Here is a 144179-nt window from a genome sequence, read left to right as displayed (position 1 = left end):
TCATAAATGCCTAAAATAATGTAATTGATATAAGTATTATAGAATGGGGCAGATAATGTAGATGATAAAACAATGCTGTACCAACGATAGTTTTATTTGGGCATGAACAGGATGAATATATTGTATCCTAAACATTAATTTTTTCACACACGCTTCAGGCAAAGGTATTTCAGAGTGTTGTTTTTTCTGTGTTTATCATGGTATAACTGTCAGATGCCGAATCACACAGCAAATAACGCATAGCTATGTGAGTCAACAACTGATAGTTTATGCCACAATAAACCCAAAGGAAAACAACATTAAACTCTTAAAATTGCAATTCTTTATTATTTTATTTATTGCTTATTGGTTTGTTTGTTTTTTTTACAGATATTTCCTATCAATTTTAGAGCCGTATTTTAACATATGAATTGTTGTTGAGGGCGTTTACTATGTAGCTATTTATAGAACATGCCTGTCCATCTGCAACCACACGAGTCTGACATTTAATCAATACAGCACATGTATGATGATTCGACTTTTGTTATGTGTTTTTTTATTTTATCACTTCAGAATGGCCGAAGACTAAAAGACTTCACATATCCATTCAAAATACAGTAACGTACCGACGCATAACTCTCGGATGGCCATCGCATGCATCTAATCCGGCGAATTAACCTTTATTTTCACCATTTCCACATGACACACCATCAGGCAGAAGTGGTCAATTCTGCCATGGGATGAATAACGCTTTGAAAGTAATTTTTAAAAATGAAAGTTTAACTGCCTTTTATTTCATCTTGTATCATAAGATAATTTTATATAAATTTTAGTTAAAGCTACGATAGTAGAAATGACAGTTGATGATGTCATTATATTTCCATTATTAAAGCCAAGATGGGTGCTGGATTCAGTACTATCACAGGTGCTCAACACGAGCTTGATGTTGAGAAAGAAAAAAACAGTAATCTAAAGAAAAAAATCATACAGAGTGACAAAAATACCTTAGATACTCCCATGATCCGTTATGACATAGGACCCCCTCTATCATAATGGATCATGAGTAAAATCTAAGGTATTTTTGTCACTCTGTGTGATTTTTTCCATCAGATTATTGTTTTTTTTTCCCCTCAACATCAAGCTCGTGTCGAGCACCTGTGGGCGATCTCAGGCTTTGACACTCCATAGAATGGTCTTAATCTTTTATCTAAACTGGCATATGTGATCTGAGCAGAAGTTCAATATTCGAAGCAAAGGATGTGTTGTTTGTTTTGACATACGAATGACTCTTGGATTTGATTGTTCTCATAAGTTGGACAGACTATTTACCAGAACTAATTGGAACAAGCCTGAACAAATGAAAATAGCGGAATAAAAAATAGATAATAATGGAACAAAGATTTAAAAATAAAACAAATTCTACTTACTTCTAAAACTAGTTATACTTTTATTTGCATTAATTTCAATTAATTTATAATGACATTGGTTATTTTACTCTTTTTTTATATTTTGATGCAATAGGGGAACAAAAGAAAATCCTGGAACAAAAATAGATAATACCTGATATATATTATGAACACTGAAATTTGTATGCAAGATATCTGCATAAATCAAGTTTTGTCAAGTAGCGGTTAGTAGTAGGATAGTGCTGATATGCCGTTATTATTGTTTAACATACTGCTCATTTTCTCATGCATGAATAAAAACAGTCTTAAAACAAAATCACTCATATTTTATTGATCGGCATGTCATCATTTAAAAAAGGCAAAACAACACAATATTTAAGAATTGTACATACATCACAGAATGGCGCTTGTACTTAAATCTACCTTGTGCTAAAAATAGACCATAACATCATTGTGCCCGGCTGCCGCCATACTGTTTTTGGACAAAGCACAGAGATACTTAGTAACACGTATTAAATCGCGACATATATGCATAAATATTTTTTTTGTGCACTTCCCTCGCTATGTAATGTTTTCATATATTCAGCTATAATATGTGAGCATGTACAGTAATAATTTTGTACGTTTTATTTCTTTGTCATCCGTTTGTATTGTTTTCCAATCTTTGTTTAGTAAAACTCTCCTATGTGCATATTATATAGGTGTGTGTGTGTATGTATGTATGTATCTATGTGTGCGTGTGTGTGTGTGTGTGTGATTTAGGTTTTGTAATGTAGCTTTAAAAAAAATTCAGTCATATCACTACGATGTCTGCAGTGTGGCAGTTTATAGTGATGCCTAGCACTGGGGCATGAAGCTGCAGACATGTTACATGATGTCCCACTCTGTCACATTATCTGGACACTGGGGCCGACCAGTCCTTACACTAACCTCTTTATGCTAAGCGCCTGTTAGTACTATTTTTATAAGTCTTTGGTATGACTCGGCCGGGGATTGAACCCACGACCTCCCGCATCCAAGGCGGACGCTCTAACCACTAGGCCACCTGAGCGGTATGTATGTGTCCCAAATGAATGTGTTGAAACCAATAATATTTATTTATATCTACTTTTGTTTTCTTTTCAGTTAGTGTTTGTGTGTAAAATATGTATTATTTTAAGGTTGGCTGTTGTCATTAGGGACAGCAGTTTTTGTGTTGTTGTTTCCATGAATACATGCAGAAAATTATACCTCCCAACAAAATTTAATTGGATATATCTTTTAATTAAGGAAATGTATTACCCACGTAGTAAAAATTTAATCAATCAGTCCTACTCGTTTCTACACCATAACTCTAACGAACATACTGCATTCTTAAATGTTCTAAACTGTCATTCAAAATTACGATTTGTTTGTAAAACAGTTAACATAAATTTACTCTCTTCTTTTCTTAACTTTGTTACAGATTAACACATCAGAATCAGAAAAGGTTAATAAAATCCTTAATGCATAATACCAACAAAACAAACAAACAAATAATACCCCAAATCACACATTGATGCATTGTTTTTCAATATATGGAATATCTATGCAACATTTCTAGATTATACAAGCATATCACATCAAATAAGCAGAGTGTAATTTTATGTGCAAAACAAAATGTAAGAAATGGTCACTTACTATATACACCCCTCTCTATTTAAAACATAACATATAAGAATACTTCATCGACATTATTTAGTGGGGGGGGACTGGCAGTTCCCTTGGAAAATGTAATTGTATATAACTTTTAATTAAGGAAATGTATTATTCACATAGTATAAATATAATCAACCATTACTGTTCCCTTCAACAACATAACTCTAATGAACATAATGCATTCTTATATGTTCTAAACTATCATTCAAAATTAAGATTTGTTTGTAAAACAGACATTGAAATAAACATATAAATTTTTTCTCTCCTCTTTTCTTAGCTTTGTTACCAATTAACACATCGGAATCAGAAAAGGTTAATAAAATCACTAATGCATAATACAACCCCCCCACCAAAAAACCCAAAGAAAACATCGATACATTGTTTTTAAACTTATGGAATACATATTAAACATTTCTAGATTCTACATGCATAATGTCACATCAACTAAGGAGAGTGTAATTTTGTGCGCTAAACAAAATATAAGAAATAGTCATTTTCCTACGTACATCCCTCTCTCTATGTATGTTAAAACATGAATCAAATATAAGAATACTTCATCGGCTTTATTTAATGGGGTGGGATTGGGATTGGCAGTTCCCTTGGAATTTTCATCTCAAAATATTCAGGGTATATCTATCTGTGATGAAATGCAAGCAATTTGTGTATTATAATGTTCTAGAAAGATTCATCAAATTTGATTATATGATTTATACAGTCTGCAGGCTTAAGCACCACTGTAACAAAATATTGGAATGCACATAAATCTGTATTCAGATGAACAAATTTAACGTCTGGTACATGGTTTTCAGTAAGAACAGTGATACGAAAAATATCACGGAAAAGAACACTGAATGCCATTACACCGGTTCGCCTTGTCCGAATAGCTATTGTTAGAAACTGATATCACTGCGTGTGACGTTTCAGAGGTAAAAAGTACAAGCGCCAGATGATGAAATGTGAAGGAACAAAACTTGTTAGGCTATTATTGGTGTCATTTCAAACCATGTTTTAAGTTGAAATTTAGTAACCATTTTGTAGTTCTTAATTCATAGTATGTGTCAGTGCACCTGTCTGTGTCAGAACCAATCTGTTTTTCCATTTGTAATCATTTGTTCAATGTCTTATCTTTTTTGACAAGGTTTATTTCTCCTGCTCTTAGATGCCACAGATGTAGATGAAATAACCATTTTGGATCATTCTGGGAAACTTTGCATAATCTTCTTCATGCAAGAGCACTAAAGTGCTAAAAGAACTTCTTTTCGCAAAGGGAAGAACTGAGTGTGTATTTTCTTTATTTCTTTATCAAATTCAAGAATTATTTTTTTTATGAAAGATAATGATGAAACACATTGACTAATGCATTTACTACAGACAGTACACAAGGTCAGAGCTGTTTTCACCTGAATTGCAAAAGACACTAAACAGTTCTAAATCAGAAAGTTGGTCCTCTGTATCGGGAGAATCATTATGAGCAAGACCTTCCACCCTAACTTTTTGGACCCTTAAAAGGGATCAGTAACAATAATGTGGACAAACAAAGTGAAACCTAACTGAAAACTTCAGTTATGGATCCCAAATCATTTTGTGCCCAGGTAGACTTGCAAAGGCAAAATGTTACTAATGCAAACTACAGGAATATGGACAAGAAAACAAATGTTTTGGACACTGAGCCATTATCTGTATATGTAAAATAACTTGAGAAAAGAAGAAATAAGTGCAAAAAGAAACCTTATTTTATTTCTTTCTTTATCAAATTCAATTTTTTAAATAAAATATGAAAAAGCACATTGACTGTAGCATAAGATATGTAAAATGACTTGTGAAAAGAATAAATAAGAGCAAAACAAAGCACATTTTCTTGTAATTTCTTTATTATTCAGATTCCATTATTCTTCTTTTTAAAAGAAAGATAAGGGCAAATGACATTAATAAAATGTATTTACAAAATACCAATATTAGAATGTTTTGTCATATATTGGTCAGTACAATACATATTTTAAACATTTGCAAAAAGAATATACAATTGCAACAAGAATGATTTCTTTATTGCTAATGATCAAATGGAATAGATTTATTAAGAAAGACAGATAAAATTACACTGAAGTAAACTCTGCATAATGTTTCAAATATATTTACCATATGACTTGTAACTGCCAAATGCTGTATTTTGATGACTTGCAAAACAAAAAGATGATTATGTCCAAGAAAAGAACACATACCATATATACTTGTGTATAAGCCAAATAATTTATGAAAAAATAAAGGCCTGGAAGAACGGGGGGTTGGCTTATCCACAGGCCAATGTGTAAACTTGACAGTTTTTAGGTCTTTTTGTTGACTACTGTAATGGCTGTAAATCTTGAGACATGAAACAATAATTTTCTCTGTGTCCTAAGACATAGGCATGTAAAAAAGAGTAACTTTCGGTGACCCGACAATTATTAAACTGTTATAAAGTACTATGATTGATTTTGTTATTATTTTGCATGTGCATATTTTCTTATTTCTCCAACACGAAGTTAAATAAAGGTAAATACAGACTTCTTAATTCGCGGGCTGGTTGAGTTTACCAGGGAGACCATGCTGAACTATAATGTACAGTACTTACACAAAATATCTAAAAAGGACCACTTGTTTGGAATTGTTATAGGGATAATTTATCCAGCTTCATACAGAAATGAAGTTACACTTAAACCTGTTTTGAATAAATAATTAAACATCTTGCCAAACTGCAGTGAGATTTTTGTCTAGTTATCTATTTTTGTTCCGGTATTTTCATTTTGTTCATCAAAATATATATAAAAAAAAGAGTAAAATAACCAACAAGTGCTCTGGTGGCCTAGAGGTTAGAGTGTCTGCCTCAGATGGAGGAGGTCGCAGGATCGAATCCAGGCCAAGTCATACTAAAGACTTATAAATATGGGACTAACAGCTGCCTCACTTGGTGCTCAGCATTAAGAAGTTAGTGTTAGGACTGGTCGGTCTGGTGTCAGGATAATGTGACTGTGTGTTACATCATGCTACATGTCTGGGGCATGATGCCCCAGTGCTAGACATCACTATAAACTGCCACACTGCAGACATTATATTGATATGGCCAAAAAATTGTAAAGCTACATTAAAATCCAAATCACACACACATTTTGTTCTGAAATTTTCAGATTGTTTCAGGTTGTTCCGGTAAATATTTGGTCTGGGACATATTGTTATTTTATTGACACATGAGGAACCAATCTTTTTTCTTTAAATCTAATTTTGCGTTCTTTAATAGTTTAGGCTACCTACAGGACTACTTGCAAATGAAATTAAGACTATCTGTAAATGGTTAATGTGATGGGGGTCCATCAGTCAAACAAAGACATCGACCAGGGCAGTTACCATGGGGGAGCAGTGGAAATTTCTAACCCCCACCCCCACATCGTAACTATCATAGTCGGCATCTTACAGTGTAGGACTGTGAATCCAGTTGTTATAACATTAGTTTTTGACCACCCATCCCCCTCCCCCCCCCCCCCCCCCGGTCCCTGTATCCATTTACCTATAGTTTTAAATTCAGTTGTAATGAGCCACATTATAAGTGCTGTACAACATAGCCGCAATGTTTTCTTGGTAGATCTTGAGTTTCCCAGCCTTTTTTCAGACCTAATCAAAGAAAAGAATTATTTATCTTAGAAAAGTTATAAAGATTTGTTATTTGATTCTGTTAAAACAGTTTATTAAATTTTCTAAATAAAATAAAATCCCACTGTTTTTATTTCATTTCAAAGGCATTCAGTGTGTATACCTTCAGATTTCAGTGTTTACATTAGTTACTTCACATGGACTCTGTTTATAGAAGTATAAAGTAGTTCTCTGTACTGTTTGAACAGAAAAAAATGCACATGGTTATCTTCTGACGAATGGAAATCTTCCCTACATTTTATCAACTGATGCAACTGCAGTTATAAATAATTTTATAAATAAATGACTAAACTAATAAATTAGGTACCCAGTACCCAGACCTCATACAGATAAAAAAATGAAATTAGTTTTAAAAGAAGCACGTGTTTGATTCACCGATAAAGCAGTGGAAACACTTGTCTGTTTTCTTGCTTCATCGACTGCTCCTGTGGCCTAGTGGTTAGAGCATCCACCTCAGATGCGGGAGGTCATGGGTTTGATCCCCAGTCGAGTCATACCAAAGACTTACAAAAATGGTACTAACAGCTGCCTTGCTTTGCACTCAGCATTAAGAGGTTAGTGTTAGGACTGGTCTGCCTGGTGTCCGGATAATATGACTGGGTGGGACATGATGCTACATGTCTGTGGCATGATACCCCAGTGCTAGACATCACTTTAAACTGCCACATTGCAGACAGTGTAGCTATATGACTGAAAAATTGTTAAAGCTACGTTAAAAATATAAATCACATCACATCATATCTTTCTTCATCATAAAGTCCTCTATATGAATCTTCACCTCATCTGTAGTCATATTATGTATTATTTGTCACACCCTTCATATGCAATGTCTTAATAGTATTATAAAATTATGCTCTGCAGGATGCGTGTTTGTGTTGTGTGACAAAATGAAATAAATACAAATTTCTCACAATAACGATGCCATAGAACTCCCCCAACCCCCGCTATTTTTTTTAAGGAAATACAGGCAGTAACAGAATTAAATGGGGAAAGAAGAGGGTAACTTTATGCAAAAAGAGACAAAAGTTTGCAGCATATCTTATTGAAAAGCATTTTCTTTTGAGTTGTTTTGTTGCTGTTGAGAACTGCTGGACTAATGACTAGACATTAGTTTTGAATTTCAACATTGGTCTTGGTGTGCTCATCATGCCGTGTGAACATTTTCATATTCCCGGTGAAGTCCTTGTACTGTATAGAGGTTTCATCACCAATAACTCCATGTTGTTAGTTGGCAAGGTTTAAAATCAGACTCTTTGCCCACTAGTTGTGTAAGATATATAAACTGTATAAGGTGAAGATTATGCTCTTGAGTCAGTCCTGTGGGACAAATACACCAGATTTTAAATGCTTCATTTTCACATCAAATGGTCTAGTATCCCATCTTCTATAAAAAAAAAAACAGATAACCATCAGTTTCCTTTTCCAAATATTGCTTGTAAGAGCATTGCTATCATTAACTTGTAACTCATGAAACAGGATGACAAATTAGGTATTGAACTGATAATTTTTTTTATTATTTGGATAATAATTAGCATAAATCTACTGCAACAACATAATGAATAAAAGCAGAATCAGCAGCATCATCTACATGGTTAAGATGTATATATTAGAATGTGTCTATCATACACTCGTAATCCATCAAGCAGCATCTTCAAACATATTAGGAATTTGCAAATATTCTCGTGTGAAATTTTTGTAATTTTTATGATGTTAGTGACCATTTGCAATTAGTACAAAACAACAAAAGATACACTATTGTTTCATGTTCCATTAAATTGGTACTAAAATTTAGGATAGACAAAGTAAGTCATGTAACAAGGATAGACAAACGAAATCTTATTGATTTAAAATTCTTAAAATATTTCGGAGCCAGTAATTAACAAGTCTGGTGCTGGAAGTAGCTACACTACATCTGTTAATAATAGTTTGCGTCCATCTCTTCATTGTCCCCATTACTTTACTTTCTCGACAAATTTGGCTGCCAATGGTAATTCTGATGTAATCTGAAAATAGAAATATTTATGTACAATGCATTATTAAGTATATTGGGTCTGTAATGTATTAGTACATGTACTTTAATATATTGATATAGTTCTAGATTTATATTTTGATGCATTTTCATTTGCATTATATTTTATTGATTCTTTAGCACCTCTTGGCTTTTATGTATGCTCATTGGCAAGCCAACTTGCTTAGGGTGACTTCTGAACTAAGCACTTGATGTCAAAGGAAACATTTTGGTCCTTATTGTTTATTTGATGCTGCTGTTTCTAATAAGTCTCTTAATTATTTTCTGGAAGTTTTGTATAAAATTATAGTCAAAAAGATTTCTAAACTACTTTGAAACAACCCCTGTAACATGTATATTCAAGCAAACACACAATTGACTTCATACCATACTGTTTGTAGTAATTACATTGCTGCTGATAAAACAATACTGTAACCACTCATGGACAACACACTGAAGCATTCAAGTCTATATATGACTGAACTAGACCCTTCTTTCCAACCAAATTCGACACAGCCAAGAACACGTATTGCACCTTGTGAGTACATCTATTTTTTGGATATATGGCTTTTCTTAATATAACCACGCACTTATAATTACAAGCATCCATTGATATGGCTGCAAATTTATGGCTTTATTATTTTCCTACATACTGATAGTAACGACATGCATTGGTTAAATAGTATCTGTTTCACTGTCTTTTTTTGTATTTTAACAAAAATGAATGATGTCAGAAAACAACCTTGACCTTAAGGTGGTTTTTCCAGTTCCACAACATAGCATTGTTCCATATGTTTCTGATCTACATGATTAAATATGATTCAATAAATTATGCCTGTTTTCATTAAAATATAGCAATTATTACTAGCAATGGAGAATTCTAGAAACAGTTTTTTTCAAAATCCATTTAACAGAATTTTTTTAAATATGGCCACTGCTGCTAAGACTAGTAAAACAAAAAAATGCTACTTTCCGACTTAGCTCAAATTTGACAGCATTGTGGATTTAATGCCTTTCAAATTAAATTATACAAAAAAATGCTATCCCAAAGTCAACTCAGTCTTGTTTCCCAGTCATGTCATATATTGCACAGTTTGTGCCAGAATATGAAATATGTGAGACACTGAGAGTTATAGCTAAGAAACTCGTATATAGTATAAATAATACTTTAACTGGAACTTGTGCATGCATGTTAAGATTAACTTGTACAAATATGTACATTGCCACAGGCATGAAAGTTCCATGGAGATTCAGTAAACAGTACAATGTATCTTCTAACAGGCAGTTACTAGTTCCCTACCTCAACAAGGCTGGGTAAGAGGTCATTTTTGAAATGATAATGCAAAGAAATATTCTCTATTCAAATCATGATGATAGCTATGTCTTTGTAGAAAAGCTCAGGCACAGTAGCATGTTTGATTATTACAGATATCTCCACTGCTTCTTGAATTATCATTGCTATCAGCAAAACTACATGTAGCCTTTAATGTTAGAGCAGTCTCATCTTCTTCATGCACATCAAGCTATATTCAGCTGATATTAGTATATCTAGGCACATTTTAAGAAATAAAAATGGCTTGTTCTACGTTTTAAATAGTTATCTTAAAAGCAGCAACTGACAGCATGTGGATATACCAGTATATCTGAATTAAATTTCCAAGGTAAGACAAAACAGATGTGGGAGGCATATGATATTGACTACAACTGTCTCCAGTGAAACAAATATTTAAGAACAGTCCACAACTTTCCAAACCAGTGACATATGTTTTGCTTGAAGAGAAAGTACTGTCAGTGGTATGCAAAAAATTACAGTTAACTTTTATACTTTGTCTCTGTTTTTCAGCATTTAACTTGTTTCAGTGCCTCACATTTCACCACATGATTAATATTTGACTATACTTGCCAAGATATGCTCCTCACATATCTGCAGGCAGCAGTATAGTGTATGTCAAAATCTTCAAAACTTTGATTTATTTGGAGATTGTTTACATCTGAATGGGTTTTATTATTTTCATCTGCCTCCTGGAAGTGCATCTGGGAGTAATTAGCAGGATGGTATTCATGGTTGGGATAACTATAAAAAGACAGATAACTCTGATTATCATAAAATAATGAGAAAAAGGTTGGAAATATTCTATTTTTACTTCAGTTTTGCTTTGCAAGAGGAATAGTTGCTAATTGTTTCAGTATCAATGTGTATTTTTTTCTCTCTTTGGGCCAATGACAGATTTTAGGATTTTAATACCGTAGTCAAAACATACTATTGTGATGCAGTGATGGTATTGCCAGTCTTCATTGAATAAAAAGATTATTTTCATAAGTGTTATTGAAAAAATATTTTTATACAAAAAGAGAGAGTAGTGGCATATGTCACATGACAACCAATTACAACTGACCTCATGGAAGTGTTGAGAATTGATCCACCAACTAATGGGAATTGCTTAAATATAAATATATATATATATATATATATATATATATATATATATAACTTGTACCATTTTCCTGAAAATTGAACAAAGAAGTTCAGAAATAAGGATCTGAAATTGCAGATGTTAAATACTATTGGTAAAAATTGATGATTTTATAGACTCACTGAAACTCTTGCATGATCACCAAACTTTACCAATACAAATGCAATTAGCTGAACAATTACACATACCTTGGCAGTAGTTCATTGCATTGTATGCTTTGCAATATTGGATTGACATATGCAGTGTTGAACAATCCCAGAAAGAATTGGTAACTTTAGAAAGTTATCTATCTGATCAAAGTGCTACCTGACCTGACTGATCATTAATAACAGGGGGATGTAAAGTCAACTGGTTTTCTGCTTTTTTAATGTCTGGTTTGGGATGAAATGAGAAAAAAATGGTCAAAACTTAACTGTTTACAAAGGATGTTTTATGGAAAAGTGTCATGACCAGTTGCAGAACAACACATTTTAAATGCTATCTTTTTAACATTGACAGAAGTTATGCATAGCTGAAGTCATTTGACTTTGTTTTTAAACTTTTTTCACCAGCATAATATGCTACGTTATGTTTATGAAAATAAGAAATTCACACCATTTGTAAAAATGTAAAGAAGCATGTAAATTGTATTTAGATATGCTCATGGAATTATTTAGGTATGGATGAATAGATGGACAGATGTGTGAATGTCCCTGCCAATATAGTGATACATAAATGTTTATATCATTATATAAGCTTTTCCATATCACAATCTTTTATCAATGTATGACATTAGCAGCTATTTTTGTATGTTCGTAATAGAGAATATGATTGATCTGGTTGATTACATGTTTTAATATATTGATCATTTTTTTGTATTCATTGAATTTTTATGATTGTCTTTATATGCCTATTTGCCAGGATCTCTGATCAGAGGAAACATTTTTATAACTGTTACATACCAGTCAGTCCTTGTTCATTTGATAAATAAATGGTTGATATTTATGAGGAATTTTGTCTTGGGAGAGGACTGACTTTTGTTTAGTAATTTTTTATTCACATGTGTTAGCTAGGATTATTGTACATCAAAATATGCCAAACTTTCCTTTTTAAAACTGAGAAAAACATGCATGTGAGCATGGATTTTATTTACATTTACTAACTATGTATATTAATTTTGTTCATTTGTATTGTGTGATTGACCTTTGTCCATAGTTGTGAGTAGGAATTTTGGGCCAACCTGACTAAAATAATTTTTAAAAAAAACAACATTTACTTGGATCTGAGTTCAGGAAAGTAGTTTCCCCTCTGGAAATTCCTGGTCTACCTGATGTATTCTATGTTCTTTAATAAAATTTAAGTAGCAGATCTGATCTTGTTTACAACTTAGAAAGTTCTAGAAATGGACTATTGACCCTTATCCAGGTCCACCTATTGTGTTTTAAGGTTTTATAGTAAGGTTCTTTACGTTTATTTTTTTCTGCATATGTCATGCCTCTTCATAGATGTTTCATTTATAAACAATTAGCTGTTGCCATATTGGGAATCTCACATCTGATTTCAGTGAAATATGCAACATGTGTCATCAAGATTTCAGGTGTTTCATAATGATTGAGACCCACAGATATTAATGAGGTGATACTGTATCTAATTGGCAGAGCTTGTTATCACTCTGGAAGTAATATAGCAGCTGCGAGGGTGAACAGATCTTTTGCTGGAACATCATTTTAAAAAAAATAAAGATTCCTACGAAAATGAAAAAATAAGGTCAATAACGCAAACCGAAACCTTTAACTAAAACTGAGAGTTTCTCTAATTGGGTTAGTTTATTTTGTTACTTTATTTTTGTCGTTAGTGTTTTTCAAAATTTGTATGCGCATTTTCGTTTACTGGCTGGACATTTCATTGAGGTTACACCCTCTCTGATGCTGTAATTAAATCATTACTCATCTCAGTCTCTCAGCCAAAGATTTTATCAAGACTTATACGATATCATGATTGAGGATCATGTAACTTTATCGTAATAAATCCATGTAGGGTAGCTTGTGTTTTTAAAAAGAAATTTTTGAACTTAATCATGTCCATATCTCCTGAACACCAAGTCTGGTGAATATTTCTCAGAGTATGTGTATTAACTCCATTAAACACAGCTAAATATTACAGTTATCTCCAATTACTTTTGGTATTTGTGTATACCGTTGAGTAACATAAATTACATCTGTATTTTTGTGTCTTCCTCGAGAAGATAACCGAGCTGCATTTCACTGTTTATCCAGCATTACATCATCATATACTACGAGATTATTAATAAATCCATCAAGGTCATCTACAGATGGAGCTTCATCAATATCGGTGATAAAATCAGTAATATTACAATCTGCATAAAACAATTTTGTATTTTCATTAAAATCTTTAAGTACTTCGTAGCATCGCTGATCATCTACGGATGGAGCTACTAAATATAACTAATCCCACTTGAGCCATCTCATTATCAAATTAAGTAATAATGTGTGTCTTACCAGACCCAGATGGACCTATGATGATTGCTCTGATAGAATTCGGTAGCACTGGATGATGTTTTATTGGTTCTTGCTTTGTGTCGCTGAGAAATCAATGACATCCATGTTATACAACTATAATAAATATGAATTTATATTGTGTTCGATGTAGAGTATCCACCCCTACAAGTGGATTAACAACAATAATAACAAAAAATAAAAAGCGTGCACTTACAGGTAAATGTGTAAAATGTGGTACAAAAAATATAAATTTATTTCTAATAATAAAATCGGTGGTGATATCGCTGCTTCATTAGGAAAATTACCAGGTACTCTTTGGGCTAAATACCCAGGATATAATTATTGTGGTCCTGGAACTCAACTTGATATTCTACTTGATAAACAAGCTCATCCAAGACCTGGTAAATATCCTATAAATAAAATTGACGAAGCGTGTCATGTTCATGATGTATCTTATAAAAGTAATGATTTACAGCAAAGGCGTAAAACTAATTCATGCATTAAGTTCTATAAAAAAATAAATCTTTTAAAGAAAAATTAGTTGGTAAGTAATTAACAGATTATTATTATAATGGAATCAATTTATTATAGCCCAAGGGGATATTGGTGGGGTAGAGCAGTGATTAGTAAACTTGCTGATGCAGCAGATGTTACATGTTCTGTTGCTGCAAAATGGTTAGCACAAAAGGCAATATGGCAAATTTACCTACCACCACCTAAACAAATTAAGTACGCACATTTTGATGTCAGAGCTCCTAATGAAATTCATCAAGCATATATTTTGTTTTTACCACACGATGCTATTTAAACACATAAAGGTCAATCACGTACATACAAATATGCGTTAACTGTCGTTGACATTGCAAGTAGATATAAAAATGTGTAACCACTATCAACTAAAACAGCAGCTGAAGTTATATCTGCTTTTGAACGAATTTATCAGCAAGGACCCTTGTGATGGCCAGAACTATTACAGGTTGATCCTGGCAAGGAATTTCTTGGTGCAGTATCATCTCAGATGAAAAGACATTAACGTCAAAATAAGACGAGGACATACCACAATTCATCGCGATCAGGCGATTGTTGAATGATTTAATTGAACACTTGCTGAGCGGTTATTTGGATATCAATATGCAAAGGAAATAATAAAAAATATATGAGATCTCGTGAATGGGTAGCAAGATTACGAAGTATAACAGCTGCTTTAAATAATGAAATTGCTCATGCGATTTCTATGAAACCCATCAATGTGATTACAAAAAAAAAAATTATACCAATACAACGACATGACTTTTAAAAACAACCAGTAATAGGCAATGTAACTGTCCAGTATTTGTATGAACCTGGTGACCTTGAAGATGGAAAAAAGAGCGACTGATCCTATTTTGAGTATTATGACACAAAATTTCCAGCGTGCCAAGATCTAAAGGTAGACCTGTAGTCTACAGATTAGATTCAACTGCTCCTCAACGTGGATTTGTATGCGAACAATTACAAGTAATCCCTGAAGATACACAATTACCACTACATTCACTTTTGCGAACTAGCGCCTCGATGTCAATTACATTCAAGAGAAGTAAGCATCACATTTTCGCGTGTATGACCAAGACTACTGTTAATTCTAGCTACAGTAAACTGTCTTGGATTATTATTTGAATATTGCCACAACATTACTGCACAACAGCTTGGACAATGATTATTCTGTTGTTGTTTTAATGTTATGATAAATTCAGTTTCAAAATCAAAGTCACGTTTATTTTTTTATCACATTGTTTATAACTAAAAAAAAATCTTACTATAGTAGCAATGGTTTTCTAAGTTTGATTATTATTTTCTGTGAAGTCTATGATAACCCTACACAACTGAGATATTCTTCTGACTTGAGACACTGAGATAAACTAAGTTTGACTATTGACGATCCAAACATTTGTTAATTCTTGTGATGAATGAATCGTTATTGCGTATCCTAGCGTCCATGGAGTTTTGTTCACAGTTAACACACACTCAACAACACTGACAGGGACTAAAACATTATCATTTAACACAAGATTTTGTTTCTCTGACGATCCTAGTATATCAACGTCTGTATTTTGTCGTCTCGTACCTGCTGGTCGATAACACAATGGTACGGGTAGATATGAAAATTTTTCTTTATATAACAAATAATTGTTGTTGAAGTGTATCACGAACTATCTTTCTAGTTGCAACTATCAAATCATTTGTCTCCATAAATTCCAAAAATTGTTAATAAGAGTTTCTGAAATCATTTCAGGCATTATTTCACATTGAATTCTATTTGGTTGTAGTCCAATTAATTTCTTAAACTCTCTTAATTCTGGATCAAGCGCTCCATGATCATCAGTTATTTCTTCATAATAATCCACAAACTTTTTCAACCATCCATGTGGAGACAATCCAACAAAAGGCAGTGGTTGACCATGATCGCCACACATGATAACAGCAGTATTTTTTGTCAATAACCAATCAAGAAGTGTTTTTAACAGTGCATATTTCATCCCAAACAATAATCCTTGGAATATATTTCTCGCCCATTCGATCAGGAGTCCATTTATATCTCTTCCATCAAAAGAATTTGTGATAAGTACATGATTTAGTATTTCTTTCTCTCATTTCTCTTGCGAGTCTGTAGGTGTTAATACAACCATATCAAAGTTGTTTTACCAGAACCTGCCGATCCATTGAAATAAACAATCATATTTCTGGTCACAGGATCATATACCGATGGTGCTGATGATAATTTTGATATTTGATTGTTTTTTTAATAAACACTTAATTTCAACGTCGGCGGATTCAGAATAATTAAGTATATTCTCGTTAAATTCTCCATTCACCCCATGATGCATAAGTGCCGATATGCAGTTGTTCTAGCAATCTTGTATTCTTGTTGATATAAAACGAGTCCGTAGCTTCTGTGACAGCAAACTCAGAAACTCTATTTATCATCGATAACAGATTTATCGAAACGTACGCAAGCATTGAAGTCCTTAAATTAGTAAACTGCAGTGACTCACCATCAATATAACTCATACTTGTACCTAATTTAGTTCGTCTGATAAATTAACATCACTTAGACTTATAAATGTATTTGTTTTCGTTGTATCAGCAGTTGTAAAATCTAACTCAGCATCATCTATAATTAATCTTGTACAATGTCGTTTATGATCATATAATCCTTCTTGGGTGAATTTACCAATTATTTTTCTGCCAAGATCTTTTGCGATTTTATTCTCAAAATCAGTTATATCAGGATTTTCATCATCAGAAATATCAGTATTTTTACATCAAGCATATATCGTAATAAAACTATCTCAACCCATAATTTTTCTGAAAAATGTTTGCCAAACCAGACATAACAAATAGGATGAAGATTTTCGGCAAAGTTAAATGACTCAATACAAGCAAATCCAGTCGAGTCAAAATCCGGTAATGGTCCGTTTTTCGATACTCTGGTCATCTCGTGTGTTGGATGTCCAAATCTTTTAAATTATACAGAACATTCTCCCATTCCAAAAAAGCTTCCAGGATATCATGCAACCATATCAACCGAGATAACATCCTTATTTACCATTCCACAATCAACCGTGCCCGTATTCGACACAACTACGTTGTATATCCTCAAGAAATTCCAATCGTGTTGGTTTCCACGAATTTTCCTTCTGAACAAAATGGGCAGCAACTGACGGAACGGTAAAACAATTACTGAGCAACTTTTCATGCATGAAATCGTAATGTGTGTATCTTGATGCAAGATTTTTCATTTCATCGTGGAGAAATTCTGTACGATAAATAACGCCATTAGGTCGTACAAACTGATCATAATTTCCATCATCGGAACTTTGAAATAACCATACTCATACAGGGTCGTTCTTACTTATTTCGTTAACAAAATCGAACATATCATCCTTATCAAATATAACAGTTCAATTTCGTGGAAATATTTTTACTGCATTAGTCCACCCATTGTAAAATGTTCCGTTACTCGTTCGGCTACACTTTTCAGCCTTGACGATTTCATCAGTTTCAGATTATTAACGCTGGGTGTATTATTTATCAGATAGATTGCATAAATACCTGCGGTTACAGGATACGCTCGTTCATAATACGGTTTGTCAGTATCAGTGAACATTCCTGGTTTGGAATTTTTACTCAATACGGCAGTTTTTATTCATTTTTTCTATTTATCTATCTATCTATCTATATATATATATATATATATATATATATATATATATATATATATATATATATATATATATATATATATATATATAACGATTCAAACAAAGATTAAATGCAAGTGGCGTAAATGAATTCTGCAGATATCATTTACAAAGCGTGCTTCATGGAAGTCTAGGACCAAAACCATGTTTGAAATGTGGTGTTGGAGTTAGAGAAGTAAGGCAGTTGTGTGTGCAATGTGGTGGTAAAAAATACAGAGAACTGAAAAGATATTATGATTTTATAAAAACACAGACAATGATAAAAGTCATAACAAACGCTGAAGACTGCCAAGCTAGACTTTCAAATAATCATTTAGACAAATAATATTATTATACAAATGGAACAAAATAAATTTGTGAAACATTCTATCATACCGAATAACCAAGCATCTCGTGATGGTATCATCAGGAACTGTCGACTAAAAATAATTTTAGTCGGTTATGTTTATAATTTTGGTTATCTAAGATTTAATGTTGGGGAAAAAATATATTCTTTCCATAAATTTATTTTTGAATGTTTTAATGATTAATCGAGAAGGGTCTTGTGATCGATCATATTGATGCAAATAAGAAGAATAATAATTTGTCTAATTTGCGATCTGTTACGTAACAAAGTCAGAATTGTAGATCGGAAATACTGGTTCTAAATTATTGAGATCAACTGTATCCGTAAATACAGAGACTGGCAAATAATATAAATAAATGCAGCTGGCAAATATTTTGAGATTTATCCTGCTTCAGTCTATTATGTCGCAAATAATATAACCGAATAGGCTTTTTCGAAGAAATGTGAACAAACAATTACTTTTCACTATTATTGAAATGAGACTGTCTCTTTCCGGTAGTTATCCCGATTATATTACTAACTATTTATTTAATTTTTTGCGTCATCATTCAGTAATTAATTAATTATGATATAACGGTTATTATTCATTCTGATGTTTATATCGTTGATGAGGAAACGGGTTAATTACTTTATAATCTAGTATTTGTCCCGTTTCCTCAGTCACAAATATATCGAGATAAATAATTATTTATTCATTCTGATACCTTTATCTTTGGTGTAACAAGTATAATATTTCAATATTATACTAGGGAGATAACTTTCTCCAGCAGAGTAATTCAGTAGTTATTACCTCGCTTGTTACTGTAAATGACCTCAGAGAAGGGATATAACTATGTAGCATATCTTTCTCCGGTTGAGCTTAATTCTTTTTGTTATATTAATTAATTATACAATAATTTAACCATCTGTGTGATTAGTATCAGTGAAGTAATAGTTCACATTAGTGGAGGGATCTTTAATTTTGTCTTCCTTGGCAAATTAAAGGCAGTAAATCAAACACACGCCCCGTAACGTGTACAATACAGCTAAATCTATTTTTAGATATGTTATACAGAAATGCACATGTATTTTCTAACCTACAAAATCAAGGCAGAAATATAATGTGCGATTATTCTATATAGTATGTTCTGGAAAATGGAAAATAAATCCGCGCTGTAATTTTACTCAGTACTGTATAATAATCATCTGTAGCAATCCAGCATAGGTAACTTTATACTAATTTCAGAAACGTATATTTGTAAGATTAGAAAGTAGCGCAATGCTAATGCGGCCGATTCTCTCACTTGTGGGTTGGCGTTCGAATCTCGTGACTGACATACTGTCGACGGTGGCGATAATCGCAGTTCTTCTATAGACAGATGGGGGAACCAGTCCGAATTGATTTCATGTACACCTCTTCACCACGTCGAACAACTTGGTGAGTGCTTTTTGCACTCTCTCTGGGGTTTGATATGGGGGGGGGGTGCACGAAATTGAAAGGCATAGACAACCTTCTGAACATTCTAAAATTCCGTTTCGTTTAGAAGATTCGCTGGGGGATGTCTATGAAAGAATTTGTGGAGCCTACAAAAATAAACAGTAGCGTGATGTGCGCTTTGAATCTCACTGAAGGGTACCCCACACAAAAAACATCCAGAAAGAATGTCGGCCAAAAAGAAAAGCCTCGTTGGGTGACAAGAAAGACATAAGAAAGATCTCACAAATGGACCCTATTTATTTTTTGTTAAAATTTTTTATTTTTTTAATATATGTTATATAATATCATGAATTTTATATTAATGCTATTATTTCTGTATTTAAAAAATTAAAACATAAAGGTATAAAAATATCTGATGAACTGAGAAAATTATTTGTGATTTTAAATTATTACAAGAACGTTAATTTGAAGATAGATATACACTTCCAGCGGAATATAGATTCATTAAGCAGATTCTGCAAGCTATATTCCAATATTTGACTGCGGTTAAGGAAACAGACGTTTAGAAAGTCGTCTCGCTTTCACGCGCGATCGAAAAAATTAGATCTGAATTGTCCCATGTCCCGAATATAAAACAAACGAATATGAAACAAAACAAAAATACAATTATGAACACAAGTGTGAGACAATTAAGATTATGTCAAATCGTAAAAACGAAAGCACTGCTACTAGTGAAAGTAGTATTGACAACTGATGAAAGTGAAAGTTATCCCGAAATTTAGACGAGAATCAGTACAAACAATTATAGACTTTATGCAATTCTTTTCGACCCATCAAACTGAAGAATTAGACAATATATTTTAAGATGATCAAATTCAATACAGGATTGTGCATAATTCAGAATCTGATCTCTATCACACGTAATCATAATAATAAGTTCTCGCTGTAGTTCATTTAATTGTTCCTGCGTCAATAAAACTTTTTTGTTGCAGTATTCATCAATAATTATATTAACACTAAATTGTTCTGCCCTTACTTAGGACTGTGTCATTATTGTTCTGACTACGTTTTCAAGTACGGCTTTGTCGTGTATGAAAACTCTCACATGTTGGTACATTATATAATATACCTCTTTATTAAAAAAATTAATTTGTAAATCACTCTACAAAAATATCTCGTTAAGATTTTACATATAAATTTATATTCAAAATTTCTTAACGTAATTCAACTAAATAACCGGATTGGTCAGCAAGTTTAAAATGTATTCTTGATAATAGCGGATTATGACATCGTAGATAAACCGGATTCATCTGTTCTTATACAAGCAAATATCCAGGAGTTACTTGAGGCGTAAATGTATATAAAATATATCGTTGCTGAGCCTGATTGGATTTTTCAAGATCTATTTGATAACTGACATCAATTACATCACATACAACACTGACTGCAATAGTTGACGTTATTTGCTGGTAATCCACCAAATTATTTTGATCTGATATTTGGCCAACTGTAATATAATTGCAATTGTGCAAATGCTATACTTTCACGTGAATTGTAGATGGAAAGTTAACGCTAAATTCAGGATTGGTTGAGCGTACTGATGTCATTGTAGTTTTTGACGGAGTTGTAGTATTGACAATTTGCTGAAGTAGCTCGTTCGGAGTTGACATTATTATTTAAATCCCGATTATCTAAATCAGGCGTTGATTATATTATAATCATTGCTTCCTCGTAAATCTTAATCATTTCCGTGAAGTCATAATCTGATATTTTTTCATCACTAAGGCTTGCTGATATCATTGTGGATAATTCAGAGTATGCTAGCGTCGCTATGTGTAATTTTGCTATATAATCATGTAATTTTGCATTTGTACATGTACTATTTCTGTTGGCAATGATATTAAGAAGACCAGCAATTGTTGTTGCAGCTGAAACAAAAATTGTTCCAACTACTGGTGATGTCATTGTTGATAATAATACACCGGTTCCAGCGATAACAGCAGACGCCGATATACAATTTTGTCAACAACAACTACACGTCTACGATATTTTTTACTTTTACTGTATACTCGTCAAAGATGTTTTTTAGTTTTGTTTGCCACTCACGTGCTTGATTGTATCTAAAATTCTGATCGTTGATCAGAAGGCTCATTATATTTTACTTAGTAATCAATTGGGGTGTTTCAGCAATAAATTCCAGACACCACCAATAAGACGCTGCGGTTAATTTTTTTTCGGATGGTTCCAGCAAAAGTGTTTCTTCGTTCCCTTTATTTAACACGATAGACACAACTCCAGAAAAATTATCGGTTGAATGACGCCAGGGATACGTAGTAAATATACTAAATTTTGCACCGCTGAACACAGACAGCCTATACACACCAGTGACTTCCGCGGTATGTTTTATAGTGTTATTTTGTTGTGACCATGTTGATAATCCCGATGACACTGTGTATACCACGTTGATGATCTGCTTGTGGCGAAATTTAGTCAGATTAATTTTTTTAACAATATCAGGAATTCTGCTGATAACATCTTCTAGATTTTATTCTAATCGTTTCAATGTCTGATATAGCCGTTTTAATATCGCCGAGTTTTACATCAGCAAGCAACGGACTTACGAAGAAATCATCTGCGATTTTATTGAGTTTTTGAAAACTTCTAAGATGATTTAAAAACATATTTACGTCAACATCATACTCAGCTCGCAACGTGGTTAATTTAGTATCTACTGTATTATAGTCATTGTCCACATATTTTTTGTTTCAGCATCTTCATCGGATGTTGGATCTCTTAAAACAACTATTTTATTTCCATTCATGCTGAGTTCACCTGTCATTATATTACCGGTTAATCGTAAACGATTAGCAACTCTCGGCCGGACATGTTCATGAATTAAAAAGTGCGACATTCGCACATAAAAGCGGAATTGTAGTGGCTTTATTCATGCAGTCCCGATCAATTGAAAATCTCGACCTTCGAGACTTAACCAGTCTCTAAAGCACTAGTTGCGTAGGCGACTTAAATCTTTTAATTGATTGATTTCATTTCTAATAGTTGCGATTGATATATCTGAGTCTCTGATTCTACCTCCATCAGTAAATACTGGAATGTTATCCGTAGTAGCACCGAGAACTCTACGAACTATGTCATTCCACTTAATGTTACTAGTCTTTAAAACGCTATATTTATCCTGAAAAATAACAACCTCATCCTTGTCAACTCCAGAGAGGTTCATAATATCGGCAAGTTCATCTTTAGTTGCATAATTCGACAAATCAATATCATATCAACCATTATATTTTACGATCTGTTTAAAACGATTAGCGGCTACTTGTATACTCGTGCACGACTTTATGAGGTGGTTTGGCTGATTTTGATATAGGGTCAAGTACAGCAATACATCCACGACCACATATCGGTGGAACTGTCATTGTTTGTGTTGGCAATGTTGAATACCAAGATTGACTATTTTTTATTGTGTCTGTATATTTTAAAAATTCAATTGGTGGTGCTAACCCATATGAATCAAAATAAATTATTCCACGCGGATAAATTGCGTATGCAACCCAGTGAGTTCCTGGACCAGAACTGTTATCAAGATTAATTATACCGGTGTCAACATTATTTGGTTGTTTTGGTAATTGATCGCGTATAAAAACACCTCTACAATTTTTTTATATTTAATAATTTATCAGCATCAATTAAATCAAAATTTGGCATAGGAAGAATTAACGAAGTGTTCCTGGAAGTCTTAGACCTTTTCCATACCGATAAGGGGTTCCTGGTAATCTTAAACCTTTCCCCCTTTTTTAAAATCCTTTTCCTGTTATTTTATCAACATCCATTTTACCAAGACCTCCGACAGTACCAAGTGCAGCTGATTTTGCAATAGCTGCCGCTGCAGCGGCTATTAACGCTGGTAAAGCTGCAAGAAGTGGAAATATACCACCTGTTTTCATTGAGCCTTTAATGGAACTCGGAGAAAGATGAAGTTGAACTCCGGTTTTTTATTCTAAAGCCTTATTAAAATGTTTGATTTGAGTCTTGGTTAATGATAATTTGTTTGGACCACCACTATATGTTTGATCTTGTTTTAAGGTTATTTTTGTTCCGCATTTAGGTGGCGCTCTACAGTTTCGCATTTTGTATAGGGTTAGAATTTTAAAGAAAAAGAATTTCCCCGGCTTTCCTCTCTGGTTATACTGGCTATTTAAAAAGATCTTGTATATCTTAGGTACAGTTCAAAGAACCTTTAATTCCCTTTATTTTGGTGAATGAATGATGGGTGTAATATGGGTTATATAATATACAGCTTGGTCTTACTCCAGATGTGCACCTTTTAAAAAAAGCGCTAACTCCACTTGGTCATTTTCACTTCCTGAACTTCAGAGGTAAATTGTATAAAAAAGAGCCAATAACTTTTTTTTACATTTTATATATTTGGTAAATCATGCATTGCACTCGCAGAAGCTGGTATTGTCTAGTCTGGCAAAATTCATTTTCTCTATTTTAATAACTGCTATGGATAGGGTACTCTAGCCTAATTCAGGCTGATTTTTTAGCACAAGCGAGCAGTCATTTTAGTTAGCAGTGTGCTTAGATCGTGTACAATTTCCAAAAGTACAATATCCAAAGAAATATCATCCACATTACCTTAATATAGCATAGAGGTATGCCAACATTCTCTCCATTGTGCATGTTTTAAATGCAAACACCTTCACCTTACATACGTCACTCTCTCAAAAGTACATAATAACTGGTGAGCAAGTTTTGATGGTAATTTTTTCACCTGACCGGAAGTCAGAGTGACATGAACGTGACTATATGACATTTTCATAATATCGTGATAGATTTAATTACATGTTTTCTACTGGTGCATCAATAACCCTCATTCGCCCACCAACACCTTCGAGTAATATTGATTTATCACTTAGTATAACAGCAATTGTTCTGTAAGCACCATGAATGACCGGTGGACCAACTGCGGCAACAGGAGGTTGTCTTACACGAGTTAGAAAATGTATATCAACGAAGATTGTCTGGATAGATCAAGATGTTCCAGTGAGAAGTAATAGATCTGATACAGATTTGTAAAATCTAATTGTGATATTTGCAAACCAGTATCTATATGTTGATCATGTCCAATACATGTCATTAAACGATGATATGCACGTGCTACATGATTAGTATTAAAATCTAATAATATATCTTCAGCTGGTTCTTGATGTCCGTTTATTCTTAAAGAAACTTCAGAGACACCAAGTTTATCAAATATCATTATAATGTGTGTTTGTGAATTTACTCGCACAAAATCTTGAAAAGCAATGAAAATATGTCTTGGTGCAGAAATACCTTGCTGTGATGCTATATGCTATGTAAATAAACCGTTAACATTACTTTGAACACTATCTGTGGTTACCGCTAACCATGATAACAATGATTTACCGCCTTGATCCATAAAAGAAAGTAATTTTTGTTCTTCAACAACTGTTGGAGTCATTACTGGCATCCACAGTGAAAGTTTTGTTAATATTACTTTACCAGCATCGCCCGCAGGTCGCCAGAGTGCATCATGATAGTCGCCTTTTCTAACAAGTACAACTGTATGTTTAGCTCCGAAAATAACTTTAATAACATTTCTACAAAATCCAAAAATATGTGACAGTGGAATTGTTCATGAAAATGTTCTACGAACATCTTTCAGCATTGCTCGACGTGTTGCAAATCCTAAGTTGAATTCTGGATTAATGTTAATGATCATGTTTTCTGCAGCAATGTCAGCAGCACCGGCATTGTTTTATGGTCGTCTTATATCATACTGACTATTGTCAGGGTGGTTAGAAGTGTCTTTGCTAAACATCATTGATGGACCAGCTGATCTTATATAATCATCGGAATATCTTGCTAAACCTATTATTGTTGTAGCAGCATCAACGTCTGTTTGAATAGTTTCAATATTTCTTCCATCAATCATGTATGTAGCACTATCAAACAACGCTATAATACCGTTATTAACAAAACCGATTCTAACATTAGCCCCGTATTCTGTATTATCTGTTTTTATAATTTCACCTTCAACTTCAGTAAATGCTTCAGCGGGTTAGAAATATCTGCTTGTATCCTAAACTTGCAGTTCAATTCGTCCACTCCCATCTGGTTCTCGTGCGTCATAAGAATAAAATTGATAATCACGTATCGATTCATCTTTGAGAATCGGTGCGTCCATATCAAACGTTGGATCGAATATACATTTAAAAATTTTTATTATATTTAGTATCGTCTAAAACGAAGACCACTTCCTGCTATCATACTAGCAGTTATATTTTTTCTGCTGCACCAGCCAGCTCTGATAGTTTTACATTTGCAGCTTGATTTATTACTTTACTGACATTTGCAGGCATAACTTCAGTAACTGAGGTTTTCGTCGTATTAACCGTGCCAGTATATCCTTGATTGCCGAGAACGCTTTACCGGCAAAATTACCAACTGTGCTAGGATTTTTTTTGCGAACAAAATCAATAGCTTTTATTCCTAATTGTTTTGCAGTTGGTATTGCTTTTGGGACTATCCTTCTAAATAGACCTGAACAACATCAGCGAGTCCATCTCCGTAAGTTGCTTTATAAGTAGGTAATCGCGAATCCCTTACCCTGACCATTACAGGTCCACGTTGAGCTATATGTATAATCATCTTATTTGTTATTTATTTATTTAATCGCTGTGATAATCATCAACGATTTCATCAATCAGAGACCGATAAACATTGATGTTCGAGATACCGCCGGTAAATAATCGTTGACAAATATCAGATATTTCATTAATAATTTCTGGAGAAATATTTCCAGCGCGTTTTGCTCCAAATAGTATTTATAACCTATCTACGTCAGAAAGAATATTGTTAGGACAAGCAATAAAACCACTTCTTTGAGTAGAAAAACCACTTCCAGTAGCAACGGGAGGATCTTCTAGATCATAAAATTATTATTCTTCTTTTGCAGGTTTTTTGGATATTAATGATTGAAGTATATCTTCTTCTTTTACTCTTTTCACATCACGAATAAAATCAGCTTGGAAAGGTTTATTTTAAGCACAGAATATACATCTTTAACCCAATTATCTTCACTCTTCCAAGAATCAACATATTTAGATTTTGCATATTTTGATGTTTCATTATATCCATATGTGGCAATATCTACTGCCTTATCATATATTTTGATAAAATTAATACCTTGTTTTGTAAATCCATTTTTAATATTAATTAGTTCTGGAGATTCTTGAGAAGATTGTGGTTTTTGTTGTGGCCGAGGAGATTGTGGGATTTTTTTCGTTCTATTTGTTGCTGCGGTGGAGGAAGTTGATAGGAAGGTTCTTGCTGGGGAGGTTCTGGCTGAGAAGATTTTGATTCCCTCGGTAATCTTGATGGTTTTTCTCCTTGTTCTTTCATAATTTTGGTATATTGATCTACTCCTGTAAGATAAACTTGATATATCGGATAATTTATGCTTGTTTGATTAATTCCCTGGTTTATACAAAACATCCAATTATACCACGCTGCACGAATTACGCCCTTAACATATTTAGGTTTTAAAAGTCAATGTCTTTGGGAAAAACTTGCAGCATCAAACGCACCTAATTCATAAATCTTGGTAAGTTTTCTTATTTCTAGTATACCTCCTTCAGTAAATTTTTCCTTAAAACCAACTCCTTTTCTTCCTTCTTTTAGCATTGTCTTTGTTTTTTCTTCTTTTTTTTCCCGTCAATAACTTAATCTGCAGCAAGTGGCTGAGCAGCAGCTATTACCGCTGGAAAACCTCGTAAAATTTCTTTTGCTTCCGCAGTTTCTTCTGCTATTCTTCTAGTTTACACAGCAGTTTGTTCTAACGTTGGACGAAGACTTTCAGTTGCTTCTGTAACGGGTTTAAATAATTGTTTTTATCTTCTGCAAATTCAATTTGAGATTCTTGACGTTCTTGAAGTTTTCGTCTAACAGAATCACGAACAGGAAGAAATTTTTTGATTGCTTCTAATCGCTCTCGAGCTAAGCTAACTGTATAAGACTCCGTACCTGGTGTCATTATTGATGTAGTTAATGATTTAATTACAGCAACAGAGAGGGTGCGACCTGAATGAAACGTCCGGCGGGTAAACGAAAACGCGCATACAAATTTTGAAAAACACTAAAGACAAAAATAAAGTAACAAAATAAACTAACCCAATTAGAGAAACTCCTGGGTTTTAGTTAGAGGCTTCGGTTTGGCGTTATTGAACTTGTATTTTCATTTTCGTAGGAAGCTTTATTTTTTCAAAAATGACGTTCCAGCAAAAGGTCTGTTCACCCTCTCTGCTGCTGATATTTATGCTCTTGATTGTAATCGAACTTAGAATTTTTGATCCTGTCATTAGGATTTTGGATGGTTTCAGTAATGAGCAAGATCAATGCCGACTGATGTGACTGAGCGGGCTATTTGGCCATATTTTGTATATGTTGGGTTTATTTTCAGCATCTTGAATTACGTCAGTTATATGCGAGAAATTGCATTAATGATGCCATTATCTTTAGGAGGAACTTTGATCAGAATTCAGTTAAATAGGTCTAATTAATATGGCAAATGCTTGTGAGATCGGTCACATGGAATGTGTTTGTACACTATTACTTAAGCCTGCTTTTGCTGAACTGGCTGTTATGTAAGATAGGTGAATGATATGTCCACTTGTGCATCTTGTTTTAGTTTGCGAGATTTTATTTTACACAGTTGAGAGTCGCAAATAAACATACTGGCCATTCAGAAGTTAGAAAGATCTGTATATGTACTGATATTTGCCGTCTCTTTAAACTGTCATAGCATGTTAGTAATGATTCTCTGCAGATGCTGAAAATTGAGGTTATAATTTATCACATAAATTCTCTTTTATAAGTTGATTTAATTGCATCAGTTAAACATAAAAAGAGAAAGAAAATAACCTATGTATGTGTATCTAAATATCTGTGTCTCTCCATCTATCGATCGATCGATCCATCCATCAAGTATATATGCAAACAAATATTCATTTTCAATCAACCTACTGCAACGCAAGCACTTATATACTCCCCTTGCATATACATGCTTGTGCATCCACCCCCCTCCAATAATAGCTGGGACAATCAAACATTGAAAGATGAAGTTTAATACATTCAATGAAAAAAAAATTTATTAAAATAATGATTGCTTTTGTCTCTGTTCCATAGTGTTGTTTAACTATGATGCCATCTATATTTGCTAACTTCTCTAGCTGTGCTTGTTCTAGGGGCATTTTGCATTGATATGTTCCCTAACAGTCCTGATGTGTTCTAAATTGGTACCTGTGCAAACTGACTTGATTGCCGACTTGTTATAGCTGCATTACAGGCTAAAATATTAGAATTCTTTTACTAAAGGAGCTTATGTATCTTACTTATATTAACTTATTAACAGTCACCCATAGGCAGGCATATTCTTTTGTAAGACCCACGCCCACCCCCTCTATGCATATGTAATTTATGGACATTGCCCTAGTTACATAGACACGTACATACATACAAAGATACATACATACATGCATACAAACATACATGCATGCATAGCATTCATACATGCATGCATACATACATACATACATACATAGCATTCATACATGCATACCAACGACTTCTAAAAATGGTACTAACAGCTGCCTCGCTAGGCGCTCACCATTAAGAGGTTATTGTTAGGACTGGTCGGCCTGGTGTCAGGATAATGTAACTGGGTGGGATATCATGCTACATGTCTGCATGATGCCCCGGTGCTAGACATCACTTTAAACTGCCACACTGCAGACATCGTAGTGATGTGACTGGAAAATTGTTAAAGTTACGTTAAAAATCCAAATCACACACACATACAAATCACACATACATACATACATACATACATACATACATAGCATTCATACATACATGCATACATACATACACAGCAATTATACATGCATACATAAATACATACATAACATTCATACATACATACATACATAAATACATACATACATAGCATTCATACACACATACATACATAAATACATACATAGCATTCATACACACATACATACATAAATACATACATAGCATTCATACACACATACATACATAAATACATACATAGCATTCATACACACATACATACATAAATACATACATAGCATTCATACACACATACATACATAAATACATACATAGCATTCATACACACATACATACATAAATACATACGTAGCATTCATACATACATACATACATACATACATACATGCATGGGGCCCCGAGTGGCCGAGTGGTCTAAAGCGCTCTCCGTTACGGATCACTGCCATCTCATCTCTGTCTGCATGGGTTCGAGTCCAAGATTCGGCAAATGTGGATATGTGAGAAAGCATGCCAGTAGCTTCTCGTGGGTAGGTGGTTCTTCCCGGGTTCTTCCTCCACCATTAATAATCGTTTGCTGAAAAATGGCGTTAAACCTCACAACAACATACATACATACATGCATACATACATACATGATAATTTGTTACATGGAAAAATGCAATAGTAACCCCAATCCCCAAACAAGGTAAAGACCCCAATAACATAAATTCTTATAGACCAATCTCCCTGACTAATAATATTTGCAAAATTACGGAAACAATAATAAATATTCGACTTAAATACCACTTGGAAAGTAACAACTTAATATCCGAAAACCAATGCGGATTTAGAAACAAAAGGTCCACTACGGATCAACTCATACGATTGGAATCAGCAATTAAACTGGCATTTAACTCCAAACGAAAGATAGACAGAAACCTAATTGCAGTATTTATAGACTTCGAAAACACATTCCACCTCGTCTGGACAAAAGGCTTATTAGCCAAACTTAACCACTTCGGGATAACTGAACGATTATTTAATTTCATCGACGACTGCTTAACTGACCGCAAAATTATAACTACAGTTGGGGACACTTACTCGGATATATACTCACTCGAGAATGGTTCCCCACAAGGGAGTGTACTCAGCCCCACACTCTCAACATTATGATAATGACTTGGATCAAAACATAACTTCAAACCTAATCGAACTGTCACAATTTGAGGATGACAGTGGAACATGGAGATCAGGTAACCCTACAAGTCACAAAATCCAAAATAGTCTAAACAATATAGGGAGATGGGCAGATAAATAGGGATTTAAACTATCCCATGAAAGTAGTATTGCAGTCATCTTTACAACCAAACGTAGTTATAAATTCAAGTACCCCGAACTCGTCATACAAAATAAAATCATTAAATTCGTAAAAGTAGCACGATTCCTGGGCATGTATTATGATGAACATCTTAATTGGTGACACCACATAAATGAACTAATAAATAGATGCAATAAGGACATAAACCTATTAAGGAACCTTAAAGGAACCACATGGGGATCCAATGAAGAAACGCGCTTAACACTATACAGAGCATTAATAAGGTCAAAATTGGATTACGGGTGTCAAATATATAATTCAGTTCCACATAGACACTTAATTTTTTTTAGACCAGATACAAAGAAAAGCGCTAGTCACCTGTACCTGTGCTCTGTCGTCTGTATCCCTAGCCGAACCACAAACACTAACTGGAGAACTGCCCCTACACCTAAGAAGGCAGGAATTAACCTTAAGATATGCAGCTAGAGTAACCATACACCTTAATACACACCCCACCCGTATAGCCATCAATAAATGCAACACACCATTCACTAACAAACGAGTAACTACCGTCCCTGCAGGAAAACGTATACACCAATTGATTAACCAACTACCAATTGAAAATTATCAAGCCGAATTAACAACAAACTACGACACAACGCCATAGACTAATATCAAACCATCAATAAACACACAAAACACGAAATTTGGCAATAAAAAAGCCCAGGAACTCAAACTTAAAACAATTATCGCAAATGAAACTATGACAAAATAACCTAAATCAATTAAAATATACACTGATGGGTCCAAAATGTCTGACCCCCCCAGAACAGCAGCAGTAGTGGTAATACCCGAGCTGAACATTAAAATGGGCAAAAGGCTACCTAACCACTGCTCTATTTACACAGCAGAATTCTGGGCCATCCTAGAAGCCCTCAGATGGATTAAGGACAACAACATACCTAAAGCATTGATTATTAGTGACTCTCTGAGCGTCATAACATCTATACTAAATAATACTACTAAATCAAGAGAACATTTCCTCGGGAAGACATATTTGTTAATTAAATAATTATATAACAACAAACAACAAATCGAATTCATGTGGATACCATCCCACATTGACATTCAAGGAAATGAGTTAGCTGACCAAATAGCGTAACAAAAACTAAATGAACCAACTCACATAGCCATTAATTACAGTGTCAGCGAACACCAAAGCATAACGAAAAACTGTATTTATAGCAAATGGCAGGAATGCTGGAACCAAAACACCAAAGGCAGGAAACTATACTCTATTGTAAAAGATATCAACAGGAATAAGAAACCGCCTAAAATCAACAACAATGATCCAAAAACCATAACTAGGATCTATACCGGAAAAACCAAATTGGCCAGCAGCTTTGGGCAATACATAGGACCCCAACCCCAAAACCCGAACTGCTACCACTGCCGGGTTCCAGAAGACAACACATATATTCAACATCTGCCACAAACTAAATAAAGAACAAAACTCAAAATGGAGCAAAATAAGATTGGATCCCCGGAAACATGCTCAGAATTTTTAATGAATAACGACCCGAACCTCAATCTCACATATATAAATATAATTAACTTTATATATGAATCTGGGTTACAAAACAAAATATAAAACTAAACTTCCTTAATTCAATTATTTACAACTAGGAGACAGGCTAACAAACTAAATGTAAGGACAAATAAGAGCAGATGCCTTTGACATGTCTTAGCGACCCGGGTATTCGGCAAAGATATCTATCTTATCCAAATAGTTTTAGCCAGAAAATAACATCACACAACTGGTACAGGCTAACAAACTTAAATATAGGGAACAAATAAGAGCAGATGTCTTTGACACGTCTTAGCAACCCGAGTATTCGGCAAAGATATATGTCTTATCCAAATAGATTTAGCCTGAAAATAAACATACCATAACTAGTATACAGGCTAAGAAACTTAAAAGGGAATAAAATAAGACTATATGTCATTGACACGTCTTAGCGACCCGAGTATTCGGCAAAGATATATGTCTTAACTAAACAGACTTAACCTGAAAATAAAATAACACTAAACAAATCTAACCACATAAAATAAGAATTGACAAATGAGGCAACTAGGAACAGAAATAGGAAGGAGAAAAAAATATAATGGGGAATTTTGTTGTTTTTCCCCCTTTTTTTCTTCGGAAAAAGGGAGAGGTCTAAAAAATTCATTTTTTAAAGATGTTCTCTTATAGTTACTTCTCTCTTATATATTCAATCTAACCCCTCCTTTTCCCCTTTCTCTAAACTATACCTGACAACCTAGCATGCACGTAACGCCATTAATACCACGAGAAATTATAGGCCCCCAAAATTAGAACATATAAGGTGGTCCAAGATCCAAGACCATCAGGGCCCGCTGGACAAAGTGGCAAACCGATAAACAACTTTAGGAAAGGATGACCTCAAATTAACATCTATAAGGTGGTCTAAAACAGCAACGACCATCAGGCCCAGCAGCACAAGGCTACAAATAAAACAACGATAATTTAGACACGTAAGACCCTAAAAATCGAATCCTATATATATAAGGTGGTCTCAAAAGTCCAAAGACTACCAGGACCAGCCACACAAGGTGGCAAACTTTACTAAAAAAACTGTCACCTAAGATACCTCTCCTAAGCAAAATTCTAACTCAGAACAGCACAGTTCTTTTCAAACAGGTGTAGGAAGACAATTTAGACCCGATACCCTGAAGTCTAGGAGCCTCGACCTGTGACCTTGTATCCACCCTCTCCTTCCTTGCCACGACAGGACATCAAAAACAAACAGCGTGCAGTGCACGCCCTTAATACCACTGCAAATTCAGTACCAAACATATGAGTATGTGATGGGTCAATTCCCACTCATACATACCTAAATGCAGTTGAGTAGTAGCGACTGAATAGGTTGAGTGTGTGCTGGGTCTATTCCCACTAGCCTTCAAGCCCTCCATTTAGACAGTTAGGACCTCTTGTTAGGTCCACTGCCTGATGGCTTCAATTTAAAAAATGCTCTCTGAGCACATAAATGCCTGGGGACAGTGGCTCAGATTCCTTCCCCTATGAGCAACTAAATATCCCACCGTGTAGGCATAAAGCAGAGGTACATGCTCGAAAGAGCGCAAACCTCTTTAATCCAACATAGATAGACACTTCTCTGGTTTTTGAAATGTACAGATAATGAATTTACAGTTTCACTTCTCTGCCTTTTCAAAGGTGCAGAAAATGTATTTTGAAATTCTGCATCAAAGTTTTCTTATGGATTGTTGCTGAAACTTTTCTTATGGATTTGAGCTGGATTTGAATCTGGTGGTTTTCCGTATCGTGCAAAACTGACTTTCTGTTCATCTTCTTGATTTTGCGCCGTAACAGTCGAGTTGACTCTCTTTCTCGCCAACAACGGCCAATATTATAACCACATGGCTCGTATCGTTGCTTACAATTGACCTGTCATACATGTACTATATAATAACTACATGTATGACAGGTCAATTGTTAGCAACGATACGAGCGTCTGTGATTATAACGTGACATTACCGGAGAAATGGTCTTTGCCAAACTTAGACAAGAACTTTCTATTCCAGGCATTCATTTCAGCGCACGTGGGAAGCACGGACCAATCTGACACGCTATTCTTTAGGGCATGCAGAATCATTGCAGCCGGATGTCCCCGTCATAGACAATAATGCAGCCTTAGGGAAGACAACTTCCATCCCTTTAGTGACGGTCGCAATATACGAGGCAGAATCCTTGCCATTCGTGGAAACAGTGCATCAGAATCTTCGCCAACAAATTCTTGAAGGTGCAGATTCCTCCAGCTCTCACCTTATGCAGAGGAACTTCCAGTACAGGTCCTGGAATTTCCAACATTAGCGACTGAGAGTAATAAAATTGTCCATTTTAGTAAAAAGTGCTCTTTCTCCATGTTCCATGAAAGCTTACAGGCGCAGTTGAAAACACTACATCGATTTTTTCAACCACATTTTTTCTTCCCAAGTACCAGTTTGGCAATTTTAATTTCATATCTTTTTGAAAAACACTATGCAGTATCTACCTATATCTCGGCTATTGGATATGTACAGAAACTGAACAATATCCCTGATCCAATCAATTTCTGTCTTTTCAAAAACTTCTTCAAACACTTCATAAACATTTGTCGCAGACTACCATTGATAAATGTATTTTACACAACAACAAAAAAACTCATTCTAGTCCTGCCTAGATTCACTCAGTTATGATGCGCGGTTTTAAATCAAATTGATAAGGCAAGACACTTGGACTGTAAGGTTTCACGAGAAAAATTTACGTCATACCATCGATCTCACTCTCATTTGTATGAGTAATTAAATGGCTGGCCTTCTATCGATTTATTTGATGGTTGAGATTGTATCAGGGCTAATAGTCGTATATATTCAATATATTTTGATACTATTGTCGACGACGATAGTGCAACGATTTAACTAAGAGATTAAATTTTTGTTTTTATAATTATGAATAGTAGAAGAAAAAAGTGATCGTTGTCGTCGTCCATAGGTTAAGAGTCTCAAATATAAGATGTGTTTTGGTGTATCGGTATATGTCAAGTAAAATAAATAGTATGATATCCAATTTTATTGTAAGTGGTTGTAGCAAAATGCTTTTCAACCGAAAACGATATATATGAGTTTTTATCCATATTAATATGTGTTTGACTGATTATATCAATTAAAACTATATTATGTTACATAACAGTTCAACTTTTCAATCCTTGAGAATTATAAAGCATGTCAGAAAGTTAGAGCCCGGGTGAATGTGATATCAATATCTGCACTAAAATATATGCCATGAAGTACTATTCACTATTCCAGTTAGATTGGTATTGATAATCAATATTTGTGTGCGTTTATGTCAAAATTAATAAAGATGGCATCATCTCTAAATTAAAATACAAAATACGGCAAAGTCTGAACTGAATTGTGTTAGCAAGGACCCTAGACATTTTGTACTCATTCATTTTGAAATCTGAAAATTGAATTGTCAGCAAATGATCTACAGGAGCTTAGACTCTTTAGTTGTGCCAGTTAGTTGTGTTCCTATTTTGTTCTAGATTTTACAAATTGAACTTGACGAAATTAAAAGGGGCTCAATTTCGCCAACTACACACCTTCCCCCTTGACTGTCATCCTGTCATACTCGTGAATATTCTTTGTCCATATATTTCTGTTGCAAAACAGTGTCACTCTGAAGCACAATAAGCTCCATTTGCATGTCCTCAAAAACTTTGCCAATATCCACAGTGTGACGGTTGCACGCATTGGGGTGGGGTTCTTCCAATATATATTAATTAAATTATGATGAAAGTTCCACCCGGGCTCGTGAGGTTAGAAAGTTAAATTAGTGACGAGGTAGATTTACAGCTCTGAGCCCCTAGTCAGCAATGCCGACGGCTAAATTATAGAGAACACGAAGATGAAATTCAATTAATAACAATTTAATAAATTCGATAATTTAAAACGATAAACTCTCAATCAACCGGCTTTCCCTCGTCCAAGTGACAACCTAATTCATCCCGTGATTTACAGTATGAGTTCGATTTTCCCCCTGTCCTTGTGTCTATTCATCTCTTTCTTTCCCGCTAATTCCTTCCTTCCTTCCGTTCCTCCAACACCTCCTTCGACTCCGTTTCCCTCTCGAATATCTCCTCCTCCAATTTCGCTCCCAATTTCCTCTTCCTTCCTTCTCTCCCCTTTTCCTCCTAGACTTCAACTTCTCCTGACTTCTCTCCTTTCTTCTCCTTTCCTCCGTCTCTCTATCTGAGACTACGTGACCAAACTGTAACTGGTCTGTCCCTCAAAGCTTACTGTGAAATACCACAAGGCGTTAACATATGCTTTATCGAATCTCACCTCACACTAGATCAACAATTAATCATCAGATAAGGCTATCTTGGTTTCTGTCACGCATGCGTACACATCGAAATTCCCACACACTTCTTGCAGGGTAAACAATGGCGTAATAATACGGTATCAGCGAATTGTCATACAGACATCAATACATTGCGTCACATCAGTATACGCACATATATATTATGGCAAAATCTATAATCACATGAACACATGTACTAGTCTACTATAAAATACCCATATAGCGAATTACAATATTAACTCTTACGACAGCTAGCAAGCTATATAATTCTTTACAAATATCAACTCATTTCTTCAAAATATGCATATTAACACCACAAAGTAATTCTTCGTACTACCATTTTAGTAATAATAAAGTATACATACGATCTACAATTAAAAATGCAGTCGCATTCCGCAAAGACCGAACAACTAGCCCACTGACCTTATTTGAAGCTGTCTGTACTTAGAATTTCCTGTTCTATGATATAACGAATGGCTGTTCTTTTTTTTTTCTTTTTTTTTTGTTGACATTCCTTAGCCCCATCCCAGTATATATGGCTGGTTAGAACTTAGAAATGACACCCTGTTTTTCAAAAAGTGTATGTTGGTGTGGGTTTCCCCTGTCTCCCTTAAGGTCTGTAAGTGTTTTTGTATTAAAAACAATAATGCAGTATAAAATTTAGCAGGGTTTTTCTCTTTTTTATCCATCAAATACTTGAGTTTGATTATCCCATATAGTTAAAGTGATGTACTTTCTTCCCTTTGTCCAGGCTGACAGTGGGCCTGATTTCCATCGGATTTAGGGTTGTACTATTTTCCCAAGGGCTATTACAACCCCGGGCTAATTTCCTTCCCTTAATTTGTTGGTTATTTGGTTAGGAGTGACTTTGCAAGAGTCAATTGTCCGTATGTTTGTTAATATAATGTTATTTTTGTTGTTGTTTTTGTATTATATCGGACGGCTTATTTAGGTCATATCGTTTGAGTTTCAACTCCTTCTTAATGATTCCCAAAAATAATAAGTGTCTAATGTAGTTTTTTTTTAAGTTTTTTTTTTTAATATTTAAGGAAAAAGAAGGAAAAAAGGAAAGAAAGAAGAGAAAGCAGTTTAGTATATTTTGCTAGTGATCCTGTGTATTCCTCTATGGATTATTTCCTATCTCTTCCCCAGGCCTGCCCATTTCGCGTGGCGCCTTCTGGTATAGCCCTGTGGTTCATTGATAGTACTTCCTCCATAGAGGCCTGTCCCTCCTCCCCCCCCCCCATAAAGTGTAGTAGAGTACTTTGTGGGATAAAGTTTCGTCTAGTCTTTTCCAATTTTTATAACTTGTCCATAAGCCATCATAGTGTCTACTATGTAATCCGTCACTGTGTATAGAGTCTTTTTATAAAAATTTCCGTCCAAGTAGAGTAAGTTCTGTGTTTTGTATATATTTTTCTCCCTAATATTTTCAATTACTTTTTGTCTTGTTATCTGTCTTTTGTCACATTGTAATATTGTATGGATTTTACTAAAATTATGTATTTTACACAGTGGGCATTTTGGCGATACTCTGATCATATGCCGCCACACTGCAGCCTCTCCTGTCAAATGGCTGTTCGGAGTTACGCTACCCCCTCTGGACAATCTCTTCTTAGCGGACTAATTCTTGCCGGAAGACGCGGAGATATATTTATGCCAAATCAGAGTCTCTCACCCATCTCGATTCTGATTGGGTGGCGCTGTGGCCCTGTCCAATCGTCTTAGCGGCCAGTTCAAACTGGCTGTCTGTCTGCAGGGAAAATAAGCTAAGACACTCCCACTTCTTCAGACAACTTCTTTTGTCTAGGTGATAATTGACTATCTGGCGGCCTCGCAGCTCCTAGGTCTGGCTCTCCACTTCTAGCCACGGCAATCTTACGTAAGGGATTAGTGCTAGCCTTCGGCAATGTTTAACATCAAACAATGGCTTGTCAAAATTACCTTGATTATACATGTTTCAAACTGGGTCTACTCTGGGTCGGGGTAAACGTGACACACAGCAAAAGATAAAGAGAAAAAAAGATGAAACTTTTGTTCAAGTGCCTCAGAATCTTTGAACCGATCATCAAGTTGTGTGTGCAAGTCAGAAATGATATCTGCATACTCATTCAAGAATTTGATTTCAACATTTCCCAGGAAATTCAGTGTAGAGAATGGAACAAGTTGCTTACCGTGAGCTATTTCTCCCATAAAGTGAGCTTGACTCTGAATGACTTAACACAGATACATCTGTGTTATCAACTGCTTTTTACCTTGAAGTTTCAAATTGAGAGTGTTCGGGTGATCAACTAGGTCTGTAAAAAAAAAAAAGCGAGAGATTACAAATCAAGGTTGAATCACAAAAATGAGAAACTTTGTTTTCATTTTCATGCAGGTTTCATTCTCCTTTCTAAGTGGAGACAAAAAACGCTTCTAAACATTACCATGACTCAGCCATCTAACTTCATTGTGATATATAAGTTCTCCATATTCATTTTCAATACGTTCCATAAAAGAAACAAACTGTCTGTGATTTAATCATCTTGAACGAATGAAGTTGACAGTTTTAACAATAGTATATATATATATATATATATATATATATATATATATATATATATATATATATATATATATATATATATAGATATATATATATAGACATATACATATATACATATATATATAGACATATACATATATACATATATATAGACATATGCATATATACATATATATATAGATATATACATATCTATATATATATATATATATATATATATATATATATATATATATATATATATATATATATATATATATATATATATATATATATAACTTCTTTCATTTGTAGACTTTTACCACACAGATCTTTTTGATGCAAAATACAATGAATGTTTGTCAAGATATTTCCTGGTGGAGTGAAACTATTAGGTTTTGACTTCAGTAACCCAGCAACACCAATGTTTTCAGGGCGCATTGGTGGTGCACGGTTCGTAGCAAAGGATACAAGTTTGTTCCATGGTAGTGCATCTTTCTTAATGAAATATGTACCGTCCTGTTATGGTGAACTTTAGTGGTACTAAGTGAAACAATTCTTCCGTTATGTTTAAATTGACATCAACACCTCAGCACACTGTGTGGTATCATAAACATATGCTATCTCGTCAAGAGCTACTGAAAATTGTTTCAAAATCGTTTGACTTTTGAACTAATTTTTGCTTCACATCATTTGCTAGATGAGCAATTCTGATTGCAACAGTGTTAGAGGACAAGCTTATACTTTCAAATAGCTTCTTTTTATCAGGGAATAAAATTTCACTTGCGTTAAGAAACTTACCCTTACGGGATCTTCACTTAATTTGTTAATGTTCGAAAATATTTTTTTTTTATTTGCTTGGCTTATGCTGTGTTCAGTTTCAGAACTTTCTCGTTTCTAATTTTCCAGTGATAATATACATTTCACTGTGCATCGTGTTGTAGTGACGACGAATTTTATAGTCTTTTAGCACAGCTATTGTTTGAAGACAAAATTAAACACTGAATGTTATCTTTCATTCGACCAAACAATAAATTCTCCCATTTATCCTGGAAAACTCTTTTTACATCCACAATCGTTCTTTCTTTTTCGACGTCGTGGCTATTTTCGAGAACTTCACAAAACCTTGCTTAAAAGCGACATCAGGGGAAAGAACAAGTACGGTTAGTAACTTAGAATGACGCCCCTTTAGGAAGTGTAATTTTATCAGCCACAAGTTACTATTAAAAATTAATATTGCATCATTAAAAATTGGACTATCATCAGATACTGACGCAAGGGTTTAATACGATATTTACGTTATTGTTTGTAACGCACTATAATTCTCATCGAACCTTTGTTATCTCTCATGAGACCTTGTGACGCCAATCATGTTGCTGAATACAGGGCACGGCTTGGCAGACCGCGTGTTTGAGACCCCTGATTTATATCATAATTTAACATCATACAGAGTTACATCTTGCTAGAAGCGAGTGTTCCTGCCTTGAAATTGACCTTAAGAAATGACCTAGAATATATATAAGTATGCGGGCAGTTTTATTGATATCTTAAACAGCTTCAAAGCTATAGACTGAGTAGAAAACTTGAATACCTTGACATTCAAAATAGATGGAGTATAAAACACTGTCATATATTTATGGATATGCGTAAATTCAGTTTCATCTCTTTAAATATGAGGTTTTTAATTAAAAACCAAAATCTTGAGACTAAGATTATAAAGTCACAATAGATCAAGATGTTAAATTGTGCAATATTGGAAGAAACAGCTTTTATTGGCTGTACCTTACAGTCAAGACATTACAGGTACGTAAGCTTGAGATGACTGTGGCCTTAACTTTGCATATAAGCTTTTGATAATGGTACAATACACATCATCCAAAAATATTAGTTCATTATCTAGATCGTTTCTGAGCTATCGCCCATCCTCGAAAATTTAATCACAAAAGTGGGATACTTGAAATGACCGTAGGTCACAATGCATCAATATCTGAAGTTTTGTCTCGGTATTACTATCTTGAAAATTTCAGAACGACAGCCCAGGCACAAACAAAACGTTGAAATACGAGCTTGATGGAGATGCCATGAAAAATGAATGGCATATTCAGAAGTTATGATGTACACCAACCTTTCTTCGCTTCATAATTATAGTCACAATACTAAAAGACAGTAAGCTTTACTTGTGATTTCGATCTTGCTATTTGCACCATGCCTTTGATACAATTGCAGATACAAGATGATAATACTCAAGCAATGATTTTACAGTGTGCAATGTTTCATTCGATTATTTGTCACAACAGCTTCCGAGTGCCAGTCTGGACATACGAACACTGATACTGACGCGAGACCTGGCCTTGCAGATAGGTCAATTAAAGTGCTAAGTGACAACATCAAGTCATGAATTATATTTATACAAAATTTGTCATGACTATTACACTGTTTAAACGTTTGCGAGTTACAGCTACAAATAAAGCTAGTAATGTCTACCTTTGACCTTGAAGATAAAACCACGAAAGTGGCTTAATTGCTACCCCTGTCTTACGAATAGTGTACTTTTACAAACTTTTATGTCACTAATTCTATCAGTTTCAGAGTTGGAACCAGCACACCAGAAATAAAGGTACGGCAATACACCCTTGAGGTCAGATGTATAAATTTACAAAATATCTTCTAGTTGCTTTTTGTAAACCCTTCTAGCATGCGTGACAAGCAGCACCACGCAATGGAAAGATTAACGCGTTGAGTTCCTTTTTGATAAAGTAATCGCTAGACGGCCTCCCGGTGTTACTCTTACCTTGTTGGTGATGCTACATCACCAATTTGAAAAAAAGGTCAGTTACCGATGGTTACACAGGTGTTCAGTTTATTAATAATAAAAAAGTGCGTGTTCGGAAGGATTTAATGCTATGGGTCAAAATAATAGGGATTTCATTTACCATCCGCATACAAAGGTCAGTCGAAATAAATTTATTAATTACTAGCGGGCGGGCGGGCGGACGATAGTCAGAACTGATCGGGGGTGGGGGTTGTGAAAGCTTCATTTCACATTCTGCCCAGCACGACTGGTCTCCACTAGCAGTAATGCCAGAAAGAAAAGGAAAAAAAAGAGGAGATCGACTTATTTGACTAATAGGCCCACTGCTGCCAGTACTTTGTGCGTGATGCAGTAAATGAACATAGATCGATTTATTTGACTAATAGGCCCACTGCTGCCAGTACTTTGTGCGTGATGCAGTAAATGAACATAGACCGCTATTTCAAAATGGCCAAGGCTTAAACTATACAATACTGGTATTGTTTTACACTCACGACAACGAAACCCAGTCTACATTTATATCACTGTGTAACACAAAGCGTATTTTGTCAAGACAAAGTGAAAATGATTTGGAAAATCATCGTTCGTAACTTCAAAATGCTAACTGAAACTCCTATTTGCATCAACTGGGAACTATAGTAAAAAGAAAGCCTGCCACGATATTTCGCAAATCAATCTCGACTTAAATAATTGGACCAAAATGTTTGCCGACTGTTTGATTGCATAGAGAACGAAGATTTACGGCTGCAAAGTTAATGTCCACCTCATCAATCTTGCTATGGCGATTTTCGCTTTGTTCAAATAAGTGAGGGGCTTCGAATCCATTATAGGGACTAATTCACTTCGAAAAGATATGTGTGAAATTCCTTATTTCCTGCACCACTGCTAAACATTCTTTGTTGATAAAATGGTGATGTTGGTCCCAAAACAACATTGATGTTCTGCAATGATGTTATTCTAACAAAACTGAGTTACGTGTTGTATCTTTAATTTTACTCAACCTATCTTTTGGGTAGTACTTTTAAAGGTTTCCATCTTAATGCTCCGAGTATACAAGTTACAAGATACTGAGGAGGATATATCCGTCTTCACATCATATTATATTCAGAAACTAACCTAAAATAGGCCTTGTCTCTCTTAATGTATGGTGTTTACAGGCTGTTTGAAGATGGCAAATGTGGCAAAGGCAATTCAATAGTACCAGTGCCATTTACTGGTGTCATAGAATGTAAAGTCACAGTCAAATGTCACATTGGGTAACAATGACAAGTTCTGGCGAGATTAACGCCGGTAAATGGTACAAACACCGGTAAATGTCATGTACAGAAAGTATGACATTTACTGATGTAGAGTTTGTAAGTGTTGCAAACACTAGTGCAAGAATTAAAAGTGAACATGCTGGCGAACGTGACATTTAATTGCTCTTCTCACACTGGTAAATGTTGTCACGATATGCAGGTGATTATGTAAGCAGTGTTGCCGGTAACAAATACATTTTGACACTGTGGTTCGGATTTTCGGTACATTAATGTCGTAATGTCCCCAAATCAAAAGATAAAAAAACCGATTTACCGGCAATTCTTACATGCACATTTTTTCCCGTTAACTTTACAAGGTACGAATCGTGCAATATTTTTCAATACTACACGTGTAGTGAATGGGGACGGTATAGGGACTAGGGGACTTTAATGTTAAAAAGGGGTATATCCACTATAGGGACTATGTAAATTTAACATGGGAGCACAGGATATCCACTATATCGACTATAGGGACTATGTAAATTAACATGTGATCACAGGATATGGACTATAGGGACAATGGAAATGGAACATGGGAGATGGACATAACACAGACAACAGACAAAACACTGATACAACCATTTAAAATTAATACACCATGAAAGGAGTGAGTGTTTATAATCACACTACTCCACATTCACACATTGAAAAATTGATTATTATTTATTTTCTAGAGTTTTGGTTAGCCGTGAAAAGGGCTGTATTTTCGGGAACTCCAGAGGCATCTGTTAGTAGTGACACCTCCCCGGCCTGGCACCGCACACGCATCTCCTACTCCAGTCATTCTCCCAATTCACCCTTATGACTGGAATCGCAGAAGGGGGATGATTGGCTTCAGAATCACAGTCTTCACTCTCTGGAACCCTGAAGACTTCCCTCTGTCTGTGCCAGATCCGTGGATGCTGTTGTGGATGTTGTTGTCTCCTATTTTCCACACGCACTTGTACTGGCCTTTGTACTGGTGGAAGAGGTTGTGTCTGTGGCTGTGGCGCAGCTACTGGCTGGGGAGGTGTCCTCACTATGGGTTTGACCTCATACTTAGGTCTCATCATTGGGTGAGGTCTGATCTCCCTTTTCGTTTCCTCTTCTTCCTTCCTCTTCTTATCTTCCTCTTCATCTATTCTTGCTGACTCTTCTACAGCTTCCATGGCCAGCTCGTGCATATGGAGTTCCAAAATCTTTGTAAGTCTAGTATTCATTGTTTTGTTCTTCACGAATCAACATGGGCAGCCAGACTGCCGAGTGTTTCTGTATTTATATCAAAAGCGCGGACGTGAAGGAAAACATCCATTAAGACCCAAATCTTATATTACATAGATCATCACTGAAAAATGCGCGGACCTAAAAGAAACACTCACTTTTTTCTACTCACCATCACTATTTTAAAATTTTTGACAAATCACATAAAGAAAATGCTTATACACACACTTTCTATCCAAGATAAAGAAATCATGTGCTTATACACTCACTTCTAATTTTTTCTAACATAACATAGGCCATAGAATGTCATTTCTTTTCTAGAATATGGGGTAGCCTTAAAAAGGGCTGTTTTTTTTGTGTGAACGAGGAGCTATGGTAATCTTTTAGGCTCTAAGATTGCGACCTCGTCTGGCGACAGACTTTCCCACAGGATGGGTCTGCTTCTTCGGAAAGAGAAGGAGAACTCTTTGGCGTCGACACGCCAGTCGACAAAGCCTCTGTTTGCTTCCTGCTGCTGCTGCTCTCTTTGCTGATTCTGAAGTCTCATCCACCATTCTCTTCTCTTCTCCATCACTTCTTCTCTCTCCTTCTTGATTTCCTCTTTAAAGAGCTCAGCTCTTCCGCGACTTTTAACATTCTGACATTGTCTCTCTCTTCAGGTCTCTGTAGCAGACTTTTCATGACCCGATGCGAATTCACGTAGGCTTCGTTCAACTTGGCTAATCTTGAGCACATCTTCGTAGGAGGATGAGTCAACAATGGATGGTTAGACTGGAGACTACCCCGCTTTTATGCTCAAACCGCGGACGCGAAGGAAAACATCTCTACACGGTTTTCGAGTCGGAACGTTCAAATAGTGTCATGAGAGGGATAGAGAGAAGTCAATGAGCATGAATCATGATACCTATAGCAAAACAAACGCAAACACATTTTTTCAAAACACAACATTTTTTTAAATTCATAATCACTTAACATTAACAAGTAACCAACATTTTTAACAATAACCATTCAATATAACATTAAACATTTTTTCAAATAACAAACATGTTTTTTCAACTAACACTCTATTTTAAAGAGGGTTGACAACGTTGTGAATGAAATTATGATTTCCGCTGTTGGAAGTCATTGGGCCATTGATGGATACTACGTTTCCTACCTAAAGACAAAAGATAAGTATATTGGTCACAAAACCAATTATCTACTTTCACATCGTTTCTAGAAGAAGAATGATGATCAAAATTATTCACTAAATGTTCTACAGAATAACCCAGGCTGCGATGATGCAGAAAATACACACAATATTGTCCACACACCAAGGAATCTGTGCCTTGTAATTTCACATTATTGAATCGGGTGGTCTGAGCATTTCTTCTCATAAAGTCGATGATATCGTCTTCCAAAGGAGGCAATCCGTACGAATCGAAATATTCCACACATCCTTCTTGAGGAAAGTAGACAGCTACCCAGTGGGTTCCTGGGAGATGACTGTCGTCTGTGTTGATCACATAAGCTTGATTGTCTTGAGGTTTGCGATGAGGGAGTTCATCTTTTGCACAGACGACAGGATTCCAAGAAGCAGTATACGAACTGTGGTTCTAAAGATAATAAAGTTCCCAGGTATCCATTTTGTGTATGTGTTTTGTTTTCTTCACAGGAAATGATAAGTGATCAATTCAATCCTGATTTTCTCTTTGAATTTCTATAACAAGTAACCGTTTCTTCGCCTTGTCTCCCAACTCTGAGCTAAGAGAGCTTCAATGCGATAGATATCTTGAGTGGATAATGGAGGGCAGGAAAGTTCACGCAAGTCTTTATACCACTGATGCAACACGTCTTCTTCCGAGATGAGACTCCAAGCTTCGTCCAGATATTCGTCCAATTTTTCTTCTTGATTCAACATCAGACATTTATCGTGTTGAATTTGACTGGGATGATCGTTGTGACATCCATAGCAATCTTTCTTGATCAATTCCGTAATTTATTCGGCCAAGTGTTTGGCAAAACAGGAGACTAAATGGGCTTCTTGTTCTGGCCATCGGGACTTCATCATAATGACTTCTTCGTCTTTGTCATGGGATTCTTTTTTCATGGTCTCCTCACATTTCATGTACAATGTTTCTCCACTAGGTAAAGAGGGATAACAGTCTTCCATGGTTTTTAATAGTCTAGAATGACTTCTCTCAAACAGTTGATTTCTATGGTATTGCCAATTTCAACATACAGGGTGACGTTCACTGTGTCAGGGAGAGGATTAGTAAACTGAAGTTCCACTCGAATCTGGCCGGATTTTATGGGGTGGAAATGTCCCTCGTCGCTGCCTTGGTAGGAAGTGAAATCAAAAGCCCACAAAGTGTAGCCTCCTGCATAATCCTCGTACGATATGCCGTGACTGGTGTTGGTTCCAACTGTCCAGTAGCCTCGTATAGGGACAAGTACGATCTCAAGTAATTCCTGTCACCAAACTTAGGTTCGAAGGGTCGGGTACACAAGGTCTTGCCATCGCGATTGACTTCAATGTTGGACACATTGTAATGTTGAAACTGGAAAGGATTTTCATTGTGGACTACATTGAAAGCTGTATTCTTGACGATACCAAGGACTAAACGTTTGGGTAACTGTCCATGGAATAGATGATCTTCGATCATGGATCGTTGTCCAGCGGGAATGGTGAACGTTTTCACTTCCACACGACGTATCGGATACTTGGCGGTTGTTCTGCTCAACGTGTGACTGATGTCGGTTCCCACTTTAGGTAACACTTCCACACGACGCACGTGCAGCCTAGCTTTTTGGATGATAGTTTTGTATTCGTTAGCATGGGCCATCAGATGGAAAGCGGCACTGCTACGATTCAGTCTCAGGCGGATATCCACACCGTTCAGCAAATACTTTTCTTGCAACCACATGTCCAAATGCAAACGATCCATCAACTCTAAACTTCGCCCTTGCAGAATTTTCTTTACACGTCATTAAACCCCACATTGTGAGGATCGTCATCTGCTGTCAGGGCTGTGTCGTTAAACGTGTCCACTGTGTCAGGTTTCCATACCACGCAAGCATCCAGATGAGTGTTGTTGGTTTCTTTTCCGTACGTCAAGAGATTTTCCAGGTAGGCTCGATAAGGGTAAGTATCCATGCTACTGCTGACCAGTTTGTTATTCAGGTACAAGTCAACTTCACTGAACAAAGAATACATGAAATTGTTGACGGGAGATAGTTTGGATTAGTGTTGTCCGTTTTGATCACTTTGACTTTCAAGTACAAATAACTACTGTTCAGATCGATGTAATCTTCGGGCTGTCCTTTGATTTCAAACCCGATGGGAGCTGAATCCGCCAAAGAGAAGACGGGGTGAAATTCCACCCATTGGGATTCTTGCATCGTCATCATAGTGGGTGGCATGGCAAAGAGATCCAGTTCCGACTTGGAACAGACGCAAGACTCTCGGTGCATCATTTTTCTGTTTCTCAATAATCTAAAACGTCAAAGTTTCGGACAGTTCTTCTTTTCTTTGTCTTTCTAGCTTTATAAGTGTGAAGTCTGGTGAAAGGGTGTTTTTCTTCTTCGTCTCTTTCTACCGTGTCCTTGCTGTAGCGTCAGGGAAGTGGGAATGCCTGACTCGGCAGCGTGCATGGCATTTATAGGCGTTTCTCGTCGGGCCAAAATGTCTTTGCCCGTTTAAAGCAAGACATTTTTGCCTGCTCTCAAGAAGACTTCTTTAGGGTTTTGTTTGTCGATGATGACATTTTAGAGAAAGTCTTTGCCTTGCGTCAGTGCGGCATCTTTCAAGGCGTACAATCCGCGTGTCACCATTAATTGTTACACCGGAGCCACCGAACAAAAGGCTGATTTTAGCATATCTCCTAAACCATGTCCTCGCTGTCGAGCAACACCTCGGTACACTGGATACATGACTTACGAGTCGTTAGGGAATCGTTTTCGAAAATAGAGTTTCATCGTGACTTTCCCTTTGGTGAATGGAATATTTTTTCCCAGATCTCCTTTTATAGTAATGTTGACAGTGTCCAAATAAGCTTGCTGACGGGCAAATAGTGAGGATTTACAAATTCGCGGTGAACGTGATGATTGATTCCACCTTCCCCTTCAGCGTTCGTGGCAGAATCCACTTTGAAAGGAATGACACGCAGTAACGGTACGAAGGTGTGTCCCACCACGTTATACTCCACCACATAGGAGTACACAAAGATCAAATTCAGTCTTTGGTTCAGTTGTATTGGGGAACGAAAAAACTTGGCAAAATAATCGTTGTCGGAAATGACTGGTATATCTTTGTTCCTGATCATGGCCATTCTCATCTTCATGTCCCCGCCCAACATTTGTCAAGCAATTCAGGACAAAATAAAATGGACAGCACTTTGCTCCCCTCAGGAAATTTCATCAGGAAGCGACGAGATATTTTGTGGTAATCCAGGGTGACACTTTTTCTGATACTCTCTAAAGCTTTAAGAAACACGACATTGAACCTGGATGCAATTGTGTTCACCAAATGTTGTCCACTAAAATAATAGCCTGCAGGAATGAACAATTGATAGATGGTCGACTTTAGATTTTTGTGCTAGGTGTTTTCCAATCATATTTTACATGGCATCCAATGCTGTTGCTTTTGCTCGTCATGAACTTCCACCTCAAATTTGTTTTGATTGGGAAGGACATTGAGGACTTGGGTCGGGTGAATCATTTCCACTAAAGCCAATTCCCAATGGGTTTCGTGATCTAATTGAATGGTCTGAGGTAGTTTGGCAGTGTAACAGCACAAAGTGTTATTGGGAAACACCTCCATGGAACTGTCACTGGGTAAGCTTAAGTAAAATTGGTTCTGGTGACTCATAATTCCAGAGTTCTGTGGCTGTCCGAGGGGTTACTGGAAGTCGGAGGAGTGTCTCCGCCCAAAATAGTATTGTTGTTGTTGTTGTTGGAATGGTGACTGGCACTGGACACAAGGTTCCCGTTGTTCCCATTCGAGGAGAATTTCATGGAGGGATTGTGAAGCATGTAACTGATGCAACTGCTCAATAAAATGGTCCACAATTGTTTTTCTCCTTGTTGCAAACTCAGATTGGCAATGGCTGCCCCGATGACACAATACACCGCAAAGATTTGGAAGGAAAAGGCGATTTGCGTTTTAGGCACACGTTCTCCACACCACACCCACAAGGGTTGCTTTTGTAACTCTTGCAGAGAAGAACTGGGTGAAGGAGTGCTCGCAGTAGCTGAGTATGTGTGAAAGGGCATGATGGTCACTTCTTTTTATAGTCGATGACTTGCGAAGCATCGATCCAAGAATCAGAACTGGGTGGATATCCTTTCCAACGTACTTTGAATTCTTTGACACGTCGTTTGCCTACTTTACTGGTTCTGCGTTCGAGAATGTTTTCGATGTCGTACACGTCGTCTTCTTTTTTGGTGACACGTTGTAACTCAGGCAAATAAAACGTTCCTTTAAACTCTTCTCCGTTCATCTCTTCCAACTTATAGACGACTGGATAACGACCATGCACTCGTCCAGTGACACGAAACAAGTCAGTGGTCCAGTTAGGTAAGTAACCTTTGTCGAAAGTGTGTTTGGTTTTGCAAATGCGCACCCAATCTCCTACGCTCAACACTTCACTTTTCTTGGGGACAGCCCCCGTCGGGGACGTATCAAACAGGCACTCAGAAACCAGCACTTCGTTGTCGGGAGTCACCTCTTGTGGGGTGCGTCCAATGCTTCGATGGTAAGATTGGTTGTACGCTTGCACCAGGTGCGGTAAGATATCGATGTATTTCAGAGTGTCATGCGTAAAGTATTACCACATGCTTCCTTTCAAAGCGCGTTGAAAACGTTCCACGATGCTGGCTTTGATTTCAGGATTCTCGGTGGTAAAAAAATGAATGTCACGTTTCTTTAATTCTTTTTGGAAAGCTTGAATCAGAAATTCAGTGCCTTTGTCACCGTAAACTATCGTAAGACTTCCTTGAAACTGGCTTCTAAGACACGAGCACATATTTGTGGATTTTTTCGCGACTGATGCCATACAAGGCACGAATCAATTTGACGTGAAGATGAGACTGAAGGGACGTCATGTTGACAGTGTGCGAGACAGACGAAAAGTGTCCGAGGTTTTTATAGATTGTTTTGGAGTTAAGTCGAGGACGGAGACATGTACAGGACAGGCCCTCCGTCTTGACACCAGTGGTGAAACAAAATGGGTACGAAATCGCAAATCATTGGGAGTAGTGGGTTTCAAATCGACTAGTAAATAGGCGTATAGAGATTGAGTGGCATGGTCATACGCCTGAGTGAGCCAACGCGTTCCTAACTGTTTGGCTAAGACTTGCACTTGCGATTTACCTCGAGGGTTTTTAAATAAGACCACGTAATGAGCATTGAGACGGACGGTGCGATGGGCTTTACTTTGTTGAAACAAAGTTTGAGTGATGTAAATGACACTGACATTACGATGATGCCCTTTGCGCGTAAACCAAAGTTAATTTCTTCTTCGTCTTCTCCTAACATGTCGTCAAAAATGACCAAATGGGTTTGACGGGGGTCAGACACGATTCCGTCGTCTTCGTTAGGAATGCCTTCCACAAACACGATGGAATCGCCTTGACTTTCTCGCAAGAGGCTGTACGCCGATTGCCACTCTTTGTAACACCACACAATTCGTTGAGGTGGACGATCGATCAAATGATGTTTATGTTCGATCAAACGTTTGACAAATTCAATTTTGCCTGAATCGCTAGGTCCAGCAATGAGGATGTTAAAGGGATGGCGAAGATACAAAGCCTACCAACTGGCACGATCTAACTGTTCGTCAATGACTTTGAAAGTGGAGGAAGAGGGAGCAGAGACAGCAGAGGTAGCCATAGTGTCAGAAATGTCAATTGTGACACGAAAACAGACAAGACAAGAGTTTTTATACCTTTTTCAAGACACGTTTATTGATGATTTAAAATTGAAAACGAAAGACAAAAATACATAAAAGCCAAAGGTTTAAGTACAACGATAAAATGCACATTAAAACGATCAAAGTGGAATATAAACAAGTTTCTGTACAACATGCTTTTGGTAACCAAGATGTCCTAGGAACAGGGTGTAATGTTCTTACAGTCTCTACAGGGGTTAATGTCACACAAGTGTCCTCCCGGAAGGGTCTTTTGGGAATGTCCACGACAGTCCTGTCCTGAAGGAAGTGGTTGTCCTCGGTGACGCGTTCTTCTGGTACTGTCACTAACACAGGTTGAAAAGTGACTTTTTTCCTAGGACGTTGGAAGGAAGGATCCCATCTCTTGAGCATACTGGGCCACTTCTTGGGTTCAAGTCTCAAAAACCCATTTTTCCAGGTACGTACATCTGTCCGATGGGGGTGTAAGCCATAAGCTACGCATACATCGCCATACACGTCTTCGGTAGCTAAAAGTTGACGAATCTTTTTTTCCTGTAGAGGCCAAGACGTACATAAAATGAAAACGCAAGGCTTTGAGCAAAATGAGTCTCTCGTGACCATTTAAGGCCATTCGGGTGGTAAGTACTGTTCCTAAAGAGCCCACAAGGAATTGGCTGGTAAACCAAATCGCAGAAAACAAGTCACTAAGACATATATCACTTGTCGACCCAAAGTCACAGGATACAGTTCTTGCAATAATCGATGGTAATGATCCAAGGTTTTAATCTTGTAATTGAGTGCCTTCCAAGGAATCTGTTCAATCGCTTGTGATAAAAGCCTTGGCATGGCAACCTGTTTTTATACTATCTTTCTTTAAGGATGGAATAAATGTACTTTCTACACAGAGATCTTCGTTCCCCAGTAGAAAATCTCAATCTTGCATACTGTAACCTACAGATCAGAGTTCGTTTAGAAGTTTCCTCTTCCACTAAGTAGATTCCACGTAAAAGATGTTTGTAATCCTTCAACTCTTCTTCCTCAATTCGTTGCAGTAGGTGAATCTTGAAGTAACCAAAATTATGAACATGTCGATCATTTGCGACCTTAAAGTGTTGAACAAGGTCTGACCAATGGAACACTTTTCATGAATCAGTCCTCTTATAGCATTCAGGTACCAGTGATTCAAACACCGGTGACGTTACGGATGTAATTGTTCTTTACGTTTGACTTGTATTTTGACCAGTTCTCGGTAAATGCGTTCTCTCAGCTCCACAGGCTTACCACGAATGTTCTCTTGTAAAGTATCCATGAATAGGTCATACTAAATCCTCTTTTGTTTGAAACAAGAAATGTACTGTTTGCACAGACATGGTTTTACTTCAGTGTCGAATCTAAATCGTTTAGTCACTAATTTGCACATCACAGTTCGTTCAGAAGTTTCCTCTTTCACTAAGTTGACATTGTGTAAAAGATGTTGGTATCTCGTTAACTCTTCCTCTGGAATTTGATGCAGTAAGTTTACATTGTAAGAAATAGAATCATCAATAACAAACCAATCCTTTTTAACACCATGGGGTACTTGACGAAGGTCTGACCAATGAAACACTTTTGCCTGAATCAGTCCACTTATAGCATTCAGGCACCAGTGGTTTAAAAATCGGTGACGTAACGGATGCAACTGTTCTTTACGTTTGACTTGACTTTTGACCAGTTCACGGTAAATGCGTTCTCTCAATTCCACAGGCAAGCCACGACTGTCATCTTGTAAAGTATCCATAATCAGGTCATAATAAACCCTCTTTTGTCTGACACAAGAAATGTACTGTTTGCACAGAGATGGTTTGACTTCAATGCCTCGGTCCTACTAAGGGTAAGTAATGACAATTCGGGGACCATCAAGCATGTTCCAGGTAGGCCACATCTTGTTGTTCCCACTGGTGTAGTGACACACCGCAACTGAAACACTTGACTTTATCCCCTACACCCAAGTAGAAAAATCCGGCTCTGGCTAATTCTTCAGGGGTTGGTCCTCCCAGATACTTAGGCCATTTTCCTTTGAACGATTGAAGACGATTTTCAAAGTCGCAGTATTCAGGCAAACGCACAGGGAATGAATATGCGTCTTTCACAGGTCTCGATGAGGGTAGGGTGACATCAGTAGGAGTTTGCTCAGGGCTGAATGACATCCGTAGGGTGATAGACGTGAAGGTTGACATCCACATTTCTCATGAAAACCAGTAAAGTGTCCACGACAAGGAGCAGCATCGCTTTCGCATCCATCAGGTTTGACACGTACAACATCACTTTCCATGATAGGAGTAGTAGTAGTAGTGATACTAAAGTTCCCATGATGCTTTACAGCATCACTGAGGCCACAGCGTACAGCATCACTCACATCGCAAGGCTCACAATCGCACTCGTCTCCAAACTCCGTTGCGCATTTACAATGGTAAACGCATGGACACTTGCAGTTTCCTTCCGGACATTTTCCGTCGCAATGCATGTGTCTTATCCATCTACTATTAGTCACACTATGGGAAGGTAATGTTTTTTTTACAATCCCCAAACTTGAATGAGGTCTCTTTCAAAGGATTCATCTTCTTCGCTTGGTCTTGGTAGTCACAATGAACTATCGATCCTGCCTATGGTCCCTTTTTTTACTAGTCGCAATGAAGTCTCAAGCTTGTACATCGTTCCTTTTTTATGTTTAGTTTTGGAAGGTACCGTCTCTAAGGTACCGTCATAATTGTACCGTAGTGTAATGGGTGGAATGGCCATAGAAAGGTAAGAGCAGTGCGGAGACCATCGAGTATGTTCCAGAACAACTGACTCTTCATAGATACACAGATCCATTCCTAACTTCAGGTCACAACTGAAACACTGTACATCGTATCTCAATCCAGTCTCAGGTCCCAAGTAGACAAATCCTGTTCTAGCTAAAACATTCGAAGTAGGCAATCCTTCTCTATCCGTAGGCTATTTTTGAAACGTTTCCAATCGACGAGCACAATCCCAATAGTCAGGTAAGAAGAAAGGAAAATGGTAGGGTTTGAACTTTAAGTTCTCATTGGGTTTCTCACTCGATTCTTGCTGTGTTGAAGTCATTCTTCTGGTGAGTGGCTATCATCTATCAATGATTAATACCGACATGTCCATTCGGCAAAATAAAGTGATTGGGAAGTGGCACTCGTTTCTGGTACATGATTTGATAAACTTTTTCCAAGGGTCGATTGACGATGTAGTGAGTGGCTAAACGTACAATCTTGTCCGGTGGTGAGTGGTCACTTTAAAGTGTCCATCCTCTCCAGACTGCAAGGCTTCTTTCAATACTCCAAAGTTGACCACTCGACTAGTACGATAATTCAGAATCAGTCATTTCTCTTTACACTCCGTGTACACTTCTCCTTGTTTGTTCCGGTATTCGTAGCCGTAAATTTTAAGACCGCCACTCGCAAAACTTAGAATCTTGTCGTCGGGGTATTCGTCTGTCCAGGCTCCTAAACGGTCTCCATCGATGTTATGGTGATGTTGACCCGGGCGCTCGATGTCAACGTAACTGTCTGTGTCAAAGTACAGGACGCGTTCCCCTAACAATTCTAAAGCTTCGTACAATTTTAAGCGAGCATGGGCTGTCACGTAAGCCGCAATGATGACATTTCCAAATTCGTCGGCTTCTCCAAAATCCAGATTTTCTTCGTAATTGACTAAGATCAAATCCTCGCGAACGACGTCCACGTGTTTCATGTATTTGGTTTTGTCGTGAATCATTGGAAGTAGCGAGAAGGTTCTGTCAAATATTCCGTCTTGGGTAAACATGGTCGTTGTGCCATTTTACCCCACAAGCAATTTAACATCAATTTGGCAAACGATCGCCTGCCTTCGTTTTTCTCGATGTGGTCTAAAGTGATACATTCTTGTTCCCAGTATTTCTCTTTGAATGTCTTTTGGTCTTCGGGAGTGTGACACCAAGAAAGATTGCCACTGGCCTCTTGCTTCAGTTTCAAAAAGGCATCCACGTAGTCTGCAAAAATGCCTTTCTGACTTGGGTCACCCTTGTGGTATTGTTTTGTCTTGGGAAAGTGGCAAATTTCGTACACTTCTAACAGTTGGTAACCCATGTCTAGAGCTATGAACAATGCCACGCTGACCTACGTTCCCGTCAAGGCGCGTTCTTCCTGAGTGTGCTGACAAGGCTGATCTTGGTTGCACGTTTCGGCTCAAGTACGGCACATGGGAAACATCAGTTTACCTTGACAATGGTGAGGTAACACGGGATGGTACAAGTCCGTGTGAGGCAAAACTTTGCACTTTATCAAACGTTCGTATTGTCGAATGTTTTTCAGGTCAATGTGTTCCGTCAGCAATTTCGGGTGCCCTGCAGGAAAGCGACAATATTTACACACGTAGAGATACAGGGAACACATATTTGATTTCTTCTCCTTTCTCTTCGTCGGCTTAGTACAGCAAACAGGTGGCATTGGTCCGTCCTTCGTACAAATTATCCCTCGGGTTCAGGTGGTCCACCCAATGGTAACTTTCCACGATGCGTTTAAACTCGGGATCGAGTTTCAAACGGTAATCGTACTCGTGTTTCCACATTTCCACCACTTGGTATCCTTGCTGTTCTAACTTAAGCGTCGCTGACAAGTGGCCTGGTACAAGTCTTCCATGGTTCGTTGTAACAACTGATTTTTAGTGTTACGATCAGGATAACAGACAGGACATCCGTGAAATAAGCAACCGTTAAACTCGTATACGATCTTGTGGTTTTCTAAGTCTCAGCCGTCTACCGAATACGATCCGATGGTCTTTTCGCCCCCTCCGTTGCAGGCGTGCTGAATCCATTGTCTTCCTTGTCGCACAAGTAATGTAACCAGCGTAGAACTTTGACCGAGTATTGACGTTTGACAGAGTTGGTCGTTTGAGGGCTAATGACCGCCAGGGTGTTTTCAGGCATGAATCGTTGTCGGTACACTATGGAACATGCTTTGGTAATGGTGCAGTTCTCGAAATTTTCCACAGCAACGCCGTACAATGTCTACGTCGGAACGACAATACGTTAACATTTCTTCCTGAAAGTCGAAATGGTCAGAGGCATGGATCTGGTACCAAGCGTAGAAAGCTTCTCGTTGTTCGGTACGCATGTTGTCGGGGTCGTAATAGTGAGCCTCAGGCAAAAGGGGTAGAACGGCATGTTAATTGGCTTCCGTATTGAAAAAGTGAGGAAAATGACCTTTAGCCATTTCTGTCATTCCAAACGTTTTAGGCATTCGACTCAAATGCATGGCCAAATAGCTCATCGAATCTTTACACTAGACTTGTCCCACTTGCATAGAAATGATTTTGGCTCCGTTCAAAGTGACTTTATGACGTTCGGTACCTTGTTCCGTATAGCATCTCAAAAGTAACTGTCCATCGTACCCCGAGAAATTGTGAGCCATCACCGTGACATGGCGATGACAATCGCCGTAACGTTCGATGTCCTCTTGACTACACGTCTTCTCAATGGGGTCTAAGACCCATCGGGCGAATTCAGCTTACGTGTTCGGTCCCCGAAAGATTCTTTCACGTCCTCCAGGAATCTTACTGCAGTGAGGGAAATAACTCAAGATAGGTTCTTGAATGCACTTTTCGCACGCTCGATGAGCCACGCAGAAATTAGGAATGTGGATGCCAGTCTCTTGCATCCATTCGAAATCTAAAAAGATGAAATTGCCTTTCTTCTTGTGGTTATCTTTCTCCTCTTGTGGGATTGGTATTTTTGCATGTAACATTGATCTTCCAAGTCCACGATTTGGTGACAAATGTGACATTTTTTCTTTCCTGAACATAAGTGAAACTTGCCGCTATTGGTACGTATGCCTTGTCTACACGTAGGACACAATCTCAGGAGTTGACAAGCACATTTATGTTGTAAACCTTGCGTTGTTAGATGTTGTTGGTAACAGGTAGGGCTGACCAACGTGCGCAGACAAGCAGGACAATGTACCCGTTCTTGTCCTTTGTCCAAACAGGGTTGAGAGGCCAGAGATCCCGAGCAATTCGATCCACAATGTTTATGTTGCTCTTGAGTGTTATAGCCATAGTCACATTTCTTACAGTAATATTTGTATCCCAGGAATCCGGTGATAGTGGTAACGGCATCGAAATGCTCATCGTGATGATAGATGTGAATGTATTTTCCGTCTTTAAAATCTCGGCCTCGAAACAATAGAGGCCCACGCACTTGTTGAGGGTGCACTTTCAAGGTGTAGCTTGGAGCTAGGACATCTTGCAATTTTAGCATCTCAGGAAGGCCACAGGGTGTGTCTTTGGACAGGCCGGCTTGTTGTAACAGGAGTTCTGCTTCGTTTCGTTGTTTGGCTCGGTCCGATTTTCGAATGTTCTCCCAGGCTCTTTTCCATTCTGCGCTGTCGTTCTTGTAGGCATAGGTCCGTCCCACCACGATAGCTCGAGATAAACACATCTGGTCTTGTGGGTTGTTAATTTGGACGAGGCTACGCTTAATGCTGCGAAGGTCGTCCACCAATAAGACTTTTTGAGGCCAGTCCCTTCAGGAGGAGAGACGTGGGTCATGAGCAGTGTCACTTTTCCATCGGTGATGTCAAACTGGTCATTGGATTGTTGCACGTGTTGAATCTTGTCCATGACTTTGGAAGGGGTTAATTCTGCGGAGCTGCTAAACTCGATCCAAACAGGGGATTTCAAGCTGTCGTGTTGTATGGAAAGTCTCAGGCAATCGTCTTCTTTGGCTTGACATTGTCGCTTTAGTGTGGTGAGCAAAGAAACCCACATCTCGGTGATGAACACTTCTGCTTTCTCCAGTGGTACGTGGGACTTGAAATCTTTAAACTTCACCGTGTAGGTGTAAGCTGTGATTCTTAATTTTCAAGAGTAGCGCTTTTCCGTCTCTCGAATGTGGTAATACTTTTCAGGGTTTACTGGTGAACTTGGACTGGGTGTAGAATCGCTGGGTTTGGATTCTGGTTCACTCATGTCATCTTTAAAATCACTGGCATGAATTTGTGCCAAAAGTTCAGCTATGGTGCGAGGCGATAGATCACGTTTACTTTCTTCTTCTTTCTTCTGCAAAAAGTCAAATGACTACATGTGAAACACCATGGGTCACGTTATATCCATGGCAGACCAGCGAATATTTAAGAGTGTGTGTCTTGTCCTTCGACTATTCATTTCACTCTCAAACTGAGCAGAACAATGGACGAGACTACACAGATCGAACTTTTCATCAGAGCTTTGCGAGGGGTCATCAGAAAATTATTTCAGACAAACCGACGGACTACTCACCCTCCTTTCGAGATAAAAGTCAAGATACTTGCTATATCTGTCAGAAGAAAGGGCATTGGTCTTCGGAGTATCCAGACCCTCAAAAAAGCAAAACAGGTGCTTGAAGAGACAAAAGTAAAGGTACCTGTTATCATTGTCAAGAAAAAGGACATTGGTCTCCAGATTGCCCTAAGAAACAATAGAAGCAAGAAGAAGAAGATGGGAGTTATGGAAAGGAAGAAGAGGAAGAAAGTAGACAGGTGAAGAAAAAGAAACAGGAGATAAAAAGAAGGGAAGAAAGTGAGGATGAAGAGGAGGTTAAAGCTGTGAAAGTGAAGAAATTTAAAAAACAGAGATAGTGAACACAGACACAGAAGAAGTCTATGAACTTTTTAATGTGTTATGTTGTGAATTGGATTGTAAAATTTGTAGCCGAATAGATCAATCTATAAAACGTAAGTGTCTCTTGGTTTTGATTTTTAGAATAAGAATCTACACTCACGCACTCAACCATTCACACGTACCATAAGGGGCTTTTTGAGTTTTAATTGATGTTGGCAATTGAAATACCATCTCTTTTCGAGAGAAATGGATAGCCCTGAAAAGAGCCTTTGGGGTATTTGTTGGTTTAAACAATCAACTTTAACTGCCTTAAGCCTTTGCCACGGCCAAGGCCTACATCTGAACTGTGTACTGTTGATGATGATTTGGTAGAAATCTTTAAGGGTGGAATGGTAGGTGTAGTTACAGGGTTGGGTTGTTTAGCTCGGGAAGGTCTGTTTCTCTTCTGTCGTAATAAAGAAGTCTGATACATTTGTTTGAGACTTCTTAACTCAGCTAAAATGTCCAATAGTATCGTTACCGTTCGACTTTCACCCTCTTGTTTCTTTGCTGCTTCTTATTGTTGTTTCTTTCTTACCTCTTCTTCTTGCTGCTGCTGTAGGAGAAAAGCTTGTTCTGCTTCCTTTTGCTGCTGTATAAATTTCTCCAGTTCTTCTTTCTGTCTCTGTTTAAAATTCTCCACGTGTGGTAAAGAAGGAGAAGGTGGCGAAGGTACTGGTTCCGGAAAAATTCTTGCGTGGTAAGAAAATCCACAAAATTCCAATTTAAATTCACCTGTTCTGGAAGGAAGTCCGGTTTCACTTGGGTAGTCAATGCTATTCCATTGCTTTTCGTTTCCACCGCCGGTGCACCCCAATTCATCGTCTTCTGAGTATGCGTCATGTTTAAAAACTGTGTCGCATGGATTGACTGCACATAGACGTTAGCAGCTCTATATAGGGAATGTGATGTCACAGACTGCTCTCTTCCGATTGGACGTGGAGTGACTGAATTTTGTAACGCGTGTTTGGATTGGTCAATGAACTCAATCCGTTTCGATCCTCCCTTCCCTTATAAATAACCGGAATTTGCTGCATTCCTTCATCTGTTCTCGTCACCAAGATGTGGACCAACGTGGAATCTTCTACTCTAGTCTCTTCAATGCTGTTTCGTACGGACTTACTCATTTATGTCCGATCATCGTGGATCATTGCCAGGATGACAGATACCAGTGTGTGGAAGAGAAGAATCTACGTGGAGAGGCAAGGTTGTTTGAAGAGGGTTTTAATTTACGGACCCGAAGTGAGACAACATTTAAGGAAAAGAAGAAGACCTAAGCGATGCCCTCTATGTTAACATGGAATAAGGTTAAGATAAAACCAAAGGCCCTTTTCAGGGCTAATCATAGGTCACGAAAAGAAAATTGAATTTCATGCCTTAATTTTAAATGGTTGTATCAGTGTTTTGTCTGTTGTCTGTGTTATGTCCATCTCCCATGTTCCACTTCCATTGTCCCTATAGTCCATATCCTGTGCTCCCATGCTAATTTACATAGTCCATATAGTCGATAATGTTAAATTTACATAGTCCCTATAGTCGATATTCTGTGCTCCCATGTTAATTTCCATTGTCCCTATAGTGGATATTTTTTCTCCCATGTTAAATTTACATAGCCCCTATAGTGAATATACCCCTTTTTAACATTAAATTCCCCTAGTCCCTATACCGTCCCCATTCACTACTTACATGGCTTCATATTGCACGACACCGTATGTCTAAAATAGTATCACGTACTAGGGAATACTTTGTAAACAATATACGCCTATGTAGCTGACGCTTTAGCTTTTGGTTTGATAGATTTGCTTTTGGATGAACTGAACAAGCCGTTTCGTATAGTTTGATAGCAGAGATGATAAAGTTAACGATATGGACTAGTTTACTGAGTCACAAGTTAAACTTGCAGAATAGCACAGAAAAGTATACTGAGGCCAAGGGCTATCGCATATTTATCAAAGACAAACCATGTTATAAGTCAAAGTACTAAATTCGATTAAAATGAGCATTATTTAAAAGGCTACTGCATTTATACAGAAAAATGTAATTCGTCTTTTTGGATTATTACTGCAATCCCAAGGTCGTACAGTATTGCTCACATTTTCACATGCAAATGCAGCAGCCTATAATTACTACATTAAAGTACTTATGGTTTCCTACTATATTGAAAGTAGTAGAAATCGTCAAATATATAAAATACAGATAGAAAGTCAGACAAAGAGATATATAATAGTAAACGAACGTATGGTAGTTAGTTATGCAGTGTACTGTAGACAGGAAGAAGAGAACGAATTATACAAATCGTTCCAAACCCGAACTGACGAATTTCATAGTATCACTAGTACCTCGAGTCCTGAAAGTCTAAAACCTCGCGCTTGTTCCTATCGACCCAGTTAAACAGTTACAACGACAAAAGATTGATATTAATGTTCACCTATATTTGAGTTTTGGAAAAGGAACCGTGGCAGACCCAAAGAGACCTGGCGCCGTACCGTGGAGCGAGAACTCAAGACCAGAGGCCTCACCCTGCAGACCGCCCCCATAACAGCAGCCGACAGACCAAAATGGTGCTCCCCTGCTGTCGCTCAAGCACCAGACGGCGCAGAGAGGATTGCTTGATTGATTGATATTTGAGTTTTCATACTGATCGTCTATCCTTGCTGACAAATCATTACTGTTTTCCCAACGTCTTGTATTTAAAATAGATCCTTGCAAGCCATATTGCGAATTGAAAACGAAAGTAAAACTATTTTTTGAAAACCTACAAACATCATTTGTTGTCCTAACGTTTTCCGTAATCGTAAGTTGCATGCGACCAGAGCGTACAGTTTGTAGAGTGCTCGAACAGTATGAGGATTGTTTTACCAGATCTGGCTTCAAACAATGTATCAGCCAAAGTTCGAGTCCGCCGAAAGACCATGTTTTATACATTGTGTATAGTTCGGTGGATGTGTCTGGTATAAGAAGACGCTGAAACACGATCTGAAAAGCAAGAAAAACAGACATCCGTAAGTATTAAACATAACAACTAGCTCTGTCTGGTAAAAAGATTTTTCTTCCACACAATATCATCATGTAATTCGAATTTGCAGAACAAAGAAAGTACATTTTTAGGAAATTCAAGATGCATATATTTCTGGCGAGACAGAGCTCTGAAATGGACCTGCTGGACGTAGCTGTCAGACTGTAAAGGCAAGAAGTCCATACTCCTTTTTAGAAATTAAATTTAGGTGATTAACGTTTACTTCGTATAAATGTGCCAAAATTTCTTTTATACATAAAACTTATCTCACCGAAAGCAAACGTTTTAAAATGTTTAATGTATATATATATATGATTATAGATTCATTCAAAGCTTTTTATCCTTTTTAATAATTTTTGTCTTTGTCTTCTTTTATTATTTGTTTAAAATTAAATGCTGTAATAACAAGATAAATAACATCGATAGAAGGAAACGTTATATAGACACATTCCTGTTCTTCTGGTAATAGGGAAAGTACTTAACTTGTTGTTCAGACGACGAAAGGAAGAGACAAGTTTCTACAAAACAATGTAGATTTTATGTCATGTTTATTAACTGAGTACACGGATATTCTTTATATTTAAATTGCAATATTGATTTCCCTTCAGGTTATAAATGTGTTATATTGATTTCCCTTCAGGTTATAAATGTGTTATATTGATTTCCCTTCAGGTTATAAATGTGTTATATTGATTTCCCTTCACGGTTTAAATGTGTTAACACACTGCAAAACAAACTTGCCACGCAAAACAGAACGTGTTCTTGTTCATATTGAATATGTGTGAGCTAGACTCACAATAATTGATGTTGTGGGTTTGAATCCTGACCTGACTCTCAGCTAATGTGACATGTCTCTAGGCAAACCGTTTTACTGCAATTGCCGCAGAACGAATAGTTTCTAGAATTCTGATATCTCCTTAAATACCTATCCAATCGCACGTTTAATCAGATAATCAAATTAATTTTTTAGTGAGCATCAACAATACCAAAGGTTGTGTTCTAGCAAGTTTACAAATATTATACTGATTTTCAAGTATAACATTTGTTTACTTAATGCAGTCATGCTTGCTTATTTGATTTTTCTCATCCTTGTTATGACTGAATAAAGTGAATTCTATTAATCTAAATGCGGACAATTGTGGATATAGTCCCCTTCGTTTATAAATATATCCCCTATTATTTTAAGATATTCCCGTTCGGTTTTTAATATATTCCTTTTTTGGATATGTATCCATTTCTTTGTAAAGATATTTGCCTTCTAGTATAATTTTCGTAAATAGATATCTAGTATTTGTTAAAGAAATAAAATAGAGCAAGTCTGTATCAATAACGGTCTTAATAGGTTTTAGCAAGATCCTTTTGATGTCAGGTTCATTCGTGAAAAATTCTCATTATGTGACTGTTGTAGGCTAACGCAATCACGTGTACTAAAATCCCACTATTTGTAGGAAATCTCTCAGGAAGTTGTTTAACCGCAATTCTACTTTTAACGGTAATTAATAACACATCCCCGTAATTAGCTTCTGGGAGGAGATGGATAGGATGACTTTTTTCATGAATGGAAAATGTTATATATGGAAAGACTACACTAATTTTGTCCGCGGTGTAGAAGTTTTAAAACACGAAAGCATGTCAGTATGATTCGTTATCTAATCATATATTATAACAGGGTAGCACAATCCCAATCATATATTACCAGTTTTGCAGCTAGCACTCGAGCTTGACCTAGCTGATATCTCCATAATGGTAGAAAATATCTGCCGTTGCGACAGAATGTTCGTGCAAACAGAATGTTAATATTACCAAGAGAAAACCCAACACCACCAGCGTCCAGTTCATAGGGATAAAATATAGTCAGTACAGTTCATGCTCATTTATATATTGCTTACGCTGTGTCTATTGAATACTTCGTGTGCTCCTACAACCATAGTGCTCACCTGCAACATTGAAAAACCACATGGAGCTTAAATGTCACTCAACATTGTACGCGAGCTAAAAAGTATATGACTTACACAGATGTTGTGTGTGGATATATATATATATATATATATATATATATATATATATATATATATATATATATATATATATATATTTAAGAGCTGAAGCAGAATTGACAAACTGATGAATTTATCAGGTTATCTTAGAATAACATACTAAGCGCAAAAGTACAAATACATTTTTACCTACAATGACTCATCGTCATTGCTAGTGGCAGATTCCCAGACTGGCAAAACGACTTTTATTGTTATTTGGAGTTTCTTTAAGATATGTAGACTAGTGGATTGCTTTTATCACAAAACGTGCACGTGACTCAGCGTTATGGAATGTGCTACATGACTCAATTAACGAACGAAAACGACCATAACTATCCGTCCATCTATCTTTACATACATACCACAGGTGGTGACAATTTAACGAAACATTGAAACATTTAATAGATAATACACTTAAATATTTGAGGAAAATCAAGGTTAAATATGCGTGTGTGTGTGTGTGTGTGTGTGTGTGTGTGTGTTATTTTGTGTGTGTTTGTGTGTCATGGCTACTAATTAAGTGAAACGCAAGTGATATAATAAGCCATTATAGTCTGTGCTGAACCCTTGCAAAAATATATATCTTTATATTTTGTATTCTTTAGGTTATTAAATTAGTAATCGGTGACGTGATTGAAACTGAAAATAGCTTTCTTAGAAGCCTGGTTCTGTCATAACTCATTTTAATTTATTATTGCAACTAAATAAAAGTTTATTTTCTTATTCGAATTTTTCTGTCATTTCTTTTGTAAGTGTCGGGGTAATGATTTGATTATCCTCATTTGAATTTCAAAAGCTCTCCTGATCATTCGTTGAAAACTTTGTGACGACTTGTAATAAAAGAAAGGCAGTCACTTAGCATAGTTATCGAAGATTTTGATAGTGGCCTAGTGGTTAGAGCGTCCGCCTCAGATGCGGGAGGCCGCGGGTTCATATCCCAGCCGAGTCATACCAAAGACATAAAAATGGTACATGCAGCTGCCTCGCTAGGGGCTCAGCGTTAAGAGGTTAGTGTTAGAACTGGTCGGCCTGGTGTCAGGATGATGTGACTGGATGGGACATGATGCCCGACATCACTATAAACTGCCACAATGCAGACATCGTAGCGATATGACTGAAAAATTGTTCAAGCTACGTTAAAAATCCATTCACACACAAATCAAAGAATTGTTTTGTTTACAACTTTCATCTGTTCAGAGAAATGGTAAATTAATCTGAATATACTCAAATCTTTTCAATTGAACTGGATGAAATAAAATATATGAGTTTAGATCATCCTTAGAGTTCTCAAAGATAAATGGCGATTATTATCGAATTTTGCGGCCCAGTAATTTATGAATTTCTCTCTCCTTCAGTTCACTTAATATATTTCTAAATTATTTTCTATCAGTACTTATAAATGCAGAGACTGTCGTGATAATGGAGGATTTAAAACTAAAGCATATAACTATATTGGAGAATGTTAAAAAATAACTTCGTTTTATCTTCCAATTATTTTACATATGATAACATGTGAATTTCCGAAAAGGTCCATTTATGATGTATGCGGATCAATTTACTAGAATATGTTTGATCTTTGTTTCTGATAATTTCACTTCGTCAAGTACTGCAAAAAGAATACAGATGAATTGTCCGTCACATGATAGCTGTTACAGCTACGAATGTTACGTCTGAAACGACTTGAAATGGAACTTCTTGCGACTAAATATGGATAAAATGTAATAACTTGTTTCTTTGTCAAGTATGAAAGAAGAGAGAACCAATGTTATTTCATGGCGTATATAATATAACAATACACGTTTGCGTAGCGACAAGGTGAATAATTCATTCGTGTATCTGATTCATGACATCACATACATTGTATACATGCGACTCTATTTTCAAAGTAGGTAAACTATGCGGCACATACGTTAACGCCGAAATATCATTGGCTCAAAACGTTATACTTTAATGTACACTGTCATTAATTTAACACATTCAAATGATTCCCAACATGATCCGATCATGTTATCGCCTATTTTTGCCGGGATACAAATAGTCTTTATCGTGAAACGATTCTCTGATCCATGGATGTTATTTAAGCATAACCTTTTGAGCCAATCATATTTCGGCGTTGAGGTGTGTGCCGCATAGTTTACCTATTTTGAAAATAGAGTCGCATGTATACAATGTATGTGCAGTGAAGAAAACAATATATAATTCTTACATGGAACAGTATTCCTAAAATTGAATCGAGTTAATGGTAAGTAAAAACTTACTATTGCATATACCACTGTTCTGTAATTCAAGAAGGGATGCACCATAGAGTTGAAAAAATGGCACATGTACCTCTTTTCACCGATTTTCACATGTGCACGCACTTGTCCACAAGCAAAAAATTCGCGAAAATCGTACGTTTCGGAGCCCGTAACTTCAATTTGGTACAACTCAGAAAGGTCAATGATGGCTTGATGGATAGAAAAATATCTCAGGAGTAACACAAGCCATATAGTATCGTAGTGTGCCTTTAAAGACGGAAATAGCAGAAGGAATTCGAGGGTCATAGGTGGAACGAAGTATTTGGAAGTTCCGTACCTTCTCTCTTTTATATTATGATAGGGAGGGTCCTATGTCAGAACGGACCTTGGGGGTAATCTAAGGTATTTTTGTCACTCTGAACGACTTTTTCCTTTAGATTATTGTTTCTTTCTTCTTTTTTTCTCAACATCAAGCTCGCCTCGAGCACCTGTGGTACGTTACTGCCTTGAATGGACTTCTGTAGTTTTTAAAGTCTCCTTGCGATTCTGAAGTGATCAAAGACGCGTGACAAAAGTCAAATCAAGCGGATGATTGGGGTCACGCTTGCACTCCTTGTGTTAATTTATAGTACCGATAAGGTAATTTCGTGTTGTCAGAGATTTCATCGTACTTTATTGATAAAACGCCAGACTCCTGTGCTTAAACCTATTTTCGTGTTTATAAATAGGCTAGGCATAGACATGCATTAGTCTTAGGTTATAGAATCTGTTTGATAGAATTTATTTTCCACACATATATACAAACATCTGTAAAATAATGAGCAGTTATTTGATCAATATAGACTAATTTTTCCAGGATTTATTCTCAGTGAGGAAAAAAATGTTCACAACCTGATCCCTCTTCGCAATCAAATATGTGACGAAAGGACAGGTGGAATACAGTATAATAAATCTAACTCCCAAATGCGTGACCGCTCCAGTGGCTTAGTGGTTAGAGCGTCCGCCTCGGATGCGGGAGGTCGTAGGTTCGATCCCCGGCCGAGTCATACCAAAGACTTACAAAAACGGCACTAACAGCTGCCTCGCTTGGCGCTCAGCATTAAGAGGTTAGTGTTAGGACTGGTCGGCCCGGTGTCAGGATAATGTGACTGGGTGGGACATCATGCTACATGTTTGCTGCACGATGCCCCAGTGCTAGACATCACTATGAACTGCCACATTGCAGACATCGTAGCGATATGAATGAAAAATTGTTAAAGCTACGTTAAAAATCTAAATCACACACACACACACCCAAATGCGTGCTGATACTGATGTATCAACACAGATTTGGGGGTTTGATTTTATCGGACTAGTGGATATAGATTGATGGTTAATGTGGAATAGTGCTCAGGGGCTAGTATCAGTGCTTACAATTTAATTATCAGCCATACATACAGTATAAAATAGAAATGTTTGACAGTTAAATTGTAACCAACGATTGGAGACCCTGTTGAATAGTGGAAATAGAGACTGACGGTTTATGTGAAATAGTGAAATAGAGACTGGTGGTTTACATGGAATGCTTTTCTTGTAAAAAGTGTAGTATTTCACACACAGTTTTATAACAGTGAGTCTAATTATTGTGTTTATTTGTAATACAATTACAACACATCAGTGAAATATGACTGTAAGAAATTAAATTGGTGTATGACATATTCATGAATTTACTGCTGTCGGATTTGTACATGTAAGATAACTATTTCTTTTGCACTTTTATAATTTGTATACTATTATTAATTGGCCATTAAATGTACAGTCACAGCCAAAAGTGATGTTTTATATTATTATTTTGTCAAAGATAATTGGACATTAAATGTAAAGTAACAGCCAGAAGTCATGTTTTATATTATTATGTTGTCAAGGATAATTGGCAGGGGATAGCAGTGATTTAGTTTTTGGATTAATGCATGTGAGATTTTACTGATTTATCAAGGCAGTTTTGACAACCAGTTGCTTCACATTTAGGTGCCTCAGATGATTTGTTTGCATAGTTTGATGGGTCAAATTGGTATATTCAGCCCCAGTTTCATAAGCTTGAATTCAAACCTGGTAGGTGTTAACTGGCTATGTAATTCTAATCCTTAAATAATGGTGTAGAGAGAGGTATAACCCAATACTCGAGTGTAACAGAATGTATCTTTAATCAGGTACTGATTGATTGCTTGCATGTCTGATTGAGGAATAAAACGTTTGTGTTGAGTTGATCTTGAAAAGCCACTCTTGGTTAAGTTCCCATTAACATGTCATTTGCTTTTTTAAAGAAAGGGTCTGCGACAATATTGGTTGAACAATAATAATAGCAACAGTAATAATAATACTTTATTTATAGAAGGTAACTCAATTAGTACAGTACTACTCTCTGCTGAGACTTGCTTAAAATGTGAAAAAAGTATAAAATTACATACAGTATTTACAGAATAATATAAAGTATCTGTTTTATGATAATAATCAGATGTAAAAATGTAAGAAAATAATTTTGTAAAACAACTTTAGATTATCATTCTTTTCAATGTTTTGAGGAATACTGTTCCATATGAAAGTACCCGAAATTTGCAGAGGCTTTTTGAAGGTCTCTAACTCGGGCTTGGGAAGTGAAAGATTCCCATCACGAACAGATCTTAATCCATACTCAGATGAGTTTGTTATGAATAATTAAGATACTATGGAGCAGTTCCTTAACCTTTTTCTGTGTATCAGTCTGGAGGTTTAACATCCTGATTTACACAGGATTTATGCATAATTCAGTAATTTGGCATCTTTTTTGAGTTTACCTCTTGTGGAATAATAATTTTCTTTATAGTGGGAAATTTGTTGTGGACACTGGATCGGTATTGGGCATATTTTATTTCAGCATGCAGGGGATGATATGATTGGTTGCAACCATATCCAGCCTAGAATGTGTAAAAATCATGAAAAAGTACATATTTTAAGTATTCATTTCTATTAAGCTTTCTAATTTCTTGCCCAATCAGCCATGCTTTGAATTTTTTGAATTTATGATAATTGAAAAAAGTTAGATTTTTTAATGATTTGGCTTGGGTTGTCCAAGTTCCACCAAATATAGGCACAAAAGGTGTTTTGTTTTCAGTGAAGTGTTCAGATTGAAAACTCAAAATCAATACAGTTTTGGCTGAATATTCCGTGCTTATAATTTTTTCTAGGATGTACTCACATGGTCTTAAACATTTCAAATATATTTTTAAAAAATTTGGTCTAACATTTAATTTGTTGAATTTATACCACAAAAATCGGTTACTGTGATAACAAAACAAAAATGCAGTGATATTATTACAATGAGATGAATTTATACCAAATCTCCCTTATAACAATGCCTGTAATCAAGTTTTAAAAAAAACTTGAAACTCATGAATGACAAACATTTCATAACAAAAACATGAAGGTAAAAGAATATGATCATTTTTATGCATATTTATTGACATATATACGTACATGTCATGTACTTGGGTACTGCATTATTTTGATAGACACAAGGAATATACCACAATGACCAATGATGATGAACCAAGCTATTGTATCCTTAGATAAAAATTTTATCAAGAAAACTGAGATCAGCTTTCAAATCTGTCACAACATTTTCCTGTTAATGCAACCTTTAGATCAGTGGGAATTAATGTATATATCATGCATTTCTTTTTGCATCATGGAAGCATGCAGAATTTATTATGAAAGTCTTAAGTTTACAAACAAATAAAGAAACTTAAATTTATTGAACAATCCTCAAAAAGTTTGCTCCTTCATTTTCATCTATTATTTTTTAATAAAAACTCTACAAAATAAAATTTCCTCTCAACCCAATACACTTTAAGTATGCCATTCCATTATATGTTTTGTATGCAGTCTTTGACAAGCTGCTGTCTAGTAACAAAATTTGTTTATGTATAGACCATGTAAATGCAAGTGTACTCAAGCTGTCAGAAAGCAGTTCAACCCAAGTTTTAAGATCTGTCATCAATACTAGTGATCTTGTGATTAACAGAGCATAGAGGTGTATAAATTGACAGATTTAAAAGAATGTGACTTCAAAGAGCAAAATAAAAAGTATGTTTTGGGTATAAATTATACTAGCTTGGCAAAAATACAGTACTTTTTGGCAATGAGAACCAGCTGTGAAGTAGGCTATAATAATATTCTAACTGGTGTAAAGAATATCAACGGAAATATAATCTGTATTTTATTTGGAAGCAAATGCTTTCTATATTCGTGTTTTGGTGATCATAATAAAAGAAAATAATTATGTACTCTGACTTTTGGATCAAAATAAGTATAAAAAACACAAGAAAAGAAACAGTTGTCAAAAGAAAGAAAGAAAACTTGACTTACATAAGTTTACAAATAAATATTTGCATTTCAAGAGATACTATCAGTTTCAATATACCCCCGGTGTGTGCGCGTGTCCACGTCTATATATATATATATATATATATATATATATATATATATATATATATATATATATATATATATAGTTGGGCGTGGGGCTAGCAACCCCACCCCGTTAAAACAACTCTTGCTACGGAAACGACAACAAGGGAACGAACGACAACTGGCGCTGGGAGCGAAGCAGACCAGGCAACTGGCTCTATGACGGATGGAGAACAAAACCGCAAGGACGTCCCCATCCCGATAGCGGAACTCCTGACATCAAAAGCATGGATCAGAGTTGGATGCTGGAACGTGCGAACGCTCAACCAGACTAGAAAACTGGCACAAGCAGTGAGCGAGTTGAATCACTACAACTTGACCCTCATGGGCGTAACAGAAGCACGATGGACTGGTGCCGGCAAGCAGAAGTTGAACTCCGGAGAAGTCATCATCTGGTCCGGAAGGAAGGACAATGACCACCGGGAAGGGGTCGCCATCATTATCAGCAAGAACAAGACCAACACCGTTCTACAGTGGAACCCAGTGAATGAGCGCCTACTGTACATCAGGATGAACTCCAAGTACGCCAAGCTGTCTGTTGTTGTGGCCTATGCACCAATAGACGACGCGGAAGAAGAGGACAAAGACACCTTCTACGACGCTCTACAAGCCGTTTTAGAGGACGTCCCTCGACATGACGTGCTGTTGCTACTTGGCGACTTCAACGCTAGGGTCGGCTGCGACAATAAAGACAGAGAGTGGACCATGGGGCGCCATGGAGTAGGTGTGATGACCGACAACGGGGAAAGACTGGTCAACTTTTGTGAGGAGAATGACTTGGTCATAGGAGGGACCCTGTTCGAGCACAAGGACATCCACAAGCTCACATGGACATCACCAGACGGCAGAACTCAGAACCAGATCGACCACATCATCATTAACGGCCGATGGAAACATTCCTGCAGGACGTGCGAGTGATGCGGCATGCTGACATCGGCAGCGACCATAGTCTTCTGGTGGCCAAGATGATTTTGAAGCTTAGGAAAGTTAGGATAGGGGTCTCCAGGAATCAGCGCTTCGATGTGGCCAAGCTGAAAGATCCAAAAGTGAAGGAAGAGTTTAGGCTGGCCCTAAGGAATAGGTTTAGTGTTCTAGAAGACGAGACAGCGCTGACCATCGACAATTTCAAGAGAGCATTGAAGGAAGCAGGAGAAGTAGTTTTAGGTTATAGGAATAGTAAGAAGACAGAGTGGATATCAGGAGAGACGTGGACTCGCATAGGCGAGAGAATACAGATTAAGAAGAGACTTTTGGACGCCAAGTCACCAAGACTGAAAGAGAGACTTTCGACGGAGTATAGAGAAAAAGACAAGGAGGTGAAGAAATCAGCAAGGAGAGACAGGAGAGAATACACAGAGAGACTGGCAAAGGAGGCGGAGGCAGCAGCAGAACAGAAAGACATGAAGACGGTGTACCAGAACACCAAGAAGCTGAAGGGCGACTATGGCCAGCACCACGACCTTCCAGTGAGAGATGAAGATGGAACTCATGTCACAGTGGAGGAGGAGAAGCTGAAGAGATGGAAGCAACACTTTGAGTCCATGCTGAATCGCTCAACCCACCAGTACTCGCTGACATTCCTGAAGCAGAGGAGGACCTTGACATCAACTGCGACGACATCACTGTTGAGGAGGTCAAGCAGGCCATCCACAAGCTGGAGAATGGGAAGGAACCTGGCGATGATGGAGTATGCCCCGAGATGCTGCAGGCAGAAGACACAAAGACACCGCAGCTTCTTTGCCAGAGTCTCCAAAAGATCTGGGATAGTGAAGAAGCACCAAATGACTGGAAAACAGGAATCATCGTCAAACTTCCCAAGAAAGGACATCTGGGGAACTGCAACAACTGGCGAGGAATCTCCTTACTATCCATCACCAGTAACATTTTCAGTCGCATCATTCTCCAACGCATCACAACAGCTGTGGACGGCATTCTACGACAGGAATAGGCAGGCTTTAGGAAGAGCAAATCCTGCATCGACCACATCTTCGTTCTGAGACAGATCCTTGAGCAGTCCCATGAGTGGAATGGATTCCTTTATGTGGTCTTTGTCGACTTTGAGAAGGCCTTCGACAGCCTGCACCGAGCCTCTCTGTGGAAGATCCTATGACACTATGGCATCCCCCAGAAACTTGTCAACGTCATCAGGTCCCTGTACGAGAACTTTGAGTGCAGAGTCATCCACAACAACCTACTCACTGAACCGTTCAAGGTGGAAACCGGAGTGAAGCAAGGATGCCTTCTCTCGCCGATTCTCTTCTCACTGGCCATTGACTGGATCATGCACCGCACCACAGAGGGCAGAAGGCAAGGAATACAGTGGACGCTGACCTCAATGCTGGATGACCGGGATTATGCCGACGACATCGGGTTGCTGGCAAGCAGACACCAGGATATCCAACAGAAGACACAACAGTTGGTACAGACAGCAAGCACCATAGGTCTTCGAGTCAACATAGGGAAGACACAAGTGTTGAGGAAGAACACTAGAGTGGGCGACCCAATCACCATCAATGACCAGCCCCTGCAAGAAGTAGACGAATTCACGTACCTGGGCAGCAAGGTCGCCACGGATGGAGATTGCACAAGGGAAGTCACCACAAGAATCAGCAAGGCCAACCAGGCCTTCGCAATGCTGAAGCCCATCTGGAGGTCAACAAACCTCAGCGCCAGTACAAAGATCCGTATCTTCAAGAGCAACGTGCTGAGCGTCCTTTTGTACGGGTCAGAGTGTTGGAAGACAACTGCTAACATAGAAAGCAAACTCGAAGTCTTCCAGACCAAATGCCTGCGACGGATCATGAGGATCTTCTGGCCAAACATGATCTCGAATGAGGAACTCCGGTACAGAGCGGGCGCAAACACCATCGCTGAGACCATTGCAACTCGTCGATGGAGATGGCTCGGCCACGTCTGCACAATGCCCCCTGACTCACTACCAAGGGTGGCACTGAGATGGACTCCACAGGGGAAAAGGAACCGTGGCAGACCCAAAGAGACCTGGTGCCGTACCGTGGAGCAAGAACTCAAGACCAGAGGCCTCACCCTGCAGACCGCCCCATAACAGCAGCCGACAGACCAAAATGGTGCTCCCTTGCTGTCGCCTCAAGCACCAGACGGCGCAGAGAGGATTGACTGATTGATATATATATATATATATATATATATATATATATATATATATATATATATATATATATGAGACATGGGCGAAGAAAATAGTCTCCTTATAGCTGTCTTATATAAAACTGCAGATCTCGTTCTTATGAAAATAAAATTGTGTGAAATTGCATTTTGTATTAATTCCTTTTTTATTTTGTTTGTATATTAAGAACAATTTGTTATGTAATCTGCATGAAACTGACAGTTTATATCAAGATAAACTAAAACAACAAAAAAACTTGTATAATTACAATTTTTATTAATTTCATTAATTCATTTTCATTTTGCTGTATTTTATTGCCTAACATGATTTATTTTGCAACTGGGGAACACTGGTTTTGATTCTTTCTGGTGGCAGTGTTTTACCGGTTTGACTGGCCAGGATTGGTTGATAATGAAATTAATTTAGTAAACAGAATCTTTTGAGAGCTTATCCAACAAGTTACTGACAAAAAAAGAGACATTGATGGAATTTCAGTCCTTTTATTTTTTTTATAACTTGAGTTGCAAAAACTCATTACTGAATTATTGCACCAGACTCTTTAGTGTGGAATTGAAAGCACGTTTCAAACGTGTAGACCCAGAAGATGTTGTGGCTCGTATGGTTTCTCTACCCAGAAGCTGTCTTCAGTATGTGTCGATACTGATAAATATGAGTTGCATAATAAGCATTCAGAAATGTCAAGTCATTGAAGTTTTAATATCATTGTATTTGCATAAATTTACTATTGTTTCTGAATTAGTACCATAAGGCCTACAGAGAAGAACAGCCCTATACTGTGAATCATACATGTACAATTACTTTTACTATAAATATAAAATATGGTTCTGTTTATGGATAAGAAGCGAAATGAATACTTTTTGCAAACCTCTGAGTGACTTTCATTGGGATATTAAACACACTTTGATATATGACAACTGTTGCCATGAAAGGGGAGGGGGATGACGTGTATAAAGTGTGTAGATTTGACCATGCTAGGTGGAGTGATTTGCATCAGTTATATAAAGTTGATGCAATTACACCATTTGTAGAGTAATTATGGTTATCAGTGTAATAAGTCCTAGTTGTGTTTTGAAACATTATGCTTCAGATATGATCACTTAGGTCTTTACCACCATGCTTAACGGTGATGACCCCTAATGATTTTTGTGTCCACCAATTTCATTCAGTGAATGTTTTGGAACTTGATATTTTGTATTTTAATTGGCTTATGCCTACCATACTTTAAAGTTAGCTTTGTTCTGGGGAATTTTAAGTAATTTCTGTCATTTAAGTTTCCTTTTCTTAAGTAATACATGCATATATAGACGGTCACCTTAAACTTTTACTCATGTATTGCATTATATGACAAGACTGATAAAACATTGCAATTATAAATTGAAGATAGATAAATGGTGATTTTTTTAAAGAAGCTCAGATACGTAAATGTCACCTGAAATGCTCCAATGCTATTCTTGGTGTACATAAAATTGCAATATAATTTTTTGCATTCACTAATGTAATCTTTAATAAGGAGACCTATGCACACTGTTTACTCATCAATTCTACTACTATTCATAGGTCTGTCATGTAAATCAAGGGTGGATATAGAAGTCACTGTATGGTCATTATATTTGATGTTATGGGAGGGACACGTGACATTTGGAATTTTTGTTCATTTAGATATTTCCACACATAACTGTATTTTTTATTTACCTCACTGGTTTGCTTCTATTATGTCTGTTTGGCTATTCCAATCATATCTGTTACTACATTGCATTTCTTGTAGTTTTCCCAGTATTTGTATCAGTGGTGAAATCCAAGGCTAAAGCAGAGATCGACCGACACTGTTAATTACTAAAAATAGCACGCCTATTTATAGCTCGCAGACTCAGCTGCAGAATGTAGGACAAATAAACCGGCTTTTGTAGTACAATATAAATGGCAGAACACGTTGAAGAGATTGCATCTACGCCTGAAAAGCGAAAAAATCACGGTGCTACAAGACATTGCTGCTTTAGACTTTGTAACAACGATAGTAGATATTCAGATCGTTAACATATGACGTGTGTATTATGGAATCCATTTCCAAAACCCCCAAAAAATCTCGAGAAGTGCCAGCATTGGGTGCGTTCCTGTGGAATGGAAAATTTTACCACTGACAAAGTGATAAGATGGACATATACCTGCAGTAAATATTTCGTAGGTGGGAATGGACCGATGACTGATCATCCCAACCCTATCCCAGCAACACTTACGCCAAATCAGGTTTGTCATTTATATCTATTTAGAAACTTGAACATGTTCGATTAACATCGGGGGTGGGGGATGTTTTTAATCAATAGATGTGCTAGTAATGCAAATCCTTTCAGTTCGTGACACAGGGGCAGATCAAAAAATGAAACAGAAGGGGTCTAGAAAAATAAAGAAATAAATATAAAAAAGTACAGAAGAACTCAAACTTTAAAGAGTATATATATATATATATATATATATATATATATATATATATATATATATATATATATATATATATGACAAATAAACCGGTTTTTGTACTACAATATAAATGGCAGAACACGTTGAAGAGATTGCATCTACGCCTGAAAAGCAACAGCGATAGTATATATTCAGATCGTTAACAATATGACGCATGTTTTGATTGTAGACAAGGCCATCAGGACTACATTCAAGTTCTGGATACAGAGGATTAATCAAAATCCACTTTTTTGTATCATAACATTCTTTTGGGCATTTTCTGCCAAGTACTCTTGAAAAGCTTTCTCATCATTTTGTCTTCCATATTTTAAACGTTTTAATTCTAGTAATTTTTTCCCCACATAATTATGTTCAGAAGATTATATTTTCCCTTTTTACTGCGTACAACTGCTACATCTTTTACTACTGAACCAGTTATTCCACAGAATCTGATACTGTGCCACATTTCTGACTCTGTCTGATCTTGTGTATTTGGTACTTCAAAAGGAACTGTGTTTTTGTCAAACTGCATTAACTGTAAGGCAGACTTAGTTCTATCCTTTAATACTTCCATTAACTGTAAGGCAGACTTAGTTCTCTCCTTTAATACTTCCATTAACTGTAAGGCAGACTTAGTTCTATCCTTTAATACTTCCATTAAGTGTAAGGCAGACTTAGTTCTATCCTTTAATACTTCCATGTGAACTTCATAATCAGGGTAGTCTGTCTCTATAGTGGATCATAGTTTCTAAATCTATCTGCCAGGGTATTCTGTCTCTATAGTGGATCATAGTTTCTAAATCTATCTGCCTTTAATTTCTTACTTTATGATGTTAAATAGCATGGTTGCAGCTGTCGTTCAGACTTCTTCCCAATATTCCATGTACAAAGTTTGCTAGTAGATACACATGTCTATATCCAAACTGAAGAGTATAATCTTCCAAGGCAAAAAGTAAAGCAATATGATTGCATTTGCCCACAAAAGGAAGCTTTACATTCACAAGATGCATCCTTTACTTTTTCTGACTGTTGCTAGAGTCACTGATACATGATACACAACTTGCTGCATGTATGATGCAATTTCAGATGATTTTAAGAAATAATGGTCATCTTTATAATTATCTTGCAAGTTTTTCACATGGCCACTTATAAAATAGTGTTGACCTTTCAACGTAGGTTTTAATGTGTTGAAGTCAGTCAAGTTGTCCTCACTTTCACTATCAAAGGTAGAGTTAAATGTGTACACCTTTGCAGTTGATATAATGTATTCATAATTTATCCCGTAACAAAATCCTTTTGGAATATTAACAATGGGAAACTATTCCAACTGCTTGTAGGAAGAAAAGGTACAGTTTCTGTAGACTTACTGGTCCTGACAGAAGATAACACCTCACTCACGTTTTTGTTCATACCATTTTCCTCCATCAACATGAATAAGTATGTCTGTGTTGTTTGATTCTATTCACTCCAAACAACTAAAATAAAAATAAAATTGTTTTCAAGTATTAATGCACAATATACATTTAAACAAGAACAATAAAAAATGTGTGCTGTAACAAAAATGTAAGAAATGAGTTGTTACCTGCAGTTAGAATTTTACAGTATCTTAAAATGTTAGACATGTATTTATTTTTACAAAACAAACAATTCAGCTGTTAAAACAACAAAACTATTTTTGAACATTTCAAAACACTATGTGACCCCATGCATACTAGAACCTGTTAATAATTATTATAATGTCATCTATGTGTGCAAAAGGATAAATAATTGTATACATCCTTGTAATTATTAATGTCCTTCTTTATTGTTTACTTACATGTATATATTTTTGTATGTTTGTATATTTATGAACAATACTGTATATTGTGATAAAATATTTTATGAAAATTACAAATATCTAATTGTGTAATCCCATAATATTAGTACAGTAATTATTCACTGACGCTGTGACACATTTATCCTTGCATGCTTCCCCACCCCCATGACAAAATGGTAAATGGCAAAATATGCTACATATAGAAGTCGACATGGACTTGAAAAGTTTTAGTTTGGAGTTCATGTGGTGAAAATGGTTGTTTAAAGATGGCAGTTTGTTATTTGCCTGAAAAGAATGTTACAATAACAAACTCATAATGTTACAGTAATTAAATCATTACGGTATCGTAATGAAGAATCGACTTACATTTTGACTAATTCCAAACAACTGCCAATCGACGACATTCAAGCCAGCGCTTCAACTCACTAACTAAATGTTCTGATACTTCGGAACAACGAAATTCAGCTCCTGGGAGGTAATTTTTCTCTAGCTTTATCAAATACATTCTGAGCTGCTGTTATTGTTTGTCCTACACTTTCACTTTTGTGTATCACGTGCTACGCATAACACATTTACATGACGCGTCGTCGATCTCTGCTATATCTGAATGCTAATCTATGCTAGTGCTAGTCTAGTTGTACTAGTGCATTCTTCGAAACTGCCAACAAGTGTAATTTCTCCAATATGTCATGAATTCAACAAGGTCTGTTGAGACGTTTTGAAAACTGGTCCATTCTTAATTTACAGCTAGCACACATTTTACATCTAGATGAAAACAGGACCAGCTGGTAAGGTTAGAATTACCACAGGAGTCTGACGTTTTATCAATAAAGTACGGTGAAATCTCTGACAACATGAAATCACCTTATCGGTAATATAAATGAAGACTGTCTTGGACCTCCAAACGAGTCCACTGTCTCAGCAGGGACTTTGCTTCCTGTCTCTCCCCAACTAATTGAAAGGGAAGAGGTTTTTCGGCACCTTCTTCCTGTAATTTCAACACTAACCCTATACAATGGCCATTCTGTTGAAACTCTCTTAGTTGTTCCACACTCCAAGTCCCTAAACAATTCGACTCGCCTTCGGCATAACCGCTGGAGACACACACCCCACGTGCAGTATTTTGCGCCTTCTCTACAGCAGTCTCTTCGGACTGCTGAGAAACTGTTCCGACAACAGTCTGGTTTACAGTCATTTTCTTTGCACCAACACGCACGCCGTCCTGACAATCGCTGCGCTTAGTTCATCTGCGTTTCCATGCAAAGAACCTTTACGGTGTTGTATTTCAAAGCCATACGCATCTAATACTGATAACCATCACGTGACCATGCCTTCTGGTTCTTTTACATTTTTAAGCCATTTCAGCGAACTATGGTCTGTCCTGACAATGAATTTTCTTCCCCACAAATAGTGTTTGAATTCTTTGACAAATGGGACGACAGCTAATAATTTCCTATAGGTAGTGCAATAGTGCATCTGTTGTTTATTCAGAGTCTTACTAGCGTAAGCAATAGCTCTCTCGTTATCATCTTGGAGCTGCGATAAAACCGCTCCAATAGCATACGAACTTCAATCTGTCTAGAATAAATGTTCCATCCCTGTTGCGATAAGTCAGAATAGGTGCTGTTGTCAAAAGTGTTTACAGCTTATCAAAAGTCTCATGATGGGTTTGTGACCAAGTAAAGGGTTTATTTTTCTGATCAACTGAGATAAAGGGTATGCTATTGAGGAGAAGTTTTTTAATAAACCTCCTATATTAAGAAGCTGTACCAAGGAAGCCTCTTACTTCCGACATATTGTTCGGTGTTGGCCAATTCTTAACACACTCTACCTTCTTTCGATCACATTTTATACCGTCTTCAGACACAACGAGTCCTAGATAAGAGACGTGCTTTTGAAACAAACTACATTTTGATGGTTTAAATTTTAAGTTGGCCTCACGGAAGCGCTCGAAGACTAATTTCACATTTTCCAGAGCCGACTCAAAAGTACTAACAATCACGATAATATCGTCTAGATAAGCTAAACACTGCTCGAAAGTAATTCCGTGTAGCACGACTTGGACCTAACGCATAAAAGAAGCGGGCGAGTTAGACCAAACATCAACACCTTAAACTGAAATATCCTTGTAACTAGCAAAGGCTGTTTTCTCTCTATCATTTTCATCTAACGCATCCTGCAAGATTGAATGTGGAAAATCAATTCGTCCCTGAGAGTGCGTCTAGGGAATCGTCCATTCTAGGAAGCGGATACACGTCTTTACGAGTTACAATGTTCAGTTTCCTGTAATCTGTGCAAAATCTAGGCGTTCCATCTTTCTTAGTCACTTGGTTCTATTACATATTCAGTAAGCATGCGGTCAATCTCTCTTTCCCGAGATAATGGTAATCTACAAGGAGGCAATTTTATAGGTTTACTGTCACCAGTGTCTATTACATGTTTTACTTTATCGGTTCTCCATAACATACCATCAGGTCCAACAAAGACATCTACGTACTCGACTATGAGTTTCTGCAACAAACTCTTTTGTTCAACTGAAACCTTTTCAGATGCTTCGTCTACCAAGGTTTAAGATGATTTGGTACTGGTTTATCTGAATTGCAAGGTGTCTCGAGTTTTGAAACAGTTTAAGAGCAAACACTCTGCAAAGGATATATTTGAGCTATCGGTACCCCTTTCTTCAGTGTGATCGGTTCAGAGGTAAAATTCACTACGGAAAATACCACTTCCGAATTCTCGGGTTTTACTAAAGACTTTGGCAAAATCAAACCAGTTTCTTCTGAAAATTGTTTGAGAGGTTTGATGATGCCTTTTTCCCATTCTCCCTGTACGTTTCCTTTAACAAACATATTTGATTTTGGAGGGATAGCGATCGAGTCCGTAACATGTATTGTTGCACAGGAAAAATTATTTTCCCTTTTCAATCTGATTTTTAGCTTTCTAATTTTTAGAATGCCCTTCTTCATATTTAAGTTGGCATTATTTTTCTTTATAAAATCCAAGCCAATTATTCCAGGTAACCCGTCTAGATCAGCAACTATGGTGTTGCTTTCAAAAGTTCTACCACCTATCTTAAATCTGAAGACTGCTTGCCCATAAATGCTTAGTAAACCTCCGTCTACAGCGGTTAGTTGAGAGCATGTTGGTTTTAAATCAGGTTTTCACGACGCAAGTCTTTCAAAAACTTGTTTAGAAATAAGTGTTACAGCAGACCCAGTATCTAAAAAAAAATTAAGATGTTTGACACACATCGACAGAAACAAACCAACAGGTTTTAGCAATAGCAGTTACTCTTAAAGTTAGCCTTTCAGATTCTTTATTACTCTTCTTATAGCATCCATAACAGTGGGCCGAACTTTCGGCCTCAAGATCAGCCCGTTCTAGTTTAACTATACACCATTTTTAGCTGATTGTTCCAGCTTCTCCTGATTATCTAACATACTATTAGGTCTGTTCGGGTTCTTTTCTCATGGGGCAGTCCCTACACATGTGACCCAATCTATAACACTATATCTGATTGGCTCTGGCAGTCTGACAATTTGCTCGATATGTAGCATTCCTATCCTTCCTTTGCATGTTCCCAATTACCATATTTATCTGTCTTGTATTTTCTGTCGACAGTTTCGCTACAGTGTCCACAGATTCTCGGAGAGCTTTAACTGCTCTTGTAAGGTTATCAATATTCGAACGCGTGTCACTGTCTTTACTTTCTTTCTGGTTACCTGTCTCGGTATTGCTTTGGGGCAGGTCCTGTTTAGACCTAAGAGCTCTAACGGGGATCTCCTTATTTATAGGTTTCTGTAAATTTGGCCAAGTCCTTTCAAAGGCCTCATACTCAATGGCACTGGTCATTGCATCATCCAGAGTTTTGGGATGCCCAAATTGAACATGCTTTCTTATTTCCTGACTCCCTAGCCCACATATATATTGATCTATCAATATGTTTTCCCTAGCCAAAACGGGAATCGTCGGAAATGCGCGACAGGCTAGTCGCCTGAATGCATAACCATAGTCTGCAACGGACTCCGATTTTTGTCTTCTTCTATTTCAAAACTCGCATCTTTAAGCAGTTTCCCTTTCTATGAGACTGAATCTTTGTTCTAAAGCAGCTTTAATAAATCTTAGTCCCCTATTTTAGTTCGGTCAAAATCACCTAGTAACCGTTGTGCTGTTCCTCTTAAACTCATTGCATATTGTTGAGCCCTTTCACTTTTATTCCAATTTGTTCCAATAAGCAGCTTGCTCAAAATGTACAATATAATCCTGCCATTGCACGTTTTTGCCATCGAATTTATCAGGTTCTTTTTCTTTCCTAAATCGTTTGGTACCTTCGGAGTATTTATTTTGCCCAAATTCATTCGTTTTGTTTGAATCCCTGTGACTGAAGTCACCGCCAGAACGATCGTATGCAGTACAATTAGAATTGTGCATTACCGAGTTTACGCAACGCCCACTTGACCTTGAATTGGTGGCTTCTGACGTCACGTGACCGCTATCTACCGCCCAAGAGCATGTTGAAGTTGAACGCGCGGTCTCATTTGTGCAACAACCATTTGAACAGCGGGAAATATCGCACAATATATTGTTATCCCATGCAGCATCTTGATTTATGGAGAGATTCCTTTTGTGCGAATTGTTTCTGTCGGCACTAAGGAAATGAGACTCCAGTTTTTCTGTTTTTGGGAGAGGAAGCGACGTTTCAATAGTGGGCCAAGAAACAGTGTTACCGCATGTCGGATTGTGCACATTCTGCTTTTTAGCGAATTTGTTTATAAAATAACCGTGTTTATTTTCATTGTTTGTGTCCTGATGATACAATTCATCACTATTGATAGTGTTTTCATGCATGCATTGTTGTGAGACTGAATTTCGGATCGAAGATCCACTGGTTTGTGTGCCTACACATGCGTCACGGTTGGTGTGTGTAAATGCTGCAATGGATTCAGGTGGATTACTGGCACGGATGACATTCTTTACCTCTGTCGTAGAGTACATTTCATATTTCCTAATCTTTAATTCACTACTTGGAACGTGCAAAGGTATTTCGTCATGACGATTTGTTGCCTTGCGACTGTGGGGCGATTCTACCTTGACATTGTTTAGCTGAGAATCTATATGCAGCCTTGACCTCATAACGAATTGTTTGCCAGTAGGTGCATCTAAACACTTGGTATGTGTGGGTGTCTGGACACCATCGTCCACAATATCCATATTTTTGTCATAAAATTCCTCATCAGGAGAATAAATCTATGCTCTTTCAGACACAGCTCGTCTACTTTCAACCATAATTTGTGCTGGTTTGGGTGTAAACACATCATCATTTCTGCTACCCCAATATTCCAGTAATCTACGAGCAGACGACATAACTAAATTTGGATGCTGTAAGACTTTAACAATACCAACTACAGTATTTGTAAATTTCACCGAATATCCTGGTCACGGCACCAAAAATGTAACGGGGGCAATTCTTTACAGAACCTAATAAGGCTTTCTCCGCTTAATGGGAAAGGGGTGGGTGGGTGGGGCTGATGCACACCAGCGAAGTTAGTGGACGAACGGACGGAGTGAAACCTTCAAACAGTCCCCACGTATTTCATGTATTCTAACCCAGGTTCGTTTCTGATAAAAGGGTATTTGGTGATATAATTTAGTTATTGGAGAGAGAGATAAAGTAAGACGGAAAGTCCTAAAAGTTGAACGACAGCGAGAAGAAAGATATCTCATTTCATTAAAGTGAAATTATTACTTACTCAGATCAAGAAGCAAAGATGAAATTCCAATGAAAATAATAAGATTTATTTAAAGTAAATAATTAGTTAAATAAGCAGTTACAAATGAAGGATGTTTTAGGTGGATGGAGACTAAACTTAGGAAGGAAATTAGGAAAGTATAAAATAATCTGATAAGTGATGTAATTAATGGGGCCAAGCTGAATTTCTTACCATCTTGTATGCAAAAACAAACCAGACGATTGTATCATCTCGATATAGTAACTCTGTAACCACACAAGACTGGTCTAACGCCAAGCAATGGCGACTGTACAATCGCAATCGCATGCGCAGAGAGTGGACACGTGCACTTACTGGTAAAAAACGGTCCGACATAAACAGAGCTCAAGTAAACACTTAATGTATTAAAGAAAGGCGGGGGGGGGGGGGGGGGGGCTTTAAATTTCAGTGTAAATAAGTCCGAAATTAGCCACATCGTATATTAAGGAACTACTTCAAGTAAATTACACATTAAATTTCCATCCACCATCACATATCAATAAAGTACGGCGAAATCTCTGACATGAAATCACCTTATTGGTAATATAAATGAATATAAATGGTGAAAATAAAGGTTAATTCGCCGGATTGGATTAATGACATGGTCGTCCGAGAGTTATGCGTTGGTGCGTCACTGTCTTTTGAATGTATAGATGTAGTTTTTTTTTAGTCTCCTTGCAATTCTGAAGCGATAAAAGACGTGTGAGAAAAGTCTAACTGAGTGGAAGGTTGTGGTCAGCGTTGTACTCTTTGTGTTCATTTATATTACTGATAAGGTGATTTCATGTTGGCTGGATCAGATTAAGTGTTGGGTGGGGTGGGGGTCCAAAATTTAAATAGGGCCCCTACTTTCCTCGAATGGGCACCAGAGCAAAGTCTAAAAGTCTATTTACTCAGTGTGAACAATGCTCAATAAACATGTGCAAGAATAAAACGGTGGTCAAACTTCAAGTGACAAGTGACTGTACATTTCTGTGTGTGTACTTTTTATGATTTGGCCCCGAGTTTTGTACCTGGATACCATATTCCAGTCACAGATTTAAAAAAAAAAGCTTATTTAAAACCTTGTGTATGTAAACTATTAACTTGGAGAAACAGAACACGAATTCTTTTCCGCTTTGTTTGAAACACCAGAAAGATGGATGTTAGGGGTCCACTAGTGACAATCTGGTTAGAATTTATAAATTGATTAATGAAATTACTCAGTTTTGAGCATTTTTAAATATATCTGATGCTTTTCATTTATAAAATTGAGTGGTGGGGACGTGAGGGAGTACGAATTCTACTGGGCAAGAAATAGAGTGAGTACCTGTGGGTTTTTGCAATACTGTACAGAGCACGTTGATTTAAATTATTCTCTTACCACAAAATTTTTTAAATAGAACTATAAAAGTAGTTCTACATACATTTCATTGTTTCCTCTCAAAATTAAAATTAGAAAGGAAAAAGATAAGGAGAAAAGAACGAGATCAGAAAAAGATTGTACTCACAGTTGTTGACATCTTGCGCGGTCTCGTAGCGCGGTTGTGTTTTACGTCATTATCTTCAGTGTTTACAATGTGGCATATAATTATGCAAATTTCGGTCACCGGAATTATGTGTGTTATTCGTTGGGGATCTGCCGATCACTGCCGAGCGGGATTTCAACATGGAGATGATAGATTCGTTACTATGCTGAGGGCATAGATAAGAAATAAACTTACCATGATCACCCAAGCATCCGGGCTATCAAAAAGAAATCAAATATGTCTACAACATTTTACTTCAGTCACATTATGGAAGACTCCACAGCTAAAGCCATATCAAACATCAGTATTAGGAAGGCAACTGGAATAGATCTTATCTCACCATGCGAATAGCGCCCTTGGTATGTTGTCTGTCTCTGTTGGCATCATCTGCTGTGGCTGTGCAGGCCTATACGTGAGTGACAGTCCCTATTGCAGTTGGTGCAGACATACTGGGAAGTCTGCATTACTGTGGTTGCTGCCGCGTTCTTCTTTCTCTTACGTTTCTCTGCCGCCAACTGGCCTCTCCTCGCATCAGCGACTGATATGCCATTGTTTACCGCTAGTCTCTAGGTGTCTCGGTCCTCGGCCAGCTCTTCCCAGCCATCGGGTGAAACTTTGCATGCCTTCATGTCCCTCATGCATACATCCTTGAAACGGAGTGAGGGGCGTCCGACTCTTCTCATGCCAGTGGCCAGTTGTCCATATAGTATGTCCGTTGGCAGCCTTCCATCCTCCATGCGTCGGACTTGTCCTAGCCATCGAAGGCGGCGTTTGTTCAACATGGAGTACATGCTGTGGGTACTTGCACGATGCAGGATCTCGCTGTGTGGAACACGGTCTTGCCAGCTGATTTTCAGGATGCGTTTTAGGCACCGTATATGGAAGGAGTTGAGCCGGCATTCTTGCCTCATGTAGGTACTCCAGGTCTCACTTCCATATAGAAGGGTGCTGAGAACGCAGGCCTGATAGACTCGGACCTTGGTGTGCTCTGTCAGCGCGTTGTTTTGCCACACCCTCTTAGTTAATCGAGCCATGATGGTGTTTGGCTTTCCAAGCCTTCTGTCCATCTCCATATCAATCGAGAGAGTGTTGCTGATGGTTGACCCTAGGTAGGTAAAATTGCTGACTGCTTCCAGGGTGACACCGTTGATTTTGATGGAAGGGGCAATGGTGGTATCTTGCACGCTGCCATTTGTTTTTTCCAAGCTGATGGTGAGACCAAACTGCATGCAGGCATCAGCAAAACGGTCTCCCAGTCTCTGGAGGGCTTCCTCGGTGTGGGTCACAAGAGCTGCGTCATCTGCAAAAAGCATCTCCCAGATGAGCACAGCTCTCACTTTGGTCTTTGAGCGCAGTCGTGCCAGGTGGAACAGCCTCCCGTCGGACCTGGTGTGTAGATATATGCCATCCGTGGACGTGTCGAAGGCGTAGGACAGGAGCAGGGAGAAGAAGATCCCAAAGAATGTTGGTGGCACGCAGCCCTGCTTCACGCCGCTGTTAATTGGGAAGGAAGTTGAGGAGGATCCGTCATTTTTTTTTTTTGGGGGGGGGGGGGCAGGGCAACCGATCTTACTCAGAAGTTCAAAAAGGCCCTTCCTGCCGACCAAGTCAAAGGCCTTGGTGAGGTCGATGAACATCATGTAGAGTGGTTGACCTTGCTCTCTGCTCTTCTCTTGGAGTTGTCGTAGGGAGAAGATCATGTCTGTCGTCGACCTGCCTGCTCTGAAGCCGCACTGTGATTCCGGGTACACACGGTCCGCCAGCAACTGCAGCCTGTTGAGTATGATGCGGGCGTACACTTTACCAACGATAATCAAGAGCGAGATCCCTCTGTAATTATTAAAGTCACTACGTTCGCCCTTGTTTTTGTAAATGGTCACAATGGTGGCATCGCGCATGCCTTGGGGGACTACTCCTTTCTACCAGCAGAGGCAGAGTAGCTCGTGCAGTGGTTTAATCAATGTTGGTTTTCCACGTTTGATGGCTTCGGGCGGGATGCTGTTACTACCTGGTGCTTTGTCGTTTGGAAGGGAGTCGATTGCTTTGCTGAGCTCCTCTAAGGTTGGCACTTTGTCGAGCTCATCCATGGTGGGCAGATTCTTTATGCTGCTGAGGGCTGCATCGGTGACTGACGTTTCTCCGGAGTATAGCTCTGAGTTGTGCTGTACCCATCTGGCCATCTGTTGCCCACGGTCTGTGATCTTCTCTCCCGTCAGAGATTTCAGGGGAGCGACCCCTTTCACTGTAAAGCCTAGAGCCTTCTTGATGCCACTGTACATACCTTGGATGTTTCCTGACTCGGCACTGCGCTGGATCCCTTCACACAGTTGTTGCCAGTACTCGTTCACACACTGTCTAGCATTGCGTTGGGTGTTACTTCGGGCACTTCTGAGAGCAGCAAGCGTCCGTTCATTAGGGCATTTTTGTAAGCTATGAAGGATTTTCGTTTCTTCTCGATTTGTGGTTCCATCCTTGATTGGTATGCGTTGAACCAATCCTGGCTGGGTCGTTCCTTCTTGCCAAACGTTGACATAGCTGTACTGTAGATGACACACTTCATGGCGTTCCACTTGGCTGTAGCGTCGTGCTCCGGCAGGTCATGTAGAGCCTCGTCCAGGGCGGACACATACTCCTCCACCTTGGCAGGGACGGACATCTGCGCAGTGTTTATGCGAGGACGTCATTTTGGTTTTGAGCGGTGTAGCGTGTGTGGCTGTAGTCGCACTCCGCTGCTCACGAGGGCATGGTCGGAGTCGCAGTCTGCACTGTGGTAGGTTCTGGTGGAGAGGACGCTTTTAAGGGCAGAGCGCCTGGTGATGACCAAGTCGAGTTGGTGCCAGTGATGAGATCTGGGGTGTTTCCATGACACTTTGTGTTGTGGCTTACACTTGAAGAAGGTGTTTGTGACGCACAGGCCATGGTAGGTGCATAGCGCCAGCAGTCTCTGACCGTTTTCGTTGGTCTTTTCAGTGCCTTGATATCCGAGGCAGGTAGGCCATGACTCGTGGTCCGCACCTACTCTGGCATTAAAGTGGCCGAGGAGGAATAGTGGTTCGTTTTTTGGGGCATCCTTTGATCTGTTCGTCCAGCTGCCCATAGAACTGATCCTTCGCGTCTTCTGACGACGTGAGAGTTGGGGCGTAGACACTGATGAAGTTGACAGGACCTGAAGCAGTGGTGAGGCGGATGGACAAGAAACGCTCAGTGCCCCCTGTGGGAGGTTCAACCGAAGCCAGGAGATTGTTTTTGATGGCGAAGCCCACTCCGTGCTGGCGGGGCTTCTCAGGTTCTCGACCCTTCCAGAAGAAGGTGTAGTTTTCCTCTCTGAGGGAGCCACTAGAGGCGAGCCTGGTTTCCTGGAGGGCAACTATGCTGATATTTAGTCTGGTGAGTTCTCTATCGATGATGGCCGTCTTTCTGGTGTCGTCCACTTCTCTGAGGTCGTCGGAGATGCCTGTACACATGGTGCGCACATTCCAGCTTATTGACCTTATCAACACCTTATTGACCGGGGGCTGCCCGGCTTGAGGCGGGCGATAGTTGGCCAGTGGGACACGATGATCCCTCCCACCGTCAAAGCTGACCCGTGGCGCCCCTTCCAAACGCCAATCGGGTGGGACTTATAACCCGTAAACTGTCAGCTTCCGTGTTGTTCCCTCACTCAGTAGCGAGACTGGAGTGCTCTCTCCAGGGCGCAAGCCTGGGCGTGGAGTATGGAGATCCTGGGCTGCCCAGACGTCAGGGTCCCCCTCTCGTCCTTGCTGGTGGGGTCCAAAGGAATGTTGAGCATGACATTTGGCACCAGTTTGGATGCAGGAGCTGCCGGAAGAAGGCCGTAGTCGACCCCAAGCCGCCTTAGGGGCTCTACTCCGGATTTTCTGTCTGGGTTTACTCCCGTAGCCTTTCCTTCTCCCGAAGATATCCACACGGCATTGGAGCCATAATCCAATGGATGGGACTTGGTGGATTTTGAATCAGAGTTTCCTTCTCCTAGATGAACTGCCTGACAAGGCTAACGAGCTTCATCTGCCCGGGTTTGGAGTCAGAGTTTCCCTTCTCTTAGACTGGTCGCCTGCCAAGGCTAACAAGCCCAGTCTGCCCACCTAGTTATACCGCCGGGCACTCGGTCGCGCCACACAGCAGGCTCTGTTTAAAACAGGGGGCCCAGCGTGAAGGTGCTGCTGTGGACACAATAGTGTAGGAGAGGCCATATGCAAGTAACCTCCTGCCCCGCTGAGCGAGACAGTGGTCCTGCGGCGATCACTACACCTGGGAAGGAGAGGCTATGAGACGCTTCACTTTCCTTTGGCAAGCGGGACGTCAGGCCCAGGCCTCGCACACCCTCATTATAACCACACTCATAAACAACAGCCTTGACCAAACAAATGTCCCATCAAAATTCAAGGAAGCCCAGGTGGTCACGATATATAAGAAAAATGATCCACTTGATCAAGAAAACTATCATCCTGTCAATATTCTTCCAACTATATCCAAACTCTGCGACCAGACCACTAATTACTTTGACTTACACCCATACCTCTCTGCTTTCAGAAAGGGTTTTAGCTATCAAACAAGAGTAATGCAACTAACAGAAGACTTGCACCTATCACTTGACCAAAATAAATATTATGATGGTTTTCAAAAGTATTTGACTGTTTTCCCCATTAACTCCTCCACCAGAAACTGGCAGCTTATGGACTTTCAAATTTGGCAGTAAATATTGTGGCAGATTACCTCTCAAACAGAAGATAGTGTGTCAAAGTAGGAAATTCAACTAGTTCTGGATAATATATATAAAGGGATATGCCAGGGATCAATTCTTGGTCCCATACAGATTAATATTTGTATAAATTAGATCTTTTTCATAAATGATTCTGATCTATACAACTATGCTGATGACAACACATTTCTCTGTGCTGACCCTGCCTTTAAAATTTTGAAATGTACTTTGGAAACAGAGTGCAATACCTTGATAATGTGGTCATTCAGCAATGAAAGGAAAGTAAACCCTGATAAATTCCAAGCTATTGGACCCCAACCCCAAAGTTATACCTGCATTTTTCATGTCTGAAGGTCATATTTAACACCAAGTGATGCCCACAGAGCAAACACAAGCCCTTTCCTTAGGTGATAATTCTGAGAACATTGTATGCTAAACATCTTGATGCAATTCAAAATATTTGTCATCTAGACAGTTTTTGAAATATTCTGAATGCCTTGAACCCACATGTCTACTGCTATGGGTGGATAGTTTTTCTTTCTAGCCAACTATTGGTATGTCACTGCATACATTCTGAAAAGTAAATGTGAGGCATGTACAACCCCCATATCAGTTTCAAGAACAACACAAGCCCGAACACCAAATTATCAAATATATCCATATATATCTTCATTAAACGATAATACCTGAAAAAGTCACACCATAGCCTTATGTTAAGAAATGTGACAGGGGCCAATTTATGAAACTATCCCCTGCCACCAAAATGCACATTTAAAAATAATAAACTTGGATAATTACGAGCATCATATCATAGTTGGTAGTAAATAATCCAACATTGGCATTGTTTCAGTGCCAAGCATGTACATGAGTTTTTTGTGAGTAATAAACACAGTATACATGAATAACATATCAGCAGCAATACAGTCTATTCACAGAACAATAATATGGGAAAGCTAGGACTGGATGAATGGGGGTGGGGGGGTCAAGATGTATACCATAATTATGGCAATTCACAGATTAATAGAAAGTTGTGCAGGACAATCCACCAAAATATTCAAACATTGCACATCATATTTACGATCTAATCTTTGTTTACTTTATTATTGTACAGGAAGGGTTTATTCTGAATAATAAGTTGATAGTAAATATGTGAACAGTCCAGTGAATGGAGTATTGTGTATGTGATCTTGTCATTAAAAAAATGAGGTTGCGGATTAACAATAGTGAGGAGTGAGGTTGCGGATTAATAATAGTGAGGAGTGATTAGCTGAAGATAACCTTTTAAAAAATTTAAAAATTGTCCAGCATGAAACTTTACAAAAATACAAGAATTATGTACTGAATTCCTCAATTTGAGCATACAACTCAGTTTATGCTAAATAATTTCTGAAAGTCTTATTTGTGTAAATTCATTTAATTAAGTAAAGGTACTCATAGATTTTGTAATTTGCAAATTATTTACCATGAACTGGCTTGTTTGATCAAATGTTTTTAATTTGTTCTTATATTTTTTTTCCTACTTGATAAATTGTACATTTTTCTCCTAATTTCACATCTGATCTTTCTGCATAAGGTCAGCTAGTATATATATATATATATATATATATATATATATATATATATATATATATATATATATATATATATATATATATATATATAGATTGCATATTTAATTATTGTGCATGATTGAGAAAAGAGTTTTGTTATACCTTAGTTCTATCATTATTAATTTGTGAATGAGGATTGTGACTGGAGTCTTTGAATACCTGACTTCTGTCATGATTTTAACTAGTACAAAACAAGTTTCTGGAACTTTTCATCAGAGTTTTGGTTTTGTTGTGTCGCAGGTCAAGTGGGTATTTTTATATATAGAGGTTTGGTAAAAAAAAATGTATTTCTTCCTATTTTAAGAACAGACTGTGGAATCGTTGACATTTGTGTTAAGATATCCTTTGAGAGGAATTATTTATTGAAATTATTAGTTGGAATTACAAAGTGCTCATTGATCTTTAGTTATGGACTTTAACATATCTTTGGGATTATGTTAACTCATTCAAAGACATTCTGGATTGTATCTTTGTAGTACATGAGGACATTCAAGACTATTGGAATTCATTCAGAACATTCTATACTTTTGAACGTGTGATAGGACATTAAGGATTATTTGAGATTTAATTCATAGCTCCGTAAGTGTCTATTAAATTTTCACTGTGTGACTTAATAGTAAAATTTACTAAACTTGGTAGTTTCACTTATCTCTGTGACATTCTTTAGGACTAGAGTCATAACATTATATATACTGTAAAATACTACCAAGTCCAGATATACAGCAGGTTAATGATGTACATGTATGAAAATATCTTCATTGTCCATAAGCATTTTCTTGCCTTGACCTTGCTGTATACTAGCTTATTAATTATCCAGTATTTGTAGTTAACTTTCTCTCTTATCAACTTAAGTCATTTTCCATTGGTTGAAGCATCTTTCCCCATTGTATCTGTTGTAGAGTCTGCTATTTCTTCATTCTGCCATCTGTACAGGTGGTGTTTCCGCAAGAAACCTTTCTTTTTCTATGATATGGGCCTTTGTGATGTCTACATGGAATCATCTGCTTCTACGATATCAGCCAGTGTTGTTCGAATATGTATGCAGTACTCCTGTGCACTATTTATAGAACTCAAAATGTGAATGCTTTTCAAATCTGAAAATTTGACTTCATGATAAACATTTGATTGTTATCTGGTAGGCTTGACTATCTTCAGATCTCTTTCCATTGTACAATGCTGAAATTCATATGCTTCTGTGCTTAATAGTAACTATGTTTTATTACTCCTAGCAAAATACTTAAATTTTTATGAAAACTAATGTAGCTTTATGCTAATAGGTGTTTAATTGTCCTTGACTGGCACAAGGGAATGGGGCTGTTGGTACACTGTCATATCTTTTGTCACCATGACCAACACTGCTTTGCAGTCAATATAAGTTCAAATTTATGACAAATTACAGCAATTTAGTCATAAAAGACCAACAACAAAAAATTAATATCACAAATCATTTGCATCGCTCTTGTGCTTTCTTTGAATTATTGCAACAGAAAAACATACCTGAAAAGACAAAAATGTTTTCAAAAAATCGTAGCTGTAATGTGGGAAATTTCATTACATGACTAACTTTGAAGAAAGTTGTATACTAATACCTTGAGTTGATTTTGCATAAGAAATCAGCTGACAATTGTTCTAAGTTCACTGAAGCGAAATACCCCATGGATTAGAATAATTGGATCTCATTTAAGTAGCTACATTATCAATCTCTGCTTTTCATCACTCAGACCATGAAGCTATGGATTCTTCAAATGTCTTTCTGAATCTTTATGATTTGACTCAGACTTCTGATCTAAAAATGTGATTTTGTTGTTGTTGTTGTTCTAGGGTTTAACGCCATTTTTCAGCACAAGATAGGCTATACATGGCGGCCAGTATAACTGGTGGAGGAAAAACCTTGAAAAACTAATGGTAGAACCGGCACGAGAAGCTACTGGCAGGCTTTCCCACGTACCCACGCTAGCCGAGCCTTGGACTCGAACCCACGCAGAAAAAGGTGAGATGGCAGTGATCCGGAATGGTGAGCGCTTTAGACCACTCGGCCACTCAGGGCCCCCATGATTCTTTTGTAATTTCTGTTTCAGTCGAGTTGTGTTCAGTATGGTGGAGATTCTCTATACAACATACAGAATGAACTATGTGAAGGTAGTGTGATTAATTATGGTAAAACAGATTTGACATGAAACGTAAAATATATTTTTATTGTCACAGTACATTATCATCACTTGTTATCCCTGTGTATGGTAATTTGGAACAAAACAGGTGAGCTGATCTGGTTATGACAGTGTATTGGAGATGTGTTCTTTGAACACAAATTTTCCATCCCAGTGTCTAAAACTGGCCTAAATTCAACACTCAACCAATGTGTGATTGGCATCCAGTTAAGTGCCAACCTATATGCCCATCTCATAATGGTATAAAGCAGTCCATGTCATGAATATTTCACACTGAAAGGCATCTCAAAATGGTATAAAGTAGTCCATGTCATGAATATTTCACATTGAAAGGCATCTCAAAATGGTATAAAGTAGTCCATGTCATGAATATTTCACACTGAAAGGCATCTCAAAATGGTATAAAGTAGTCCATGTCATGAATATTTCACATTGAAAGGCATCTCAAAATGGTATAAAGTAGTCCATGTCATGAATATTTCACATTGAAAGGCATCTCAAAATGGTATAAAGCAGTCCATGTCATGAATATTTCACATTGAAAGGCATCTCAAAATGGTATAAAGTAGTCCATGTCATGAATATTTCACATTGAAAGGCATCTCAAAATGGTATAAAGTAGTCCATGTCATGAATATTTCACATTGAAAGGCATCTCAAAATGGTATAAAGCAGTCCATGTCATGAATATTTCACATTGAAAGGCATCTCAGAATGGTATAAAGCAGTCCATGTCATGAATATTTCACATTGAAAGGCATCTCAAAATGGTATAAAGCAGTCCATGTCATGAATATTTCACATTGAAAGGCATCTCAAAATGGTATAAAGCAGTCCATGTCATGAGTATTTCACACTGAAAGGCATCTCAAAATGGTATAAAGCAGTCCATGTCATGAATATCTCACACTGAAAGGCATGATGGGACTTTGTCTTTAAGATGTAAAAAAAAAATTCTTAGAGTAAAATGTTTGGTTTTTGTCAGGGTCACGTGATCTGTAACAAGTACTTGTTTCTATAACCTTCCAGAAGATGATCATTTGACCCCTTGTTTACGTTTTAGAAAGACCATATAACCCATGTTTTGGAGAATTAATCTCAGTAGAAGCTGGGATGTTAAACTGTTAGTTGCATATTGTGCTATTTGGAGTTATTTCAGATTACTTGGATTCAAAAGGATTAATTCTGTTATTTTTCTGGAAAATACGTGTGCTCATGTAATAATGCGGAACAAGAACAGTTTTGTATAAAAATGTATTCAGCTATCAGAAACCGGAGTGATAATTCTTGTTTCTACAAGGAACTGTAGATTCAACACTACATATTGCATCATACGTCATTGTCTTCCATCTTGCATTCTTGGTCGGAATTCGAACGTGAAATCAGTAGAACATTTTGTTATTAGGACTACTAAAATTTTATTCATGGATTATTTTTGGATTGAATAAACCGTAAGTTCATATTTTTTTTCATTTTTACGGAATTTTTCCAGGGAAATAAATTATTGTATTGTTTTCACTCTTTCTTGTGTTAATGTCTATTCAAGCCTAAACACGTGACATAAGAGCTGTCAGACATAATGGTTTCTAATCAGTTGTAATGAATCTCATTCAGGTCTTTTCATTGTTAACATCAATTGAGCAAGTACCTTATTGTTAGTATCCCTTGTTAATTCCAGTACAATGCTTCTGAAGCTTCTAAAATCATTTATATTGATAGGGGATGAAACTCCTGTTGGACCTAATTGCAGAGTGTGGTTGGGTTGTTTGACTTTATACTCTCCTTTTACTGAGCTGAATGCAGTAAGATTTGTTGTTTTTGAGATAAAAAAAATTTTACACATTAAATGCATTATGCTTTCTGTGTTTAGCTCACATTTCCATTTTAATAAAAAGTTTAGTAATTGAATGAAGCTAGTCATTTTACTTCTTATTAGCACATTATGATCTCATCTATTTAAGTGCATATGTTGTGTGTGTGCGTGTGTGTGTGTGTGTGTGTGTATTGTAAACTTTTGTTTGTTCTGTAATTGAAATTTATTGGAACTATATTGTCTGTCACAACACAGAAAACAAAGATATTATTGTGCATAGTAAAGATGTAAATGAGTATGCAATACATTTTGACCAAAACCAGACAGGTCATATTATACTGCATGAAGACTGTGCCTAATGGAACAGCTACTCAAGGATGATTAATCTGTACAATATAGTCGGATTGTAGTCTTTAGTAATGCCTTCTGTATTTGTTTTGTTAAGTATTTAATATTTGTTGAAAACAAATGGAGTAGTGGCTCTGTGGGTAGCGTACCAGACTCGCATGCGTAAAGATGCTGATTCGAGTCATGCCTGGACCAGCTGGATTTATAGCTATGAATATTTCTGGACCGATTATCATAATCCTGTTGCCTGGGCTGTATGTAGCATATCAAGAGTTGATGTGCTGTTATACACCAAACAAAACATATCCTTTCTAGTAATGAGTGTCCAGTTGTCTTTTCATTGTCATTCCATTTTTTTGTTTTCTCTGAAAAGAGCAATAACTTTACACATGGTCTAAATCAGTCTCTTAAGTAAGAAAATTGCTAAGATGTATTTGGAGTTGATTTATCTGACTGACAGTTGTTGTTAGCGAAGCCAATTATTAGTATCCTGTACTGCATCAGGTGTATTGTATTACATTGGTTCCTATTACCTGATATTTTCATGTATTTTTTATTTATTCAGAAATGCTTTGGGAGAACAGTTTTGCTCATACAATGAAGGCTATTTGGAGCATATATCAATGGACTGGTTTTCATATATGAGATGATCCAAGGATGCGTTAGACAAGAAAGGCAATTAAATGTAGAGGAGAAGTATCAACTCATGCAAGTGCGACTAAATTTGTGCCCTGGGTTTGAATGCTTCTTGAGATACAAAAAGTGCTTGCAAACTTTTTAATTCAAAATGGAGCAGTTAAAGGACTGCAGCATTGTAATAATACATTTGAAAAAGGCCAAAAAGAATGATCGGATGGACATTTGCAGAGGATATTTTGAAATGATCGAAAATGGGGCTATCATCATCGATAAACTATTTGAGTCAATTTATTACTTTCCAGAGTTGTTTTCAAACCGTGAAGTTCAGGCATGTATGCAAAAGAACAGTTGCACAATATTTCCTTCCATTCGAAAATATATTTGCAGTTTGAATCATCAAAACTGGAATATTGTCCTAGTTGACAATAAACACGCTTATGCCATGGACAAAACAGACAGTTTGGTTCAAATTTTGCAAGATCGTTCAAAAAAGTATCCAAAAATATTTGATTTTGAATATGATGTCATTAAAAACTGTATGCAAGAAAAAACTATATCAGAGAATGGAAAGGACGATGTCAGTTTTAAACATACTGAAAAATTTGAAAGTATGGTAGACTGTGGCAATATTAAATGTGAAACCCAAGAAAGGAAGAATAGTATGCAAAAGAGAAGAAAAGTTCTGAAGCCTCAGAGGAAGATGAAAAAAGAATTAGATAATGAAAAATACTTTCCTAATTTAGAGATAAATGTTGAATTACCCAGTATTCCCATCTTTCGAACCCATGATAGTAATCCTGCTACGCTCATGGCAGTAGTGAATAGCAACATAGATCCATATTCTTCAAATACAACAAATTCATCATTAGGAGAAATTGTGTATGATTGTGCAGAACCAGAGTCTGTAGTTCCTCAGCCGCAGCCATCCCACCTAACAAATACAAGAAATGTCGCTGTACCCAATGCTACAGGGAGTAATGACAATCCAACTCAAACAAGACGATTAGAAGAATCGCCCAACTCAGAATCAGTCCCATCATCTGTTCATAGTGTGCACGAGCAGCATGGAAATCAGCAAAATTTTATATTGAGTGGGAGGATATCGGGAAGAGAACACTTCTCAGACTCATTGAACAATGGTTTGCTACAATTTTATATACATAAGTTTCAAAATGCAATGGTTCTAGAACTAAGCGGTACCCAGTACAAAACCCTTTGTTGACATTTCATCAATCTGTAGGTTGTTACTGCTTCAATATAAATTCAGTATTATAATTACAGCTAAAATGTATAAAGTCACTGTTCATATTATCATGTCTTCTTCAATCCATCCATTTGCCTATCTGTCTATCTAACGTCCTACTTTCCTATCTCCCTACCTACATATATACTGTATGTATACTTATTTATCTATCTATCTATCTATCTGTTCTGCTAATATTTACCTAGACTATATCTGCATTTAATGTTTTGTATGAAATACAAATTTAGAAGGTACAGAATGCTTTATTACAGGTGTATGCTAAAGGTGCATGCTATTGTGCATATACTCCAATCAGTGGTAAGCAGACAAGGTCCCCGTACAGAAAAATCTCACCAGTTCACATGAGCTGCTCATAAGCTGCACATGAGAACCTTGTTAGAAATGTATGCAAATTGGGTAGATTTTGCAGGCTCATGTGTGCAGTTTGTTAGATCTTGTGAGCCAAGGAAAAACTAACCTGATTCTCATGTGAGCAGATTTTGCTCACGTGAGAATCTAAATTTTCACATGAGAAAGTAGAACTTAGAAAATTTTCTTTCTCCATTACATACAACCATGTTTGAAAATAAGGCAGAGTTCTAATTTCTCACGTGAGTTATCACGTGAGAAACTTGGACTTTGATTCTGATTAAACACTTATTTCAAATTTATTCAAAGTTGGATTTTCTCATGTGAGTTATCACATGAGCAATTTGGACTTAAATATTTTGTGTAAATGTTGAATGTCAAGCATCTCCATTATTGTCAAATAGACATCATTTCTATTTTGCACTTGTTCATGTTGCTTTGTTGTATTTTTTAAATTTTAAAACATTTTCAACTTATTTTCTCACAGTGAGTTTTAATCTTATTTTGACCCAACAGGCTCCTTGTATTTGAACATATTAAAGGAGACCAGAAACCAATGGAAATATTGGATAATAATAAAGGTACTATAGCAGTAAACCTTATTCTGAAGTATCATCTGCGACCGAAATGCCAATATTAAAATATTGGCCTATCTTCTAGGAGCTGAATTTCCGTGACCTCGTATGCAAAATTTCCGCGCCTATTCGGTTACTTTCGGGATGTGACGTCATAGTAGCGACTCCGGCAGCTCAAGTGGGAGTTGCCAGAGTAAAAGACAATACCGTTTTGCGTTGATTACGGGTGTAATAAAACATTAAGAAAAGCCAGTGGACAACATGTTTTTTTTTCTTTTCCGAAAGATAAAGGCATACTGAAAGAATGGATACATTATTACAGACGAGTCGATTTCAAAGCAACACCATACAGCCCTATGTGCTCGTTACATTTCTCAAAGAAGTGTTACGACAGGGATTTTGAAAAAATGGCAGCTCAAGGATACGCAAATGCTTGGCTTAGACAAAAAGTTGGCTCTGTTCCAGACATAACGTTGAATATTTTAAATCCTGGGAAAAGTGTTGAACGTGCGAGTTACGAAAATAGGCAGAAGGCCGAGTAAGTGACCACAAAATGCAAAATCAACAAAATGCAAAATCAATTCACAGATCTTTTATCTACACCAGCAGTGCTAAAAATAAATCGGATAGCCCGACACCCTGGGTCCCTCTGGTTTTAGTTCCGGCCCATCCTGTATTCAAAATGAGGTGCTCGTCAGGCTTGTCGAAACAAAAATTGTTTGCCTGAGGAAACTTTGATCGCGCTGGTGAAATTAGTAAATGTATTTTCAAGATGTTGACATGCATGCCTTAACACGGCACAATCTAAATCAAATCAATACTGTCCAAGGTGAAATTTAGATTTGATTTTAATCAAATGGAGGCTTTGCCAAAAAATAATATTCTAAACCTGTCGTGTTTCGAGAAAACACAATTTTCAGTAATCTTATAAAAATTAAAAATTTTTTTAAAAACTCATTGTATACATGTAGTATGTATAAACGGTAATCTGTAATGATTGGAACTGATATAAAATTATTCCTTGGGCAGTTTAAATAACAGCGATTAAAAGAAAAGAGGTCAAAGTTTCACATTAAATGGCTGACAATAGAAACTGGGGGGGGGGGGGACTATTGACCCAACCCCTTGCCCCAATGTGCGAGCGCCCATGGGACGTACCTTTTCTCCATGTGATACGCCTTATTATTCCCCCAGGACAAGCCCATTTTGCATATTCTGGTCAGCTCTGGCTAAATTGCAAAATAGCTAAAGTTTTGATTTAAGTACGCAAACAATAAAGCCGATGTGACCGTTCCGGTGGCCTAGAGGTTAGAGCGTCCGCCTCGGATGCGGGAGGTCGTGGGTTCGATCCCCGGCCGAGTCATACGAAAGACTTTTAAAATGGTACTAACAGCTGCCTCGCTTGGCGTTCAGCATTAAGAGGTTAGTGTTAGGACTGGTCGGCCTGGTGTCAGGATAATGTGACTGGGTGGGACATCATGCTGCATGTCTGCGGCATGATGCCCCAGTGCTAGACATCACTATAAACTGCCACATTGCAGACATCGTAGCGATATGACTGAAAAATTGTTAAAGCTACGTTAAAAATCAAAATCACATCACATCACAATAAAGCCGATGTGACTGATGAACATATTCCATCCTTGCATTGATCTTGTGAAAAGGACTGCCCTTCGGACATACTTCAAAGAAATTGATTGCCAAAATAAACGATGCCTATTTTGTTGTTACTTACGATGCCATGGACTTCAGGTTTAAGTCTTAATGCATGTAACACTGTTTGCTGAACAAAATATTTATTCAGAATTAGTTCTTTAGGGCCACATATACTGCATGGTATATTTTGTTTTATTCCTTTTAATTTAATTATGGTAATTAAACTTTACATATACGGTCGGAAATGTCAGGTGTTAACTGGCCGAGTTTCTTTGGCGGAAATGGAGATGCGATTTTTGTTTGCAGAGAAAATTTCACAGTGATCATTCATTTAAGCTAATTGGTGACAATTGTATTCTTTTAATTTTGTTATACTATAGTACTGTTGTAGTTGTTTAAAAACATCTGAAATTTACTTGAATAATGTTTAATTTTCACGTTCTATTTACTGAAGAAGAAAAAAAAAAGAAAAAAAATGTTGTGTGATATTAATTATTTCGTCCAGTGCCGGATTTAGACGTGTGTGCGTGTGATTTGAATTTTTAACGTAGCTTTAACAATTTTTCAGTCATATCACTACGATGTCTGCAGTTTGGCAGCTTAGACTGTGGATTGCATACGTTATATCTATTCATAAACGGTTTGGGGTTGGTTTTTTCTTCTTCTGACAAATGAAAATTGACAGACATAATGTAATTATCGGGACTTCGCTGCGAAAAATTTAGAGATATTACGAGATCGAGATGTAGATGAGGAAATACCCCCAAAATCAGGAGGTTTTTCTCCCGGCTTGAGAGCTGACAGGTATGAACTGTCCGGGCTTGTGGAATTTCTGTCAGGGCTTGAGTTTATTTAAGTCACCTGCCCGGGGCCTGTGCCTAAAAAAATTCTTTTAACACTGACCAGTACAGTACATAAACTATTATATCAGACTGCAGATTCAAGTTTTGAATGTGCAACCCAAATGTGGTCTCCTTCCGTCTGCCTCGCTCGCCAATGTTTATGTTTGTATTCGAGGACTGGCTAGTATTGCGTCACGGTACCACGTGATCTGTCGTCTCATTAAAACTCGGAAAAACTCGGCAATTTACGGAATCGTGGTATCTTCCATGCAATAAAATCACTACCCGCTTACGATATTTAATTAATAAACATGTCAGTCGAATTAAAATCTGTAGAGAATTACATACGTAGAAGGAAAATTTTGATTTCTAGTCTCCTTTAAGGTTCATTTCACTGTTCATAAAACGAAACAATTCAGAATTAAGGTCTCGTATAACCAGACTACCCATTAAACTTTAACAGCTGTCAAAGAATAGAGTTAATAACTTGCATACTGATCGTGGTTAATGTTTAATAAAGTAATCCGTAAAAAGGTGAAATGTTTCTCTCCCCAAAATACACAGTTTACAAATATAAAAAGGAAATAAAACTTTTGCCCTAAAATGAATCCTATGTTCCATAAACATATGATGCAACTCCTTTATTCACAAACTTCTAAAACCCCACTATAAAATTGTAAAACAAATACATAGCCACATATCTGGAAAAAAAATAAACACTGATGCACAGTCCTTTTGGCCTAATAAACTCTCAAGTCATTTTCCAGAAAAATTGGAGAATTACATAAACTACGTCGTTTTCTTCCATGCCTAACATTCGCACAAATAGTCAATACAGTCTTATACTTACTGAATTGTGTAATTCGGCTTAGGGGTCATCCAGTTAGTACGTACGCAAAAATCTGGCAAAGCTTGACACCACCACCCCCCACCCCCATGCATGCATACTTTTTTACGCACCCCCCCTCCCCCCCCCCCCCCGCGTATTCTATTAAACGGCCTATGTTTAATCCACGCAGAAACCATAAAGGATTAATAATATTAATGTGTTTAATAAAACATTGTCCACCGACGTTGAATGTCTGGCATCAAAGAAATACGCGGGGTAACATTAAACATTTTGTCTAGTGTCCGCCAAAATTCAAACGCCAACTGAACAGTCGAACAGGTTACGTATTAGACAAATTATTATCGAGGTTTCACCCCAACCCCGTTTCCTATGCATATGTACATTACCATTATAAAAAAAAAAAACCATGTACTGTACATAAAATTTAATAAATCCGTAAGAAACTACCTAATCCAGTCGTGTTTGTTTGTGTAGCTGTTTCGCACTGTTTTACATGTGTATATTCTTGGCAATGGAAAATTTTGCTTATTTGCAGCCTTTTAAATGTTCTGATCGTGTCATTTCAAATTTTATAAAAAAAATTTCCTACTGAAATAATCACAAAACAAATCACTGACGTTTCCGTTAACTTTTCTGTGACCCAGGTTATAAGAGTACACGGTGGAAGAATCGGCTTGTTAGAACCATTAGAGTGTCCTATGGGGCATGGCTCGGCACAAGCTACTGTAAAAACATCAAAATTAACTTGGTCTATATTAATTAACTTATTAATGATATGAATTCACGTATAGCTCAGTTTTTATGAAACATCAGATAATAAAATAGCATTTATTTGATATATAAAATATAACATTAAGAAATACCCGCGTACATGTGTACAAAGGAGTGTAAAACCAGAAGGGCTCGCATCGTTGCTTACAATTTAAATGTCAGTCATACAGTAGTATAAAATAATAAAAGTATTATTTTTATACTAAATGTATGACTGACTTTTATATTGTAATCAATGATACAAGCCCCTATGCGTACAACAACGTGTTTACTAATAATTTACCCTTTATAGCGCCTCAGATAAACTCAACAGATGCTGGATGTTGACCTACAGTGTACATGTAGAATAGCACTTTTAAACCGAACAGACAGAAATTTACGCGCGGGCCATGTTCTCTTAGAAAGGGCCACGCTGTTTATGAAGAAAGTTATTTAATATTCTCCTGCAACATGTTTGCTCTTAAAACATTCTGACAGCAAGAGTGTGGACATTATTAAAATATAGAAACCAACACCAACACCTAAAGATGTCCACGTCGGTACTGATGTTAATGTCCAGTACGAAACGGAAGACGTCGACGTGCTGTTAGGGAAAATTCAAGGATTATGAAAGACTGGTTCTTTGCCGAGAAAGAGGTAAGTTACTTTTTCTCATTTATTTTTACAATTTTCGCATATAGAATGATCAAAGTGGATAGCCTGAATCATCGACATTATAAGCATAAGCATAAATTCGCATGGTCGTTTAAAATTGAGCCAAGGGTTTGTTTCAGATTTTACTTAAAGATAATAATTCAACCTCCTGTTTCTAAAAATGATATCTACACCACACTATCATCGAATATTTAAGCCTTCCACAATTCAACTGTGCAACCATGTCTGGCTCTTACCCCCACCCCCAATAATAATGCGGGCGCCTCAGTGATGAACACTTGCGTTACCGATTGAAACAATATGTACAAACATAAATGTTCTTCTTATTATTTTATTGCTGATTGGGTGGATCAAGATAAGCATACACGATTGAGAACCAAATGCAGTAGCTTAATTCATGATTTTATTCCTAAAAGACATTTGCCCTGTCTGTCAAATATTTTGATTGTTAAATTTAAAAGAGATTTAATTGGATAAGGATTACAGCTTTTCTTAATGCTTATATACACTTATAGACTAGGATTCTTTTGCCAACCAAATCGTTTTCTCATTTCAATGCATTCTTTCTGTTCTGCATAGATTAAAAAAAAGATCAATTATACTAATTTTTATCTTTTTACAGATTAAATTTCATGAAGGTCACAAAATTTAATGAACACAGCAAAGTTAGCAATCATTTGAAAGAAGTGCAAAACACTGACAGCAACAGGAAGAAGTCAGACAAAACTGCATTGCCATGCTAGAGGAAATTCCGACTCCAGTAAAGGGTATGTATAAGACGCTTCAAATCTTTTGACATGATAACATATGCATTTCAGACTCTACAATTGGACTCCCAATACATTTTTTTTTTTAAATATAAAAATTGGAAATCAGATTTTGAATTTCTTTATATATTGCAAATGTACATATTTTGGAAAAATGTATCCTAAAAGTTTTGGAGAAATCTTCCAGAGGACTGTTCAAGAAATAGAGATGTCAGTTTTTTGGAAATTTCTAATGTGTACCCATCATTCCTAACGATTGGTTACCAGAGTATACAATCAAAAGGAAATTGTATTAAATGTCAAGCTGAACTGCTTTGTTGTAGGTTCACATGTTCCAACCCCAAAAAGAGCTGTAAGCATAATTATTACTAATATAAGTGGCAAAAATCATAATCTGAGCACAATGAGTATAAATTACATGCCATTATTACAGAAAACTGTATGAAAAATGTATATGCAGTTATTATTTTTGTCACAAATCAGCTGAACTCGTGTGGATTAGTAGTATGGATGAGAACAGACACAAAAGAAATTGATAAATTATTTGTGCATAACAGTCATTTCGACTAGTGTACATGTCTACAGTAACTTTTGCAAATTGTCATAAAGTCCATAAATGTTGATTGTTGTATTATCCTCAACCTGCCATGATTCATTCCATAACGACGGTCCAGCGCAACATGTTTTTAAGTTTAACAAAATCTCTTTTCTCTAACATTTTTCAGTTACATAACATCCATCAGTTGCATTGATACATCCCGGGTTATTTTTGTTGTTGTTTTTTCTTCTTTTTTTAAAAATGATATCTGGTGCCATTTATTTTCTATTTAAGCTGGACTACTATGTGTGTAGTATCATAATAGAATGAATCTAGGGCAAATGGTTTCACATTCAAGAACCTGTCTGTTTTCTTGGAACTGTTTGATGTAAAGTTCATGCAGAAGTTACAAATGCATTAATTTTTATTTGATTTTTTCAAAACTGTTATTAAGTAGCAAACTTTTTTTATCTTTATATTTCAGTCTGTATAGTTGTCCATTTCATTCATTTTTTGTCCTAACATGGTGGTATAAGAAGTGCATGTTACAGTAGCCAAGTTAAACCAGACATTCATATTGTGCTTAATTTTATTTGACCCAGATAATGTCACCAGGATCTGAAAACAAGAGTGTTTTAAGTCATGAGAAAATTGGCACATGAACCATGGACAGGCATGAAGTTAGGATGGTCAGGCTTGAAATATCAGCGTTGATTCTTAAATAGGTCACTTGAGAAAGGATTGTATTATTATACAGACCACGTATAACAAGTAAATTGTAAGCAACCATATGAGCCCCTGTGAACACTTTTTTTTAACGGGTACCCAATTGTTCGTTTTATTACCCAGATTATTATCTATGGGAGAATACCCGGGTACACATTGGCATCTTTATCCAGAAGTAGTCAAATTTGGAATATGCAACATGGCTTGCAGATATCTCATCAACAGTGCAGTTTATATGTTTGCTACTGAACTATGGTAATTCTATTGGTAGAGCTATTTGACTCATAGTCCAAAGGATGAATTTTCAGACTGGGTTGGCTGCGTAAGTGTGTCCTTGGGGAAACAGTTGGCTTCTATTTTCACAGTGTGATAAAGTGCCATCTAATCCAAACTACAATTATGTATTTTGCCTTTACCTTGTAAAACGAATCTTTAAAAATCAACCTTACATAATGTTTCAAATGCTGTGATCAGAAAAAACAAAACAAACCTCTACCAACTTTTTCATTTCCATTTCAGGTTTCATTTTTCAACAGTTCAAAACTGAGCCTGCTAACTTAAATTCAGTGGTCAACAGGAAGTGCATTGATTCAAAGAGAACAATCTCCAAGTGAAAATATTGTTGCAGACTGGCAGATAATGAAATTCAGAAGCAGGAATGTCAATTACACGTTTTGTTTGCTTCAAATTTTCTGGAACAGTGAAGAATGGTCTTCATGTGAAGCAAATTTCCAGCAGTATCTTTCATTATGACCTTAAAGTGTTTAGAATGAATGTGATGTATTAATATAACAGGTACATTCATTCATACATACATACGTACATACATACATACATACATACATACATACATATTCTAGTTGTCTTACCTTATTAAAAGATCACTAATTGAACTCGAATTATATGCTTATGATTACTAGATTTGAATAATGATCTTACTCTGTTTAATTCTTGTATTCAATAAAAACTAAATACTATAGTTGTTTTGTGTTGTTTTTGCTCATGTGAGCAAAATCTTGCTCACATGAGCGAGGTGTGGCTCACGTGAGCAGATCTTGCTCACGTGAGCGAGGTGTGGCTCATGTGAGTGAGGTGTGGCTCATGTGAGCGAGGTGTGGCTCACATGAGCAAGATATTGCTCTTGTTAACAATTCCTGCACATGTGATTTTCTTGTTAGAATCTATTTGCTCACGTGAGTTCTACCTAATTTGCATGTTAAATTGCACATGAGACTAACCTGAGTTAGATCTCACGTGAGAATCTCATGTGCAGAAGGGTAGGCATTTTGGTGTGGGGTCAGCACATTTTCCTGGTGTTATGCAGACCTTCTGGGATAATGGACATTTTGAACACTTGTTTGTAACTAAATAGCTCGAACAATATCTTCACAAGTATAATAGTGAATATATCTTAATATCATGGCACCATGTACCTTAGAGTTGCAGCCAGTGCCCAATGTATGGAAAAAATAATGATTTGTAATACAAAGTAAAGAAAAAACAAATAGTCCAGTACATGAAATTCAAGGTCAAGGTTTTTCATGTCACAAAATAGTGCCAGTTGGCATATTCCTTGTGGACAATAAACAGCCTTGCAGTAACAGACTGTCTTGAAAAATAACACTATTTATCATGTATGTTTGGGATGTATGGCTTTAAACAAATCCTGTAGAGATTTATACTTTGATATGGCAAAAAGAAACAGCAGTAGGAAACAAATTTTTATTTGGGCCTAAGTGGAACAAAAACTTCTGTGATGTTTTAATTAAGTGTATTGTATGCCTGTGAAATTGAAATTCATCAATTATTATACGTTTTGTAATATGAAAAATAATTATCTTCATATGCTCACAAATTTACATAACATGCAATCGCATATAATATTTTTGCAAATATCCATCACTATTGATTTCTAATTTTTGCGAAGACTGTAAAATTGAATTCAACTGGGAATCCAATATGCAAATCTTGAGAGACGAAATAATGTACAACTCTTCAGTCAGTAGAAAGCAAATGAATATATCATGAGACCGTTTTTGCAATTCCCAAATATAGCAGTAGGGATCCAGAGGAAAGTAGTCACTCATCAAAGGAATCTGACCTGTACTCATACATCTGAAAGTTATTTTAGTGTATTTTAATGGAGATATTATTTACAAAGCTTATTAATAATTTCCTCACCACCTGTAAGACTTAAATTTAGAATTGTATAATGTGCTTAGGTATTCAAGTGTTACCACTTCTTGCCAAAAGGAAATAACTCTTTAATAAATTAAATTTCAGGGGAAGCCACTGGTGGCACCGCTGTCCCACTTTTTACAGCAAGTGACTGCATCAGAAGTCCACAGTATCAGGCCTACCATGTGCGCCAATCCACCTTCACAAGATGGCCATCAAATATGACACAAAAACCAGAACAAGTTGCCCAGGCAGGATTTTATTACACTGGTAAGTCATGTTTCTAACTCTTCAGGTAACTTCGTTCTTTCAGTATGTTTTAACTCATTACCCTCAAAATAATTTCAACAGATTTGCTAAATTTGAACTAATATGTTATTTTAAACTGACCGTAATTGGCCAAGGTAAGAAATTTATTGACCTATACAATTCCCAACTATGAATGTTGAACAATTCATTGAAATGTATCCTTGCTATAGACATTGATATTAGTGTATATCCCTAATCATGACATTTGATCAATGTTCTGGAATTTATTCATTGATGATGAATGAGTATGTATCATACACATCATATTACCTTGTTTATAGATCGTTCAAAGAAAACTTGAAAATCCCACAACAGGAACATAATGTTTTGTGTGATTTGATTTGCATTTTGTACATTGATCCTTCACTTTTTAGCCCTGTCCAGCTTATTTGTACCATATTAGTACTAAAATGAGCTCACTTGATGACAGAAAAGTCTACAGACCTATATTTTATAGCCTTTTAATAAAATGTGGTTCCACAGGACTTCAAGATGTTGTAAGATGTTTTGCGTGTGATGGTGGTCTCAAGAATTGGGATCCAGAGGATGATCCCTGGATTGAACACGCTCGTTGGTTCCCACAATGCCCTTTTGTGCAGAAGGTCAAAGGTCAGGAATTTGTCAACCTTGTGCGAAGAATGACTGAAGAGTCTGACGAGGTACATCTTTACTTTAAAGTTAACTTAAAATTTATAAAAAGTTTTAGAATCATTTTTTCACATTAGCTTGTGTAATTGCATATTAATTATTCCAGGACCTTTCACCATTTTAATTATTCTGTGGCCTTCCAGATTTTAAATTATTATGTGGCCTTCCAGTTTTGAAATTATTGTGGCCTTCCAGCTTTGAAATTATTATGTGGCCTTCCAGCTTTGAAATTATTTTGTGACTATCCAGCTTTGAAATTATTCTGTGGCCTTCCAGCTTTGAAATTATTTTGTGACTATCCAGCTTTGAAATTATTCTGTAGCCTTCCAGCTTTGAAATTATTTTGTGGCCTTTCAGCATTTAAATTATTTTTTAGCCTTTCAGCATTTAAATTATTCCACAGCCTTTCATCATTTAAATCATTCCAGGTCATTTTAGCGTTTAAATTATTTTGGGGCCTCTTTGTACTTGTTGATGATATTTGTAATTTCATTTCTTTAGAACCATCAGCAGAGGGAAATTAGTTGTTTTGTTCGACAAGTTTTCTTTGTTTTTATGTAACAAATGTCTATTAAATTTATAAATAAAGTTTTGGGTATTTTTCTACTATATATAATAGATTGTAATGGTGATTTTGCAAGACTCTTAAATGTTATTTACCAAATTGAAAGCCTATGTAATCTAGTTTGATAGTAATGGTTAAAAGATTTATTAAAATTTCCAATTCTAGTAGAAATATTTATTCCTTACCACAACATTTTCGTCACCTTTTTCTTCTCCATGTGTACACCTTACTGATTGTGCTTGATTTTCATATGTTCCTCACCCCTATAACTCATGCAAAACACATGCTACATAACTCGTCAGTTGTCTCACAATTGAGAACTGTATGACTGAAGTTCTAAATCTGTCATTTGAGACTTGGTACACATGATGTTTGAAGTGGAGAGTTCTAAATCTGTCATATGCGACTTGGTAGACATGAGGATAGAAATGGAATTCTAAATCTGTCACATGTGATTCGGTACACGTGATGTTAGAAGTGGTGTTCGAAATTTTACATATGTGACTTGGTACACATGATGTTAGAAGTGGAGTTCTAAATCTGTCACATGTGATTCGGTACACGTCATGTTAGAAGTGGTGTTCTAAATTTTACATATGTGACTTGGTACACATGATGTTAGAAGTGGAGTTCTAAATCTGTCATAATGTGACTCAGTACACAAGATGTTAGAAGTGGTGTTCTAAATTTTACATATGTGACTCAGTACACAAGATGTTAGAAGTGGAGTTCTAAATCTGTCATAATGTGACTCAGTACACAAGAGGTTAGAAGTGGAGTTCTAAATCTGTCATAATGTGACTCAGTACACAAGAGGTTAGAAGTGGTATTCTAAATCTGTCACATGTGATTCGGTACACGTGATGTTAGAAGTGGAGTTCTAAATCTTTCATAATGTGACTCAGTACACAAGATGTTAGAAGTGGTATTCTAAATCTGTCATGTGACTCGGTACACATGATGTTAGAAGCAGAGTTCTAAATCTTTCATATGTGACTTGGTACACACGATGCAAGAAGTGGAGTTCTAAATCTGTAATGAGACTTGGTACGCTTGGGTACAATTAATACAGTTTGATAATAATGTTGTACAAAAATGTGAATAGTGGTTTAGTAGAGGTATTTCCATGCCTAAATTACCATACTTCGATTCATACCTTTGTGCTTTTTACGAACTGTATCTCCTACTTTTTCCTCTCCACTGGGTCTTTGTATGATGCATATAACACTTTTTTACATAAAGTCTATTGCTAGACAGTGTGAAGACTTTTATTCTTGTATTAAATACTGAATTCTAGTCATGAATGATGGTTCAACGTGTGCATCTCGGTTGTGTCAGCTGCTATACATTTTTACAATCACTTGATTTAACATTTTGTTAGATGTAAGTGTAAACAAACCTTATTTGGATAAATACTTTATAATTAGGTCTTTCCTGGTGGGTATTTTCATTGATTTAGGAAGAAGATGCTGTGGTTCATTCGACATTTCAGAGGAACAATCCGATGGCTCATCCCCCAGATCTGCAGCAGCTAAATCTAGGAAATGATACAGGTAAGAGTTGCAATGGAGCAAGGCATTACATTTCATTCACCATTGCTTATACTGATTGTTGTTATCAACCTTATCTCTTATACACTCGAAATGAATTTGGGACGTATTTTTAATGTGTATTCAATTCTAATTAAGTCACTGTTATGTTTTAACAGATGTCCAATTATGCAGTCAAACTGATACACACTACTAATTAATGACAATACATCATCCCCATTGTACAGCAAGAAAACTAGAAAACACATTTAATTCAATAAGATAATGCTTGTTGATAGCTTATTCAAAAGTAGATATTTAATGATTATATGCCTGCACTTACCCTTATATACAAAAGCATTAATAATTGCTAGATGAGATGTATGAATGCTGCCATATGTATACATCAGCATTGAATCTCAAGTGGCATTGATGTCCTGCTGTGTTGTTGTACTTATTTTGCCCTGGACGTGTATTGGATGAAGCTGTTGACATGGTTCCCACGCTATCGGGAAAAAGTTGGGAGAAATGATAATTTTTTCCCGACTGTGAAAAGTCTTGGACTTTTGCAAATATTGATGAAAGTTGGGAAAATTCTGGGAATTTTCTGCCACCACTTGATGCCCAAAACAATTAAGTAAATGAGTTTAATTTATCGAGTTCTAACCAGAATATTCGGAGGGTGCAGTATGGATTATTTGGTTGCTTGCAATAAACATATATGCTGAGTCAATCCAAACACCCAGTGGATTAGATTCATCTAGTAGACTTTTATATTCAAAGTCAGCTCGATATCCATATCTTTCCTTACATGGAAGGTATGAAAACCGATCTAGCATCACAAGAGGCCAACATGGTGGTGGCAAAGTGTAGCCACTTACCGGATGGCCTAGCAAACTTTAAACGTTGCTAGATCGAATGAGACATGCATGAAATTGATATGAAAGTTACTTATTTTCTCAGAAATTGTGGGTAGTAAAATTGATGGGTCTTTAAACTGATGAAAGACGAGATAAAACTATGTCGTTGATGAAATGTAACCTGGTGCTCGCGATTTGCATTGCTAGTCGCATGAGTACTGTACACATATCTAACAACCCACCTTTTCAAATGTTGTAGAGAAAGAAAAAAATATTAAATGGAAGTCTTATACTGGTAGTAATAAAAAATACAAAAATGAAAGAAAACAAAATTCTCCATATTTATATTTCGGAGTATTGTTGTATCTAGTTGTATCACGTGACCACCACGTTGACATGTGATCTCTGCTTGATAAATCAGACTGTACAGATTGCTGGGTTTTACAAAAAGTATCCGACTTTCATTTAATATAATTGAATTTCTATACAACAACATTATAAAGGAGTTTGTTGTTGATATCACGTGAATATTGGACTTACGATGTCCACATTTGAGATTTGTGAAGTCATGTGACTAATAATGCAAATGGCGAGTACTGGGTCAGGTTTCATCTGCGCCGTAGTTTCATCTTGTTTGACTGCAGATTCATGACATAACGATTATAACACTTGCCATTTCTGAGAAAATAATGGGGAAAATAAAGGTTAATTCGCCAGATTGTATTCATGCGATTGTTGTCTGAGAGTAATGCATTGGTACGTCACTGTCTTTTAAATGTATATGTGTAGTTTTTCAGTCTTCTTGCGATTCTAAAGTGATGGAAGACGCGTGAGAAAAGTCTAATCGAGCAGAGGGTTGTGGTCATAATTGCACTCCTTGTGTTCATTTATATTACCAATAAGGTGATTTCATCTTGTCAGATTTTGACCTACTTTATTAATAAAACATCAGACTCCTGTACAAGAACCTGTAACCAAGAAAATCCTATTTACTATGTATCTGTTAGAATCATACAAATACCTACATCTTATTTAGGATGGAAATGTATTCCTTAAAAAAAAATTATGCATCTTAAAGTTTCCAATTTTGCAAGAAGTTGTCCCATACGTACAAAATCGTCTGCTGCCCAACATGTCAGCTTGCCAGGAGAACAGGATTCTCACAAATTTCCCTCCATATAGTCTGTTTCTAAATTCTTTAGTATATTTTCCCCATAAACAAGAAGTTGTAAACACATTACACCCTATTCGTTATTGTTTCTCTTCCATATAATAGCTCATTTTTAAAAAAATAAAATATTGAATTTTACTAAAAAATTTTACAAGATCGGTTTAGTTGCCATTTATTGGCATTGTTATGCTCAATTTTGTAAAACTAGCCATAAATCTGATCAAATTACTTGATTGAACTGCTGACAGAAACAGTCAAAAGTAATGTATTTCATTTCTATAGCCTGATGGATAAACATTACATCTTTTCAAAGCTGTGCACAGATATGGCCGACATATCGCGAGACATGAAAACACGGTGGTGGTATCCCGTGTGTCCAAAATTAATATTATTTTGAAAAGAATATTGTGGTGACAATTGGCTCTTTTCGAATGGTAAGCATTACGGTATTTTATTTTCATCGATCGGTCAAATTCAGTATGCGTTTTACTTTGGTATTGGAGACAGAAACATTAGGTGCGCAGAAATGCCCGACAGCATTGTATATATTAAAAAACGATACAAGCTCCTGTGTTAGTACATATTTGGGGACTGATTTAAAGAATTACAAGAAGGCAAGTTGATTTTACAGAAAATTCAGTCCTTGGTTATACAGCAGTATATAATTTTATAGGTCTTTTGTCAAAATTTAAATCAACCCTTTTGAAAATGATTTTCAAGTGATGGATTTTTAACCGGATCATCTTAAAGAGATTAGGTTGTTGAAAAAATCTTTTTTTGGATTTTATTGGTACAGATAAATTCAGGGTTAAACTCTTTTCATTACAATGCAAGATTCTAATTTTTTGCGTTTATTGTTTTCATAATGTAATAGGAAATGTTAAATTCTATGAAATTCATTTATATATATTGCTATAGAATTCTATAGGATTAAAAGTTAGAAATGAAACAAAACATAATTTATGTTCCTTATGTTGTTCTCACTTAGAAACATAATGCAGCAAAATAAAGTTAGAATTTTTATTCTGTTCATTGAAATAACTTTACATGCTAATTTATAGGAATATAATCAAACTTGTTTTGTGTGATACATTTTGTGGTCTTGTACATGATCATCTTTTCTGACTTCGATGTTTTAGGAGAGTCTTGAAAGAGAAACATCTTTAGACTTAGAAAATGCCTGTTTTGTAATCTAAAATGTTCTTTAGTTCCATTAAGTAATTGTCATATGTGAACCTTGAAAAAATCAATTTCAACCTAGAAAAACCCTGGGAATGACCTGAAAATTTTTATCTTTAGAAAGCGTGGGAACCATGTATTGAATTTTGTTACATTCTTCACTTACAAAGAAGTGAGAAATTTTACGAATAGAAAAATCAGAATGCTCTTTTCCACAGTGCATCTTATTCACTCAAAGCAATACACACGGATGGGTTTTCAACTTGTTTGCTCCATAGAAACCACTGCATATTCTCACTTTTGCATGTCAGTCAAAATACATTTAATAATCGGTGTAATTTCATTCCTTTTCTTGCCAAACTTTTATTATAATATGTCTTATTCATGAATTGACAAATGTTACACTGAATGATTTGCCTAAGTAGCTATTATTAATTGCTCTTCACAGTTGGTTCTCACGCAAGGACACTCATATACATTAACATTGGTTGATTAAGAGTGTGATTTGACCTGGACAAGAAAGAAAACATTAAAGTTACTGTACAGAATTGCTCCAATTTACTGTCAAGTTTTCGATATGGAACTACTTCTTTTTCTGTTATTTCAGTGTGTTATCTTTTCTATGGTCTAAACTTTTTCTTAATCTAAGATGGTGGTTGAAGCTCTGTCCTTTACAGCCTGGGTTAACTGCCTCAGTGCATTTTTGGGAAGTGCACATAGATCCATTTCCTCTGCATGATGTAGTCAATAAAATTTTAAAGGGCCATTAAACCAACAAAACAAACAAAAACCTTATGGCTTGGGCTTTAACCACGTATGAGGGATTCAGAAAACATTTTATATTGAAACGAAATGTGTAATCACTACATTATTATAAACTCTTGAATGGATGTAAAACACCAGTTAGTAAGAGAATAACAAGTTGAGAATAAATATAATTTTCTTTAAAATCCTTTTCTTCTATTCAGCATGTGACCTCAACTTTATTTTCCAATTTATATTCTGTTTTAACTATGTCCATTCATTTGATAAGTTACTGATGAGTGCCCAGAGTGAAAAACTTGTATAATTTTTACGTGTCTTACCAACAAGATGTATTTTGAGCATGACCGCTAGTTACGTGTCTTACCAACAAGGATGTATTTTGTGCATGACTGCTAGTTCCTGGCACTATATTCGTGTTCACAAGCATCTTATGTCGACTCTCGTCATCTGCCGGTAATCTAGCCATGTCATAATTTTGAGCAAATGTTATAATGGCTGCCATTAGATAATTTCTTATTTTATAGCAACTCCACCTTTTTTCTCATTTTCTCATCTCAGTCATGAGGCCGCGACAGACCTGCCAACTCTTATGATTTTGCCGTAAGTCTTATGAAAATTACCCTTAATTACGAACTTAGGCGTACTAGCAAAAACTAAGGAAAAATATAGTTGCCGAAAATTCTGGCTAACTGGTTCATCCATATTTTATTTGGATCCGGGTTTCTTCTGAGATTAGCGAAATTAGTCAGAGAATCAGACTAACTTTACAGCAGCACCCCCAGATGCTTTAAACTGCACCTATTTGTTCATGTGAAGCATCTACATGATCAAACTGTTGATTATAGATTTTTTTTTTAATGGCCTCCAGAAAGCGATGCATGTTTAAGACGAAAGGGAAGATAAGCATCTAGAAAAGTGTTAATAATCAACACAGAAGAATAAAAAGGAGTATTCAGATTCTTGTGAATAAAAGCTGGAAAGGACGCAATTAAGTTTATTGGACATCACGTCCCAATTTGAGTATGTCTCGTGGCGGGAGATATGATTGCTGCCATCATATGAAATGGAAAAGAATTTCCAAGAATTAGGTAAAGTTGAGAGATAGCAACAACCCATTGAGCTGCATAGGGTTTGGAACTAGAGTTTGTGCAACTGTACTAATGGAAAATAAAATCTACGTGTACTTTACAAACTTTTCAGTTGAACATAATGTTTATCGTCGATGCATCAAACTTTTAATTATGTTTTCCAGCTTTGCAATAACAGTTATTGATATTTTGTTACACCTTGCTGAAAACTGGTCAATATTACTGGGAAAAAAATCAATTGCCTTACTGAGATGGACTCATCAGGGTTGGCAAGTCTGCCACTAGTAGCCAAGTGGTCTAAAGTGCTCACTGTTCCGGATCACTGCCATCTCACCTGTCTGCATGAGTTCAAGTCCCAGGCTCAGCTAACATGGGTATGTGAGAAAGCATGCCAGTAGCTTCTCATAAGTCAGTGGTTCTTCATGGGGGTTTTTCCGGGGTTCTTCCTCCATCAGTTATACTGGCTGCCATGTTTAGCCCATCTTATGCTGAAAAATGGCATTTAAACATACAACAACAGCATCATATCAGTCTTACTATGGTCATCCCATCTGAACTATTTAGGTAAATCTTCTTTAATATGCTTCTAACTTTCATTGGAAAAAATTAAAACCTAGGTTCATTCTTTCTCTGATAGTATCTTGTTCATTGGATCAGCCGAGGATACGCTGTGATCAAAAGTTTAAATGAACATTTCAACATGTCTTTCCACAAAAGTAATAAAGCTTTATAAATTAACTGCCATGTTTTGTGGTAATGTAAACAGTTTTTCATGTAAGTGTTTTAACATCATATAATTCAGAATTTTCTAGTTTACATGTTTTAACTACGCTTGATATATATCAAACATGCCCAGTCTTCCAAATGATTGATGAAATGTTTTATCTTGTTAATAAGGGTAAACACTTCAAAAAACATATGTAAGCATTAAATTACAATATTGCACTGAACATTGCAAGAATGGCTTTGATGTGGTATTTACAATGCTGTAATCAGATTTTGATAATTGATACTTTTAATCCTTGTGCATTGCCAAAGAAAGTCGCAGCAAATATTTTAATTCAGTGATTTTCTCTGTTATTCAGAGTAGACACTTTGGAACTTAGTGGCAAGGATTAAATTACAATATTGTACTTAATTTGTGAATGTTGCACTGATAGGTCTGATGTGTTACTTATAATTCTCTAGTCAGATATAAACATTTGATTGTTTTAATCCCTGTGCATTGCGAAAGACAGTCAACACAAATATTTTAATAAAATGATTTTCTCCATTACCATCATATATATTTGGCAGTATGATAAAATGTTACAAATATAAACATCATTGGTTTGTAGATGAGCCAAGTCAGCTGGATACAGATGCTGCGCAAAGTGTCATTAAGATGGGGTATTCAAAGAGCACAGTTGCCATAGCAATTGAAGAATTAATAAGTAAAGGTACATAGTGAGTTTATGTACATCTTCCTGAATCGTTCCAGGAGTCCTTTCCAGCAATTATTAGTGGTCTATCATTTGTACAATTCCAGCTCCACTTTGCTGTCCTTCAGAATACAAGTAAATTTAAGTTAGAACCGTATGTACTGGACGATCAGTATCAGAAGTTGTTACAGTTTGTCATAGCGAATTGAACATTAAAGAACATGTATGATTCAAATACGTTTTCAAATTGATGTTGTTTGTAGAAATGTGACGTTCTCCCTACATTATGAATTATTTGTTTGATGACAGTAGCAGTCATGAGAAAGACCCAAAATCAGGGAGAAAAATAAGAGGTTTCAGTTTTTAGATTTATCGATAGTTACTTGAAAGCATGCATTATGAACCAACAGTAATGGCTAAAAGTGATTTATACACGTACATGTATTAAGTTAAACATATTTGGCCATGAAATGTGTAGTTATTATAATTGTATTCTGGTTCATTATTGAAATTTGTAATAAACTGCATGTACTCAGATTTGCTAAAAATTATATCTAAATATGCCAATATAAATAATAAAATGATCAGTCTTTATCAGGTAAAAAGGAGTATACAGCACAGGACATCATGGAAGTTATATTGGAGAAGGAGGACAGAGGAGAACTGTGGCCAAAAGACGGCAATTCAGAATTACCTCAAATACCATCTCAGAGCTTCAGATCCATGCTGTCTTCTACAGAAGGTATTGTAGTTTACCTTATAACAATATCAGAAAGTCCAGAAGAAAATAAGCATTGAGTTTTGCCAAGTCTGTATATTTAATTGACACAAACATCATTTATCACATACTGAAAAGCTTGCCATAAGATTTTAAGATCTAGCCCTTTCACATTATTTGCATCAAAAATATCAATTGAAATCTTAAACTTTCAGTTGCAGAGAAAATGGATCTTCAATGTAAAGCTAAGCCATTATGTGGCTCTGGATGGCTGTTCACATTTTTATATCGTACAAGATAGAATGAATGCAAGAGAGTGCTATTGACAGTTTGAATATTTTGTGAGACTACTAGAAAACAGTTTTGGAAAAATTCAATTTCTGTGTCTGTGTGTGTGTTTGTGTGTGATTTTGGATTTTTAACATAGCTTTAACAATTTTTCAGTCATATCGCTACAATGTCTGCAGTGTAGCAGTTTATAATGATGTATAGCACTGGGGCATCATGCTGCAGACATGTAGCATCATGTCCCACCCAGACACATTATCCTGACACCAGGCTGACCAGTCCTAACACTAACCACTTAAAGCTGAGCGCCTAGCAAGGCAGTGGTTAGTACCATTTTTTATAAGTCTTTGATATGAATCGACTGGGGTTCGAACCCTCGACCTCCCACATCCGAGGCGGATATTCTAACCACAAGGCCAGTGTGTGTGTGTTTGTGCATATGTATAATTACATGGATATAGTTTTTTAGCCATTGCCTTGAACGTATCCAGTAATTACATTCTGAAATGATAAACCTTGTTCATTAAATCATGTCCTCTGCAACGTTATCCATGTTAACATCACTACTAAGTTTTAAGATCATTCCATGCAATAATTCATGTTTATACTATATGTACTCGGTCACTTCTGCGTGCAGATATTTTTTCCATGAACTTCTCTTTGTAATTATAACTGCCTTACACCCCCTTATGGCTCATTGCATGAATAATGCTCACAAGTGTTTAGCATATTTTCTGTGCACTACATTTCAGAGTTGCAGCTGTGAATGCATATACATCTTTTCTCTTTTTTTTCAGTAATAGTTGCCTTGTCACAGCTTGCTGCCTGGGTTAATGGTGGTGTCAGTTAATTTTCATGGCTTTGACTGGTTAGAGTTGTATAGGATGAGTGTGCATCAACCTTCTTCAGTGTCTGAATATTATTAGACATTATCCCTCTTTCTGATTAAACATCTTTACTAACATGCAATTACAATACTGTAATCTAGTTACTCCTGCCAGTTAAAATTCATTACAAGTTATAGCTTCTACAGTGCTCTTTAAGTCATATTGCCAAAATACACTGCATACACATGTGATAATTTTTATATGCGTACAGAATATGTTTAGAATATACGTACAATTCAAAATGTTTCTGCTTGAAAATAAAATATTGCTTAAAACCAATGTAACATGCAGATATGCATATTAGAAATAGAGGGCATAATTCAAATCAAATAAGAGAATGAAAACACATATACATGCACTATATATATAGTGTATCATTCTTTGCGTCCACTTCTCCCTGTCAAACTCTCACTTCTCCCTGTTCTGTCCAAAAGGAGAAGTCACTTTTCCCTGAAATTAAAGTCTAGCTTGACCCCTGTAATAATAACAATCTTTTTTAAATGTATCATGGCATGGCTTATTGTCGCATGGGGGATTTGATTTCACCAGCTGTTGATCAAAGAAACCTCCAAAAACACCCTTCGCAGGTAGATCTCTACCAAAATTCATTTTAACAAAAATCTCAGTGATGAAGTCATGGGATCATGGTTTTCACCCATCGTTTCCTTTGATGGCAGTAATTACCAAAACCAATTTGCCACAAGTCCTGCTGAATTTGCAACATTGGTAGATACTGATTAATATATCACATGTTTCTGTAATTTCTCTACGTGGAAAAAGCCTTATGTCTGTCTGCATGGGTTCGAGTCTCAGGCTCAGCCAATATGGATATGTGAGAAAGCTTACCGGTAGCGTCTCATGGGTTAACAGGGTTTTCCTGGGTTCTTCCTCCACCATTTATACTGGCCGCCATGTATAGCCTATCTTGTGCTGAAAAATGGCATTAAACCCTATAACAGCAACAACTTACGTCAAACCCTCGTACTTCATACATGCCATCGATTACACTTTTGGCGTAATCATTATGCCTTTTCTCGCCTAATTTGATCTTAAGCTGTCCTGTATATGGGTTACACTTTTCTGTTACATTAAAAAAATAAAAACAATAAAGAAATAAAAAGTTGTGTTTTGTCATTTATATTATCATCTCTTTAAATCCACTTATCACAAAAAGAAAGATTGCAGTGTAAGAAATGTGTAAGAGCTAACTTGACTATTATAGATCTACATGCACTTTCCTAATTAGCTATGTATAGCAACTTTATATGACCCATTTCCAAGAAAACAGACAGGTTTCTTTAATTTGAACCTCTCTCCCGATTCATTATATAGTTAAGAAAGTTAGAGGACCAGTCTGTGTTTTTAAAGAAAAAAAGCCAGATATTACATGAAACAGGCCTTTATGGTTTGACTTGTTGATCAAAATTCGTAGAGCAGATGGGTCTTTTTAAGCTTCAAAACAGAGAATAGACAAACAATCACCTTATTGCAGAATTCGTGAACTTCATGATTAATCGGCAAAAGTTAGAAATGTAGATTCTTTAAAGTGAGTGCTGAATATCAATATGTTTTCCGTTTGTGCTGTGTTTGTATTCCGGTTCTTATTCATATGAATTTTGTCCAATTTTGCTAAGTATTTTGACCTGTAATTCCAGGTTAGTAGTAAAAACAAATGTACATTTTTCATACAGTGTGCCATAATTAGCCTCAACAAAGTAGGGCTAATAATATTGATGCTAGTAATGTATAGATTACACATTTTTAGGCTCAGATAATAATCTTAATAATAAGATTTAATGGCGACTTTGTTTTAATTTTTCAATGGCTTATGGAGTTTGGACAGTTCTAAAGAATTCACTAATTTCCTATTGATTGGGCTAGGTCGCATGAATAGGCAAAATCTAGATAAATTGAGTAGTAACATCCGTCACATGGGGAATGTTGTAAAATATATTTGTATTAAAAGATGTATACATGTATAAGGAGAAAACTGAGCAACCAGATTCATTCCTGTTTTAGAGTCGTCATTTCTAATGTTCCTGTTTTAAGTCTGCAGATGTGTTTTTTTATAGATAGTTCCCGAATGATGTCATTAGCAGCCATATTTGTGGTATGCTGGCAGATTTACCATTGACTTTATATAGTGTTTGGAAATTTAAATAAATTCATTGAATCTCAAGATACTGTTACAAAGAATAATACATGGACAGAATGCAAATCAGGCTTTCTGTTAGTATCTATATTTGTAATTTTTAAGTTGATTTTGCTTCAGTGTGACTTGTTCAGAATGGTCAGTTTTGGTGGTCACATATTGGAGAAACTGCCAGGTTGCCCATCGTCTAGGTAAAATGGGCAGAATATCATCAGCTAGTAACTTTGTCCGGAAGCAACTATTGTACGTAGATATTATTCGAGAAGAAAAACATTGGTTTTGACTGTTCGGTGGAAATAAAAAGTGCTCATTATTTGGACTGTCATATTATTCTGGAACTGTTGTGAATTATATGAGTTCTGGACAATGCCATATTGACAAAGTCACAATTCTTGGCAGAACAATACTTTTCAGGTTTTGAAATTTATATGGAATGTTTCATTATTTTATACTTCAACAGAACTTTGTAATGATTATTTTAGATTCACTTTAAAATACATGTCACTTGATTATCTCATCTTTTATACTTCAACACAACTTTGTAATGATTTTTTTTAGATTCACTTTAAAATACATGTCACACATCACAATCTTAATATAACTGAGAATGATACATAGTCAGCTGCAAATCTTGATCAGTTTATTTTCTAACCAAACATGAGCTGAGTTTACTTGTCTATTTCACACTTTACGTTTGTTTCACATACAGTCTCATATTACAAGTTTTTTAAACTCCAAGCAATATTTGGATTGATTTCAAGCTTCCATTTTGACCTTCATTATGAAGACATGCATTTTAGGATATATAAGCATGACTCTTAAATATTATGTCAGATACTTATACAAATATGTTTTTTTTTTTCAGACATAGGGACAATACTGAGAGAGAATGAATCTCTGAAATCAATCGTCACATGTATGAAGTGCAAAGTTCAAGCAAAAGACATTCTCTTCCTACCCTGCACACATCACTGTCTTTGTCATATTTGCGCTGAAAAGTGCTCATTGTGTCCAGTATGTTACAAGATCATAAAGCAAAAGATAAAAACTTTTATGATATAAGGCACTATCTACAGACTGTAGCATGAAGGACAAATTTCTTATTCACATGATGAAAACAAAAGATATTTGTCAAGGATGACTGAATGGATTCATCTACAATGAATGTACTGAATAATTTTACAAGATACATGATTTGAAAATCAACAAATAATGGAACCATGTGATATGTGTGCATGGTGATACATTGTATCATTTATATACCACAAGATGTAGAAACATTTCATTAATAGAAATGAGGCTTGCCGAGTTTCTTTTTAATTACAAATTTATACAGTGGGTGGCATATTAAAATACAGCATAAATAATATACATATATTTTATTTCCACTATATACAAGTGCTGTGAAGTACAGAAACTTGCGTCCCACAGAAGAATTTAAGATTGACTAAAAGAAACTGTATGAAAATGAAAGAGTGAACTTTCCACATCCATTCCCAGTGTGTCCACTTCAAAATGTATTTCTGCACTTATTGTAGCTATTCACAATCCTTTGGGAAATTGTTCATTTGGTTCGTTTTAAGCTCTGCTTTTATTCATTTTATTAAATAAGTGAAAGAGTTAGGATTTAAACATGAAAGCTGGTTTGAATGAAGAAAGTAGGGCACTACAAACACTGCATGGTGAGTGTCCCAGACAGCAAAATCACGGTCATAAAATCATCAGCAAGTGTGGAATAGGTTAAGCAAACCGATGAACCAGAAAGAGGTAATTCAAACATTGAAATACATTTACAGTTGATGTAACTTATCATTTTGCTTTAGTTACACTTGTTACTGACTATAAGTTGTTTTTTTATCTTTCATCTCTCTCTCTCTCCTCCTTTATCCGGTTGTTAGTTTTATGTTCATTGGTCCCACTATGCTGTCTTTGATGGTTATTCTCCAGTGGCTTGTGACATTTGTCCAGAAAGAATAATAGAGAGAGATTTTGATAAATTGGGGTCAAACTGACTTGCTGGCAGACAAAACCAAGAAAGGGAAGGGGTAGGGGATGGGTGTGAATGGAGAAATGGACCATAAGATAGTAATTATAGCCAATCATTATGTTTCTCTGTTGCTTGATTAAGTCTGTTTTACTATCATATATCCAGAGAGCAAGAGAGACATTAAAATATTTTAAGACTTGGAAATGATCTCGGGTGGGTTTAATTTTGTTGTTTTTGTTTTTTAACCCTATTATAGGTTGAAAATGAAAACAAAATAAAGCTTCAAATATAATTCAATATGTGTGTGCCAAGGAATTTACAGTTACGTCCATCAGATCCCATTAGTTTATTGCAACTATATCTCATGCATAGAGTACCAGTGTAGAAGAATCCCATGGAAAGTGTACACATACTATTATGACGACTCAGGTTGCTCAGGGTTACTTGGTGTAAGTTCTAATTCTAGATTTTTCTCCATCTCAGATTCTTTCTTTTTGCACTCTACATATTTCCTCCTCTTTTATCCCTTATTAATGAGACAGAGATTAAAGAGATTAAAGAGAAAGCAGAGGTGATTTAGTTGAAACATGTTTAATTCAATTTCAAAACGGAGATTAATACTATTTGTCTCATTATTTTGTTCTTTTATTAAGATTATTATGCTGAAATTCATCTCTTTTCTAGAGAGTATAGAAGCAATAATGTTGTATATTTAAAGCCATAATCATATGTGTATTCATATACCATTGGCAAATCATAATTTGATATACTAGCAGCATTGGCATATCCTTTTACTTTGAAAGTCATGTTATTGTTATTGAATCTCCTCATTACTCAAAATAAACTATCTTGCTCTGTTTTTATTGGATTGTCATACTGTTGCATCGATCCTTGCGTGATGCGAAAAACGTTTCTCCCTTTCTAAAACTTAAATAATTAACCAAAGCTGATTAATGGAATAAGAAAATATGAGAGCAGAACAATGATTATTTTTGACCTCTGTAACCTGAGTTTTGAACCCAAGTCCTGGTACATCAGAAGATGTTGTTGTTGTAGGGTTTAACGCCATTTTTCTGCACACGATATGATATGTGGCGGCCAGTATAACTGGTGGGAGTTGAACCCTGGAAAACCCCGGGAAGAACCACCGACCCACGAGAAGCTACTGCCAAGCTTTCTCACATACCTACGTTAGCCGAGCCTGGGACTCGAGCCCATGCAGACCGGTGAGCTTGGAGTGATCTGGAAAAGTAGGCGCTTTAGACCTCTTGGCCACGGTACATGACAGGGAAGAGTCTGGCATACATTAAAGCAATAGTTCAAAACGGTCAGTGGTGGTCGCGCAGATCTTCACAAGAAGACACCAAAAGAAATCAAGAGACGGTGTCAACCGGAAGTCAGTAATAGTTTAGGAAGACAGTAAAATATTGGAACTGCAAAATAAACTAAGGATCAAAAGCGAAATTTACCAATGCCTAATGAAAGATTAGTCCTTATATTTTGACATATGCCGAAAAGATCATTCGTGATGCAGTCGACTGGAAGGTCATGGTAAATGTAATAGTTGTAAAGTTACATGGTTGTGAATCTAACATCGATTATGCTATATCTAGCATCGTTTTTTTTAAACTTAAACCTCGTGCTTCTTGATATAGGTATTCTCAAGAAAGTGTGGTTAAGAGGTCACCATTGTCAAAAGCTCGTTTAACTCGCTCTCACTGTTTCTCAATAGGTTGTCGTGTGATTGAGCGATTCTGGTTGCAAATATCAGTATGTTTTTTCCTTGGGATATTTTCTCTTCGTACCGTGGAATAAACAGTTTAGAAGGAAATCAGATTTTTTTAGTTTCATTGAGAAAACGGTTGACACAATTTCTAGGATATGTTGGAACCTAATCATAATATTCTAGACAGCCCCTGTTATATTTTCATGCTTAGCTATTTACGTTCAAACGTTGGGTTATTAGCAACCAAGTCCACTGACGTTTGAATTGGAAAGAATTTAATTAGTTGCAACTCTAACTTAAGTATCATGAGCAATACTTTGAAATCAGTTCAGACCACTCTCAACTGAAGGTTGCAGGGACAATGGAAATAAAAAAGTATTTATAGACAAGGAAGAGCTGATTAATGTTAACAAAATTCAGAGGAACTGGCAAGAAGTTAAATTGACTCTGAAAGGGGTTGATAAAATCCAAGGTATCAGCGTATGCTAGAAAAACAAAACTTAGGCAGGGTAGAGTCAGACCGTTTGACAAAACTATTTGCAAAAATGTGAACAGAATTAATTAAAAAAATTGGAGGAAAAAAACAAACATACGATTACAGCCATTAGTGTTTGAAAAGTGAAAGAAAACTGCAGAAAATATCCAACTCAGAACATGAATGTGAAACAAGAACTAAAACAACAGCACATTGGACAAATGAGGCAAAATAGTTGATAAGCCAGACACAAGAAATGAAAATCTGATAAACCAAATTACCCAGTTAGTTAAAAAAAAAACAATAAACTATAATAAAGATGTGCCGCGGCCTCTTCACCCAAACAGTCTGGTATAATTACTTTTAAAAAATTGTTTAATACCAATTTAAATAATCCGAGCCTTTATGGAGTTTAGTCCGTTTAATCGAGGGATAATTTGGTATAGGAATACATTTTGTTATGTATATTTGATTTAATTTATATTTGATTTAATTTAATTGTTTGTAAGTTTTTAAAAAAAAATATTCCGTTACATGCTATTGTAATGTAATTTTAATTACCGGAATAGAGTTCAGTTCTGACAGATTTTTAAAAATATTTTTGACGTAAACAACTTTATAGAAACATTGTATCAAATGCTGACCTAGTTCCTGACCTTGATCCAGAACCAGTGATAGTTTGTAGTAAACACTTTTTTTTTTTTTTATAGAATTCTTTCTCAGGGTAAGATTCATAAAGTATAATCAAGGCCATACTTGGACTACGTGTTAAATAGCATGTATCGTTTGGGTTTTTCCAGAGGATTGACCCACATCCAGGCATCGGTTTTGCACTGTAGCTAGATTGTTGATTTGAGAAATAAGTTGTACTTGCCTTAACACGGGAGACGTCCAGATGTTTTATGCTATGACCAGTTATTGGGCTAATTTTATTGTATTTTAAAGAAAGGTGATTCTTTTACCTGGATATACTAGTGCTCTAAATTAATTCTTGGACAGGACATTTATCGATATTTATACAGAATTCAAACTGGAATGTTATTTTCTGTTATTCAACAAAGTACTGTTGACACATCAGTACGACGCTAACCACAAGATACGTCATCTCCTTCCATTTTGGATTTCATCGGGATTCGAAATCAGTTTTATTGGGACTTTTTGTTTCCATAAAATCTATTTTTTAGTTTTTGGATTTGATTCGTAAAACCATAAGTTCTTTTTCTCATTTTCAACTTGTTTTTCTAGAGAAATAAATTATTTTTTTAAAAAAATTAAAGCTTGTTGTCTTCACTTTTTTCTTGTTACGTTTTATTAGAGCCTAAACACGTAACAATTTATGGAAATAATATTCTCTATTAAAGTTGATATCCAATGGATCAAAGGTTTTTGCGGTGACATGTAGCAGACAAAAGAAAAATTTAATATGAACTTCCGGAAAAAGTGCTCCATTCTTATCTTTTGAACTAAATTGATATCTCCCTTCAAAATGTGTGAACTCAACTGCCAGAAAAAACTCGTTTACTGACTGCCATTCTGAAAATTCAAACTATTGATAGGAAATTCTCATTTTTCTTTTTTTTTGGGTCTTTTTAAGTAAAAAAAAAACTAAAGGCAACATTTGAAAATTTGACAGAGGGGTAAGAAGGACAAATAAAAGCCCGCCATTCTTAACAGTACATTTAACTTTTAATTTAATTTAAGACGTTGATGCGCTTTAACTGATTTGAGATTCAGGACATCAGAAAGGAACAGGGACACCAGGTGGTGTAGAGGGACACAAAAACACTGAAAACCATTAAACAGTTTATCTGTAACATCTGTGTCACATATTAAATATTATATTATACTGGATTGTGGCCAAGAGCAAACTTAGGTGGGCACAATTCTTGGGCGTGGTGACTGAAATGTCTTGACAATTGTCTATACAGATAAATGAAAGAATTTCAATGATGGCTATGACGTTCGACAATTCGAGCAGACATGAGCAAACTTGCAGTTTTGCCTCTTAAAGTTAAACTAGGGGGATGGAGATGAAAGGCTTTCTTTTACCGTATGCAAGTTGGCTTGATGTGGAAGTATTTGAAATTGACCGTCAACTTACGGTCATAAGCTATAAATCAGATCAAATTGTAGCCTATGAGTTTTGAAGGATTTACAGATTTGTGGAGACGCAATTAACCGTCATAGGTGCGCTAAACATTAACAGGACTCTTAGCAGCCGCAGCAATAATAATGAAAATATGCGTGATCATGTCAAATACGCATTCATGATTCTTGACGAAGACAGGAAAAACGTCCGCCTATAGAGGCATCCAGCTATCGTAATCTGTCCGTAATTTTTTTTTTATTCACGCACTGAATTCTTTACTTATAACTTTTAGCTGGATCTTCAGCTGGGTCAACCGGTCTGGTGGCCTAGTGGTTAGAGAGTCCGCCTACGATGCGGCAGATCGCGGGTTCAAACCCTGGTCGAGTCGTACCAGAATGGTACAAATGGTTCTAATATCTGCCTTGCTAGGCGCTCAGCATTAAGAGGTTAGTGTTAGGACTGGCTTGCCTGGTGTCAAGATAATGTGACTGGGTGGGACATCGTGGGACTTGTCTGCGGCATGATAGTAGTGAATGGGGATACTTTACGTACAATGGGAATTAGCATTACAGACCCCCCCTGGGTCAGATTACGTACAATGGAAATTTAACATGGCGAAAAATCGTGGGTCAGATTACGTACAATGGGAATTAACATGGCGATAAATCGTGGGTCACTTTACGTACAAGGGGAATTTAACATGGGAATAAATCGTGGGTCACTTTACGTACAAGGGGAATTTAACATGGGAATAAATCGTGGGTCTGTCTAGCGACAAGGGAAATTAACATGGGGGAATAGAGTTTGGGCTTGTCTAGGGACAAGGGGAATTGAACATGGGGGAATAAAGTGTGGGTCTATCTAGGGACTAGGGGAATTTAACATATGGAAATTGAACATGGTGGGTCTGTATAGCGTCAAGGGGAATTGAACATGGTGGGATTGTCTAGGGACAATGATGGTAGAGGGTCAAACACAACAGAGACAGAAACATACATACACTAGTACAAGCGTGAGATTTATATATAAAGCATTACCAAGACCTGAAATCTTGCTGGGGTGTTCAAAAATTTGCATAATTGTAATGATGCTATAAATAGCTATAATCAAGGAAATGCTCAACGACAAAATGGATGTGACTAAAAGTAACGCTAAAATGACGAAATTGTCCCAGAATTTAAAGGAAAATAAACATATCCCCGAAAATTAAGTTACAATGGTTTAAACTAAAATGGATAAAATTAGTAACTACTTACAATATCAACTTCTGTGACGATCGTGGATAAATACCTATGTATCTATAATCAGCTGAAATTCCTATGAAATCCCACTATCTATTTATAGCTCCAACTTGTGGGTTATTCCTTTGGAAAATCCCACTATTTTTTTATAGCCTCAGCTTGAGTGACGTTCCTGTTTATGAACTCTAGTATATATGTATAGCTACAACCTGTGGAAATCCCCAAGTCCATATTTATAGTCTCGAAATTTCCAGCGTCAGTGACGTCACTGAACTGAACACTAGGGGATAAATGGCAACAGTGTTGCAAGTGGCTGACCTGAATACGCGCTACTGTAGGTAGGTAGAGTGTATCTGATAGGGATAAAGTGATTTCTATACGGACAAACAGAGACCAATAGACACACACAAACACACACACACACACAACGTACGGGCGCAGACACACACACACACACAACGTACGCGCGCCGACATACTCACACACACAGACACAGAAACACACAACGTACGCGCGCAGACATACTCACACACACACATAAACACACACACACTATAAAATAGATAAAATTAGTAACTCACAAAATCAACTTGTGTGACGATCGTCGATAAACACCCATGTATCTATTTATAGCTATAATCAGCTAAAATTCCTATGAAATCTCACTATCTATTTATACTACAACTTGTGGGTTATTCCTTTGGAAAATCCCACTATCTTTTTATAGCCTCAGCTTGAGTGACGTTCCTGTTTATGAACTCTAGTATATATGTATAGCTACAACCTGTGGAAATCCCCAAGTCCATATTTATAGTCTCGAAATTTCCAGCGTCAGTGACGTCACTGTACTGAACACTAGGGGATAAATATCAACAGTGTTGCAAGTGGCTGACCTGAATACACGCTACTGCAGGTAGGTAGGTAGAGTGTATCTGATAGGGATAAAGTGAGTTTTATAGGGACAAACAGAGACCAATATACACACCCACACAACGTACGCGTGCAGACATACGCACACACACACACACATACACACATACACACACACACAGAGAGGGAAGAGGAAAAAACAAACCCCAAATATACTATCAACAGTGAAGGGAGATAATACAAACCCCAAATAAACTATCCACACAAACGTACGCGAACGCATACAAACCCCAAATATACTATCAACACAGAAGGGAGATGATACAAACCCCAAATAAACTATCCACACAAACGTACGCGAACGCATACAAACCCCAAATATACTATCCACACAACGTCGCTAACGCATACAAACCCCAAATATGCTATCCACACTCGGGAGGAAGAAGAAAAAATACAACCAAATATACGATCTACACAACGTACGCGAACACACACACACACACACACAGGGAAGAGGAAAAAACAAACCCCAAATAAACTATCCACACAAACGTACGCGAACGCATACAAACCCCAAATATACTATCAACACAGAGTGAAGAAGTAAAAGTTTTTTGAAAGCACCTAAGCCCTCACCTGCAATGACCAACTCTGCCAAACACCTACACACCACCCCACCCCACCCCACCCCCACTCCCAACACTACAAAACCCATTTAACCCGTTATTTTATGGCATCAGTGTGTGATTTAGGAAACATCAAGACACAAAATGATGAATGAATAGACTGACTATTGTTTACCGACTTGCATGCCTAAAGAGCGTGCGTGAAGGAAAACATCCTTCCATTTAAATTCTAACTAAAACATGATCCAGAGGGATACAGAGAGGTGAAAGAGCACAATTTCATAAAGTGTGAGTAGAAAACAAAACACGCCATCCATATTATACAATGTCAAGACCAAGAGACACTTACGTTTTCTTTCTGGTCTATTCTCTTTTAGAAGGTAGTATGAAATTTCACATCAGGGCCAACGCATCGGCTCACATTGTCAATTTTTCCATTTCCATGTCTTTACTGGCACAAGTTCTTCATCATCTTCAATTTCTTCTTCTTCTGAATCCCTCTTCTCTGTTTCGTCTTGTTTTTGTTTATTCTCTTTTCTCGTAGGGCACTCTGAATTCCAGTGTCCTTTCTCCTGACAACGATATTAGGTATCTTGACTTTTGTCTCTCTTTCTTAGACGAAGCAGGTATTCTGGAGACAAATACCCATTTACCTTTGCAGATATAGCAAACTTCATTAGCACTTACACACTTTCGTATGACTCTCATCAAATCAACGACCAAAAGAGTAAGTTTTGTTGCCACTTTCGCATGTGAATTATGCTTTCGTATGACTTTTAGCAAATATTTGACCAGCAGGTCGATCTGTGCTGACTCTTTCATCTTTGATCGTTTGAGAGCGGAATGAATACTCTGACGCTAAGACACTCTCCTTATATACAGAGACCTGCTGCGTATGAAACCTAGTCAAATGTAATTTTGCAATAAGATGAAACGATTTCATTGAGGAAGTGAAAGGCAATGATGTACCGTATCGCCTCACACAAAACCTGAAGTGTTAGTTCAAATCCGTGTCAGCGATTTCGAAGACGACATAACTGGGCTTTAATCAATGCTCTCCAATTATGCCACAAAACCACGAGTCCTGATTCACGCCAAAAGAAATTTCGTTCGGTCCATAAAAAATAGTATCACATCTGAGAAACGCAAAAACGAACTTCCAGAAAACTGAGAACGACGGCTTACACCTACAACGTAAATGTATGAGTTCAAGCAGTGCGTAAAACTTAGTCAAATTAAATTTTTATAGTCAAGACGAAACGATCTCTTTTCGAAGAAGAAAGTAGACACCAAACGACAATGGCGATCCGTGTCACACAACACTTTTCAAAATGTGTATTATCAGAGGTTTGTTTAGCGATCTGCACGGTTAAATTAAATGTTGATGTATTTTGCAATAAGACGGACACAATTTCCATGGGATCGCCCATGGTACGATTGTTCGTGCATTAGTTTAATTTTTAAAAATATTTTTTTATATAAATCGCCTATAGGATAGACCCAGTAAAGCATGGCCATTCTCGTCACTGTCTGAATAGCTACTCAAGTCAATTCGAAGCGAACGCGGTAAGAAAATAAGTATAGCCAATGAAATGGCTTACAACGGGTGATGCATTGTTTTGTTCTAGGAATGTGTGGCATAATAATCCCTATGTTCTTGCGTTGTTACCATTACAGTGCAGACACTGAAATGTGAACTTACAAGCCCTCTTTGTGTGTGTGTTATACCATTTCCTCTTACCACATCAAAATACTGAGCGTCACAGTATTGGTTCGCGTTTTCAAGCTGACCATTTTTTTATATCTCACTTAAACATTTCGACATAAACACTCACACTCACATCGGTAGAATCAGAACAGACGTGTTACAGTATTGAGGGGCATGCTATCTTTTCTTTTCAAACTAATAAATTTGGGGTTTGTATGAAGTAAAGAACCGAAAGTACAGTGAAACTCAAGGATGATGACCCAATCTGTCTATTGATGCGTGTATTTACTTAAGAAGAAATATGACCTCTAAAACACAAAGAGATACGGCAAGCATGATTAGATTAAACACAACGATGTTTTTCCTTCACGCCTGTGTAATTTAGAGTTTCAATCGTCTTTGAAGACAAACTTGGTCTCCTTTTGTAGGGCTTGAAATAATAAAAAAAGCTGAAAAATCTTAAGCACTTTGCTATAGATAATTTCATCAACAGACTAAACAACATAAATACCGTTACAACAATAGAAAGCCTTAAATCTTCTATCAAAAAGAAATGCATGAAAAAAATTAAAGATTAACGATAACTAACCAATGAAACCGAATTTAACAAAGGCAATGACATGTGAAGAAATGCCTCTCACTTTGGAAAGGTAGGCGAATGTACTCTGTCATGCACCATCAACTTGAAAAAAATTATAAACAGAGAGAAACCTGAATTCAAAATTCAGTTGTTTTTTTTTTTTCTTCAAAATTATTTCGTTTCTGTTTTCTTTTTTTTTTTTGGAACAAATCTAAGCACTAATATAGAGTGGAAAATGGAAAATGCACATACAAGCTTTGATATTTCTGAAAAAATGAGGGGATATTCCTAACGTTCATAACGTTGAAAATGTCTGACAAGTAACCGTTTTCTTCGCCTTGTCTCCCAACTCTGATCCAACAGAGCTTCGATGCGATGGATCTCTTGAGTTGTTAATGGAGGACAATAATGTTCACGCAAGCCTTTATACCACTGTTGTAACACGTCTTCTTCCGAGATGAGACTCCAAGCTTCGTCCAGATATTCGTCCAATTTTTCTTCTTGACTCAGCATTAGGCATTTATCGTGTTGAATTTGACTGGGATGATCGTTATGACATCCATAGCAATCTTTCTTGATCAATTCCTTAATTTTTTTTCTGTCAAGACTATAGCATAACAGGAAACTATATGTGATTCTTGTTCTGGCCATCTAGACTTCATCATGATGACTTCTTCGTCTTTGTCTTGGGGTTCTCCTTCCTCAGGATCTTCACATTCCATGTCCAAAGAATCCCTACTATATAAACATTGATAAAAGTCTTCCATGACTTCTAATAGTCTAGAATGACTTCTCTCAAACTGTTGGTTTATATCGTATTGTCCAATTCAGCATACAGGAGGACGTTCGCCGTATTATCTGCACGTAGATTTTCTGCAAACTGAAATTCCACACGCATCTGGCCGGATTTTATAGGGTGAAAATGTCACTCGCCGCTGTCTTGACTTACAATTCGTTAGAGAACCGTTTTCGAAAATGGAGTTTCACTGTAACTTTCCCTTTGGAGAAGGGAATATTTTGTCCCAGATCTCCTTTTATAGCAATGTTGACAGTGTCTAAATACGACTTACTGACGGGTAAATAGTGAGGATGTACAAATTCACGGTGTACGTGATAGGTGTTTGCACCTTCCTGGTCATTGTTTGTGGTACTATCCACTTTGAAAGGAATGACACGCAGTAACGACACAGAGGTGTGTCCCACCACGTTGTACTCCACCACATCGGAATACACAAAGATCAAATTAAGTCCTTGGTTCAGTTCTACCGGGTTTCCAAAAGCTCTGTAAAAATCCATATTACTTTTGATCTTGGGGCTCATATTGTTTGCGACCATTTCTGAATGTCTACCCAAAATTTCAAACAAACTACCATTGAACCTGAGGGACAATGTGTCCGTATCTTGAAATTTGATCACGAGACGATGAGCCACTTTATGGTACTCAATCTTCACACTTTTTTTGGCTCTGTTCAGTGCTTTGCCAAAGGCTAAGTTGAACCTGTCCGCAATAGTGTCCACCAAATGTTCACCACTAAAATAATAACCTGAAGGAATTTTCAAGGTGTAGATAATGAAGGCTGGATTGCTGGCTGCTCTTGTGTCCCCTAAAAACCCGATTTTGTTGATTTCTTCCTCCAATTGGGCATTCAGGATTTCCACCTCGAAAGTGTTTTGCTTTTCGGTGATGTTTTTGATTAGTGTTGGGTGAATGATTTCCACTAAAGCCACTTCCCAATGGGCTTCGTGATCTAACTGGATGGTCTGAGGTAATTTGACCGTGTAACAGCACAACGTGTTGTTGGGAAACACCTCCATGGAACTGTCACTGGGTAAGGTTAAGTAAAATTGGCTGTTATTGCTCATAATTCCAGAGTTTTGTGGCTCTCTGAGGCGATACTGGAAGTCAGAGGAGTGTCTCCGCCCAAAATGGAGTTGTTGTTGGAGTGGTGGCTGGCACTGACACTGGACACAAGGTTCCCGTGGTTCCCGTTCGAGGAGAATTTCAGGGAGGGATTAGGAAGCAGGTAACCGATGTAACTGCTCAATACAATGGTCCACAATTGTTTGTCTCCTTGTTGCAAACTCAAATTGGCGATGGCTGCCCCGATGACACAATACACCACGAAGATTTGGCAGAAAAAGACGATTTGCGTTTTAGGCACACGTTCTCTATACCTCACCCACAAGGGTTGTTTTTGTAAATCTTGCAGAGAAGAATTGGGTGAAGGAGTGATCGCAGTAGCTGAATCTGTGTGAAAGGGAAAGATGGTCACTTCTTTTTATAGTCGATGACGTGCGAAGCGTCGATCCAAGAATGATAACTGGTCGGATATCCATTCCAACGTACTGTGACTTCTTTGACGTCGTTTGCCCACTTTACGGTTTCTGCCAGTTAGCACTCCACCCACCTCGAGAACACAATAACATCTAGTCAACAGCCGACTATACCTAACAAACAACCCGTCCCGGAAAGAGTGGTGGCAAAACAAAGGTCCAATTATGTTAGACAAACGGTATGGCAAACTCAAATGTAATTATCGGAGGCACTACGTTCTTTTCTCACTCCGATACTACAGGCAATCTCAGCTGAAATAACAACCACAACAACAATAACAGCGACAGACACCATAGCGGCGGATTTGAAACTATCTACCTCAACTGAAGAATTAGTATCAGAACCAGAAAAGGAAATTGAGGCGGTTGAGGAGGAGGAGGAGGGGGACGCTGACCCTCGTTGAAAAGTACACCGAAATGGGGCTAGATCAAGCATTGTATGACGTTAACATAGCAGGGCAGTTTATTAGAGCCATACAATACGTTGCCTACAGATCTCTAGACACCTTTAAACCAAGACCTTCTCAATGGGGATTAGGGGTCAGAGTTCTTCCCCAATCCTACAGACAAACCTACACTGGATACCCCCTCAGTCAACTGGTAGAAGCCGCTGCTTACATTACCGCCCATCATGGCTACGCATTTCCTGATATCAAGAATCATGAGACTAGGAGTGCGGGAAAGAACGTGAAAGCAAAAGAGAGACGTGTTACCTTCTAACAGAAAAAACAGACTTTTTTTTAGGGCTCCAAAAGATTGCTTTTTATTAAATAGGGAACCATATTTGGCTTGGTATCCCTCCTTGACTAAACTATTCTCGAAACAAACTTGACCCATTGGAACACTGCAACAAACTTAACTTTTTAAACCTAACAGTGACCAAACTGGTATATGTCGCTTAGACATAATAATTTAAATAAGATCAGTATGGCTATTTTTATGTACACTAAGTACTAATATTAGACAGATATGATAGGAAATTTAACAGACTCGTTTGATTTGAACTAATTGCACAGGTGGTTAACACATTATTGGTACTTATTATTGTCGATTAGCCAAAAACGGGACTTGATTTGAAATAAGTACGGGCTAGCGTTTTGGTAAGTACTTAACATCCATGGCTGTCTTGCTGAGCACCTTTTTCCTCCTTTACCACGCTCGGACAGAAAAATGAGTGTGTGGTGAGACAATTCCCACTCATGTGTAAAGCCTTTCAGTCAGGTTGTTAAGGACTAGTTAGTCCTACACCTGAGTGGCTAAATTTAAAAATAGTCTGTGAGTACATAAAGGCCTGGGGGATGAGGCTCTCTTTCCTTCCCCAGGAGTAATTAAAAATCACGCGGTACGTTATTAAACCAGTGATACATGCTCCATTAGAGCGAAAATCACTTTAATTCAAGTAAGCAAGCAAGCAAGTTCGGGTACCGTCTCTAGCACTCTTGATGACACCAACTGTCTGGGTTATTTTCTTTCTTGCAAGCCCCTATGTTCCACTTCTGTTTGTGATAATAACTTGTGATACTTCACATTTCCTAAAGTGGAAATCTTTACAAGCCGTATAAAATACAAAACTTATATGACTTTGGCTTTTGACACTTGCACAGACTCTTCACTTTATAAGTGTCACGAGAAAATTGTATATCCAAGTTTTACCATTTTCAAAAACACGCACACACTTGCAGCTTGACCAGAAATATGTACATCTTGTTTTGTGGATAAGTCACAGACAAGTCCAAGCATATATAGGTGGTTATGAACGAGAATGGCCATGCTTTACTGGGTCTATCCTATAGGCGATTTATATAAAAAAATATTTTTAAAAATTAAACTAATGCACGAACAATCGTACCATGGGCGATCCCATGGAAATTGTGTCCGTCTTATTGCAAAATACATCAACATTTAATTTAACCGTGCAGATCGCTAAACAAACCTCTGATAATACACATTTTGAAAAGTGTTGTGTGACACGGATCGCCATTGTCGTTTGGTGTCTGCTTTCTTCTTCGAAAAGAGATCGTTTCGTCTTGACTATAAAAATTTAATTTGACTAAGTTTTACGCACTGCTTGAACTCATACATTTACGTTGTAGGTGTAAGCCGTCGTTCTCAGTTTTCTGGAAGTTCGTTTTTGCGTTTCTCAGATGTGATACTATTTTTTATGGACCGAACGAAATTTCTTTTGGCGTGAATCAGGACACGTGGTTTTGTGGCATAATTGGAGAGCATTGATTAAAGCCCAGTTATGTCGTCTTCGAAATCGCTGACACGGATTTGAACTAACACTTCAGGTTTTGTGTGAGGCGATACGGTACATCATTGCCTTTCACTTCCTCAATGAAATCGTTTCATCTTATTGCAAAATTACATTTGACTAGGTTTCATACGCAGCAGGTCTCTGTATATAAGGAGAGTGTCTTAGCGTCAGAGTATTCATTCCGCTCTCAAACGATCAAAGATGAAAGAGTCAGCACAGATCGACCTGCTGGTCAAATATTTGCTAAAAGTCATACGAAAGCATAATTCACATGCGAAAGTGGCAACAAAACTTACTCTTTTGGTCGTTGATTTGATGAGAGTCATACGAAAGTGTGTAAGTGCTAATGAAGTTTGCTATATCTGCAAAGGTAAATGGGTATTTGTCTCCAGAATACCTGCTTCGTCTAAGAAAGAGAGACAAAAGTCAAGATACCTAATATCGTTGTCAGGAGAAAGGACACTGGAATTCAGAGTGCCCTACGAGAAAAGAGAATAAACAAAAACAAGACGAAACAGAGAAGAGGGATTCAGAAGAAGAAGAAATTGAAGATGATGAAGAACTTGTGCCAGTAAAGACATGGAAATGGAAAAATTGACAATGTGAGCCGATGCGTTGGCCCTGATGTGAAATTTCATACTACCTTCTAAAAGAGAATAGACCAGAAAGAAAACGTAAGTGTCTCTTGGTCTTGACATTGTATAATAAGGATGGCGTGTTTTGTTTTCTACTCACACTTTATGAAATTGTGCTCTTTCACCTCTCTGTATCCCTCTGGATCATGTTTTAGTTAGAATTTAAATGGAAGGATGTTTTCCTTCACGCACGCTCTTTAGGCATGCAAGTCGGTAAACAATAGTCAGTCTATTCATTCATCATTTTGTGTCTTGATGTTTCCTAAATCACACACTGATGCCATAAAATAACGGGTTAAATGGGTTTTGTAGTGTTGGGAGTGGGGGTGGGGTGGGGTGGGGTGGGGTGTAGGTGTTTGGCAGAGTTGGTCATTGCAGGTGAGGGCTTAGGTGCTTTCAAAAAACTTTTACTTCTTCACTCTGTGTTGATAGTATATTTGGGGTTTGTATGCGTTCGCGTACGTTTGTGTGGATAGTTTATTTGGGGTTTGTTTTTTCCTCTTCCCTGTGTGTGTGTGTGTGTGTGTTCGCGTACGTTGTGTAGATCGTATATTTGGTTGTATTTTTTCTTCTTCCTCCCGAGTGTGGATAGCATATTTGGGGTTTGTATGCGTTAGCGACGTTGTGTGGATAGTATATTTGGGGTTTGTATGCGTTCGCGTACGTTTGTGTGGATAGTTTATTTGGGGTTTGTATCATCTCCCTTCTGTGTTGATAGTATATTTGGGGTTTGTATGCGTTCGCGTACGTTTGTGTGGATAGTTTATTTGGGGTTTGTATTATCTCCCTTCTGTGTTGATAGTATATTTGGGGTTTGTTTTTTCCTCTTCCCTCTGTGTGTGTGTGTATGTGTGTATGTGTGTGTGTGTGTGCGTATGTCTGCACGCGTACGTTGTGTGGGTGTGTGTATTGGTCTCTGTTTGTCCCTATAAAACTCACTTTATCCCTATCAGATACACTCTACCTACCTACCTGCAGTAGCGTGTATTCAGGTCAGCCACTTGCAACACTGTTGATATTTATCCCCTAGTGTTCAGTACAGTGACGTCACTGACGCTGGAAATTTCGAGACTATAAATATGGACTTGGGGATTTCCACAGGTTGTAGCTATACATATATACTAGAGTTCATAAACAGGAACGTCACTCAAGCTGAGGCTATAAAAAGATAGTGGGATTTTCCAAAGGAATAACCCACAAGTTGTAGTATAAATAGATAGTGAGATTTCATAGGAATTTTAGCTGATTATAGCTATAAATAGATACATGGGTGTTTATCGACGATCGTCACACAAGTTGATTTTGTAACTAGTTACTAATTTTATCTATTTTATAGTGTGTGTGTGTTTATGTGTGTGTGTGAGTATGTCTGCGCGCGTACGTTGTGTGTTTCTGTGTGTGTGTGTGTGTGTGTGTGAGTATGTCGGCGCGCGTACGTTGTGTGTGTGTGTGTGTTTGTGTGTGTGTGTGTGTGTCTGCGCGCGTACGTTGTGTGTGTGTGTGTGTGTGTTTGTGTGTGTGTGTGTGTCTATTGGTCTCTGTTTGTCCGTATAAAACTCACTTTATCCCTATCAGATACACTCTACCTACCTACAGTAGCGCGTATTCAGGTCAGCCACTTGCAACACTGTTGCCATTTATCCCCTAGTGTTCAGTACAGTGACGTCACTGACGCTGGAAATTTCGAGACTATAAATATGGACTTGGGGATTTCCACAGGTTGTAGCTATACATATATACTAGAGTTCATAAACAGGAACGTCACTCAAGCTGAGGCTATAAAAAGATAGTGGGATTTTCCAAAGGAATAACCCACAAGTTGGAGCTATAAATAGATAGTGGGATTTCATAGGAATTTCAGCTGATTATAGATACATAGGTATTTATCCACGATCGTCACAGAAGTTGATATTGTAAGTAGTTACTAATTTTATCCATTTTAGTTTAAACCATTGTAACTTAATTTTCGGGGATATGTTTATTTTCCTTTAAATTCTGGGACAATTTCGTCATTTTAGCGTTACTTTTAGTCACATCCATTTTGTCGTTGAGCATTTCCTTGATTATAGCTATTTATAGCATCATTACAATTATGCAAATTTTTGAACACCCCAGCAAGATTTCAGGTCTTGGTAATGCTTTATATATAAATCTCACGCTTGTACTAGTGTATGTATGTTTCTGTCTCTGTTGTGTTTGACCCTCTACCATCATTGTCCCTAGACAATCCCACCATGTTCAATTCCCCTTGACGCTATACAGACCCACCATGTTCAATTTCCATATGTTAAATTCCCCTAGTCCCTAGATAGACCCACACTTTATTCCCCCATGTTCAATTCCCCTTGTCCCTAGACAAGCCCAAACTCTATTCCCCCATGTTAATTTCCCTTGTCGCTAGACAGACCCACGATTTATTCCCATGTTAAATTCCCCTTGTACGTAAAGTGACCCACGATTTATTCCCATGTTAAATTCCCCTTGTACGTAAAGTGACCCACGATTTATCGCCATGTTAATTCCCATTGTACGTAATCTGACCCACGATTTTTCGCCATGTTAAATTTCCATTGTACATAATCTGACCCAGGGGGGGTCTGTAATGCTAATTCCCATTGTACGTAAAGTATCCCCATTCACTACTCATGATGCCCCAATGCTAGATGTCACTATAAACTTCATACTGAAGTCATCGCACCGATATGATTGAAAAATTGTTAAAGCTATGTTTAAAATCCAAATCACACACACACACACACAGACAACTGGTACGTAAGGAGATTTGTATGAACAGTGACCTATTTTCTTCTTTTAAGTTATACAAACAAAAGTGATCAATTAATATTTTCATTTTGCCATATCCATCCCGCAAAGATTGAGGAATGTGTGTACTTGCATCAACTTGAACACATAAATCGTGTTTTCGGATTTATTCTGAACTAAATGAGACGCAATACACCAGATTCTGCAGACGCGTTTGTTTCTAATAGTATAATACAGATGCAGCGACCAAATATACTATTCTGCAATGAACTGAGATAACTTTGTGACTGAGTGTTGATTGCCGCACATCAGCCAGTACTTTTTAAAGTTTCAGTAACAATGGGAATGACTTGTGAGGCGGCAGCATGGTCAGCACGGCCCGAAATTTCAACATTGCCAGTCTCGCGGGGGTGGGGTGGGTGGGTCTGCACCATTAGTTCAAGACACGTCATCATTTCGGTTATGTGGAGAAGAAAAAGCTTCGTCACATCGGTGCTTCCGCGTTTCCATGCTACTATTTGGTAATGTGCGATATGGATGGGATATGTCATCTGTGGCCATACCGTGTGTCTTCCCAACTCTGAGCAACGCGTGCTATGGATGTGCTGCCTTTCGCGGTTTGGTGTACCCGAAATGATACTAACAACAAAATACCTGCATTTTTCACATCCAAAGATAAATATTTTACACCATGTGATACTCACAGTGCAAACACAAATTATTTTGCTAGGTGACAATTTTGCACAACACTGTGCTAAGCAGTTTCATGCAATTCAAAATAGTTGTCATCTATGCCGTTTCTGAGACATTCTACATGTCCTGAACCCACATGTATGTTGCCACGCTGGGGGGTGGAGCTATTGGTATTTTTACTATCAACTTACTGCAGAGTAGCTATGAGAGGTGTACATTAATTACAAGAACAACGCAATCCCAAAAATCCTATTTCACAAATATATCTTTAACTATTCAGCAATAATATCTGAAAAATCGCAAGTTGCATCCAGGGCCGGCGCCAGACTATCTGGCGCCCTAGGCAAGGTTAAATTCTGGCGCCCCCCCCCCCCAAAAAAAATATCAATTTCAAAATTTTGAAAAAAGGCATTTTTTAAAATAAAAATTCAACATTTGAGCACAGACTAAGGGTAATTTTTTTTTTAAATACCCCTCTGTGCTCCGGACACCCCCCCAAAAAACGCTACTTGATACTATTTTATTTGCAAAATTAAGACAAGAATAAAGACGGATATTTAAATACCCCACACAGGCCATTTCTTTCCTTGTTTATACCATTAAAATAAGGAGTTACCCCCCTCAATCTGGTTTCCGCGGCAAACTGAAGGTTTCGTATACGCGTGATCCCACGGAAAAACTCACTCATTTTGCTTGTTCCGGTCAGCCTGGTGTTTCGGTCAGACTGAATCAAACCGATTATTTGTCCGTGTATGAAATAAACCAGGATAAAAAAAGACCCTCAATAAAACTGAAATTTATTTACTTAATTTTCAAAACTTGTTGATTTGGAGAAATGCGCCCCCTGAAATTAGCGCCCTAGGCGGCTGCCTAGTTTGCCTATATGGTAGCGCCGGCCCTGGTCGCATCATAAATTAAGAAATTTGATAGGTGTCAATTTACGAAACTACCCCCTGCCGCCTTAATCATTTAGCTCAAAATCGTTTGTCAAAGGTTGTGTACATATTACATACTTAGGCATTTTCTAGTAAAACGGTATAAAGGAAAACTTTTGTATGCAAAACCAATATTGTTATTACTCTTTTCGAAAAGTGTCTACTTTGAGGCAAAAAGCATTGCATTATTTATAGTGTGAATTATGATTCACTCCATTTATTCAACGATTTAAAATTTTGTCCAACCTCATATGCTTTTTGTTTTTGTTTACCACCATATCATCAGGACAGAATCAAAATTCCTTTACAATGCTGCTTGAATGGCGAGATTGGGATTTGGAGTTACAAATTTTAGGAGTAAATGACAGAAATGCTATTGATAATTTCTACATGACATCATCGCTGGCATTCAACCAGTCAAACACCGCTATCTTTCGCGTATGTGATTGACACAGTTTTTATCCTTTAAGACCTTTGTTTTTGATAGCGAGGAAAATCCTTGTACCCTGCTATTTTAATTTTAAAACTAAATATGTATAACTAATAACATGTTGAAATGTATTCAAAAGATTTTCCAAGATTCCTTTTGAGAAATTATATAATGACGAAATTAGACACTTTAAGGCAAGATGAAGGATAAGACTTGAGAATACCACCGGTTTTCCACTACCTGAACCAACTGTCAAGTATTAAATGGGACTATATCACACATTATCTATAAACATTTTCCTTTGCGATCTCTGAATAGATTAAGCTTTTTGTATGACATTTCGAAAAATAAAAATAATTCGCTGAGTGATACAAGTTAGAAAATTAACATAAAACACTTCATTGTACTTATTCCTGTCATATTGGTCTTTTAAAATGTTATCAAATGGTATCATAACATTTTGATAAATGAATTGTCTTACGCTCTCATCACTACTCTAACTAGAACATGTTTTGTCCTCCACCTATGGTGCGAGAGAGAGAGAGAGAGAGAGAGAGAGAGTTCTTGCTACTAAAAAGGGGCATCACTCAAAACGGTGTAGACCTACATCTTGGGGAAGGCTGAACAAGAGGCACGGAATCGACTGCAAGAAACACGAGCCTTTGAGTTCTGCCACACGAACTAATTTTATTCAAATAATTGCTGTATCAAAATTACATTCTAGATATACATATACAAACCTTTTCATTTTAGATATAAGAAATACATATAAAATTATTATATTCCTTCAAGCTTAGCAACTTCATACATTTTGTAATTTGTCTTTCAGAATATAATACAAATAATTAAATATCGAATAAAGTCGCGATAGCCTAAACTGTGTAGACAACAACAATCATTTAGTACAAAAGTATTTTACTGAATTTGAAATAAAATACCAAAATAGTATTCTCTATTACGTAAAGAATATTTTATTTCTAAAGCAGTTGTTACTGAAGATGAAGCTGGTAGTGAACTCG

The 144179-nt window shown here is 37.0% G+C and overlaps 4 protein-coding genes across 11 annotated transcripts in view; 2 read left to right on the top strand and 2 right to left on the bottom strand.

Annotated features, from left to right (window-relative positions):
- The first annotated feature begins 62032 nt into the window (after window positions 1-62032).
- LOC149786879 (uncharacterized) lies at window positions 62033-124654 on the top strand. 5 transcript variants are annotated; one of them, XM_089977398.1, is made up of 9 exons: window positions 62034-62277; window positions 96986-98198; window positions 108334-108498; window positions 109021-109196; window positions 111210-111303; window positions 117680-117781; window positions 118362-118505; window positions 119567-119637; window positions 122674-122802. In XM_089977398.1, exons 2-8 carry the CDS (start codon window positions 97208-97210, stop codon window positions 119617-119619), a joined length of 1725 nt encoding a protein of 574 aa, XP_089833524.1. In that variant the 5' UTR covers window positions 62034-62277; window positions 96986-97207; the 3' UTR covers window positions 119620-119637; window positions 122674-122802. The 5 variants fall into 5 exon arrangements, with proteins under 5 accessions (XP_089833523.1, XP_089833524.1, XP_089833525.1 ...); XM_089977399.1 differs by having other exon boundaries at window positions 119567-119610; window positions 122674-122779; XM_089977396.1 differs by lacking the exon at window positions 119567-119637 and adding an exon at window positions 75981-76459 and having other exon boundaries at window positions 62035-62277; window positions 122674-124654.
- Window positions 71209-71967, top strand: LOC149786881 (protein CFDP2-like). The gene has a single exon (XM_089975988.1). It carries the CDS (start codon window positions 71209-71211, stop codon window positions 71965-71967), a length of 759 nt encoding a protein of 252 aa, XP_089832114.1.
- LOC149786880 (uncharacterized) lies at window positions 76459-79730 on the bottom strand. Its single transcript, XM_089977400.1, has 2 exons — window positions 78852-79730; window positions 76459-78144 (listed from the first exon to the last, which is right to left on the bottom strand). Exon 2 carries the CDS (start codon window positions 77367-77369, stop codon window positions 77013-77015), a length of 357 nt encoding a protein of 118 aa, XP_089833526.1. The 5' UTR covers window positions 77370-78144; window positions 78852-79730; the 3' UTR covers window positions 76459-77012.
- Window positions 124655-143827: 19173 nt separating the features above from the next.
- LOC149786878 (uncharacterized) overlaps window positions 143828-144179 on the bottom strand; it is a 22209-nt gene continuing 21857 nt past the window's right edge. For all 4 annotated transcript variants that reach the window (XM_089977391.1, XM_089977394.1, XM_089977390.1 and 1 more), the window contains one exon: window positions 143828-144179. This exon is cut by the window's right edge and continues 5762 nt beyond it. The gene's annotated coding sequence lies outside the window, so the exon portion shown is untranslated.

The sequence above is a fragment of the Sinohyriopsis cumingii genome, chromosome 12 (assembly GCF_028554795.1).
Source record: "Sinohyriopsis cumingii isolate HCF-2022 chromosome 12, ASM2855479v2, whole genome shotgun sequence".
Lineage (NCBI taxonomy): Eukaryota > Metazoa > Mollusca > Bivalvia > Unionida > Unionidae > Sinohyriopsis > Sinohyriopsis cumingii.
This window is presented reverse-complemented; position numbering and strand designations above follow the sequence as displayed.

Excerpts from the sequence above, each read along its gene's own strand:
- LOC149786879 (XM_089977395.1), top strand. The coding sequence starts at position 97,208 with ATGGAGCAGTTAAAGGACTGCAGCATTGTAATAATACATTTGAAAAAG. Across the intron at positions 109,197-111,209 it reads TGACTGAAGAGTCTGACGAG|GAAGAAGATGCTGTGGTTCA; the intron begins GTACATCTTTAC and ends TCATTGATTTAG. Across the intron at positions 111,304-117,679 it reads AAATCTAGGAAATGATACAG|ATGAGCCAAGTCAGCTGGAT; the intron begins GTAAGAGTTGCA and ends ATTGGTTTGTAG.
- LOC149786881 (XM_089975988.1), top strand. The coding sequence starts at position 71,209 with ATGACGGATGGAGAACAAAACCGCAAGGACGTCCCCATCCCGATAGCG.
- LOC149786880 (XM_089977400.1), bottom strand. The coding sequence starts at position 77,369 with ATGGAAGTATTAAAGGATAGAACTAAGTCTGCCTTACACTTAATGGAA.